This window comes from Pempheris klunzingeri, chromosome 5 (genome assembly GCF_042242105.1).
Source record: "Pempheris klunzingeri isolate RE-2024b chromosome 5, fPemKlu1.hap1, whole genome shotgun sequence".
Classification (NCBI taxonomy): domain Eukaryota; kingdom Metazoa; phylum Chordata; class Actinopteri; order Acropomatiformes; family Pempheridae; genus Pempheris; species Pempheris klunzingeri.
This window is the reverse complement of record NC_092016.1, coordinates 26117175-26259873: the sequence shown is the minus strand read 5'-3', so window position 1 is coordinate 26259873 and position 142699 is coordinate 26117175. Positions and strand designations below refer to the sequence as shown.

Genomic DNA, 142699 nt, shown 5'->3' with positions numbered 1-142699 from the left:
TCAGAGAAGACACTGATCTATCAGTGAGTCATGCTCAGGCCAGTGCTCCAGGGTTCACTTAGTTCTGTCATGCTCATAAGAGTGACTGATGAGAAACAGTGACAAAGTGAAGTTCTTAGATCTCTCACCAGCCACCTCATCGGGCATCGGGATGGACTTCAGTCATGTTTAAGAGACAAGAGGAGGTGGACTGAAGGAGGTGGGCAGAGGGTGCTGGACTACAGGGGCTTGACTGGAGGAGCTGGACTAGAGGGACTGAGTGTTAGTGTTTTTAACGCCACATTAAATGTTGTCATTAAATGCTTCATTAGTGTTTGAGTTTCTGTCTGTTAGTTTGTCAAACTATATTCGGTTTGGTTGTTTTTTAGTGTCCAGACTCTGTGTTGTACATTTGATCCTGTAGGACTCCTCGTTGTGAAAAGTTAGCGTGTTGGTGCAGTGGTTGCACTGCTGCCTCACAGCAAGAAGGTTCCAGGTTCAAATCTCCTGTTTGGCCTTTCTGTGTGGAGTTTACATGTTCTCCTCGTGCTCGCATGGGTTCTCTCCGGCTTCCTCCCACAGTCCAAGGACATGCAGGTTAGGTTAATTGGTGACTCTAAATTGTGAGCGTGAGTGGCGACCAGTCCAGGGTGGACCCCTGGATCATTCTAAAAGGGCAGCAGAGTTCTAGCAGCACTAGTTAGCAGACTAAAGAAAGCCTTTTGTACCTGAAACGGCTCACTCTCAAACATCTCAGCCAAGATCAGCTGACTGGCAATATGTTGTACTTTGTAGGTTTAAGCTTTAATATTTATTGCTACGAAAACTGTCAGATTCATTTTAAAGCAGCTGTGAATAACCAAAGGATGGAGACTGGTGTCAAAGCATCATCGCCGTCAGTTATCCATGCATGAAGGACTGGGCCCAGATGTGTGTGCTGAGAGCATCATCACCACAGTGTTGTCTTTTTTCTGTGTAGCTGATGATTCAGCTAACAGAGGTCCCGTAGAATTAAAACCAAGTCATTTACTGATGACTAAAGAAAATAAACGTAGGCAGTATACTACAGATCTCAGAGAAAAGGCCTCACCTGTCACCCGTCATCTCTGTCACCATGAACTCCTTGTCATCAGTCCATCTCCTCTGCCTCAGTGTACCATACCATCTAAACCATCTAATCATCTCCACTCTTTCTGCTCTGTGTTTTCTCATCATCCATCTTTTATTCCTTTATCTTACCATTTCCCAGTATGAGCTGGTGTCCATCCAACCTGCGTCATCCTGATCAACAGCAAATAGAAAGCAGAAGGTAACCAGTATAGATCCATCATCAAGTGCCTCCTGCACTCTGGAACTATAATGTAACACAGCCTCAGATGTGCTGCATAGCCAGCAGCATGTCCTTGGACATGGTAGAACACAGCCATTAATGTGTTGCTGCTGTCTCTGTGCATGCAGCTACAGCCTGGAGGGTCTGGAGATGGAGAGGGGAGCGGCCCAGCCTCAGCGCCCCGGCCTCAGTGAGCAGAGGGAGGGGCCCACAGGGAGGACTTTACATCTGGAGAGCCAGGAGAGGGGCTCACTGGTCTCCCTCACTGAGGAGGAGCAGGAGGGAGATGGGAGTAGCATCGATAGCCAGGTATGTGTGAGTGTGTGTGTGTGTGTGTAACAATGGCCCTCAAGAATAAAAGCTGAGTAAACAAAGGAATTTGCCAGATTAAGAGGAAATTCTGAATTAAATGATCCAGAAGTCACTGATATTTAGAAACGTCTGTAGAAGTGTATAGATACAGTTGCACCTGAAGTTATTCAACCCGCTTTGCAAATTAGGTGTTTTGGCAAATTTACAAACCTTCAGCTGTGTTCAATGAACAACTGACACAAGAACACTTGAAATAGCTCAACACAACTAATATTACAGGTGGTTTCTCCACATTTTACACAATATGCCACTTTTAATGACTACTGCAGTCTCAAACTTATTCAACCCCCTCTTGACGAGCATCTTTAGTACTTAGTAGAGCACCCTTTTCTGTTATGACCAAACGTGATGCACAACCAGACACCAGGTTCTGACAGCATTCCTGAGGAATCTGAGCCCATTCCTCATGGACAACAGCCTCCAGCTCTCTAGTGTTCTTGTGTTTGTGTGCTGCAACCGCCTTCTTCAAATCCCACCAGAGATATTCTGATTTTCTGTTGATCTTCCAATAACTGATATCTGTAGCCCCGCCGCTCATAATGGTATCATATTATTTCCCAGACATCACACCAGGTACTGTCAGTGACGAACAGCTGTCCTGCCATGTTCCATCCCCACCCCCTCACCAAATCCATCTCCATGGTTACCATCAGTCACCGCGATATGGATGGTGAGTCTCTGCTCCTCTGAACTCACTTCAGGTTTCATTACCTTCAGCTTTTGTTTCCACATCTTTATCCTCATCCTTTTCGGCGTGTTGATCTCCTGTAGTTTTTTTACTCTTGAACTGAATAATTTTTTTCACCTTCCTGTTCATCCTGCCACACCCCATCATTGCTCTTTAGTGAGTGGATTTCCTCGATCAAAGCGCCGAATCAGCTTCTCCCTCAGTATTTCTCCGCTCCTTCCCAAAAATAGACGCTTCTTTGCAATTGGCTCCTTCTCCAGCGAGGAGGAGGAGGAGGAGGAGGAGGGAGGGAGTAAGTATGGTGAATGTAGCTGTAGTCCTGTGTTCCCTCGTCAGCGTGGTGTCCTGTAACACTGCTCAACAAAACAACTAAACTGTGCTCACCTCCTCCCAGAGCTGCAGGCAGGTAGAAAAGACACTTTATGGTTCTTTTGTCCAGGAAACCGTCAAAATAAAAGCACCTGTTTGCTGTGTGCACTGTAAAGTGTCTCTTCTGTCTTGAATGCCTGGTAACTGCCTTTAAACCATTTTACAGATGACAGTATCCTTATGTCAAGTCTTGTACTAAAATGAAAGTCTACCTAAGAACCAACCCTGCCCCCCTGCACCCCCCAAAACCCACAAGCACTTAGCCCATGTGAAATTGGGCTAAGTGCTTACACTGGGGATGTGCGCCTACTCCTCCACTCTATGTGGTAAAAGAACACTTTCTGACTGGTTTGTGAAGTTTGACTTTGGATGCCCCGACAGCAGCCTGCTGACCCTGCTGCTGTCTGGCCAGAGACACTGAGGTAGCCACTGGTGTATCACCGGACTCCAGAGACTGTCACATTCCTTTACTCAGCAACCGCAACCTTATTTCTACACTTCGACTGCCATTTTCCTTGACCAGATTTCAATTTGTACCTGTGGCTTTAAACACACTTTTTACCTAGTACTGTAAAGCAGCTGTGTTCAGATGATGTCTGTCCTCTTGGCTTCTTGTAGGGTTCAGCTCATTCTCTGGGAACTCCGGCTCACTGGAATACAGGTAAGAAGGGAACCGATGATGCTCATATTTCTGATCTGAGATGATCCAGTGAGCAGACTGTGAGATGTATTAGAGCAGACCTGCCTCATGATGGCCAGCGCTTCGTGTTTGTCAGTATTTCAGAGGAGCCGGGCCCTCTGCGGAGCGACACTGAGGGAAAGGGAGGACCTAAAATCAGTCGGACCTTCAGCTACCTCCGGAGCAAGATGAGCAAGAAAGGCAAGGTGAGGACACCTGGAACCAGCTAGTGCAGTGTGCACATGCAATATAACAATGTGTGTAAAGTTGGCACGTGCATCTTTGAAACCAATAAAATGACTAAAGCAGCACAAAGATCTTTCAAAGGTCGTTATGTAGACACGTCAGCTGTGACTAATGTCTTCAGTGTCATAATGTGTGAGCTCGGCTGATAAACAAGCTGCTGTTTTAGTGGCAGTTGAAACTTTCTCTTTCTATGGTTTGCAAAGCAGAGGTGCATTTTACATTTTACTGCACTAATGCTCCAGTGTGCACAGTGAGACTGTATTGAATGTGTTGATGGTGCCATTGTGCTCAGGTATTTCTGTTTTTCTCACATCAGTGAATCTGCTGATCATCAATGTTACTGTGTTAACAAGGTTAATGTGACCGTGGTAACAAGGTCAGTGTCACCGTGGTAACTAGCTGCATGGATTGAAGTGAGCTGCTGCGTTACTTGTATGCACCCCAAATGGAAATGCTCCCACTGCTCTGTCATTATTGGCTTCAGAAGAGTCAGAACAGTAAACTGAAGCTACATAACAAGTGAAGTGAAACATCACACCATCACATTACACCAGGGGGGTCGAACTCAATCAAAGAAAGGGCCAAAATTTAAAACACGGTCTAAGTCGCAGGCCAAACGGGCTCAACATTTAGTGAAGACTCTAAAAGTGACTCTTTTATTATAGTATATAATAGTATATAATAATATATATTTTATCCAGAAATATGAATTTAAACAGACAAACTTCAACAACTTTTCCTCAATAAAATAAATAGTATTTAAGATTTATTTTTTTCTTTTTTGTACTATCCTGATGTTTTGTCTCATAGTGTCGTCTTATATTTATATTCTTTAATTATGGCCACATCAGCTCCACAAACAAGACACACAGGTTCACCTCCGACAGACAAACAGGTAAAACTCTGCCCCCCACCTGCTTTGAAAGTCTCTGTTTTCAAAGTCCACTTTATGTTTAGCCATTTATTTTGGGAGGGCTAGCTTAAGTGTTGCTCTAACAGCGCTGATGATGCATTGATCCGCTGATCGGTGTGTCATTATACCTGCGGGAGGAGGGACAGCTGCCGCACTAGTCAAGACCCGTGCAGCAGCTGTTCAGTGCATTGTGGGATTTGTAGTATTAGAGGTGGGAGTGCTGTTTACCGACGGGCCATTCTTAATAGTCACATGAAATTATCTCGCAGGCCATATATAATTGCGGGCCTTGAGTTTGACATGTATGCATTACACCATCACATCACACCATCACATTACATCATCACACCATCACATTACACCATCACATCACATCATCACACCATCACATCACATCATCACACCATCATATTACATCATCACACCATCATATTACATCATCACACCATCACATCACATCATCACACCATCATATTACATCATCACACCATCACATTACATGATCACACCATCACATTATCACATTACATCATCACACCATCACATTACGTCATCACACATCACACCATCACATTACATCATCACACCATCACATTACATCATCACACATCACATTACATCATCACACTATCACATCATCACATTACATCATCACACCATCACATTACATCATCACACCATCACATCATCACATTACATCATCACATCATCACATTACATCATCACACCATCACATCATCACATTACGTCATCACACATCACATCATCACACTATCACATCATCACATTACATCATCACACCATCACATTACATCATCACACCATCACATTATCACATTACATCATCACACCATCACATCATCACATTACGTCATCACATCATCACACTATCACATCATCACATTACATCATCACACCATCACATTACATCATCACACTGTCACATTATCACATTACATCATCACACCATCACATCATCACATTACGTCATCACATCATCACACTATCACATCATCACATTACATCATCACACCATCACATTACATCATCACACTGTCACATTATCACATTACATCATCACACTATCACATCATCACATCACCACATCACATTATCACACCATCACATCATCACATTACATCATCACATCACATCACATCATCACATTACATGATCACACCATCACATTACATGATCACACCATCACATTACATGATCACACCATCATATCATCACATTACGTCATCACACATCACATCATCACACTATCACATCATCACATTACATCATTACATCATCACACCATCACATCACACAGTCAGACCTGTGGGCAGGGTTCATTGCATTAAAATGATAAAAAGCTCCTTGCAATTAAGGGACTACAACAGATATTCACTCTGTTGATTATCCGTGTCTCTCTTTTATTGACTTTAGGAGAAGGAGAGGAGAGGAGAGAAGGAACGAGAGAGTAAAGAGAGAGAAAAGAAGAGTGCCAACGGTCATCTATTCGTCCCAATCAGTCCATCTCCTTCCATGGCCTGTCAGCACTGCGCCAAACTTCTGCACAATAAGGACATGCTCCTCTGCAACAGTAAGACTCCTGCCCACACACCTCTGTTTCTCTTCTCCCTCCTTCTGCCTTGTTTTCTTCCCCTTTCTCCCCTGCTCTATTTTCTCCTCTCCAGTCTCATCTTAACTTACTATTATTATCCTATTCTCTGTCCCTCACATCTGTCCATCCTCACGTTCTGTGTAAAGTAAGTATGTTTACTTAGTGCTGTGCTTTTCACAGAACAAAGTCACAAAATGCGTCACAGGAATAAAGACTAGTTTTAAACGATACAAATAATAAAACCATAACTAAAGTCATAAAAAGTAGTAAACAGAAACAACAATCAGCCATAAGAAAGAAGAGATGTACAACACACCAATCATAAACTCATAAACACCACCCAGCAGGAGGTGAGACACCGGCCAGTTTGAATAAATGTGTCTTCAGCTGCCTTTTAACGAACGTCCAGAGGAAGGATGTTCCACTGTGTCAGAGCCACCTCTTCAAACGCACCTTTCATTTTTAGTTGAGTGTGATCAGAGGATCTCAGGGACCTACTGGTGATGTCTGGATGAAGCAGCTCAGAGATGTACACCGGTGCCTGACCATGCAGGGCTCTATATGTAAAAACAAGACCCTTAAAATGAATCCTGAAGTTGATGGGACGCCAGTTTAAGGAGGATAGGATTGGTGTGATGTGAGTTGATCTGTTGGACCTGGTTAGCAGCCTTGCAGCTGCGTTCTGGAGCGCAGTCTAGAGATGACTTGCTTAGGCAGGTGGAAAGGGAGCTGCAATAGTCCAACCGGGATGATATAAAATCGTGAATAATCATCTGAAGCTCAGCTTGTGAGCCGGTGGGCCTAAGTTTAGCAGTGTTTCTTAAATGAAAGAAACATGTACTGGTCAGTGATCTGATGTGTTGATGCATGGTTTGATCAGTTACAACACGAAGATTTCTAAGATGCAGCTGAACAGCTGAGGAGAGGGGGCCAATGTCTACCAACATGTCAGCGCTCCTCAGCTGATGTTACCAAAGACACTCAGAGGATCATCAGTGTAGGACTCTGGGAACAGGAGGGACAAGTCCTCTTCTTCTTCTCCTTCCTCTTCTTATAATTAAGATTCTCACCATATTATCCATCACATTGGGCAGTCTGGAGCAGTTCACTGCTAGCAGTCGTAACCTTTCCCTGTTTCATTATGCTGGACCTTTCTAGCAGTCTAGCAGAGAATATGTGGTTTAATTCAAAGCGTCCAATAGATCTTATCAAATATTGAATAGTGCGTTTGTCAGGAAGGAATTTGTGAACTTGCTAACATCCTGACTCTTTTGAACACGCTGTGGATGAGAAGGGTCAAACTAATAGGAAGTTGTAGGTTTGAGAGGCAGAAACACATGCAGTGAGTGTCTGTGTGGAGCAAGGCAGCCCCACAAGGCAAGGCAATTCAAAGTGCTCTACTGGGACATAAAACACAATCAAAACATACAGCACGGAAACATTAAATTGCATGTAAAAGATAACAAACAACAACAAAATAAATAGTTAAAGCTTAAGAGAAGATGCATTAAAAGACAATAAAAGCATGTGTATAAACAGTTACAAAGTAAAAGTTCTGTAGCTCTGTTATTGTCAGCTCACTCACTCACTTCTTCTCTAGTGTTCTAACATGAAGGGCTGAAAACCACCAGTCTGTGGTGTGTGTGTGTGTTTTCTGATGTATTACCTGAGAACAGTTCAACACCGTTTACTTGTGAGATGAACACATGAAGATGTTTGTTGGTAATGAGCACCATGTGTTGCTTGCAGACTGTGGAGTCCATGTCCATAAGTGCTGCAGAGACAGTCTGTCTGTCTGTGGAAAGAGCAAAACAAAGGTAGGTGTCACACACTCCACACACTCATTATTTCATTATCCTTTTACTTCGACAGGAAAATAAATAGATACAAAAGTTACAGTAGCACACCAAACGCTCCAGCTGAAGCTGGAGGCTTTATTTCTAGCCTGAATATTTTCTGACTTTATTTATGACTCAATAAATCAGCTAATAATCCGTGTCTTCTTAAAACAGGAGTCACAAGTTTTGGATAGAAAGATAAAAATCAGTTTGTTCAGATCTTATTCTTGGGTGAAAATCAGAAAAAGTTACCATTGTGCACAACATGGCACTTTTTATGTAGAGGAGCACACTACTTTCACATGTGTACAATACGTCTGTACAGATGTACGGTACATGTGTGTACATGTGTGTACTGTAAAACGTCCTGCACCTAAGAGCAGCATGGCCCGTTCTCCACATGATGGTGTCCTGTGTTTGTTTCCAGCAGCAGGCGCTGGTGCCAGAGGCTGTTCCTGGATCAGCTGCTAGCGTGAGGAGTAAATGTAAGAACTAGCTTGTTGCTCTGGTGATGCAGCCGAATAGATCAAACACTGCCGTGAATGGGACAGGTCCCACTGTTGGACTGAAGCTCCACTCAGACGAAGAACGCATGAGTGAATGAAAGAATGAATGAATGAATGAAACAAGAAGTTATAATGATGCTCAGTAAAGGGATAGCTGTCTGTCATCTAAGCAGGGAGTGTTAGACTACACCAGCAGAACATAATAACCCAAAACAGAATGAACCAGAAACATGAAACACAAAATACTGAATTGAAGGCAAATTCAACCAAACCACTCCCAGTTGTTGTCAGTGAAGGAGCGCGTCGTTCACTAAAGCGCAGGAAGTGAGCAGGCAGAATTAAGTGTGGTGTGAGGATCACACTTGACAGTGATCAGTCTGTCCATGGCTTCATTCATTTTCACCACAACAGCAACACCTGGACACACTGACCCTCAAAGGTTGTGGACATTTCCTCCACAGTCTGTGTAAGGGTGCATTAACACATAACCTCTCACACACATACTAGCACTGCATATGATCACACAGTACTTAAACCAACAGTGTCATGTCGCACTATTTTCTTTTTAAACTTTTTATTTATTTATTTTTTTGTAATAAACAGCAGCAAAAGCAACAACAAAAAAAACACAAACAGGTAAGGCCCAGAAAAAATGAATTACAGTAAGCCAGGGCAAGAGGGTACAGGTACAAAGTTTCACATAGAGAACCAAAGATATGATTGCTAAGAGTCTATATGGTTACAGTAGTCCCATTTTTCCCAGTATTTATCCCCCTTCTCCTTCTGGAGTCGAAGTGAGAATGTCATCTTTTCCATTGAGCGGATGGAGTTGGTTATATTAATAAGAAGGGCAGTGGTGGGGGGTAACCTCTGAAGCCAGCACTTTGTTATCGCTTTCTTGCTTGCAGCCATAAAGATCTTCAGGAGGTATTTGTCACTCTTACAGAGGTCACTGGGGATTTTGCCCAGGTATGTCGAACTGTTTTCATTGAGCCCACTAAGTCTATTGACCCACTGAAGCTTCTTATAGCAGACTGTGTTTCACATTGTATGTGGACCAACAAGAAAAGGGCATGTTGCTACCAGGTCACTACCTTAGTAAGAGGAAGTCCATGACCCCATATCTCTATGAAGTGGTCTGTACAACATTGTTACTGATCAGAGTGGTGGTCATAACAAAACATACGTCCTGAGGTGAACTTCCCTGGAACCTTCCCTTGCTTTCGAGAAACCCTTCAGAAAGACCAACATAAGGGTTAGGAGTAAAATGCCGCCATCACATTTGTGGAGAAAAACAGCACATGTGAGTTGTTCACATCATCAGTAGTTGACAGTGACATAGAAACACAATGTTAGTAAGACTGAAAAGAGCCTTAATATGCTTGATATATGAACTCTTATATACACAGCCTTCATCATGACAAATACTGACAATATTGCTTCAACCAAGTGCGCTGACACAAAAGGGAAGGGTGAGAGTGCATTTGAATTGGTACATCGATGAAGCTGTATTCAGATGGGAGGGGGGCAGAGTGAAGACAGGGGCCTTGGGCCATCTCAGTCTCAGACATCTCCATGGAAGTCCTAAATGTGCATTTTGATGTTTATATCTAGCTTCATCGTCAGTATCATCTGTATCATCCACATCTTCATCATCGTCACGGGAACGCTGGTCCACAGTAACCACACCTGATGACCAGCCTCCTGTGGTGTTTCCACGGAGATCCCCCAGCATCTTCAACCCACAAAGCAACCTGGCCAAGAGCATCTCCACCAGCAACATAGCAGGGTGAGAAACCTCTCTGTCTCGGTTGACTTTAATTGCTCTTCATGTAAATGCATCAGGCCAATATTTCCTGAGATCTGCTCATGTTGTCCACTCCTTCTGCTACTTTAAACATTCATTTAAAGCTTAACTGTTTTGTTCACAGCTAGGAACAGCACAGTTCACCGCTTTCTGGTTTTTATGCATCATGCAACTTGCTTGGAGACACATAGAAACACCATCCATGATCTGGAGTGGTGGAGGTGGGTGTCCTCCTGATGAATGGAGCCCCAGTATTCAGTCTATTTTAGCTCTGCTGTTGGTCTCCTGCATCTCTGCTGTTAACAGCAGGGCAAACAGCAGCACACAGCTGCCACAGACAAGACTACAGTGGATGTTCTTTTCTTTTTCCTATATTCTTTTTATTGAGTTTTATGGTATGTGCAAACAAGAAGGAAAGAACAAAAACAACAATCCCACCCACTACAAAACTAACTTCATGCACTGTAATACAATATACAGAATTTTACAGAAATAAATGCAACCACATATACTTATCAGACAGATTAAAAAAAAAACAAAAAAAAACATTGCGTCCTTCTGTGAGATACTGAATTATTATGCTATGGAGCTACAGTCAGAGTTTTTTGTAGAAAAGTATGCAGAGGTGTCCAGAGTCTCCAAAATGTTTCTGATTTATGATTCAGATCGTGGGTCAGTTTTTCCAAAGGAAGAAGGGCCGATATCTGAGACATCCACATATTGACCGTAGGGACCTGGGGGGCCGACCATCGCAGTAATATGCATTTCTTAGCAAGGAATAACAGGATTGTCAATAGAGACCTTGTATCTGTGTCAAAAAGATTACCAGGTGCACGGTTTAACAAATAGAGAGAGGATGACATTGTAAAACGTTTACCAGTCGACTACAGTGAAGGGGGGGGCTGGCACCAATCCCTCCCCTGGTATTATTATTATTATTATTGTTATTGTTATTGTTATTATTCAGAGAACTAAGGAGTCATGTTATGACAGACAGACAGACAGACAGACAGACAGACAGACAGACAATCCCTGCTGACAGTGGGTGAGAGGCGGGGTCACCCTGGACTGATCACCAGCCAATCACAGGACCGACACACAGAGACGTTCACACTCACAGCCACATGTGCATGTCTGTGGGGGTGTGGGAGGAAGCCAGACAGAACCCACATAAACATTTCCACAGTAACTGGTGTGTTTTGAATCCATGTGTTGCATCTGCGTTGATCACAACCACTTTTTCGTTCTTCCTGTTATTTTCTTTTCTTTCTTTTTGGATGTAATTCAGTTTGATTTATTTGACATATCAAAACAAACATAGAATGTCATACACTGTGACAAACACACAATCACTTAAATCATGTCAGGGATAACACAGTTATTTATTTCCATTGTCATCCTCTTTCAACGTAGATAAAGATAGCAAGTCACAGATGATTAAGCTACTGTGTACCCTCACCTCCTTACTGCACATACTGTGCAGCTGTGGCTCAGCGGTCGTCCATCAATCAGCGGTTTGGTCCCTGGCTCCTCCAAGTCCGCATGTCAAAGTGTCCTGAACACCAACTTGCTCCTGCAGCAGCTTCAGTGTGTGAATGTGTGCGAAAGAATAGTCTCCTCCAACTTAGATTCCTCCTGAGTGAATGAGGATGTGATGTAAAAGAGCTTTGAGTTGTTGAAATGACTAGAAAAGTGCTGTACAAATACAGACCGTTTACATTCACACTAGTTTACATACCTACACACAGTCCACATAATATAATATATATATAATAATAATCCAAATATACATAGATATACACATACACCCGGCGGCCACCTCACCCCCATAGACCAGACAGAGCGACCACTGCCATCTTTGCGTGTGGCCCCTTCATTGGGGGCACCTGACACAGTGACCTCTGATCGCTCAAACCAACGTCCATCCCATACATACTGTACACTACATAGACCCATACACTATTGGGGTCTCTGCCAGACTTAATGGAGAAGTTCATCAACATCAGTTGCATTAGAACATTTAAGATCTTTAAATAACTTAAACATGTCCTGTGCAATTACAGAGAGGCTGAAAGAGTCTGCTACAGCTTCCAGTTGTGAATATTTAGACATTGATTTTCCATCACACATCCCGAGGTTGCCTAGCAGCTCGTCTTCTAGTTGTTTAGCAACAGATATAAAAAGATGTATGAAACTTTTCTGCTACCATTAATCTCTCAGAGGAAAGTTGACCATTGATACTGAGACCGATATTATCTCCCTTAGTCTTTATCCTTTTACGATACCCAATGCCCCCTTACGCTCTGTGATCATCTTTTGCACCATATTTTGCACTTTCTTGTAATAATCCAAGTCACCTTGCTTTGTTTCTCTTGTTAATAGCTTTTGGAATATCTCTCTGTTAGTGTGAAGCAGCTTGTCTGCGTGCTTTCACTCTAAAATCTGCGATTGTTCTTTGTAGAGAGTGGACAGTTTGCCAGCATCATCTTCATGCTTATGTTCCCTGTAGGTTAGATGATGTTCCACTGAAAGGCCTCAAGTTTCTCTCCCAGTCCACTGACTCTCTCCACCAGGGGACCAAAGTCAATGCCTCGACCGAGTCCCTCACCGATGAAGGTAGCATCAACACACACACACACACACACACACACAAGCATGCATTGTGAAAACATGTAGAAAACCTGGAGAGACTATTTGATTGTGTGTCTGACAAACCTGATCAACAGAAAGTTGTCCCCAATGTTGAAGTGTATGCCCTGTGTGTGTGTGTGTGTGTGTGTGTGTGTGTGTGTGTGTGTGTGTGTGTGTGTGTGTGTGTGTGTGTGTGTGTGTGTGTGTGTGTGTGTGTGTTGAAGGTACTGAAATGATGGACAGTCAGCTGATGGGAGAGTTTGAATGTGACATTAAAGATCATGAAGCTGATTCCTGGAGCAGCACGGTGGATAAGAAGTTCTTGAAAGCGCTGAAAAAAGATGAAATCAAGAGACAGGATGTCATCTATGGTAAAATCTGTTGGGACTCACTTTGGAGGGAAGATGAGCTTTAGGTGTGAACCTGTCTATGCATGAGGAGATAAGAGTCCTTTCTCTCCGCAGAGTTGTACCAGACAGAGTTCCACCATGTGAGGACACTGAAGATCATGTCTGAAGTGTACTTAAAAGGCCTCCAGAAGGAGCTGCAGCTGGACAATCACACTCTGGACAAGGTGATGAACGTGCTGAGGGGCACCTTCACCCGTGGCTGCACATACATGCCATGTTACTGTTAAGAAAAATATACACATTGAAGGCTAGTCTGTTCTCTGTAGGTTTTCCCTGTGTTGGACAGCCTGTTGGACATGCACACACATTTCCTCACCCTGCTCCTGGACAGAAAGAGAGCTTCATCATCTCGGGGACTAAACAACAGCAGCCCCATCATCTGCAGCATTGGGGACGTCCTGGTCAACCAGGTGAGCAAGAGGAAGGAGAAGGAAAGTGGCTCACCTCCTCCTCTGGGGGCACTGTTTGAGATGTAGATGCCTCTGATGAATTTAGACATCAAGCTTTTAAGGATTTAGGAAATTGGACTGGCTTTCCTATCAGAAGGTGGGTAGACAGTTAACTTGTGCAACTGCAGCCTGCGGCGCGCGCCGTTGCTATTCTGACAGCCTTAGCAGTTAAAGCCGCTAAGGTTTCTCCTGACACCTTAGCTTTTCAGAGACTCCAATATTTCGTCACCAACTTTAATGTCATTTTGCTTCGGCCCTGTTTTTAAATTCAGTTTTCAGGCTGCAGTGCTGATCGTATGAAGAAAGTTTATGGGAAGTTCTGCAGTCGGCAAAGTGAAGCTGTCAATCTCTACAAGGACCTGCATGCCAAAGACAAACGCTTCCAGGCTTACATCAAGGTCAGCACTCCTCTCACACAGCTCCCCACTGCATAATTCACATGTGACGGCTGTCTGCTGGCTTCTGACACGAGCTCTGCGTATCTTTGTGTCTTTGTAGAGAATCATGAGCAGCAGCATTGTACGCAGGCTCAGTATCCCAGAGTGCATTTTGTTGGTCACTCAGAGGATCACCAAATATCCTGTTCTGATCCAGAGGATACTCCAGCACACTAAAGGTAAGAGACTGGAACAGAGGCTCAAAAGGCTCAGAGTGCATACAAGTAAAGGTGGGATAGTGCATATGACACATCATCATTGGGGCTGTAGAAACAGATTGAATGAGACCATAGTTATTGTTGCACACTTTGATTATGAAAGGGGAACAGTCAAACTTTAATGTAAGCATGGTGAACTCTGTGATTACCCACCAGAGAGGAAGCATGTACCTGCCCACTCAGTAATTCACGCAGTCACATTGCTCTGACACACCTCGAGGAACCCAACAGCTATGTGAGGTTGCTATTCTTGGACTTCAGCTCTGTTTTAAATACAGTGATCCCACATCTGCTGGTCGGCCAGCTGAACATTCTGGGCCTTGGTCCCTCTCTGGGCACATGGATCTTAGACTTCCTCACAGAACGCCCACAGCAGGTGAGAGTTGGTGAACCAACCTCATCCACCATCGTCCTCAACACAGGCGCCCCACAGGGATGTGTTCTGAGTCCAATGCTGTTCACCCCCCTTATGCATGACTCCACCCCCACCCCCACCCATCCCACCAACGCAATAATAAAATTTGCAGATGACACAACGGTTGTTGGACTTATCACTAATAACGACGAGGCGGCCTACACTGGTGAACGGGCAGCAACCTGGTCGTCAACACCTCAAAGACCAAGGAGCTGATAATTGACTTCAGGAGAACCACAAGAACTGCCCACCTCCCTCTCCACGTACATGGAGAAGCAGTGGAGAATGTGGAAAGAATAAAGTTCCTGGGAGTCACCCTATCAAACAACCTCTCATGGACCTTCAACACCTCAGGCCTGATCAAACGAGCCCAACAGAGACAAGCTAAGACAGGCCCATCTACCAGGGAGACTGCTGCTGAACTTCTCCAGGAACACCACTGAAAGCATCCTGACAAGCTGCATAACTGTATGGTATGCCAGCCGTACAGCTGTGGAGCACAAAGATCTGCTCCGGGTGGTGAAGACTGCCCAGCACGCTGTGGGGGTGGAGCTCCCACACCTGGACGACGACTACACCCAGCGTCTGATGAAGAAGGCCAGCAGCATCTCCAAGGACATCACTCACCCAGGTCACAGTTTGTTTGACCCACTGCCATTCGGGAAACGTCACAAGACAATAAAATCCCTCGAGCGGTGGCTTCCATCACCCCCCCAAAGTTCAAACCACTCAAAATAACATCCATAACAGCTGCCTGGTAATAAACTACACTTGAATTACTGCAGCACCTTCCTCAGAGACCTTTATTTATATGTATGCACACTTTGCACAATGCTGCTATGCCGCTGCTCTGTTTGTCCTGTATGTCTGTTTTGTTGCCTGTTGGTTTTTTTATTGCTACAGAGATGCCATTCAAAGTTTCATTGTACCATGTATAATGACCAATAAGGGCTATTCTATTCTATTCAGTGTATAATAGACAGACTGTGTATCTACAGTAGACGGGATGACGGAAGCCCGTGGGCCCCAAGGGCCTGAGGCAGCAGTGTGTCTTATGTGGTTCCTCTGTGCTCTGACAGACTCAGACGAGGACCACAGCTGTGTTTGTGAGGCGCTGCGCTGTGTGAAGGAGCTGATCGCGGCTGTGGACAGTAAGGTCAACGAGCAGGAGAAGAAACAGAGACTGAAGGAAGTCTACAGGTACCCCGGCCGGACCACAATCTGCATACTGGATGTTGTGTTGGCTGAACTCAGTCACAGTGTGAATGTACAGTGTCCTCCAAACGTTTGGGAACAGCAGGGTCAAGGTTTACACACAGAGGACATTTTGATTTGAGATCAAAAGATGACACAAGAGATCCGAACGTCAGCTCTCTTTGACGGGTCTATAGGTAAACATCAATCCATAAGTGTTATAGTTTCAAACGTGGAGTATGTGTTCTGTGATCTCCAGCCGCACTGACAGTAAGTCCATCATGAGGATGAAGAGTGGTCAGATGTTTGCTAAAGAGGACCTGATCAGAGGGAGGAAGCTGCTGCATGATGGAGCGCTGCAGCTGAAGAACTCAGCTGGACGACTCAAAGGTTCCACATGTCTCCAGTCTTCATGCATTCACTGTTTTGTGGTGCAGACAGAAAAATGCTGCAGTTGTGTAAATGATGTATTATACAGGATGTTACTCTCATCTTTGCCTCTTGGTGTTGCAGATGTCCACGCCATCCTCCTGTCTGACGTGTTGGTTTTTCTTCAGGAAAAAGACCAGAAATACGTCTTTGCCTCACTGGTAAGTAGCACATTGCAAAGCAAGATTCCTGAACTATGTAATTGAAGTATAGTGTGTGTGCTTGCTCCATCCATGTATGTTTTCTTAAAAAGTGATTGTGATTTGGACCTGTTTGTGCTCAGGACCAGCGCTCTACAGTCATCTCTTTACAGAATCTGATTGTCAGAGAAGTGGCCAATGAGGAGCGAGGTCAGTCTCCTCCTTTTCTCTCCTTTGTTGCAATTGTTTCTTAAACTTGAAACAACTCAGCTGATCCTGTTTGATTCAGAGAGTATGATATAAGCAGGCATGTCTGTGATATGAGCCGGTGAAGTGGGTCCATGAGGGACGATGTGGAGCACTGAGTCCGCCTATGTCTCCCCCAGGTCTCTTCCTCATCACAGCTGGGATAGAGAAACCAGAGATGGTGGAGGTGTTGGCCAGCAGCAAGGACGAACGCAACACATGGAGGGCCATTGTACAGGACGCCATGCACTGCATGTGAGGACACACAGTCACACACACACACTCACACACAATACAGTATGTTCTCTTTGTTACTGTGACTAACTATGTCTGATTGGTGATTGGTGGGATTGCCTGGGAGCTCCGATAAGGAGAGGAACTCTCAGCTTGTTGGGTTGTGTAGCTTGATGTCACACGTTTCCAACTGTGTGCTGTCTCACACTAAGTTGTGGAGATCCTAAGGAGCAGAAGGGGTTTGCTGAAGCACATGTGCTCACTTATTAGTTCGATATATCACTGTCGTATGTTAACATGATTTCCAACATGGAGTGATAGAATGTGAGAAGTGGACAGAAAGTGTCCTGTGAACTCCTCCATTGTGTCATTTTGAGGCTTCAGATATTCAGTTCTCCTTCAAGAGTTCTTACATTCGTCTGGATGGAGAATAAAACTTGGGGGGTGAATGTTGACAGGGAGAAAGATGAGGATGAGGGCGTTCCCAGTGAGACAGAAGAGGACAGGAGGCAGCAGGAGAGCAGAGCAAAGGAGATCCGAGGTGAGCCCCCACATTGTGTATAGGATTGGATTTTGGTCCATTTGGTGTCTGGTTCCTCTTAATGTCAGTCAATCATTCTGTTTTTTATTCCAGAGCTCCTTCGAAGGAAAGACGAGCAGATCATCTCTTTATTGGAGGAGAAGGTCCACATCTTCAGAGACCTGGGTGAATGTAATCCCACCCCCGATGATACAAACCCTCCATTCAGGGAGCGAATGTTATTCAGGGCCACATCTGATGATGTCACAAAAGGCGAGCCAGTCATAAAGGATGCCCTGAGGGAAGGTGAGCAGGGCTCTGAGGTCATGTCATATTGTGTGTGTGCTTGTGTATGGTACTATCGTGTGTAACGTTTCCATGTGTCTCCAGTGGAGACCCTGCATGCTCTGCTCAGTAGTGGTGTTGGTGGAGCAGGCTGCAGTGTTCCAGGTGGCCTGACGGGGGGCAGTGTGGGCCCGGTGTGTCTGCCCAGGAGAGCTGAGACGTTCGGGGGCTTCGACAGTCATCAGATGAACAGCAGCAAGAGTAAGACACGTCTGTATATGGAGGTTAAGAACCACACGGTTAGAGGACAAGAATGTCAAGAACTGTCAGCTGAGCCGTGGCTGGTGTCGCTGCTTTCAGCTTCATGTGAGGAAACATATTGACTGACGGCCCCCTGCTGCGACCTGCCGCTAACCCACTCCTCCTGTCCTCTGTCCTCAGATGGAGAGAAGGAAGAAGGAGATGAAACGCCGGACCTCCGCAGGACTGAGTCAGACAGTGTCTTAAAGAAGGTGTGTGTGTGTGTCTGTGTGTGTCTGTGTGTGTGTGTCTGTGTGTGTCTGTGTCTGTCTGTCTGTGTGTGTGTGTGTCTGTGTGTGATCTCTTTTTGAAAAAAGTGTAAGTGAAGAACCAGTGGTTAGTCTGGTTATCTGTCCCCTTCACATCATGTTATTCAGTCTGTTGTTATTGTCATCTCATGACGATGGGGGGGGGGCCCTGCCAGTGACACAGCATACACTTTGGTTAGCAATAGCGTAATGCTAGCATGACCTAGAATACAGTGCTGAAGGGGTGATGGTGTCCCAGCCACACAGAGAGTCACAGCAGTGTTGTATCACTTCCCACTCTGCTCTTATAGAACAGTGTTTGGATGTTAGTTAATGAGCTGTACATGTTAATGTGTGTGTGTGTGTGTGTGTGTGTGTGTGTGTGTGTCTGTCTGTCTGTCTCAGGGAGTCACTGCCAGCCTACAGATGTTGCTGAAGAGAAACAATGAAGTAAGTATGTGGGCTTTTTGTGTCTTGTCTCTTCACCACGAGGAGGATGCTAACCCTCAGTCTTTTTCATTGTGCTAACGTGTCCTCTTGCTCCCCTCACTCGTGTCCTGACCCTGCCAGTGAGGATGTGAGAGAGAGATGTGGGGAGGGACAGATTAACAACTTTTCGTATAACAACTTTGGATCATAGTCCAAACATGACCCTGAGTCAGTGTTTGGACAAGTGACCCAGCAGTTTCTGACAAGATGTTGAAAGTAGGGTTTTAAGAAAAAGTCTCAAAACTTGACAGTCATAGAGCAGAAGAGCACTGGAGCAAAGACACACGTGACTTGAGAGAGTAAAATCAGGAAAAACACGTTGTCTCTTGGCCAAGCCGTTTTCAAGAGATCTGTGAAAAGGTAAACAGCACCACCCTGTGGTCAATGAGGGTCTTTTTATGTGCCTGAGTAGTGGGTGCAACCCATCTGCCATCGTTTTTTGCTGAATGAACGGTTTTAATTGAGAAGAAGAAGGAGGAGGAGAAGAATCCATCGTTGCCTGTTTTATTGTCGGTCTCGGTGTGTAGCGGAGAGCCGAACGTGAAGGCTGTGCATGGACATCACTGGCCTCTGGTTGGCCATGGTTCTTATGGTTTTTGTAGGGGCCTCATTCTCAGTGCATGTCTTGATAAAGCAGGTGACTGCAGCCACTGATATTTCCTGCGGTCCTTAACATCTTCCTGGCCCTGAAGACTGGGGCTTCCCGTCACATCCTCTGCTTGAAGGAAGGCCGGAGGACTGTGTTCAGCTTCCTGACTTTATCCTACTGTGTCCCATCTTTCTTGTTGTTGTGAGATCTGTGACATAATATCCTGGTGTGAAGATCCATTCATCCAGGTTGACAAACTTGTCCATGTTAAAAAAGTTTTTATTTCTAAAAGCTCAATGTGATTAATTGCAGTGTTTCTCCAGCAGGTCCAGCACAGCGTGACTCATCTTCACGAGCTGTTGATGTCACTGCAGGTATAGAAACACGTTGCACGGTTCCCCTACGGTCAGTCAATCACAGATAACGGTGCTTCCAGTTCACTGTCATTTGGAATCTCCTCCTGCCTCCAGGCTGTGGTGGTCCAGCAAGACTCGTTCATCGAGGACCAGCGGATCACCGGCAACTCCTCCAGACACTCATCCTCTTCCTCACTCTCGTCCTCTTCCTCCTCCCGCCCCTCCTCCCTCATCGAGCAGGAGAAACACAGGAGTCTGGAGAGACAGCGGCAGGAGGCGGCCAGCCTGCAGGTTTCCCTTCTACTGCTCCTTCCTCTTCAGTCTGGCTTCCTAACCCTCGCTCCCTGTTTTACAGACAGCACGGCATCTTGACATCTTTGTGGTTTGTTTCAGAAACAGCAGGCTGCACACCAGGAAGAAAAGAGGAGGAGAGAGAAAGTATGGGAGGTGAAGGAGAAAGGTCTGGCAGAGCGGGAGGAGATGCTGAGGGTGGAGGAGGAGGAGACCAGGAGGAGGCGTCAGGAGCTGATGGAGGAGAGAGAGTCACTGCTGAAGAAGAAAGAGGAATACCAGAGAGAGCTGGAGAGGCTCAGAGAGGCACAGAGGCGGCTGGAGAGAGACCAGGAGGCTCTAAGGAGAGATGCCGAGAGGCTGGAGGCCATGAAGAGAGACGAGGTCAGAGGCCATTTATGATGCAGCAGGCTAACGAAGCTCTAATATATTAGCCCTCGTCAGAGTAGATCAGAGGTACGACCTCAGATCCCTCCGGTGTGGTTAGAGCAGCTCTCTGGTTCACACTATGTGGGACAACATGCACACATAAGAGTTAAAGCTGTGACCCAACCACAATAACCAGTAACGGCTGAGGGGGTGCACACTGGACTCTGTGTGTACAGTATAGACAGTTAACTGCTGCTAATTACACAGCCTGCTACTTCATGTGAGACGTTACCAGGGAGATATTACACATCCCTCCCTGCCACCCCTCATTAGGCATGAGTCAGAATATGACTGGATTACTGAGAACAGTCTGTTCTTCATGTGGGACAGAAATAAGAACGTGAAGGTAATCCTGTCACTGGTGGCTCATTCTCTCCCTGTCAACCTGTTTGTAATGATGGACACACACACACACACACACACACACACACTGATGGACACACACACTGATGTACAGACACACACTTATGTACACACACACTGATGTACACACACACACTTATGTACACACACACTGATGGACACACACACACACTGATGTACACACACACTGATGTACACACACACACTTATGTACACACACACTGATGGACACACACACTTATGTACACACACACTGATGGACACACACACACACACTGATGTACACACACACACACTGATGTACACACACACACACACACAATGATGGACACACACACACACACACACACACACACACTGATGTACAGACATGGGCACCGAGTCAGAGTTAAAAGTGGGGGTTCATGATTAGTGGGGAGGTACAGCAGGAGAATTTTCTTTAAATGAAAGTCCCATTTCCTACAAAACTTCATTAGTGACCAACAAAGCTGTTCTTTCGTTTCATTTCGTTCCATGAAGTAATCGTTTTTCATCGGGTTCTGTTCTGTTTCAGCAGTGAGCGACCGATTAAATGTCGTCTCAGAATGGACATAATGCAGATGTTTCATAGTTTGTGAGGACAAATTGCAAAGCTACTTAAATCATCTGGACATATTTTGATTCAAAACATCCAAAGTTTTTGCTGGGGGGGGGGTTGTGTCTCTGTGATTCAGTGTTCTGGCTGTGTTTCATAGTACTTTCCTGCAGTGTTAAAGCACCATATGCTTTGGCTTCTATCTCTTTTCACTTGCTTTATTTCCAGTCGGAGCAGGTCCAGAGATACCAGCGGACACCTTCCACCACCTCTGAAGACTCCGTTAGGTTCCACAGCTCTGGATCTCTGGATCTGGATTCAAAAGAAGCAGCAGAACAGCCAAAAGAGGTAAAAAATAGAAGTTGTTGCAGTTCAGAAGGCTGCAGTGTGAGTCCTGCAGCAACTACAAGAACTCTCCTTTATGTGGATGTTCTGTAGGGGGAGCTCTCATCCTCTGCCCCCACCAAAGAACCTTTCCTCCGCATTGGATCCAAGAGGATGGGCAAAAACTTCAACCCTTTCTCCTCGTCCTCCTCCTCTAAGCCTCAGGGAGCAGAGAAGGAGTCCCAGCTCCCCACCAGACTGCTCCAGCTGGCCAAACCAAAAGAGAAGACAGACAAGAAGAAGAAGAAGAAGGCGAAAGGAGGGGAGCAGACACAGTCAGGTGAGATGAACAAAAGTCTGCCCTTTCTTAGTCTCTTCAAGTCAGTACAAGTCTACTTGGCAAAATGGAAAATGAAAATAAATCAACAGTGCGATGCCAGATATTCTGAGGTGATGAAAAAAACCACCATTCACTGTTAAACAGAGGGTTATGTGCTGAATTATTTCTTTTCCGGATTGTCACTTGTGTCTTAATGTCTCTTTAGAGAGCAAAGTCACATCGGATCCTCAGAACGATGGAGACATATTCTTCTGCTGAAGCCCTGGACGATGCACATGTGAACTTTTAATCATCCAGACCATCGGTCAGCGCAGCGAAAAGGACCCAGATTGGTTCTAAACTCTCTGTAAGGATAGAAAACGGGACTTTGCTGACAACGTCCCTGGCTTCCTGTCACACAGAAAATAGACTATCATGGATGAGAAGTCAGCCGGGTCCGTGAGTTTGCGGTGTGATGGAAAGCCAAGTGCAGTTTGAGGAAACCAGATGAAAACAGACTCTTGGTTTCCTCATGTGCTGGACGATGTCAGATATCCTCTCTAGGACTTTAAACCGAAGCAAACCTTAGCTTTAACGGCAAACAATAAGTGCCGTTTCTTTGAAGTACTGCTAACTTTTTGAATACTTGTGCTGGAGTTCCACAGTCTGGGTCTCAGCCTCAACCACTTTTAACCCGCTGTGTGGTTTGCTTTAACTCCAGCGTTATCAGTCACTCTCACAGACGAGACATGAGAGGGGGAAACACGGTTACCCCTAAACTAGTCCACCGCTTCTCACAGTCCACACAGTGTGCTGGGGTCAGGCCACGGTCCTCTGACGTGAGCAATGAGATGAGAGAAATGGATGAATCCATAGACAGGCTCGTCTCATGGTCCGCTGAGTGGTCGGGACGAGAGTGGGAACCATCTAAGTGCCTTAGTGTCTGATGTCATCTCTATCTGTTGGCTGTAACGTGTGCACACTGAAAGCAGGTGTTTTTAATCCTGCTTTTCACACAAAACCACCCCCAGTTTCTAGAAATGCACAGTGTTTTATAGATGATCATCTCCTTCGGTCATGAAACGTACCAATCAGTATGGACAGCAGAGTCATTCTGAGCTCAGTGTGACAATCATGGCAGTGCAGCCGTCACTGTCAGCTGATCACGGCGGGATCAGGAAGGCCACGATTTCAACATGCACTTTATATACATGACAGAGTGGTGCTTTATTTGAAGGGTCTGTTATTTCCTAACGATATAATCCCTTGCTCCTTTTCAGACATTTGGCACTTCGGGTACTTACTTTGATCAGTTTGAGTCCAAGGGAACCCATTGTTCATATATGTTGATATAAGGAAAAACTCTGCTTTTAGCCATACAAGAGGGGGCTCCACACATATGCTTGCTTTTGGATACATGTTTTCACATTTATACGCATCAATTTTAATTAAAGTTATTCATTAGAAGTGTGAAATTGATCATGTTTCCTTATAGTTAGAATCAAAGGACACCATTCTTTGTAGGAGATGAACTGGCAGAACTGTAAAATAGAGGAATTCTCATGAGAGCAGCAGTTTAGTTTAGTTCAATATAAACTATTACTGGATTTATATTGAGATTATATGATCCCATCATGAGACTGTTTTCCACACTGAAGTGGTCGAAATGAATCTGAATGAAAAAGAGACAACATGAGTTAGTGGCTGTTAACGCTAGAGCTGTCAACCACAGTGGAAGTCCTCAATCAATCAATCAATCAATCAATCAATCAATCAACCAATCAATCAATCAACCAATCGTTATTTATACAGCACCAATTCAAGTTCTTTAATTAGAGAGAGAGCCACCGATTCAGGAATTCAACATTAAGGATTCAAGAATCCCCACATGAGCAGCATCAGATATTATATTAGGAAACAGTGGAGGAAGAACTTTCGGGGGGGGCTTTCTGTTAGGGTCCGTGTTGGACACAGAGAGAGAGAGAGAGGAGGAGGGGGGGGTGCTGTACAGCAAACAGCTGTATAAATAATAACAGCACCTATAGTACTGACAAGAGGAATATAACTAATGATGATATGATCAATATGGAGTCATTGAAAATCCTGACAATAGTTCATATCTGAATAATAACAACAGGACTAATATCAGGTGTCCGCAGCAGTGATTCATGAAGCCACAGCAGGAGAACCAGGACCAGGATCCACAGGAACCTGAGAACCACAGCAGGAGAACCAGGACCAGGATCCACAGGAACCTGAGGGATGAGAAAAGCACAGAAAGGCTCCGGGGAAGATAGCAAGTTAGTAACAGACATTAAAGAGACATGAAGCATCAGGATGGAGGGGAAGAGGAGGATAGAGGAGCCCAGTGCATCATGGGAGTCCCCCGGCAGTCTAAGCCTATAGCAGCATAACTAGGGGCTGGTCCAAGACCTGATCCAGACCTGAACTATAGGTTTTATCACTAAGGAAGGTTTTTAGTCTACTCTTAAATGTAGAGAGGGTGTCTGCCCCCTGAACCCAGACTGGAAGGAGGTTCCACAGGAGAGGAGCCTGATAGCTGAAAGCTCTGGCTCCATCACTACTTTAGAGGACTTTAGGAACCACCAGTAGACCTGCAGTCTGGGAGCACAGTGCTCTAGTGGGGTAGTACGGTACTATGAGTTCTTTAAGATATGAAGGAGCCTGACCATTAAGAACCTTGTAGGTGAGGAGAAGGATTTTAAACTCTATTCTAGATTTTACTGGAAGCCAATGAAGAGAAGCCAGTACAGGAGAAACATGGTCTCTTCTCTTAGTTCTCATCAGAACAGGAGCAGCAGTGTTCTGGACCAGCTGGAGAGTCTTTAAGGACTTATTGGGGCAGCCTGATAATAAGGAACAGAAGAGAAGAAGAAGAGGAGGAGAGAGGAGCCCAGTGCATCATGGGAGTCCCCCAGCAGTTTAAGCCTATAGCAGCATAACTAGGGGCTGGTCCAAGGCCTAACTAGCAGATTGAGTTTACTTATCCACCGTAGAACTGTGGGTGTTCATGACTCTGAGCACCTCTAGGCTTAATATCCACGTTGCTTTAAATCAGTTTGGATATATTTGCCTCTTTGTGGCAAATGTTGATGTCAGAGATAATCCACTTATTGATATCAGTGTTGAGCTGCCGTATCGCCCGGCCCTACTTCGTCAAAGGTCTTCAAATGAGAGACAATTCCTGACTGTACATTCAACTTGGTCAAGAAATCATGTAAGAAAACAACTTAACTTGTTGTTTGTCAGTCATCACCAATCAGTCCACACACACACACACACACACACACACACACACACACACACACAGTAGATTTGATCATGGTATTTTAGTGGATCACCCTCTTGTTTTCAGATCTGCTTCCATTTGTCAAGTTAGGTGGCTTTTGTACAATATTTCCTCTTCCATCCTTTTTTTAGAGTCTGACTTGCCATGCTTTTATTTTGAAAGGACGATCCTGAAACAACTGAATTCAAGTAAAACTGAACTCCAGATATTTTTAGACTTGCTCCATCAGATGGCTGCTGTGTCAGAAAGACCATCAGAGGTGCTCTGGATCATTAGTGAAATGAGAGATGATGAAAACTGTAAAAATGGTTTCTCTTAAAAGAATTTGTCAGATAAGTGAAATCCCACAATGCTCTGCACTGTGCTGCAGATATTCCTATTATACTTCATGTGTAAGAGCAAATTCAACCAAAACTGTTAATACTCAAAATCCTTCCCCTCAGTTCAGATAGCGTGTCTCTGAACTGTACTTGGCCTCTGGAGGCTCATATTCACCGCTCTTATCCGGCCACAGCAATAAGTCATCGCTTTAGATTCACACCACATGAAGAATAGTATTTCAGTCCACAGTGTCATTCCCCACCGTGCTGCTGAGAGCAGCAGATTCCTACTGAAAGTGAAAGCGCAGCAGTCCATCTGTAATTCCTCCTCGTCTCTTTGTCAGTGCCGTGTGTGATCAGTCCTTCGGTCACACACTGAGACACATTCATCTCTGACAGAGAACTTTTCCCTGGTCATTCACATCAAAGCCAGTTCCTTCAAAAGCTAAATGCTTCAAAATAACTGCAGTACATTTTTATAGTGACACACAGCCTCACTAGGACTGAAACAGCTGTTAGTTGTGACAGCACACACATCTGCTGTGTTCTCTTCTGATGTCATGATAGCGCCCCCTGGCTCCCTGGGTACACAGACAGAGGACTTCATTTCAGACTAGACTGTTGTGTCATTGGCAGACACCAACAACAATCTGCTAGGGCTTTCTAGCTAACACCTCCTTTTTCTCTGCAAACATCTTTACAACTGTGGGAAAAGCAAATGAACTACTTCACTCTACTTTCAGCAGCAGCAGTCACTTTTCACGGCTTCTTTGGAAAGAAGCATTAGCCTAATGGTTCGCCGAAGATATTTAATCCTTCTTTTCAGCAACGAAACTAATGTTAATAATGAATGTAAAATAACTTTCATGTGCAAAAAAAAAAAAAAAAAGAATTGTGAGTTCAGTTGGACTGAAATACTGCGATAGTTTTCCATGTATGATCAGTAGATTAACTGCTGTGGAATCAGGAAAACAGATTTCGAAGATGTCAGACTACAAACATGCCTCGTGTTCATGTATGTTTCTAATGACTAACATTTAGATTTTTAAAGATATGTGAGGAATTGATTTTAAAATTCCTACAGATCCACAAATGGAGCAGTGCTATTTGTAAATTGAACGGCCTAAGCAGTCTTTATCTTCAGAATGATTGTCCAAATCTGGTCCCCCTTTTAAAAAGCTCTCTCTTCATCAGGAAGAGATCAGGATTACATCTTACACCTGATCTCTTCTCAGTGTCCCAGAGTCCTGCTGTGAAGAGGCTGTTTAAATACCAGTTTACACTTCTCACCCACCCCTCTCTGATCCAGACAACCCCCCCCAAAGTGGCGCCCCTCACTGTTTCAGTGTCCTAAAAGACCGACAGGTTCATTTCCCGGTGGTTCTGATGAGTGGAAATGAGTCCTGTTAAAGGATGCACCCCAGAACAGTTGAAGCTACAACAGTCAGCAGCTTTTAGATTCCTGAAACACAACACGCTACATCACAGCCACACTGTGTGATTGAAGATGTTAGTGGTTTAACACAGGAAGTAAAAGCTGAAATCTTGACTTGTGTGAGAGGCTCCTGCTGGGGGGCCTGGTTCTCTTCTCTCTCCCCCTCACATTGTTCCCACACAGTGTGCACTAGGGTCTTACTAAAACCTTAGGAATAGGAATTTTATAACCTCACTCATCAGACCTTACAGTTTTTGCACTGTGAGCTTTTTGAGATGTATTTGTACTAAAAATAAGAGGTACAAAGTTTATCATTTAGTGTACAAAGACAAAAAGGGCAAAGCAACAAATTTTGTAAATATGTTCTATGTACAAATTTGAACTTCCAAAGAACTGATGGCTGTGGAATTTGTTTAGTTGGATGGTTGTTTTTTTTTTTTTAATAAGTCATAAAGCTTTATTTATCCGTCTTCTTCCTGTTGTTAAAATGTACAGTCATTTTTTTCTCCTCAATAAATAACGATGCTGTCATGTGACTCATGTTGTCTGCTTCTTTTGGTGGAAGGAGGGAGAACACGTGACGAAGAGTAAGAGAAGACGAGTTTAGACTGTCTCCAGTCAAACTCAGGGCAGACAGCACTCACATTCATACACCTACCTCCCCACCCACACACCTACTTTGCTGCCCTCTGTGAAACTTGAATGTTGAAGATACTCATCAGTTTTTAACAGAGTTTACAAAAAACGGGGGGGAAATGTAATGATGTTTCAAACTAATATTTGCCATGAAGGATAAATATTGTGTAAATATTGTGATACATTATTTGTTCGTTGTACTCAGGCAGACGAATTAGCTCGATCCAACTCATGTAATCCATCATTTTTAGCTATTTCGAGTGTTTTCTATGTAGAAATTGACATCTGCCAGCCCCTGGAAACACACCTCACCTCCTGTGGTAAAGATAAGCTTAGTTAGATGAAAGAACATCAAAATCCTAAAGGACATTTGCAGAATATTTAGCTTGAGTAACTTGATTTAACTCAATTACAAGTAAGATAAGATAAGATAAACCTTTAGTCGTCCCACATTGGGGAAATTTGCAAATTTGCAGCAGCGAAAAACAAGAACAACATATTTAACACATTATAAAAAAGCTATGCAGTATATACAAACATAACAAAGAGATTGCACTGTAGTAGAATAGACAAAAAGACAGAGCTGGCCCTCCTCACCAGTTTGTCCAGTCTCTTTCTGTCCCTGGATGTGTGGATGCCTCCACAGAGTCATAGTGGATTTCAGTGACAGGCTGAAATTATTTTCCCACACTTGTGAACTGTGAAGAGTGAGTGCTCTCATTGTACTGTAGGGGTGAAGTGCCTTGGTGCTTCAACTGGTAGATTAATTAAGGTTTAAGGCCTAACTGCAGTGTCCTGGTTCAATTCCAGCCCATGGTCCTTTGCTGTACGTCATCCTCGCTCCCATTTCCAAAATGCTATCCACTATCCAATAAAAAAAAAAAAAAGAACTCTCCTTCTGAACTCACTGTGATCACCCTGTTTCACCCAGAGCATCATCTGCAGCCTATAGGGGACTATAGGTGAAGCAGCACCAGAGCGATGCTTGCTCACATGGGCCGTGTGGCTGCTCAGACTCGTTAACATGGACCCTGAAAAATAACTCCAACAGGTTCGGTTATGCAGGAGCGCTGCTCAGGTAACCAGTGTGTCCCCAGGATGACAAACAGAAGGCCATGACACAAACTTCTGCCCCAGAGGTGAAGAGGCAACAGCAAAGCCTAGAATTAGAGACAGGTAGCATTAATATGATCTAATTTCACATGTGTTTATGGCAACATCACTATGGCTAAAGTGTGCTTAGCTTTCAGCAACCCCTCCAATTTTAAGACACAGATGGTGGTCATCTCTTAGCTAGCACAAAGTCATAGTACGGACTCTTGTGTTATACAGCCATGCACCACCCTGACCTCGAAACCATCAGTGTGTACTGCTCTATATGAACCTCACATTTCTCACCTGTATTAGTACAGAAAGACACCAATGATCTTCTCTGCTGGGATCCTGTTCAAGTTCCTGTCGCTCATCCGACCTGCTGTTGCCAAACCAGGAAGTGATGCAGGATGTGAGTATGCTTTGGATGGTTCTTCTGTAAAAGATGGTGGCGTGAGGAAGTCCCCTGTTTCCAGTCTACGGTGGAGGCGGAGACCCTGTTGACCCTTGATGGAGGCTGTGGTGTAGCTTGTCGCTGCCACGTAGCTTGAGAGTTTTGATCACAGTCATATCACCCATGCATTTGGTTCTATATCCAGTGACAGTTTCTGTGTATTCTTGGAGCTCTACACAATCCTCTGATGTAGCTGCATCCCTGAAAATGCTCCACTGTGTACACTCACACTCCAGCGGGGTTGGAACAGACTCGGCTTGAGACCACAATCTAAATTTCCATCAGTGCCGGTGGCTTTTGGTTTCCACTGGGCCTGTATGCAGCTTTTAGCATGGTAGTCAGGTGATCAGAGCCTCCAGTATGGGGGAAAGGGGCTGCCTATGTTGTATGCATATTTGATGTTTGTGTAAACATTATCCAGTGTGTTATTTCCTCTTGGTTCACATTTCACATGGTGGTATTACTGGGGTAATACAGTGGTCCCTTGCAATGATCTGAAATGCATAGGTTTATCTTAAACAATTTATTGAAAGAAAATCTACCAACAGTGGTAGGTATACCACAACAAAAACATTTTCAGTGTCTCAATAAATTGGGACGTGGCCAAAGGACGTCCACTCCTCTCCTTTCTGTGACTCTTCCAGTCTCTGTATCACTGTTCCAACCTCCTGATGACACTCTGTGACCCTCTAAGCTCAGTGAACACCTCCGTCTGAGGACTTCCTGTTTGAAGCCTCCAGTGTTGAGGTGCTGCTGATCAACTGTTAGGTGTCGTCTTGGTCTCATGATGTCAGAATGTGAACAGCAGGATGAGGAGGACTGTTTAAATACCAATTCTAACTGAAGCAGGAAATGTATTGGTGGATTCATGGATCAAACCTGTTGTGAATGTTGCTGTTAAGCTTCTTGTTAGAGAACAGCAGCTGGTGCAGAAAGTACTGAGACACTGAACAGTTGGACATGTGCATTCAAAGGTTTAGAGAAGGTCACATTAAGTTCACCTGGAAAGGTTAGAATGTATTTTAGGTTCATCCTGAAATTTCACCTGAAAGCTGAATATCCCTGACTTTTTGTGAGTAGTGTATGTGAAATGAACGGACAACGTGGAGTCCTCTATAGAGTCCATTCATTCCTGTTTATGAGCACCTCAAAGGGCTTTATCCCACTTACACCGTGGTCATTTGCCAAAGAAAAGAAAGTGAAGACCATTCATTTATATTTTCATGCATTTTGCAAGCAAAATCTTAAGTTTTTCACAAGCCATGACTCGGTGAAGCAGCAAGTTGAATGTGAGAAGTGAGATGACTGTTTGTACTGACTTCATCCTACAGGATTGTTTCCCTGATTTTCCACACAGCAACATTTTTTTGGAATCACAGACAAAATCCAGATCACAGGCTTGTCCCTGTGAATGGTGATTCATGTGATACTTTCTGCAGGTTGAGTGTCTCCATCTTGTGGTGATCAGCAGGTGAGACACTGAAGGACCAGTGTTAAGCTAAAGCTTAGCTAAAGATGACGAATTACATGAGTTCATTCAAGTTTCTCTAGCTTATTATTCTGCGTTTAGCAAATGTTCATTTTGATGTTCTTTCACCGAGCTAAGCTCATTTTTGACAGTAGAGGTGAGATGCTGCCTCCTCTGCTGATGCAGCATTGCTTGTACATGTCCATCAGAGATGGAAGAAAGACACCAATGATCTTCTCTGCTGGGATCCTGTTCAAGTTCCTGTCGCTCATCCGACCTGCTGTTGCCAAACCAGGAAGTGATGGTTCTTCTGTAAAAGATGGTGGCGTGAGGAAGTCCCCTGTTTCCAGTCTACGGTGGAGGTGGAGGCTGTGGTGTGGCTTGTCGCTGCCACGTGGCTTGAGAGTTTTGATCACAGTCATATCGTATAACTTTGTCCAGAGAAAACACTCTAAAGAGCTGAAGATGACGAATTACAGGAGTTGAATCAAGTTTCTCTAATTCCTGAATCGTTGGGTCTCTCTCTTATTAAAGAGTTTGGTCTAGACCTGCTCTTTATAGAAAGAGTCTTGAGATAACGCTGTTGTGAATTGGCGCTCTATAAATAAAGATTGATTGATTGATTGATTGAAAAGTACATTTTGAACTAACATTGTGAATTAAGCTCATTTTTGATACTGTAGTAGAACTGACTTGCCAGAAGGTGTCACCTAAAAATGGTGCATGATTTAGTGTGGGAGTCCTGATAGTCAAAGGGCTTTGTGACCTTCTCTCGTCAAATTCAGCTCATTTTTAACCCTTGAAGTGAATTTGCTTAATGTAAGATTTCAGTGTGAGAAAGTTAAATCATAGTAGTTAATGCATTTTGGATGAAGTTTTACTGGTGAGTCTGTGTGCTGTTAGTAAAAGCTAAATTGCTAAAATCAGGCCTATCTGGTCTCAGAATGATGCAGAAAAACTAGTCCACACATTTGTCATTTCAAGGTTGGACTATTGTAACTCCTTATTATCAGTCTGCTCCAATAAGTCCTTAAAGACTCTCCAGCTGGTCCAGAACGCTGCTGCTCGTGTTCTGATGAGAACTAAGAGAAGAGACCATATTTCTCCTGTACTGGCTTCTCTTCATTGGCTTCCAGTAAAATCTAGAATAGAGTTTAAAATCCTTCTCCTCACCTACAAGGTTCTTAATGTTCAGGCTCCATCATATCTTAAAGAACTCATAGTACCGTACTACCCCACTAGAGCACTGTGCTCCCAGACTGCAGGTCTACTGGTGGTTCCTAAAGTCCTCTAAAGTAGTGATGGAGCCAGAGCTTTCAGCTATCAGGCTCCTCTCCTGTGGAACCTCCTTCCAGTTTGGGTTCGGGGGGGCAGACACCCTCTCTACATTTAAGAGTAGACTAAAAACCTTCCTTAGTGATAAAACCTATAGTTTAGGGCTGGATCAGGTCTTGGCCAGAGGCTCCTGCCACTGTTGCCTAATATAATATGTGATGCTGCTCATGTGGGGATTCTTACCCATGTTTGCCTTATTGAAGGTTTGCAGATTATAAATAATATATTTGACTTTTCAGTCCTACTCTAGTAACAGTATGCTAGCTAGTGACAGCACTGTGCTCTGACAACTGACCAACTTTTTCAGGACACAGTCGGGGAACAAATCAGTGATGAGGGATTTCATCCTGGCACAATCAGCTCCACAGCATCTCTTTGACCGAGCATTATTGATTTAAATAGTTGACGTCTAAGTGTGGATGCTGTTGTTGTATGAAGAGAACTGGACATAGTGGACGTAGAGGCTCCGTTCATTCACAGTTGCTCAGTGCCTTCTCCTATAATGAATGTCAGTAAGGTTATTTAATCGTTCAGCTCTTTTAGATTTCCCAAATGTTATCAGGCCTGATCGATCAAATTCTGATGGAGGGGGTTGCAGGTGCTGAGACTCTTAATTATCTGCTGATTTACAGACGTCTCTTTCACAACGTAAGACTATTGGAAAAAGTCTTTTTGGGCTCTAATTAACATTAGCTATGTAGCGGTGTCTGCTTTAATTACATCTGACCAACTTAGAACATGTTACAAAAATAAATCTAAAGGAAACTATTCTTTTCAGATCGATCTAGTCGTCACGTCCTGTCTGACCGTTGAATAAAACGGTGTGTCCAAAGTTTTGCATGATAGTTCTGAATAATGTCATTAACGCCTGTTTAGATAGTAATGTCCCTAAGGGCCCTCATATTGGTGTCTCCTGTCTCAGGGGGTTGTTCACTGCTGCGCACACACACACACACACACACACACACTCACACACACACACACTGTCTGAGCTTTAATCTGTGTGTTCTGCCCAACCAATATCCCACAGTTGATTAAAGCTAATACACTCCATAGACCTGAAAGTCAGGTGATAACTTCCTGTAGGTTCAGTGTTCGACCTTTCGCAATTTTCCATTCTTAATACAAAAATACTTGTTTGTGCAACTTTGAGGTTTTTATGTACGCAGGCCTGTGATCTGAGCAGCTGCTCGTCTGTAGAACTAGAACGGTTGCAACTAAGAAACATGTTTTTCTACTATTCTAGACGTCATCAACAGAGATGAAGCAATAAACCTTTGGGGGTCTTGACTGCTTTACCATGCAGCCTTAAGCATGCTATGTTTCTTGTCTTTGTGTGTGTCTTTGTATGAACACAAGTCTCGGAGAGAGTGAACTCTCATCGGAGAGCAGAGAAAAGATCCTAATCTCTTGCGTTCAAGGGGCTCCATCTAGAGAAGGAGATTTCCATAATGTGATTTTGCATTCACATTGAAGTGTGCTTAATACTGTAGATGATTTTACTCTCTCGGTTCTTCAATAGGCATTTCATGGTCTTTCATTTATCACTTGATAGGCTAATTCAATCTGATAGGAGCTTGATAAACTCTGACTGAGACATTACGGTTTGACATCGCTGTATAGTTTTGATCTCTGGGAGTCTTTTCGTGTCAGTGACCTCCTCGAGTGCATGTAGACACCGGGGGAAGGGGAAGCTCGCTCATTGTTTCCTCAGGCAAACTGAGGAGCACCAGAGGCTGAAGTGAAGACTCACTGGGCTGACATACACGCCCATGATTAGATTCAGTCTGGGAGGATGCTGTTGGTTTTGTTATTAATACTAGAGTCAAGTATTCTGTCACCACATAATTAGTCATTAAATGCATTTTAAAAATGCCACCCGATGCTTTCTGACTCATTAATTGCAGCATAGAGATAATTAGAAAGCATTCCTCCCCGCTTCCTTCTTGTTCAATTAAATGCTTTGTTATGCAGATTTTTTTTAATCCTGTCTGCTCAGGTGGCCGTCACCGGCTTACCGCTTAAGGCATGTACAAAGACCCTTATCTCACATAGCAGTTTGCTGAGAGAAAACATGTTCATGATACTTGCAATCATCCTGCCTCACTTAGCTTTTTTTTTCTGCTGCGGTGTGGAAAACATGGGCATGTGAGTGAAAGGCAGCTGTGCTTAAGCCAGACTGTTACGACACAGTGAGACAGGTTGAGAACTTTAAAATGGCAACAGATGGCTGATAAGACGAAGCACTTGAGTCCGACAGACCGGCTGACTTTATTCACCCATGTGAATATGAGACTCCTCCACCGCCAACCGGTCCCAGTGCTTCTGCTTCACATCAAAAGTTTTCATCTGGTGAAACCTGGGACTGCTTTTATTTTGAAGCAGTGACACGAAATGATGTACTATTTCTAAAGGTTCTAAAGCACTGACCACAACCGTTCATCAAAAATGCATCTACAAAACAAGTCAGTGTCAGTGTCAGAGCAGCAGACAACAGACCACACATGTAAAGTAAGATAGTAAAGTGGCGCATGCTGAAAAAACTAACAGCAACATTCTACCACGCTAAGCTTCAAACTATATTTAAAAAAGTGATGAAAATGTTTTTGTCACTTTTTACCAGATTTATTGCACTTTTTGTTTTTACTTTACTTTTCTTATAAAAAATATATCCAATACATTATTAGTGTTAAATGTTACATCTAAATGTCATGGGTTAAAATTGATATTTAACTAATTTGCAAATCTGTCGGTCAGCGAAGCACCCAACTAAAAGCTTGACCAGCGCTGTCCACTGTCTGTAGGTATTAGAATTATCTTGAGGAACACCTCAGGTAAGATAACAGGGCTATTTTCAGTTCACCATCACATGATTTGATTGCTTTTTTGGTTCGGCATGGTATAAATCAATGACCCAGCTTACTGAGGAATAGTTGTCTTAAGTTGGACTCCCTTGTTTTGCAGAATTGAAATTTGCAAAATATTTCAATCTATTACATAATTTTCATTTTTTTGCCACAAAATTTTAAAAGGATTATCATTGTACAAACGGGTGAAAGTGAATTTAGAGTTAGAGCTCTTTATATGTACACATTAACCACGAATCATCCATGCATACAAAAGTTAGACACAGAGTTGCACAAGGTTCTGTTCACTTTATATAGACTTACATTTCTGCCCAGACAACACTCAGAATAGTTAAAGATGATGAATTACATTAGTTGGATGAAGTTTCTTAAGATAATTTGTCTGTATTGTGTCCATTTTGGCTTTCTCTCACCATTCTAAGTGTTTTCTGGGCAAACATGTAAGTCTATCATGGTATCTCATGGTAACACATTTCACCTCCTGTGTCCAAAATAGGCTTAGAATGGTGAGAGAAAGCCAAAATGGACACTGTTGAATACAGACAAATTATCTTAAGAAAGTCCATCCAACTAATGTAATTCATCATCCACCATTTCAGTATTTGCTCTCTTGACAAGAAATAATTGTTTAAGCGTGCATCAAACTGCCCTGAGGTGTTTGTTTTAACATGATTAAAGGACACAATGAAGAAATTTCAACTTGGCAGCAGAGGCAGAGTAGTTTTCAAGTCAAATGTCACAAACGGCCTTAGTTAGTGAGAAAAGCAAGAAAACCACTGTAGTAAGTATACCTGCCTCTCACTGGGGCACCATAATAATGTAACAGGTTGACTGCCAATTAATTAAAAGCTCTCGTATCAATAGGGGCACCACCCGTCATTGGACGGGAAATTCAACTTATTATTTTATTAGTACAGATGGCTTCAGGTCTTTAACCTTAAGAATTAAACATTAAACATTAAACAGTCTCAGTGGCATTGATCCTCTTAGACCTTGTTATGAAGAAATATCCAGGCAGCGAAGTGGCGGTTAATACACCTTTTTATTAATAAATGCTAAATATCAACATAGAACACTAATGACTGTAAAGGTGGATGAGACAGAAATGACACTAGACAGACAACAATCAGGACAGAAGACTAACATTGCTGATAAACCTTTGGATTAGTGATTGTGCAATGAAACTGAATACGGATTGTACCGGAGAACGAGGGGAACCTGTCTGACATTGAGACCGTTGTAGTTAGAACCACAGAGGATCCACTGACTACTCTCCCTGCAGATTTAGATAGATCTCAGAGCTACACTGACACCAACTTGTGAACTAGCACCAGCTGTTATACTTCACGTGGGCCCTTGTTCCAGCAGCGATGCATCCAGCGGTGGTCCGCAGTCACACAGGCAGGGTCAGCTGTCAGCGTCCCTGGCAGGTTTCCAGGGGAGGAGGAGAGAGAGGAGCTCTCTCTGGAGGCTGAGACAGGAGGCTGGAGGGCCTTGGCGATGTCGGCTCAGTTCACTCGGCACCGTGGTTCAGGAACTTGAAGGTTCTGGTGGATCAGGATGTGCTGGTTCTTGGCGGTGGCGTCTGTCGGTCCGTTCGGACTACAGGACAGCCAGCGGCGTTCAGCTCTTACTAGGCAGGGTGCTGGACCTGGACCTGGATCTGGATCTGGATCTGATGTTGGCCTCAGCTTCAAAACTCATTTAAAGCTCACTAAAAAAAAAGTTGTCGCTGGTCACACGCAACAGTTCAGAGTTATCAAAACGAGAGTTGCTATCAGAAGTACTTGGTTCTGGCTGGTGTTTCAGGCAGTATTTAAGAGGACTTTAAGAAAACTCTGTTATACTTTCAGTCATAGTGATCAGCTATAACTTCAGAAGAACGGTCTACAAAAGTTTAACTTGAAGGTAGCAGGCACAAAGATTATAAGTAACAAAGTAAAACTTAAAAGGGAAAAATAAAATAAAATAAAAATAAAAACAGCAAAGCAGAAAAGAAGGGCTAAGCAATGACAGAAGGGAAGACAGAGGTTTTATCCTCTGCATCTTAGGGGCCTGTTCTCCTCTGACAGAGGAACGCCTGTGTCATCACTAAAAAGTTTAGATGTACTAAATTAGATTTCTGTTTCATATTCACTATGTTCCAAATCCATTTTCAGTCCTAACACTGCATGGTATACAGAATCAAGATATTTCTCTTCCAATACATATATTCATTAAGTCTTTACCAAATAACTTCCTAAATGACATGACACACAATGACCTAATCTTTAACATTCTCAAGTTTGCATTAACTTCCATTACTCTAATCACCACATGACACAGATTAAACAGACCTGGATTGAATATACTGTTGGTTAGTTTCTAATTTATTAGACACAGATTATTAATATTATGGACTTCCTGAGTCTTTTCACTCATTGGTGAATTGCAGTGTTATCACAGGATTTGAAGCAGCATCCTCAAAAGTTGTAATTGGTTAGTTGGTCATCCTTGGATATTCATGAACATGTGGGTTACACCATTAGACAAAAGAACACATTAATTAGCATTAATTGATCTGTGGGCACTTTGGACAGCTTCTTTAACCACATTTAAACTTATAGCAGAAATGGAAGAATGTTCATACAGACTTCCCTCATTCCCCTCCCTGATCAGTCTGGCCTGGACCTCAGGGGTCCACGAGTGAAGGAGACCAGGGGTCGCTTGGTTCATAGAGAGTTCAGAACGTATATAGAAGCTCGATAGAAGCTCTTTGTTAATTTTTATAGCCATCACTGTGAGGCCTTTTACACAACACCTACCCAGAGGCATGTTTTGGGTTCCATCACTTCATCATTGTCACTTATCAGTCTTTTTAGCGTTCATCACGTTATCATCCGGAACTCTCATACAATGGCATCCTGTTTTGGATAAGTCAGTTCAGGGTTAATTCACAGCCAGTACACTGGTAAAGCATGGGTTTGTGGCAAACCCCCCCCTTTCCTCTGTCACAGGAAAGTCCAGGAGGTCTTAGGGCAAGTGAGGCAGCCACACTACTGGTTCAACGGGCTACAATCCCCCCTGTGGTGCAAGAATTCATGTCCAAAGGGATTTCTTGGACCACACCTGTCGAACAGGTTACAACAGCTCTTTTCTGTGATCAAAGTTGGTGTCAGTTGTCTGAGTGTTCTAATTGAGTTACACATGCATGAGACCACTAACTTCTACTTCTGACTTCTTGGGAGTGGCCACCCTCCCATTTCACTGGATACTTAATCAGTTAGGGTAACTCAAAACGGCAAGACCTAGACCCAATAAAAGAAATGCATTCAATTTCAGAGAGTCTGGTTCTTGAGTCATTCTGTGAACATCTGTGGGTTGTACCTTTAAACAGACAAGTCTAATAAAGAGGTTATACCCAAAAATTGTGACGGAAGGAGAAGGAAGGTGAGAAAGCTTAAATTTCTAAAGTCAGGATTAACATCAGAATAGGAATCAGTTAAGTTATGCAAACAGATAAATCTAATAATGAGGTTACCCCCCCATACTTGTGAAGGAAGGGAAAGGAGAGAAAGGTTCAAATCAAACTCAATAGTTAAAATCAAAATACAAATCAAAACCAAAACTTTAAAGTTAGACAGATTCAGGATCGCAGTCAGAATCAATCAATCAATCAATCAATCAATCAAATACTTTATTAATCCCCGAGGGGAAATTCCATTTACAGTGGGGGGGGAAAGTGGGGAGGAAAACAAGAGGAGAGAGAGGGGAGGAGAAAACACATGCGACACCAGACTGTACTCATGTGGAGTGCAGTGTGGGACCGGTAAAAAACCTCAGCACAAATTTTAGCACATCACATGACAATAACAACATGGCAACAGGGGAGGGGAAAAGGGGAGTAGAGATATCCAGCACCGCAGGAGGCAGGCCGCAGTCTCCAGCCTGGTGGGCGAGCGCTTTAGACCACGCCTCTCGTGCTGGAGGGGTGGAAGCTGGCGAAGGCGTTGGATGTAGGGCAGGAAGTAAGTCCTGATGTGTTGCTCATCAGTTCCCCAAAACCCGCCTCAGTTCATTCGCCTGGTCGTCTGCGATAACATGGCGGCTGCCATGGAGACGTCCCTGGTCTGGTTGCAGACAAGCCAACAAACACCAGGTGGATGGGGAAGAGCTGCTTAGGGGAGGCCAATTCAGATTAGATTATTTGAGTTAGAGCGAGACAGCCGTATTCAATAGACTTGGCTTACTTTATTGTCCATTCTGGTCACTCAATCACTCCAATCGATCCAATCCGTTTTGCAGAGCCGAAAGCTTCTCCAAGATGTTATCCGTGCGGTTGAGAACCACGGCCTGAGCCCTGCCTAAACCCTCAATCAGCGGAGTGGGGCCTTTGACTGCTGCCACCAGCTTCCAGTATTGTCGATACATCAGTGCAATGCATAATCCAGAATCAGACTGGATTTAAACCTAAATTCAGTATAGGATTAAACAAAAGGAGAATCAAATCAAGATCAAATCATGATTAAAGTCAAAGTGAGATTGGAATCAAAACAGAATCAGAATTAACTTCAGGTTGAAATTAAACTTAAGATCAATCATCAAAATTAAAATGAAGCGAAAAGGAAAAGAGATAAAAGGGAAATGAATAATAATACAACCAAATCAGGGTTAAATCGAATTAAGAATCACGATTGAGATTGAAATTATACAGGATCAGAGTCCACTTTAAATTTAAATCAAGATTAAAATCAACATCATAATTAAAGTTGAGCATCAACTTAAAATCAAACTACATTCAATCAAGATCGAGATTGAATCAAAATATAAAGGAGAAGAAGAGAGGAAGAAGATATGATATATGTAGAATACTAGTAGTAGCAATAACCAAATTTCAAAATTGGGAAACTAGAATTAAAATAAAAGGAGACTAGGGAGTAAAAGATATGATATATGCATAATAATAGTGGTAGTCATACGCAAACTTCAAAATTGGGAAACTAGAGGGGTTAAATATCAAAATGATCTATTGGGAAAGATCAAAAATATGAAAGGGTGTTCTACAGTTAGGATCTAACTGTTAAAGAAAGGAAAAAGAAAAGAGGAAGAGAGAGACTTTTAAACATGCGTCTAGATATGTAAGCTCTCTACTCTAATTTACTTTTCTCTTACTTGTTATCATGTTATTCTTTTAGTTTTATCCAATTTCTTTTTGCTTGCTTACTTAAATTTTGTTTAGGTTTACTTGGTAATTCTTCAATCAATGTTAGAGATGATCCAGTGTCAGCCCCTAGCAAGTGGTCTCTTGCTTAAGTGATGTGTGTTACCTTCCAGTTAATCAATGAGATGTCCAAAAAGAATGTTTTATCTAGCTGTGGTGATTAGCTGGTTTAAGGCTGATCAGTGTAGCACAGCGGGGTAAAAGAACTTGGGAGAGATTTGAAACACAACATTTATACATGTACTATAAAGTAAATAACTCCAAGACAGATGACTAGCAACAATCACAAATTTAGGTTTGGATTGAAGTAACAGGAGGTATCAAACATACACAAGTCACGTGTGTGAAATTCTAAATTCAACTAGTGTTGGTACTTCAATGGTACTTGATCTTATCTAGTTCAAGACTGGTATTAATGTAAGTTAGTTCCCTATCCTTCCCTATCCTATCCTAGTTCCCCACGGACAGTTAACTTCTTTCAACAGCACGTTTTGTTCAATGCACAAAATAGGCCTTTAGCCCAGCAACCATTAGCTTGGTGGCTATTTTCTACCACGTTCACTGCACCAAATGCTTTATTCTATAAACACAGCTCGGCAGCTGTTTTCACACTCATTCAGCCCAGCGGCTGTTAGCTTTGTTGCTATTTTAACACATTCACTGCACTAAGGCACTCAGTGTTTTCCTATAACTCGGCCAAAGCTGTTGTGAGCAGTAACAATATTCCTCTTTAGTATACACTGTTTAAGCACTTTGGTTCTCTTTTACGGACGCAGCTCAGCGACTGTTAGGTCTAAATGCTCTGTTTATACCCCAGTACGACTGTGGCAAGCAACAACAATATTTCTCTTCAGTATAAACTGATTAAAGCACTTCGGCTCTCTTTCACGAGCGCAGCACATTGGCTGTACAGCGGCTATTACTTTCAGCGGCTTATTTCTCCATTTCATAGCTTCATCGACTACGGATCTCTGTCCGGTCGGAATATACAGACTGGATGTGTTTTTAGAACTTCATAAAAACCACCGTACGTCTCATTAAATTGTAAATTATACTTCCGGAACATCGTGGCAAGTACAGGCCTTTATTACAATAGTCAGATCTGAACAGTTAGATTAACTGTAACAAAACCGAAAAAGAGCCCTTGTATGCATGCACTCAAATTACCAACTTATTACGATGGCAGCTTCATTTCAAATACATTCAACGTTTTACCAACTGTGTAACTGTCATCAGGAATGCACTGAATATGAAATCCAAACTTCACAAATTCTCTCAAAATGAACAGTAGTGGTGGTAAAATCAATGAAAAGTTGCAGTAATACTAAAATGAAATATTTTTGGTAGAAAATGACAATGAGACTGTGACATCCAGGACTCAAGGGCAAAATGACAACTGAAAGACTTTGATTGTAAAAGCTAAACAAAAATCATTGCCTTCAATACAAAGTCACCAATGGTACTTTTTTTTTTTCACTACCACCACGGTGAGATATTTATTCAAAGTTTTAACCACTTTCTGCTCTACAGACAGTGTATTTTTTAGTTGTTTTAGAACCATGAAACTGAAATTAAACCATATCTGCAAATTCAAGTTTACAGTTATACATTTGCAAAATTCAACAGTTACAAAACCCTGTTACAACATAAGTGGTATTTCACTTTACATTTTGATGTATATTTTGTGCATTTAAATTGCTTAACAGAACAGAGCAAGGAGAGGGCAATTTTCAAAAGAGGCTCAGAGAGGTCCATATTTATCCACAACTGTGCTCAAAGCAATGCACAAGGCCAGATAAATTCTTCAGTTCGCGAAAAAAAATTTTTAAAATGGGGCCCAGGAGAGCAACACATTGCAGCGCGTCACTACTGTGAAGCTGATAGTCTTCCATACAAATTTTGAACTTTGGGGAACATCTTGATGCTCAAGCTGCATAATGATTTTCTGGAACACTTAAAATGTGAAACGAAGAGGCTTTGGATAGGCCAGGTTGAGTACATACAGTGGGTACGTAGTATTCACGTAAGTATTCAGACCCCTTCACTTTTTCCACATTTTGTTATGTTACAGCCTTATTCCAAAATGGATTAAATTCTTTTTTTTCCTCATCAATCTACACACAATACCCCATAATAACAAAGTCCAAAAAGTTTTTTAGAAATTTTTGCAAATGTATTAAAAATAAAAAACTGAAATATCATATGTCCCTTTATTCAGTACTGTGGAGCACTGTGGTGCGGTGCAGTTCCTGTAAGCGTCATTTCCGGCTATCCGAGTTTCTGTGTACTGCGCTATCAACAGCGTCTCACATCCCTTTTACTCCACTGGATCTATTTTCACGCTTTACTGTCCTAACCACCAGCTGTACATTTAAATTTAAAACCTGCGCACATAGGTCTCACTTCCTTGTGGTGATTATCTCGCTATTTCTGTAGCTTTATATCTAAATCACTTGCTAGCTTAAAAAGCTAAAACCTCTACAATGGCTTCTCTCTCTCTCTCTCAGTCTCCTGCTGTCTCCTGCTCAGTGTGCTCAATGTTTAGCTATTCCTCGGCCTCCTTTAGTGAAACGGGCACCTGTAATAAGTGTAGTTGATTTGCTGTACTGGAGGCGAGGCTCAGTGAGTTGGAGACACGGTTCTGCACCATGGAGCATAAGTCTGTAGCTGTAGCTAGCCAGCCGCCAGTAGCCGGTGCGGGCCGACCTAGCTTAGCTCCTACTCCCCTGTCTTACACGCTTCTCTGCTCCTCCATTAGAACAGTCACCCACCCAACATCCCATAGAGACTATGTCTGTCCCCCGACCACTCAGACCATTTAGATCTATTAAGTCCAACAGGAGAGGAGTTCAGCCTAAACACTTAATCCGAGTTAATACCACTGGCACTATGAAACAGGACAGGAGAGTGAAATGTGGACTTTTAAACATCAGATCTCTGCCATCCAAAGCTGTTTTAGTAAACGATCTGATATCTGACCATGAAATTGATTTATTGTGTCTGACTGAAACCTGGCTACATCCTGAGGAGTATGTTAGCCTTAATGAGGCCACTCCTCCCAGTCATACTAATACTCATATTCCCAGAGATTCTGGACGTGGAGGTGGAGTTGCAGCAATCTTTAACTCTAGTTTAATAGTCCAACCTAGACCCAAACTAAATTATAACTCCTTTGAAAGTCTTACTCTTAGTTTTTCACACCCAACCTGGAAAACTCTAAAACCAGTGTTGGTTGTCACAGTGTACCGCCCTCCTGGCCCATACTCTGAATTCTTAACTGAGTTTTCAGAGTTTCTATCAGATTTAGTCCTCAGTGTGGACAAAGTGATTATAGTAGGTGACTTTAATATTCATGTAGATAATGATAATGATAGTCTCAGCACTGCTTTTGTCTCACTATTGGACTCAATTGGCTTCTCCCAGAGTGTAAATGAACCAACTCACTGTTTTAACCACACTCTTGACCTTGTTTTGGCTTATCTGGCTATTGATCCTTGTGTTCCCTTAGAGCTCAGCAGTAACGACTTCATGAGCTTCTTTAATGATAAAATTCTAACTATTAGGGACAAAATTCAGCACCTTCTGCCCTTAACAGGGTCTGATTCTACTTCAAACTTAGGAATCATGGAAACAGCTGTTACACCTGATGTGTACTTGGACTGTTTTTCTCCAATTGATCTTGCTGAATTTACCTCAATAATCTCCTCATCTAGACCGTCAACATTCAATTCAATTCAATTCAATTCAATTCTATTCTACAATCTAATCTAATAATAATTAATTATTAATCCTGTTAGAACTAGGTTTGGTAGAGTTGTCGTAAAGCCCAAAAGACTGGATTTATAGAAATAAAATGTGCCAAAATAAAAAGGTAAAGTGTTCTAAAATTGTACTAAGAAATGTGGATACATATGTTAAATGTTTCCTTATGCAGTAAAGGTTCTTTTACAATCTGCATTGTTTTCAAAGAAAGGGGGATGTGGTGTAATGCATTTTATGTAATGTGTTTTATTGTGAAGGAGTCACAAGAGCTTCCTGCTGACAGAGAGCATTTTGGGTTTGTTGTCAATAAATTGAAATTGGCTACGCCAGAGAAATAAAGCCAGTTTGTTGCTCCACGATATGTCGCTTGATTCTTCACGTCCAATAACACGACAGACATGTCTGTGATTAATCGAGTGGTTGTACCAACACCGGACAGACCACAAGTACTGAGCCTAGCACGTGATGCTAGTTTAGCTGGACACCTGGGAGTTAGAAAAACATATGACCGTGTGCTGCCTAACTTCTTCTGGCCCGGGTTAAAGACTGATGTGGCCAGGTATTGCCGCACCTGTCGCACGTGTCAGGTTGCGGGGAAGCCACATCAGCCGGTCCCACCAGCCCCGGTGCATCCGACCCCGGTGCTCGGGGAGCCATTTGAACGGGTGGTGATTGATTGTGTGGGCCCGCTGCCGGAAACAAAATCTGGACACCAGTACATCACCACACCTGGCAGTTCCCCTCAGCACTACGAAACATTTTAGCATCTTTCTGCTCATTTTTTTTATTTAATGGCTGCAACTTCTGTTCTAGTTCTGTCTCAGCATTAATAACAACCATATTCTTAACAGCAGACAGCTTTTTTCAGTGAAAAATCTCTGTTAAACCAGCTGTAACCCAGCAATTAACAGGAAACAGAATTAAAACTGTGCACAAGACAAGTCTGTATTTCTGTCTGATTTAATGGCTCAGCTATGTGTAGCATGTTGACATGAGCATGAATATTTTACTTACTGTGTGAGGATCATCATTTGTCTTTGGTAGATGGAGATGGGCATTATTCCTCATCATCACACAACTATGATGAACAGATGAATCAGACAAAAGTTCACATATATACAGAGCACATATATAGAACATATATACATCTTCCTTAATAGACAAAGATGTTTTACGCATCATCACTTATTTTGTTGTTAGCAGATTAAAACATGAGAGTGTAAATTAGCTGAAGCAGAAAAAAGGAACATCAGTAAAACACGTTTTGGAGTTGCAGGTGTAATATTACATTTCATTACATTATATTTCAGATTTCAGCAAATATTGTTGCTGGTTAACGTGACATCCACATACTGTGTGTGTCTGCATGAAGTCAGCAAGTCTACAGACACATCCCATGTTAGATCAGTGGTTCTACTAGAGCTAATATTACACACTACCTCCATGCATTCATTTAGGCTTAGATCTACATTTAATTCGTTAAATTATTTTGCTATTTGCATCAAGGAGGTTTGAGTCATTGATTTGATTATTTTCCATGGTCGGCAGGTGGCGCTATATCATATTTTCTCCTGGATTTTTTTTTCCAGTTGCACTTCCGGGTTCTAATGTTTACAACTGGCAGCAGCATCGTTGAGACCTCTGAGCTGTCTTCCTGGCTCATGAAAAGCAACTTTTATGTTCAAAACACCATGTACTTCAAGTGTTAGGATTTACACACACTCACGGTAGGACATGTCACAGGACCGCAGCAGTCACTACGTTCACCAACGCATCTGGACACTCCAGCTAGCAAACGCAGCAGACTGACTCAGGCTAACAGGCTAACGTTAGCCGGGTGAAATTTACACTAGCTAGGAAGAGAAATGTATCGTAATGTAAAACTCACAGTGTGCTCGACCTTTTTGTGTGTTGGTTTTATCTGAAATTGATGAAAATGGAGGTTAGGGGTGAGTTAACGATGTAAATGTGAAGATAATACATTTATATAATTACAGATGTTAATGTGTAAATAATGTATTTAGCTGATTCACTGGGTTTTGAACACCACATAGCTCAGCAGGGCTCTTGAATACAACCCGGATTATGTTGCACTTATTACCACCTTTGTTTTTTGTCTTTGTAACGTTGTGTTATATCTATGAAGTTATGCTGGATGTTGCTAATACATGATGTGGCTTTCAGAATCTGTATGTGGGAAAATATGGTTTACAGCATATAGTGATTCAGCAAAGGAAAGGGAAGAGTCAGAACAAATGATGACCAAATGCAACTAACCATTACATCATAATTACATGTCAACTTAACCACAGTGGAGGTTTTCAATAGAAAAACATGCACAGCTTTGCCAAGTAATAAGCAAGTGAACTTACTATAAAGAATGAAATAATATCTTTGTACAATATAACTAATGAGACATGGATTGTAATTTTAAGATGGTAGTTTACAATTGTTTGTCATATGAAACAAGATAAAACTCATTGGAATGTTGCTTAAGCTGCAAATCTTTTCTTTTTATTTAGGATAAACAATGAAGAAGAAAGGCAGACGTCCAAGGTCATCTGAGACTCCGCGACAGACCAGCAGGATACAGACCGTTAGCATCAGTGAGGTTAAGAGGCCGTCTGTAAACAGAGGGAGACCTCGGAAGACTGTTCCCGTTACCGCCGATGGTTTCTACCATGACAACACTGCAAAAGACAAGGCTGCTAACTTAGACCTCAGTGTGACAACAGCCGACAACAGACAGAAACATCCCGAGAGCAAGTCCAAATCCTCAGGTGAGTGGCTCAGTGCCAGCCCTAATGTGTTGTCCCGTCTTGTGAAGGTAGAAAGTCAACTTGAAACTTGGAGACCCAGCAGAAATTCAACCATTTGCATATTTTGCATCATGACAATTTAGAAACTCGTGCTATTTCTCCTAGCAGGTAGACTGTCAACTGCTATCTGTCGGCTCTGCCATGGGAAATTCTCTCCACGTAGCCTTCGGCACGCCTTCAACCAGTGGCCTCAGGATTCCATAGATATTGTTGAGGATGAGTCGGACGCTGGGGCCCAGTCGCCCCTTTTATTCCACACAGACTTCCAGCGACTGGTCGGGGTCCAGTTGGACCGTGACCCTCGGTTATCTGAGTTTATCTGCAAGAAATGCCATGCCAAGTTTTACAAGTGCCACAGTATCTTGATCAGGTTTCTGCAGAGAGTGAACCTCCCAGTTGAGAAAGAGAATCTGAAAAGCGGGTAAGTTTAGTGTGACTTTAAAAGTGTATATTTATTGTATGATTGTCACTGGTTAAAGCAGAAAATCTATTAATATAAGCAACTGTTTGTTTCTTTTTCAGGAAGAATGCAAAGTGTCTAGAGTCCTCCGTAAACAATGGCTCAACAAGTAAAGAAAATCCTTTTTTCTTTGCTTTTGCTTTTCCTTACAGAAATTACAGAAATCAAAAGTCAAGTTAACTGATTGCATTAGTTTGTTGAGACATGCTGGTGTTGTCTTTCAGCCCCACCATCCTTTACCTCAGACCCTAAGTGCCTCCACAGCCTGGTGTCTTGGGCTCACCACCATGGAGAGGCCTGCCGCTCCTGCCCCGACCTGAAGGAAGTGCTGGAGGGCCAGTGCTGGGGCTCCGTCAAGGCCGTTTGGGGTTGCGTTGATGGTCACAGATACATCATGGACACCCAGTGCACAACCACCACCAACACAGGGTGCATGATAAACTTTAGAAGTGGAGCGTTAGGGAGTGGCAGTGGTGATGGAGTGATGTCAGAGGAAGAGGAGCAGGAACAGGAGGAGGAAGAAGATGACGAGCGACCCGGCAGAACTGAACGGACCCCAGCGGGAAGCATAAGCACTCTGGCTCAACACAGCCTACCTGCAGTCACAGCACCGAGTCAGAGCTCAGCGCTGGCTGAGTGGACCAGCAATACTGAAGGTGAGACTGAGATCCCCAGAGGGTCTGAAGCAGCAACAGGAGCTGGAATATGTCATAATTACACTCCTATTCCTACTTGTAAGATCCCCCTCAGCTCACCTGGTAAGTTGTCACTAAAGTTGGTCACTGTTACTCACATGTCAAGTCCCAGAAGATGACCATCTAATTTTTAAGCCATCAGTTGTCATATTCAACATTGCATGCATACGAGAATGCACACGCACAGAATACACCTTCCTGCAGACACTGATCAATTAGATCAATTAGTATTAGTAAGTCCAGCATTGTGTCCACAAGGGCAGTAAAGAAGAAGACTACATGCAAGCAAACATGGACACAAACAATGCAGGCTTTAAATAATCTAGATAATATTTATATAATTTAATTAGATTTAATATATTTATTACAAATGTTTTAGTAGGAAGTCAAAGCAGTAGACAGGTTTGTCACACCTCAAGGACAAACAATATTTTTTGGAGAAATACGCTTATTCTAATCATAACTTGTTTATTTGCTACAAATCTCCACACGACAAGTGGATTAGAATAAAACAGCAACAATACCGATGTAACGACACACTTGAAATCAAATGTCTTGATTTTCAGTACACTTTTAGCTATGACAGCAGTGTGGCTCTAGGAATAGCAATGTGTCAGTCCTCCACTTTGGTCTGACTGAAATATCCTATTAATCCTATATAACTATTGGATGGATGGCACAGCCCTTTATTGACCCCACATGATGATTGCTAATGACGTTGGTCCTCTGGCTTTACCTCTTGCACTACCAGCAGGTTGACATTTGTAGTTTTGAGTAAACCTTTCCACAGGATAAAACTACCTGCAGAACTACTGACATTTCCATCATCTGTGTCCCCAGCAGCATGAGTGCACATAAGGGCAGGGCAATGAGTCTGAACTCAGTACTGAGTTTGTTACTGAGGATATTTTCCTGATATTGATATACTCTCAGTCCCAAGTTTAGGAGGCAGGCGTAGCTAAAACTAACCATTTATCAGCACCTTCATGAAGGTCACACTGTTCAGTTTTAGTTGAGGTGAGATGTTGATTTAACTCTGTCACTTTACAGTTTGTGGCACTGTTGAACTGTGCTCTTTTATATTTAGTGTCTTCCCTCTCTGACATAAGGATGGACATTAGACAAAGTTTAGAACCATTCTAAGACCACTTCCTTAATGTTTTATACGTACCAGCCCGGGCTTATTCATGGGAACTCAGTTGATATAAATGGTTCATGCACACAGATGAAGCAGCCACACTAAGCTGTGCCTTGGTTATTCCATACATGTGACCACAGCCAGTGCCAGTAGCCTACTTTTCTACTGCAACTGACACAGATGTTAAGAACTCATAACTGTGCATCCTTAGAAATGTTTGTCTGGCTTGTGTCCTGTCTGTATGGATCGTTGACTCACACGTTTGTGGTTTCCCTGACATTAGATTTTACATGTCATGAGGAGGTGCTGTCTCCTACTCTGGCACAGCTGGAGGACCGGGCTGCTGACAGTGATCTGTCTGACAGGTTGGTCATCCTCCGTCTTTCCTCTTGCATCACCTGTAGCTTCGGGGTGCTTTTCGACCATGACCTTGTGAGAACTGTAACTGTACGTGCATGCATTCAGGGTCATGTCTGAGGACGACTTCGAGGAGAGCAGGAAGAGAACGCTGTCAGATGATGAGCTGTTCGAGCCATTCTCAGACAAGAGGTGGGTTCAGATGCTCTTCAAAGGTTATTGTTCCGTCTGAAACAGCAGAGATGGGCTGAAAGTCACTGTTTCTTGTACCCCCCTCTCTCGCCTTAAAAGAGCACGCAGAGTGCCGGTCCCCAGCAAGAGACGACGAAGCCCGAAGGCCCCAGAGGAGCCCAAAATCAAAAAGAAACCTGGACCCAAACCCGGCTGGAAGAACAAGTTCAAACCTAAAGGGTACATTCGCATATTTGACACAACTTGAGTCTTACATTTCCTCTGACACCCAACCTCCATTCAGCACACGTTAAATTTCATATTAAGTTAACTGGTTTAGTTGATTTTAGCATGCATGTGCATTAACAAACTACTATTGTATTTTGTTTTTATCAGAGAGGAGCTTCCCAACATCTACAAGTGTCCGTATCAGGGCTGTACGGCCGTCTATAGAGCTCCTGATGGTTTGAAGGTCTGAATTCTGACAGACAATTTCACTGTTATTTAAGTTAACTAAATGTTTGGTAAATGTATCAATCAGAATATATGACTGCTAGGAATTCTGCAGTACTTTAGTGTTTCATGTCCAGCTTATAGCAAGCCAAATCCCTTCATTTTCTATAGTAAAAGAATCATATCTCATATGGTCTATTGAAAAATAGGTAGATTATTACTAATGTTAATTCATTACTATTAATATATACATGTGTATCTTTTAATCTGCCTCTGAATATACAGTAGAAGATGGGATATAGCTTGTTAAGAGAACTACAGTCATTTTGTTTCAGTGGTTTTTAATCTACCCCCCCCCAACAAGACAGTTCTACTAATCCAGACTGTGTGTAGACAGAATTACAACATTGAAATGTGGACCCATAGAGGTCTGTGCAGCAGTGCTTTTCATGCACTTTGTGTGGTGTAACTCTTCAAAGCTCAGTAACTGCGTTGCCCGTAAAAAAGGTTCCTGATGGCTGAATTATTGTACATTTCTCCTATTTGGAATGACTCAAACGAGACTGTGAATCAGTAAAAAGGAATGAGAAGTCAATATTTTACATCTTTATGAAGCTATGAATGAATGTTTTCTTATGGGGGGGAATGGGGGGCTTTTCAGAAGCACATCAAGGAGCATCATGAGGAGGTGAGAGAGCGACCGTGCCCTCATCCTGGCTGCAACAAGGTTTTCATGATCGACCGCTACCTCCAGCGACACGTCAAGCTCATCCACACAGGTGAGACAAACACAAACAAACACATTAGCTCAGTGTTCTCAAGGTTTTACCGATCTGTGGAGAGTGAGCACATGAGGGAGGCAGAGTTCTTGATTTACCGGCCAATCGCATGCAACATCAGCAGAACCCCAGGTGGATTATTTATCATGACATGACATGAAACAGTTGGCTAACCCACTAATCTCTTTGTCATACAGGCCATAGGTGTCTGTCAGGTCATTCCTGGAAAAAGAATCCTCTACTGCACAGGATGAGGTGTATTTATGTTTGTAGGAGCAGCTACAACTACTGGCAAACCACTTTTCCATGCCTTAACAATAGGAAGAATGTCGTACTCCTGTGTCTACACACACAGCAGTGTGTATGTTGTGGGCTGAGTCATTGGCGTCATCTTCCAGGAGAACCACACCAACTTTTTATTTATTTATTCTGAATGGAAAGCCAATACCTGCTCCATTAGCTTTGCTGTAATGTTGGAGTCCTGAGGTGGGATGGATGTGCCATGTTAAACAGGCATTACTCTGTATTTTGGCTCTGTCCTTCCAGAGGAGAGGAACTACATTTGTGACCAGTGCGGCCAAACCTTCAAACAGAGGAAACACCTTTCAGTTCACCAGATGAGACATTCAGGGGCCAAGCCGCTCCAGTAAGTACTGTGTCACTTATACAGAATGAAACAACTATGACACTGCGCTGCGTTTATTTCAGAGATAATAATTTAGAATAAAAATGTTCTTTTCCAGTTTGAACAAAATGACCAGAGGCCCATTATAAATACTGTTGCCGTTGTGATATGTTTCCCTTCAGATGTGAGGTGTGTGGCTTCCAGTGTCGCCAGCGCGCGTCACTGAAATACCACATGACCAAACACAAGGCAGAGGCTGACCTGGAGTTTGCCTGCTTGATGTGCGGGAAACGTTTTGAGAAGGCCCACAACCTGAACGTCCACATGTCTATGGTCCACCCGCTGACTCAGGCCGAGGCTCAGAGGGGCAGCAGCCAGCAGCAGAAGCCGCTGTACTCCAACCTCCACACCATCACTCTGACCGGAGAGGTGGTTCCGCAAGACCAGGACAGGTGACAGCAAGGAGGCCAGGTCCAGGTCTGCTGCACAGGCACAGAAACAGTGGGACAGGGACCAGAGTTGACAACCTGTGCTGTACTTTCCTTTTTTTAACATTCAGGTTATGGACTGAGTTTGGACCTGCTGTACGGCTACAGGCCAATACAGCAGATGTTTATCCCAGTTCACAGTTTTAGCTCAGCTATCGTGTCATAACAAAGTCAAACTGTTGTCTTCAAGATAAATATCCATTTAAGTGGATATTTACCAATCATAATTTCCAAAGTTAATGTAGTTCTTTGTCAGGACATCTTCTGACCAAGTGTCTGTTCTAGCTTCATATGCAACACTGGCACGCTGTAGTGCAGCCTGGCGCTCTCAATAATCTTAGGATCCATGTCTGTGGGTCAAGAGGTGGGGTGTACACTGAAGAGGGACTTTATAAAAAGAACCGCTGGTATAATTCCTATAGTTTGAGACAGTAAAATACTTTCATTCATTCAAAGGCAGAATAGATTCTAAAAACGTCCAAAGTGCGAAAGTTGTGGTCCTTGTGTGATTTGGCGCACACACACTTTCAACAAATGCTGTTTAATACAAGCATTTGTTGAAAACAAGGTTTTGGCCACCTGCACACTGACAGCACCGAGCTGACCTGACCATTGGGAGCAATTTGGGTTCAGCACACTTTGGGGGAGGTAACGATCAGTGGACGAGATGTGGTTATGATAAAAAGTCATCCATTAATGATCAGAACCAGTCTGATTTCATGCTGTGCTTAGTCTGCACAACAGCAAAGCAGAGTTTGTCACTTTGTGGGGAGTCTTTCCTCAACTAGCAGCTCACTGTGGCTGCTCCATCTCGTTCCATCACTCCCTAATGTGTTGGTGTGTTCTAAACTGTATAGTTGGCTATAGCAGGAAAACGGTAACCATAAATAGTATCATCAACTGGTTTTAGGTCATGAAAATCTTTAGGGATTATAACTAGAAAAGACAACCACCACCTCTGGTACAGATCTGAAGTAAAGATGATTGTACACTGCCTGTGGATATGTACAGACATTTTTATTTGATAGCTCAAGGACACAGCAGCGGCCCAATATAAATGGCTGGGTAGCCTACATAAATGCACGCGCAAGTCTGATAATGCAATATCTCATGATGTAAATGACATGTTAAGCACTTGTATTTGCTCCTCTCCGTGCAAATAGTTGGGCAAAATGATTCAAACAAATTCAGTTTTATTAAGTCACTGTTTTTTATTAACTTATTACAATGCTAAGTACTCTCTATAAGAGTTTCTCTCTGTATTGTAAACAGTGAAAAGGGCTTCCGATGTACATGTGTATAATTAAGTCCTGTGTGCATTATGTACAAAAGACATGTAAATAAAATGTAGACGTTTTTTTTTTACAGAGTCGAGTGTCCAAATTTTTTTTTGTTGTAAAATCTAAACAGTGAGGTGCTGTTTGATATGTATTACAACAGGGACTGATTCTGTTTATTACATTAGAATAAATAAGGCACAGCCAGTATAGGCAGTTACCATTACTGTCAGAGAGAAACCTCTGAAGCTCGAGGGATTGCAGAAGATTTTGCAGAAAGTGGTTGTCGTGGTTCCCCTTTAGACAGTTTCTCTGCCTGAGCATCAGTCCGCAGCTGTTCAGAGGAAGTCCATCTCTGGGCTGAGGCTCTGACGGTCGAGGTGCAGAGAGAGAGCTGCTGCCACCTCTGGGTCCAGGTCAGCACACCAGGACTCCAGCTGGACCAGGGAACCACCAGCAAGACCAGACAGGAGGCAGTGTTGAAGGCAAGATAGAAGAGTGTGAGAGAGATGAGTGAATGTTGTCAAAAGTAGATCTTACAAAGAAGCATAATACTAATATGCACAGCGTGGTTGTGTTGGTCACCTGTGTGAGTTGGCCGGAGGACAGTGCAGTTGGAGACGTCTGTGGGATTGCTCTCAGAAGAAACTGCTTGGCTTTGCTTAGAATCTTGAGTGGCTCCATCTGACAGTACAGACTCGTAGATTTACCTTCAGAGCAACATCACAGGTTTGACCGACACTGTCATCGCTTTGATGTAAAGGCTCACCCACCTGATCGTCAGTAGTTGGTGTAAGCCTGTGTCCGTCCAGGAAAAGCTGCTGCAGACTGATGTAGCAGAGGACGGCAGTGTGGAGGAACCCTGGACAACACACAGCTCTCTGTAGCAGCTCAGCACTCTGCTGGAGCAGTAGGCTACACACACACAAACACACAAACACACACAAGCTGTTCAGTAACCTTATTCTGCACATTCTTTAAACCTGATGGACATCAACATCCAGACTGTGTGACATCAGCAGCCATTGAGCTTGTGTTCCTATTGTCCAGTCGACTCCAGGGTGACTCCAGGAAGTATCTACAGTGAAGGTGGGAATATGATGTTCTTAAAAACACTTGAACACTAACCTGTAGAAGGCCCACGGCATCAACTGAGTAAAGTCGTCTGATGTCACCATGGCAGTCGACTGGTAAACACCTCGATCTAAAGTTGGAGAAAAAGTAACAGCCCACTAATTAGTGTGAATGCTGATTCAGCATTACTACTACTACTACTAGTAGTAGTAGTAGTAGTAGTAGTAGTAGTAATGCTGAATCTACTATATTTTTCTTCTCAACTTTTCCAACAGCCAGTTCTGCCAATTTTACATTTCAGTTTTCATTCCTTCAGCATTTCTGCATTTTCAGCAATATTTTTTGCAATTTCTTCCAGCTCTCAGGATTCACATGCAAGTTCTTCAGAAATTCCATTTTTTCAGGTTTAATGGAATAAATATTCATTGCTAACATTAGATATAATCTGCCACATAATGATGGCCAGTCTAAACTGGTAATAAAACAGATGTCCGCTAGCAGCAGAGTGCTGAGTGTGTGTGTGTAGCCAACGGAGATGTGGTGGTGTTAGACACACACACACTGTACCGTTTGATTTAAAGATGAGCAGCCAGTCAGCAGAGTCTACCATCGTAGGCAGAAGGTCTGTGCATAACATCCCGGCTTTCTGATGACTTCTCTCCTGCAGAAACAACCACAGATGGAACTTTACACAAAGATACCGGCATGCTGTAGGAGAATTAACAGAAACATCGGTGTGTTTAACAGCTTTACTACATTAGAAACAAACTACACATGATTATGGTCTTTTTTTCATGCTTTTCTAGAGGCATCCCAGCTCTGAAAAACACTCAACTGCTGATTGTTTAAATATTCAAAGACAATTTGCAATGTGAAGCTTAGCTTGAGTGAGTGTGTATAGCTTAAACAAATGTGTAAAACCATTGCATTATTTTAAAAGTAAAAGTTCACTATTTTTGGAAATGAGTTAGATGGTTAGCCTGCCTGGGCAAAGGCAGCAAAATCCAACATCCAGCACCTCTAAAGTTTACAAATGAACACACAGGAGCTAAGCTAACCATCTCCTGTTCATAGCTTTAGATGTAAAGCCACAGATGTAAGAGCTCTCTGTCTCGGGTCGGGTATGTGGGTGTGCATGTTGCTCATGAGGGTTCATCAACCTCAAACTGGATATAAATCTCTACCACATCTAACCTAAATCTGAGCTTAACCTGTTTGGGACAGTGCAGTTACCTGAGGGTACAGGAGTGCTGACAGATAGTCGTTAACACTCAGGAAAAGCAGAAAAACCAGCACCTGGTAGAAGAAATGAGCCGGGAAATATAAGAAAGGTGGAGAACACAACAGAAGCAGTAAAACCAATTTATCCACATTTGAAATGTGCATTTTTAGAGAGCTGGAGCATTAATGTAGCTGGTTGAGTTATCATGTCATTTTTAGCTATGCTTTATAGGTAAGGATTATTTTTTGTTTGAAGTAATCTATTGTTTGGTTAGTTACATTTCTGAAATGCCAAAATAATTACCCAAATCACACAAAGTTAGCTCAAAGTGACACCTTGACAATAGTCCAAACCTTGAAATTATTTAAAATAAAACACATTTGTTATTATAGATCAGTAAATCCTCACATTTGAGAAGCTGAAACCATGAAATGTTTGTCATTTGTGCTTAGAAATTGTTACCAGTATAGTTGCCAATTGATTTTGAGTCAATCAGTTGGTAATCTAATCATTTTAGTTGTGCCTATAAAAACTTTTGGACCGTTGAATTCGCCATAAAACATATTTTATAAGCTCTTTATATGTTTTGTATGCAAAAATCTTCCATTCTTAAGTAACTGGTTACTGAAGCTGTCTGATAAGTAGATAAGGAGTAAAAATAGAAAACAACATGACAAAACAAAACTCACGTGAACTACAAGTAACTCAAGTACCGTACTTGAATAAATGTACATGTAAATGTACAAATGTACTGATTAGTATGCCGGTCATATTTATTTTCACTTATGATCAGAAATGATGTAATAAAGAACAAACCCACTATTATTTATTGAATCCAGTCACTGGCTTCCTTTACTAATATGACCTGAATTCCCCATCGTTCATCTTGGTAGCATTATACCAACAGTAACAACAGTTTTTAAATGGAATCACAAAATACAAACACGCTGGTTGATTTTATCTGACACAGGGTGGTATAAAGTTGTGTCCTCTCACCTGTTGCCACTGCACTCCCCTCTCTTGCTGCAGCATACTCAGAGCTGCACTGAAGGCCTGGCTGTTACAGCCGTGGACTTGCCAGACACGATGCAGGCTGGCAGCCAGCAGCAGAGCTGCAGCTGCAGGCGCTGGCGTCAATGAGAGCCGCTTCTCCAAACTGAACACCGGACAGAATGAAAATCACCTGAATATGAGCCAAGGGAACTAACTGACCGCCAGAGAGACAAGAAAGGACACTGAAATGAAAACTGATGCCACAAAGGATCCAGAAGGGACAGCATTTTGCCAGTTCTTTCTAGGCTTTGCTCGAACAGTGTAGAACGGAGTGAGGCGGATCAGACGTTCATAGATGCTGGTAATGAGAATGAGCTTTTACCTGCAGGCCCAGTTCTGACAGCTTGTGAGAAGCTGCAGCTGCTCTGGTAGAGGCTCTCCATCACATAGACGGCACCACAATGACAACAGCACTGGAGATAGACGCTCCCACCAGTGCTGCACACACACACACACACACACACACACACACACACACACACACACACACACACACACACACACACACACACACACACCATCATGAGAATGATACCGGAGCCCACAAAGCAAAAACATTTATGAGGTCAGCATTAGTAGTGATCAGGCTGAGGGCAGCTGACACCAACAGACTGAACAAGCTGAGGGGGTGAAGCTGGACTCTCTGAAGGTGTTGTCACAGAGATGAGGATGCTGTCCAAGTTACATGTTATCTTGGACGATGTGTCCCCCCCCCCCCCGAGATGCACCACAGAAACCCCGAAGGAAGTCATTCCTGCCTGTGGCCAGCAAACTTTACACATAGTGGTTGAAGCAAAGTGTGTAGGACTCGTGGAAAAGTTAATGAGCTGTATGGAGAACAAACAGTACCACTGCGGAGACCAGGAGCAGAGGACAGCGTAGACTGATCTGAGACCAGGCTCTGTTCACTTCCTCCCCTGAGCGTGCACACCGTACACTGGCACATAACACACCCTGTAAAGGAAACACAGAGAGCAGACTTTATGTTCTGATTCTGTCCCAGGAACTTGTAGACGTAGTGTAAGAGTAGTGTTACTAATGTGATCCTCACTCTCAAGAGGTGTGCTGTTAGATGACAGGACAGCAAGCCGGCTGGAGAGCACACCTTCCTCTGTAGCATGAACAGGGGGAGAGGAAGAGGGGTGTGAGCACTGTTCAGGAAATCTGACTAAAAAGGACATTTCTCACACTGAACTTTTCCAAACAGGTGATCTGATGTGGGAAGAAATGTATTATCCTCTAAAGACCTGGCGTACACATGCGTGGACATCACATTTTGGGTTATATTACCATAGTAGTTAATTAGCTGGGGCCGTATGGACATGTATGTGGGCAAAACTGTTGATATTTCATATTGTTTTTTGCACCGTGATTTTCAAAACTGCTATGATCAGGGTGAAAATAAAGAGTTTTGCACAAAGGTGACTTTATTGTGTTTTCTGGAAATTAAGACCGATTGTCCACATAAGTGGACATAATTTTTCTCTAAAACTACATCATGTAAAAAGATGATGCTTAGGTTTTATACTTATCAGGGTCCAATAAGCCCAAATAGCAAGGAGAAATAAAAAATGCATATCAAACAAGAGCTCGGGTCTTAAGAGGTTAAAGTGTGATTGGGAAAAGAAATGAGCAGCAGACCTGATGCTGGTTGACATGTTCTATCAGCTTGTTACACTCCAGGGTCGTCCTCCCTCCTTCGGTCTTTACTTTAATGAACAACACTGCTGGGAGAGCCAGCAGCACTCTGTGACACACACACACACACACACACACACACACACACACACACACACACACACACACACACACACACACACACACACACACACACACACACACACACACACACACACACACACACACACACACACACACACACACACACACACACACACACACACACACACACACACACACACACACACACACACGTTTTCAGTGGCTGTGAATGAAATAACAGTGATGATCTGCATGATGTGTGTGTGTGTGTGTGTGTGTGTTTGCATACCTGTTCCATGTGTTCAGTGTGTGTTGCAGGCCAAGCTCTGTGCTGATGCTCGGTGAAGCTGAGGTCGCTGTGGGGGAGCATCTCTGGGACACCACGTCAAACAGGAAGTCACACGCATCAGCCCTCCTGCCTCTGCAGCTGGCAGACAGGCCGGTCACTTCCATCTCATAGACAAGCTCCTACACACACACACACACACACACACACACACACACACTCCGATTAAACATCACCTTCCCACTATGAATGAATTGAAGACCGCAGCGTCCAGCCAATAAGCTGTTTTCACACACATACAGCACATATGCACCGGACACACACCTGTAGTCTGGACAGGATGTCTGGCAGACAGGTCCCCGTTTTAGTCTCTCTGTAATCCAGCTGTTCCAGGCCCTCGACGCTGTTGACAGAAAATACAATGAAAACTTGCATTTCTAGTTAAGGTGGAAACAGCAATTGACGTTTACTTCAATTACAGGCTCAATTACAAGTGACAAACAATAGGAAGGAAGGAACAGGCTCTTATTGTTGCCTCAGTATTAAATCCTTCCGTCTGGGTGCTACAGTAGAACTAAAAACTGAACACACAGACATTTTGGGCTTTGCCTTCTTTAGCACGATGCCGGGGGCCGAACCTCCACCCGTCATCAATGAGACGACCCACTCTACACGCCCAGTCTTACTACATACTACAGTGCGTTATCTGCACAGTAAACAGCATTAGGAATCGAGCAGTTTTTAAAACCTAGTGAGTGGGGGCTTTTCAAAAGAACAGTGCTAATTGCTTTTAACATGCAACACTTTCTTTGTTGTGCACCCACCCTAAGTGCTGGTCCATGATGGCATTGAGCAGATGGGAGCAAAGCTGTTTCATGTCCCCCCCACAGCCTCCCTGCTCCTCTGGACGAGACAGGTAGAGCTCCAAGCAGGCCCACTGCTGATACTCCTGACTACACACACACACACGATAGAAAGCTACCAGGTGAAGTGACATTGTTTCTGCCCTATGTCTAATGGACCTGTGTGTGTGTGTGTGTATTCTGTCTTACCGTTCTGGGTCTGTCAGGGCGTCTTCACTTCTCTGTACTCTGAGCTCATTAGCCAGCCACTCTGAGAACAACAACTTGACAAGCATAACAAAGATTTAGGATTTTTTAGTTGCCAATAGAATCCAGCAAACATTTCATTTAACGTACAAATGAGTGTAACGCAGCTACTGATTGTTCTCTGATGCCCACTGAACATGATGCTCCACACTTACACCGTTCAACCCCTTACTCAAACAAGGAAATAGACAGCCCAGTGGAGCTGTTTTACCTGATACCGTGGAACGTGCTCCAGCTGACAGAAAGAAGGGTTTCTCCACAGATGCCAAGCGGTCTTCCTCCATGTGCTGTTGGCGTCTGCGGCACTTCTCCACAGGCCGGGCAGGTTCTCGTCCTGGTACGGACTAGTTGGACCACCAGCAGTGATGGGAGTTTGTCTGGCTTCTGGCAACAGTCTTGGGATGACGTACAGAAGCTAAACATACACAGTTATGTGTGAAGTTTAAGTCAAACAACAATAGAGTAATAAAAATAAGGCAGAGAAAACAGGCAAACATGTGCTGATGTTATGGAGGCAGGAGGTGCTTTTTTTTAACTTTACTGAGAAGGTACTGAATTGATCCCTTCTCCCTCTCCTCCCTCACAATGCATCATTTTGATTTCAGTCATCTAGCTACATTTCTGGCTGTCTGTATATTAACTAATGCTGCAAGTTAATCTGTATGAGTTTAAGACTGATTATTTGCTTTGTGGTGTGTATCAGGGAATCATTTGGAAAGCTGAGATTAACTGTAGAGAGCTGTACGTTGTAAATAAATGATTAAAATGATTCATCTTCTGGGTCATTTTGTGAGGAAAAACGCCAACTCTCTGCTTCCAGCTTCTCAAATCAACAATCTGCTGTTTAATTACATTTTATATCACAATATCATCATCATAAATTCACTACCTTTGGGTGTTGGACAAAACTTAAGAGTTGAACACATCATCTGAGAGAAAAAGATACCTTCTTATAGAAGCTGCTGAGGATGTAGTCCTGCTGTTGTTGCTGAGACAGCGAGTCCCCCCTGCAGATCCCGTAACACACAGCTGCCACACACAACCTGGGCAGCAACGAGAAGACTGTGAGTAAAGGTGGCAGCCAGGCCAAATGTCCGTCTCGCAGGCGGATGGCTATATATAAAGGGTCGGCTTAAGTGTGCAACCTCACCTGACACAGAAGAGCATGTCTGTGTGTGTGCTGCAGACGAGCGCTGAGCTGAGAGCTTCTCCAACGGGTACTGGCTTTGGCAGAATGGGTGGGACCAGCTGAACTAGAGGACTGTGGGACATGGAGGCATGGAGGTGGACCGCAAATGCTGCCAGACCGAGTATGTGAGTGGCACTGAGTGACGACCCCTATTTGACAGAAGGGGCTTGTAAAACTGACGAGTCAAAGTACTGCTTTGAATGACATGGAGGAATAAAGAGGGGAAGTGATTTTAATCATGTTAATAAAATAAAAAAAACACACAATCCAGGCAAGATGTGAAGCAGACAGACAGACAGACAGATATAGAGACACGTGCATATGAATATGGATGAGCCTATGTACCTGGTTATGAAATAGGTCCCAGAGTCTGTGTATAAGGATGCAGAGAAGCTGTGTGTTACCAAGCAGCACCCTGACGAACCAGGAGGCCCACAGACTTTGTCTGGAGAGACAAAAACGTATCTGGTGAGTCGCACATCACAAACAAGAGGTGATCTTGTAACACAGACCTGTGCACTAAAACAACTTTGGTGCTTGTTCCAGATCATGTACAGTGTATGGAAAAATGTATGCTACTCCATAGGTAGATTTGCATAGATACGATGATTTAAATGTCTTGTGTATCATCTATAATACTATCAAAAAAGTTACACCGCTCACTTGTTAGGAGGGTTTGCTCGGGAAGCATCTAACATGCACTGGCAGAAGTTTCTCAGGATCATGTTGATGCCCTGAGGATATGAGGGAGATATTCATTAAAGAATACATAGAATCAGTGAAATCAGCCAACTGGCAGATACAGGAATTGGTGAGACAAAAATACGAAAACAATGAATTTCCTAAGTGCATACTTTGACGTGGAGCTCAGGGGACGGACGAGAGTTTATGTGAAGTCTGATAACTGTGTGTCCCATCAGCTCATCCGGACGGCCAGGAAAGATTACACTCAGAGTGTGTGAGATCCTGGACAGCTGGGCTGACATCTCTGAGGATACATGGCCAACACAACAGGTATGGAAAGAAGAGTCTTACACTCAGACTGCACACACAATTAGTAACTCTTTCTGAGGTTGGGGGGGTGTCCTAACTGACTGAACAGACTCATTCATTTTATGCTGCATCTTAAAGATCCAAAGTTCATGACCAGCTGAGATTTGTAGAATATACACTTGGTGTAGTGGACAGACGCACACACACCGATTGTTCCATCTGTTATATTGAAAATTGCACACACACACACACACACACACACACACACACACACACACACACACACACACACACACACACACACACACACACACACACACACACACACACACAGTACCATCAGCTGTATCTAAAAATCCCACAGAGACTGATAGATCACCAATAACTTGGCATAGGAAAAACTTTGACAGCGATCTTAATTCATGTTTAACAACCCACTATAATTAAGGCGCACAGACTTGACAACTAGCTGGAATTATAAAACACACAGAGGAAGCACACATCCAGCAATTAGATCTGCATACACATGATGCCATTGTTTTAATGCCACATATCCCAAACTAAGAAACAAAAATAATCTAATCTAAAAAGACTGAAAACCGCATTTCGTCGTCTATTTCCAGGCTCTGTTCAAATCTGAACCGAACAGTCCAGATAAGATTATCCTTGCAGTCACAAGGACGGTACTACCCCACTAGAGCACTGTGCTCCCAGACTGCAGGTCTACTGGTGGTTCCTAAAGTCCTCTAAAGTAGTGATGGAGCCAGAGCTTTCAGCTATCAGGCTCCTCTCCTGTGGAACCTCCTTCCAGTCTGGGTTCGGGGGGCAGACACCTTCTCTACTTTTAAGAGTAGACTAAAAACCTTCCTTAGTGATAAAGCCTATAGTTTAGGGCTGGCTCTCAGGCCTTGGACCAGCCCCTAGTTATGCTGCTATAGGCTTAGACTGCCATATTAGTCCTGTTATTATTGTTCATATATTAACTGTCATGTTTTCCAATGTTACCATGTTGCTGATTATTAGTCATATTCCTACAGTCAGCACTACAGTTGCTGTTATTATTTTGGTTTTTCTCTCTCTGCTCAGGTCAGGATTCCTGAATCCTTAATTTAGAGATAACACTGCTATGAACTGACAGACAGACAGACACCACAGAAAGTCCACAAAGTTTCTGCTTATTATCAAAGGTTTTACTTGGTGCACACCATCAAATTGTGTGTGTGTGTGATGTACTGTATCTCCTCTCGTTATCTGCATACCTCCGTCATTTCCCTCAACAACCAGCTCCGTGAACTCCTGCAGCTGAATCTTCAAAATCTCAAGAGGATCATCATTAGTGTCCAAACATAACGCAGTCCCTGAAAAAAAGGCACGGTGTTAATCATGTTATTGTCATGCAGCATTACATCCATCCTGTCATGATAAGACATGCAGACACACACACTGTATGTGTGCTGTGCCACTCTGAGGCAACTTTCAAATATTATCTGTGTGTGACATGTCCTTCTTTCCTTCCTTACGAGGCTGTTATAAAACAGACCTCTTCAGGTTTTAAAATGTACTGTTTAATATGTAGTTGTATTTCCAATCACATAACTGGAGTGAATTAGATTGATCTACCAGAAAAAGAAACCACATTCAAAGCCATGAATGATCACTATCTTTGTCAGTAAAAAAATAAATGAACATTGTAAAGAATACCCACTATGCTGCTGCCTCTCTTTCTGGCAGGACTCCACGTAAGATGAATACTGTGCAGCAGGGATTTTATCCGCTCTGAATATGGACAGACAACATAAGTATGAAAATATGCAAATGAATCTCAGATAATCGTTACCGATGGTTACTCTTATCAGGCCCAAAAACAGAAACAAATTGTGATATGCTGTGATTTTTTTAAATGTGTTAGAAGAAAAAACAATACATATATAGCATAAATAAATGACAGGATAAAATAATATAAACTCAAGTCTAGACAGTTAGTGTAGGGACGTGGTAACAGTTAACACTGAAATGGAAGAGCTACAATGCACATACTTTTTCAAAGCTTCTATGAAACTCATCCGAGCGTCAGCTTTCACAGGAAGCTAGAATTGAAAGGCAGGTAAACTTGAGTTTATGCATGTAATGGGACAAAACAGCCAAAGAGCTTCACATCTAAGAACATGTAGAGCAAGCGAAGAATAATGGTAAGGTGAAGGCGCTCACCATTCTTGCTGACAGCAGAGCAGGGAGGAATCGTGTCAGGAAATACGGCCTCCGGAAAATACTATGAGAAGACAGAGGTGTTTGGTAACCTGCCAATGTCTCCATCTAATTCAGTTTTTACATCTACATGACACACATTTAAAAAAGCACCCTCACATAGTGTGATGTGCTGCAGGTGAGCTGCTAATCTGTCTGAACCTACCTGGCCTCCATGACTGTGGCAGAGATTTTTCCTGTGCTCTCGAACAGAGACACTGCCTTCTCCACATCCTGTTTAGCCTGGCACTGGGGCAGCACACACACACATTATGTTGTTATAATTCAAATGAAAGCTTTTGCTTGCTGTGAATACATCACATTTTGCTCAATAAAAAACTATGGTGGTGTAAGTAGGGCTAGGTATGACACAGCGGTACTTTGCTGGTACTGACCAGGCTATTTTCAGTTACACTTAGAATGTCTTTAGTAATAAAGCACGTAGAGTTTTGTGGAAGAAGCACATTATTCATTTAAGTATTGTTTGTTGTAGTACAACTAAAACAAAATAGTATAATCACATCTGCAAGGGGGTTGACTGGCTGTCAACTATTATAATTCACTGCATCAATCATTACTTCAAGCTTGATGCAATGAAATGTTTTACCTTGTAACTCATAGCCCCATTAAGTTAAAGAACCTTTTCAAAATAATGGCACTCTTTCCGGACATGTGTCATCGTCTCCTATTATTCAGGATGAATTCATCAACAGGTGTCGCTACACAAACAGGCCACTGGGTGTCGCTGTTACCTGCACTGATGCGCCACTTCCACCAGAAACATCCTCATATAAACCCATGTCCTCCACTGACTCCTGCATTCACACACACACACACACACACACACACACACACAAAACATTTTGGAGCTGCTTCCAGTACAGATTCTATTGGATTATGAGAAAGTCACTCACATGGACACTAACCAAAAATAGTGCGGCTATGAGGATGGATTCCTTCATGTTGAACCTTTCACTTTTACCCCTGCTCTTACCTTGAGGTCAGCCAGTCTGGTCTTGGCCAGAGAGATGTACTCCATCAGGAGGTTGCGGTGTTTCACAGGTACATATGGAGGGTGCAAGATGTGAACCTACCAGGAGAAAACAGTAGCAAAATAAACTTGAGGTATCAAAGTAAAAGTCTATGTTTATATTTTAATGTGTCTTCTTCTGAATCCTGTCGCTATTTGCTTTTTAAGTATCCAGTCTGGCTATGAGGAGCATTAAAGGTTCACCTAACACAAAAGACACCACATATCTTTTGTCTAGTGAAATGATGTTATAAATAATGTTTCAGAGTCAGAGCTGGAAGCAGTGTGTTACCTTGAGGTACTGCGGGGGTTCAAAGGGCACCAGGTCAGACAGGAACTTCAAAAGAAACACCAGGGATTTCTTACTGCTTGCATGATAGCCACTGCCTCCACCGAAAGACATCTGAAAAGGCAGAAAAGAAAAATGCCACTAGTAACAATAATAAACTTTAAAAAGGTGCGTTAAGACACATTAAGCTCTCTAGACATTTATTTATGACAAGAACAAACTGCAACAGACAATCCCAACATTGTGTAAATTGTTACATCACTGGTTTGATCAACAAGCCTATGAATCCACACAGGCACACAAGCCCCCTTTTGTTAAAACTACACAGTGCACATTTAAAGTGGTTATTCTTAAAGGACATGTCATCCAACAGCGTGGGAGAAGTAAATGTACAGCTTGAAATTGAAAATAAGCATCAACTACATCTGGTGTATGATGGAGAGTGTTTATACTCCACAATTATTCAACATTACGCTGGCTGTCCACGGGGAGAGCTTGATATTGATGGCTTTTTTTTTTTTAAATGCAAGTTTCAGTGAAGTCCTGTGGTCTTGACGCCACTTCAGAAGCTTTCTCATTGTGACTCAAGAACTCATCTCTTGAGTAGCTGCTGGTCATGGCGCTGAGAGACAGCAGCACTAATCCAAACATATCAGTAAACCATCAGCTGGTGTTGTAAATGCTGCTGTGAAACCTTGAACCAGTCGCTGTAGGAGGGGAAGATGCCCGGTCCCTCCAGCGCACCCTGTCGAGCCAATAGGAAGACGGTTATCATGTTCTCCAAGTCATAGCCTTCAAATGCAGCACTCAGCAGTCTGGACAGCAGCTCTGATGGGGGCAGAGAGAAAGAACAGACACGACAGCAAGTTTTAACAACTGCCTCTACCAGAGGTAGAAAAAGAATCGGTTTTCTATTCATTTGTGTTTCCCTTTGTGTATATACTGGTCTAATTTATCAGTTTACTAAGGTTTTATTAAAAGTGCTAATTGCTAAATACTTACATACAAATACTTCTAAGCTAAGTTAACTAATGTGACAGTTTGAGTAAACATATTTGAAATGTTTATTATGCATGGATGGAGCGTCGTGGTGGTCGAGGACAGTGAAGGAATGAATAACAGTGAATGATGCACTTCAATATTATTTTTTCTTCCATTAAAATGGTCAAATTTATTCCCAGTGCAAAAACTATGGACACGTGGCAGTTTTAGTCCAATATGACAGGTTGCTCTCTTGTGGTTACCTTTCAGGCTGGGCTGGGCGCAGGGGTTGTAAACAAGCAGAGTGGAGAGGAAGCACAGGACGTGTTTCCAGTTAACTTCGTGGGTTTCCAAAACCTGCTGCAGGTGACACAGCAGCTGCTCCACGCTGAAGATCACAGCCAGCTTTTACAGAAACAAAGCCACAATGCAGAGGAGTTACTGTTGCTGCCCCCTGATCTGAGGACACATTTTCATCAATAAAATTGGATAAAACAACTTCTGACTTTTCGAGGGCCCATATCAAAATTTGCTTGCAATGTGAGGCCTTGAGTCATTTGAACGCTAATTCATTGATGGTCTCTCAGTCCGCCTCCAGCAGTGTAGCACGAGTTTCTGGGAGGAGAGCTAACTGTCGTCCTGCTGCCAACATTGGGTGAAACTGAGGAAAAAGATACAGCTGGGTCTGGAGTAAATGTCAGAGTAAGTGAACGAATAACTTTTCCAAAACTTTCCAGGAGTTTACAAATTCCACGACTATTCCAGGTCTGGGTTAGGGTTAGATTTTGAAATGCCATGACTATTCCAGATTTTCCATAACTGTTCCATAACACTGTTTTTAGCTCTCTAAAACCAAATTTAAAAAAAGTGCTAATCTAAAGAAACCAGGATCAGAGTGCAAGGGTTTGACTGATAGACTGACATACAAGGTTTGTTTGTTGCAGCTAAGAGCATCATAATAGATACTGGCTGTTCTAGGTGAAGGCCTCAGACCTGAAGCCTGCTGTTGCATCAGTCTCCAGTTCAAAATACAGGAATGATATGTGACTATGTGTGCAGCAGTTTGACTTAATTATGATGTTATAAAAAGTTACATAAGATAATGCAGACATCCACAGTCAGGCACTTTCAGAGACACCAGCAAACAGTCATCTGTCAGTCAGACATCCAGTCAGATGACCGAGGAGAGGAGATTTTATGATAAAGTACAACTTAATATGCATATTCCCTCTTACATGTAAAAAGTAATTGTAATCTTGGTAAACTTCATCGTATGTGAGGGTTTACAAACCAAGTGACGTGGGCTACATGAAACATTTACCTTACGTAAAAGAGAGGTCACCAACCGGCTGGCTTTTGCAAAGGTCCACTCGTTCTGCCGAGCGATAGCATCCGACACTGAGGACATATGATTTAGTTGTTACACTTCAGATTTTAGAGATGACTTCTGTTGTCATTATGAGAGCAGCCTGCACTGTACACCAGGATGCTTTTTTACGTCTTCCCAAACCCCACTAGAAGTTCTTACCAGAGGAGTGACGGTTGGGCTTAAAGTAAAAATGTAGTATGAGCATTTCCAAGGCAAAAAAAACATCAAGCTGTTAACATGAGCTTTAATTTGTTTTTACCGGTAAGTCGAGGCTTGTAAGTGAGAATTTGTGTCAGGGAGTGTTTGAAGAAATGCTGAAGGGCATCCGCTGACGCTGAAACTCCACACAATGAAGTATCAAATATCTGAATCCTGTAGAAAACACAGGGTAGAGGAGTAAGAAGACAGAGACATCTAATACATGTTCTCATTGCTTAGGCAATGCTCACAAATAACCCAGTGTTTGCTCACTTTAGATAAAAAATATGACATAAGATATAACAAGGAGATGTGAGAGGCTGCTGTCTTAGACTCCCTTCATGCTTAAATGATCGGCTTACTGCTGCCGACAGAGTCAAACGGCTGTGATTCATTGCGTGAAGAAAGCAGACTGAGAAGAGAGAGCCAGGTACAGTTACTGTTGCACTGATTTAAGCAAACACAGTCTGATCATAGTTGCCAGGTGCTCTGCTTCAGCATTTCAGGACCAGACAAGCACCAGGAATTTTCACACTCCAGTGTCAGATTTTACTGAGAACAGTGCAGAACAGAAAAATCATCCAGTCAGCTGCCCTCCTGTTCGCAGAAGTGTTCCAAAAAACGTGGCAACGCCACCAGCCGGGCAACAAGTCTGCACTGAACGTCTTGTGAGAGGCATCTTCTGTTCTTATAATTTACAAAAAGCACCAGAATCCAGTAATGACAGAAACAGGTTACAGCACTGGTTACTATCTAGTCCTGTGGATAGTTTTAAAGTTTTACATTTTAAATGAACCTAGAAAGATATTAAATTAAAAAATACATTATGTACATGGTGTAAACTGCATGACTAATAAAATAATTATTAGAATTTTATCTGTCCTATTCAGAGCCAGGGTGTCTGCATTTGTTATTTCACACGAATAAACAATGTCCTTGTAAACTGTTAAAGGTCTGGTATATCTGCTATGTTTTCTGTCATGTCGTGTAGTGATGTTAATACTCAGGTATTTCTCTTCAGGCAGAGACCACAGTCTCAACAAGACAATCTAATTTCATAAAGGTTCATAAGACTAATAAAAAACAAAGAACCATAGCTCGGCTTCTCCTCCAGCAGACTGCAGCATCAGACTCTTTTCCACAGTGTCTAGAAGCCCTGAAGAAGATAGACACGAAAACAATGAAATGTTGAAAATGCAAGATAAAACGGGAAAGTACTAAAATGATACACAGACATCTTAACAGTTAAAGAAGTAGAAAATAGCCTTTGGGGTCCAGAGGTGTGAATCAAAGTGCTTTACTAAATATTTCATCAACACAGGGCAGGGTAAGTGGGACAGGGCCATGCAGACTCACAGAGGAGGATGCTGTCCAGCGCTGAGCAGCAGAGCAGGGAGATCCTCCTGTCTGCAGCTGCTGGCTCGTGGCTCAGCTCAAAGCCAGTCCCTACCAAGACTCCAACCACAGCTAAAAAACACAAGAGCTGCCATTAGCATCGTCCTTAGCAGCAGTATGTGTTGCTTGGTGAATCCATAAGTGTATCATTTGTAGCATGGGTGGTCACAGTTAAAACATGTAAACCTGATGAAGAGCTTTAGCTAAAGTTTACACGTCATCTTTTCTTTTAAAATCTAGTGAAAATTGACTGAGTTGATTTTCCTGAATGCGTGAACATGTTTTTGTTGTGTAGAAAACGTAGAGTCTTTGTTGCCCTTTCTTAAGGTAATATGTAACCAAGGGCAACAAAGACTATATCTTATGAGAGGGTTGAATATTTTACATTATAATCACAACATTTTTGGATATGTGCTTATCTGCCATCTTGCTGAGTTAGATAAGATAATCAATAGCACTCGCATGTCTGCATGGTACATTTAAGGCCACAGCAATTCGGCTTAGCTTAGCATTGAGACTGAAATTAGGGGGGCGATAGCTAGCATGGCTCTCTCCAAAGGTTTTAAGGGTGGTTATGTACTGGACTGGACAGTAACTTCGTGGAGTCTCCCCTGGTTGCCTGGCAACCTCAAGGTGACCACAAGATTCCAGAGAGTAGCTGTTCCCTGCCCTTAAAAACAAAAAGGAATCAGCAACACCATTGAGGTAGGGGGTAACATCATGGTTGAGCAGCAGGCTTCTTCATCAGACATTTTAATGGGCAATTAATACAGAAGGTTACATTCGGACAATCCTCTCTTTAAGCACTTTATCTTACCCCTCTTCATATCTTTAAAGTTGTTATTTGCTTTTCTCACATGAACCTCTTACTGTAATCTGTATTGTGTGCACAGTTTCAGCACTTTTATTTGTCGCAATGCCTTACGTTTCTTTTTATGGTGCTTGATTTTATATTTTCTGGCTGCAAAGCGAACTGAACTAAGATAATAAGGAGAAAATGTGTAGATTCAACACCAGCCTTTTTTCTGGAATGACTTCATTTGAGAGGGAACCCTCATCACTCTGATTCTCTTTTGAGATCAAACTGGTTTTCAGGGTGACATTAAAACTAGCACACTGAAGTAGCTGGTAGTTGATAGGGTCTGGGTGATGGACAGCTTTACGTATTGTAATCGATTTGTTGATGAATGATCCAGTCCATGTCTTTCTTGAAGCTACTACTACTAGAATCTGTGTCCTTACTTGACAACACCTTCTGCTGAACTTGTTTGATCTCCTCTTCGCCCTGTGAAGGTGTCCAGCCACACAGACCCTTCAGCTGAGGCACCAACCATTCTGTCAGTCCTTCATCACTGAATGGAGAAAAAGCAAGAGGAGAGCAGAGCTGCGTGACTAAGCATTAATGAATATACCATAAACAAAAAAAATAGTCCTTCTATTTCTTACCTCTCTATAATGTACTTCAGGGTGAGGATGTTGTGAAAGTGAAGATGATACACCACCTCCAGCTTGGGTAGCCTCTGGAAAAACACCACATTACAAATTTCATTCAAGCTGAGACTTAGACTAATTGTAAAGGGACAAATAAAGGGGGTGAAAACATGACCAAACTTTGTTTGATGTTCCTCTTTTATACTTCAAAATTAACTTCTCCAATTCTGTTTTACTTCAACTCACCTGTGTAGAAGTTAGACTGAAAATTCTTAAGTGGATTTTAAAGTACCTTAATGGCATTTGAAATTATGCAAAACCTCACGAGAAGTAAATAACTTTTAAGATGTCATTTACATGAACATGCATGAATTCTAACAGGTAAACAGACACACACACACACACCCGATCTCTTCTGTACTCCAGCCAGAGCTGTTTAGGGCAGAGGGCTCCCTGTGACAGCAGTTCTTTGCTGGACTCCAGCAGGATACACAGCTGGACCTAGAGAAGACAGGAAGGGATTTCATATTTGACATGCTTTCTCTACTCTGAACAAGAATCCAGCAGTAATGAAAGACAAACTAGGGTGGTGACTTCTGTGGCTGCCCTGCAGCTGAACTATGTGAAACCACTGAAGTAACAATCTGACCACAGATGTGCAGCACAGTTGTGAGGCAGCAACCATTTTCAATATGAACTAAGTTAACGTGGAGCTGACCTTTTCAATAGAAAACCGCTGAATTCAATGAAAGAAGACCGTATGACAGCTATCAGATGCTACCAGATCTGTTGTTTTGTTTTCAGAAAACTGAATACAGGTTATTCGCTTAGGGATCAAGACCTCTTTTGTAAGCGAGACCTGAGAAGATAGAAAGAAAGAAAAAGAAAGCTAGAAATATGAAGAGAAAATTCTAAATCAGTCCACATATAAAAGTTTAATATCACCCAAATAATGGGATGACACACTAATGTTTTATAACCCCTGTATATGGTGCACAGTAATGTAAGATAGTCTTCCCTAATTCAGCATTTAGCGGTGACCTGTCAAGAGTTAGCCAGTCCTGAGATACACAGCGTGTTCCAGATCCATACTGCACACTAATTCTATACGTTATCCACCACATACTATCTGTTATAGTGCACTGTTTTAGCAGTTAGTGTATAAAATAAACAACCTACTGAATTTTATTTTTTTCATCTGTAAGCAGCTCCTCCATTTCCTCTGTGCAATGCATTGTGGGAGAATAGTGTCCATCAACAGCACATACTCAGTATGTATACTCTCTGGTTTCAGTATACTTCATTTTGTGTGAACTCACAATAAACTAAAAGCCTGCTTAGAATTAGAACCCACTGTAAAACCAATATGACTATTTTAATGTTCTGCAGTTGGTCGTTAGCTTTCAGAAAGAGGGTGAAAAGAGCAGCAAAATATTGTGGTTTTTGAACATTGCAGCAGGCATCCAGATGCTAGTAAGACCCCCAAATACAAGACCGAACTCGAAAATGACCAATATATGTCTCCTTTTAAGTCAACAATTTCTGGATTAATGATTTTTTTGGGGCGTCAAAATCCGTCAAATCCTAATATTAAATACTGACCCGCTGGGAGGAAGTGAGCAGCCCTCTCCTGTTTTCCTCTTCCTCCTTCATCTCCTCAGTTCCAGTGATCTGCATCAGTCTCTCCAGTACCGTCTTCACTGACAGCGCCACCACTGGGACACCCAGCAGCGAGGCCCGACGCCTCAGCTCACACACTGTACACAGACAATACAGCATCTTGTGGTTCATAGCATTTACTTTATGCCGGTTAGGTTGTCATCATGTGGCATTCTTGTTGTGAGGAGGGACCATTTCCAAAGGGAGTCTCTTCTGTGGTCTATAAAAGCAAGCTAACAACATCTAAATGTTGCTGGTTAGTCCTAACACACTATGAATTTCGAACATCCCTCCTCGTGACTCCAGTACCACGTTTTCCTCTCTTCATAGTTTTATAGCAGGAGTTATATCTGGGCCAGAGTGTGTCACGTTACCTGTGACCTTGAATCAAACACTTACCAAGCAGTGAACCTGTAATGGCATATGAGATGCCTTCACACTCCTCCTGTGACAGCTCTCCATTCTGAGCACAGGAAGTGTTGCACGGCTCCGGGTTCTATAAAAATGTGAAGAATACAGTAAAGATATATCAGTAGTTATTGAAGTAGTCACATCATTGTTGGTTCCCTCCATTAACTTGTTCCTAGCACAAGAAGCACAGCTCTGCTCCTGAGGAAATTTGGGAGTGAAGCTGCTTTCCTAAATCTTTAGAAGATATTCTACAGTGTATCATACATGTATGATTCCAATAAAATGTCTTTAGCAAACTTCTTGGGAGCCAATCAAGTGACATATAATCTATATATATTTATTATTATTACAATATTACCACTGTATTTTTCTTCTTTTTGTGGTAATGTCCTCTTGTTTAAAAGGGGTACATAGTGTAAATAATAATTATTGTTGTTATAGTCTTTTTGTCCTGCATAACTGTTCTACTGTTGCTTATATTTTCTATTATTGCTTACCTTTGTTGCTGCAAATCTTACAATTTCCCTTTTTAACCCATTAAGTGGAACGTTTTTGTAAATGACATGATCTTATTGTGATGGCTCTATGGCTCCATGTGTGTCACCTGACGTCCCCTCACTCACCCCCACCTCCCTGAGCAGACTGCAGAGGTTCTGCTGCTGCTCCAACAGCTGGACCGCAGCCTCCTGCAACCGCTGACCATCTTCCTGCTTCGGCCTCTTCACCTCACGACCAGCTGGGAACACAACAGCATGTACAGACATTTACTACTGATGTAGTAAAGTTATAGCATAACTAATCATAACTAATTAACTAAGCTGGTCTGTGTTGGCTTAACTTAAGATGACCTTATGTATTTACAGACATATACGTATATAAAGTCCCTTTGTTAAATATAAATGTAAATATGGATGGCCCTCTATTAGAGATCAAGCAAAACCTCACTTAAAAAATTGGTCATTTAAGATATCCACGCTAATCGTCGAGGGTGGTTAATTTGACGCCATAATCAATCTGTAACGTTACAAACGTCAGTCAGTATTTATCGAGACAACCAGACAAGCTAATAATTATGACACTACAGTCATAATTACATATGTATTGATGTTTCGCCGATGCAGCATTAATAATAAGGTGACTCACCGAGGAGACTCGACAGAGTCCTTTTCTGAGAGACAGATTCACACGATGCACTCAGTGACATTTCTCTTCGCCTGAATGTCTAAAACGCCTCCGGAGAAAGTTGGCGTTTTAGCCAATTGACCTTTTAAATTAACACGTTATCAGTGAAGATTAACTGCGTTAAATGACTGCATTTATTCCCCGCTTTGCTCTTTCAAACCGCTGCGATGTTGTTTTGGTTCACTTCCGCCTCCATTTTCCTCCTCGCGCTCTTCTCTCTCATTGGTCCTTGCCACAGCCAATCAGAGCAGACTGTGGGACAAACAGAAAGTAACACGGAGTTTCTTTGTCTGGCTGTTAAATAAAAAATATATATACAAAGCATGTCTTCACGTATACGTGGGACAAACTTAACTTCACAAAATTAGAATTAGTCAGGAAACAAAAGAACAGATCAGTCTCTGCACACAGGACAAGAGACAAACAGATCAATAAGTGATACATAACAAAGCTGATGGTGCCTTCAGGTGTTTACCATCACCAGTGATTAACTAGAGGTCTGTCCGTTAAAGGTACAGTATGACGTCACAACATTGATTCAGAAAGTCTGTAACTTCAGAAATAACCACAGCACCTTTCCCCTATGTGTTCAGTAGAGAAATTATATGGACTCCGTTTTGTTTTTTCAACTCAATTGTCAATACTTATTTTATTTCTATATCCCCATACACTTTTATATGTTCAATTGAATATTTTTGGTAGTGACTTTAATGTAGGCTATTGCTCTGTGGCTCTGGTAATTAAAGTGAAGTAAAGTTCCATGTGAACCTGATGAACAACATTTTATGTGCTCTAATAGCAGCATAAATAGCAGAGTGAACAGCTGAGACAGATCAGGTTTTGTTGTGTAACTTCGGATGCAGCTAAAGAGAATAGAAGCATTAGCTTAAAAAGGTTAAAGAGATAAAACAGTCAAATAAATATAACTACTTGAGGAAAATGTTGATCCTGACAAATGTTGTGACGTGAATAGCTTGAAGAGCACTGTGTTTCATGATGCAGGAGGTCAGAGGTCAAACACCACTATTGGAATGGTCTGCCTTATGAACTGCCTTTTTCACAACTTGGCAACCCCAAAATTGTTCTTATCAATGTTTCTTCTATCTGTAAAGTATTATAAAGTGATTTATTAACCATTAAACATTAGTTTCAACCCTCAAACTCTACAATATGAAGTGATGTTTTCCACTTACTTGTGTATCATATATATGATCGGTGTTCACTGTTTTCCAGTTGTAATTACTCAGTTCCATTGTATGTTACATTAGGGGACAACAGTGACCATGAAAACCACAAAGAAAATCAGAGTATACATTAGTTATGTGGTAATCAGGGCATGTGAGGACAGGTGTGCCTGTAATTTAAGCTTCCCCCTTTTCATACTAGAGATCTGACCTGGTTTTGAAGGAGTGAAGGTGGTATTATTGCACCGTGGGAGGCTGCAGCAGGATGTTTTCTCAAAACTTAAGCTATCAACATTTGGATAAAGTCCATCTATCCTTGAACAAATAAGATTTTGACTCAGTCCAGGTGTTGCATAGTCAGTGCCACACCTTGCCAAATCACACTAAGTGACCATGACTGTGCAGCAGCAGGCTTCATCTTGCCTTTGGTGTGTTGGAGTGAAGATCCCTCCTCACATTGTACAGCATGCTCCTCTCCCTACAACCAGCAGTGTTTTTTCTGGACTTCCCAGCTTTATTGCGGCAGGCGGCAGGAATACTGTACCGTCTCAAGGGAACCGGTGAAAGGAACTCATGAAAACTTAATGCAATGTGTCCTCATGAATTTTTAAGAGCCCTCTCTTCCTATTGTGCCGCTAATGTGCGGTATAGTAATATAAACAGGAGTGCTGATGTACAGAGCTGAGTGCAAACCTACCAGTAAACTCTCGTCAGCTCCGTGAAGAACAACACAGTGGCACTTCAGGACACACACACACACACACACGTTCAGTTACAGAGGCAGCCCTTGTCTGAATCATAAGTGAGCCACTGTCACTGGAGGGAAATGTTTTGATTAGGGACTGACTGGATCTGGACCTCAGCATGATTTCCCGTGTGTGTGTGTGTGTGTGTGTGTGTGAATGTGTATGTGTCATTAAGTTTGAGAAGGAGGCAGCGGGAACACATGATGTCATCATGATGTTACTGTGATTGCAGAAAACCAATAGCAGGTTAGCTCACATATACAGCATACCAAATATGAAAAACACCAAATTCAAACAGAGGTAAAAACAGAAGTAAAAAGGAGCATGGAACAAACACAATGCAGCGTCTGAAAGCCAGAATTTCCAGCTACTCCTGATTGAATCACTAGTTGAAATTGAAGGATGTAACAGGGACATATATTTACAATAAATAAGTTAAATAAATTTGAAGGATTTCTGCTTGGAAACTAAATTATGGTTGCAGAAATGCATCCACATCCACACTGGAAAGAAAGAATTGGGAAAATCCCAACTGGGGAACAGAGAACATTTCAGTTAAGAGGGTACAAGGTGGAGAAATTATGGTTTCACTATGAAGCACAAACAAACATATGTGCCTGAACTTGTCCAATAGAAAGAATTTGTCTGTGTTAAAAAGTGGATAAAAGAGAAAGGGGTAGTCCATTGCACAATCTAGACTTGTGTAAGTTTTGAATACAAGACTTTAAGACTAAAGTGAAAGAGGTAGTCCATTGTGCAATGGACTTTTCATTTCTCTTAGTATTATCTGCCTCATATTGTTTGCTTTTCTGTTTATTTTCTAGATTACAATGGAAATGCCAATCATTAAAAGATCATTCTTTAAACTTTAAAAAGAAAACTGAACTTGTCCCATGTTATGTGTGAAAAATGAAGCTAAATATACAAGCTAAATGTATTTAGTTACATTTACACTACGTCAGAGAGCAGCTCTGCCCCTAGGGACAAAAATCAATAGTAATCCTATCAAAAGGTGACATGTTTTAATGTGTGAGGAAGAGGGGAACCATGTTGCTCTTCTTTCAGTCATCATCGTCTTGTGGGAGACACTGAGACCTTGACTCCCCCCCCTCCTCTGTGAGGCGGCCACAGGAGCCGAAACACACCGGCTCTGACTGAGATATCCAACCACTTGAGCTGTGCCTGGAGGCTTTACAGTGGTGCTACATTCCTGAGAGCTCAGTCAAATCTGCGGGGCCAAAACAGCGGGATTGAACTCTCTTGTTTTCCACTACAAAAATGCCACAGAAAACATGTTAATGAAAGCACATAAAAAGTCTGCTGCTCTTGATGTGTACACAGTTCGCTGGAGCTGGTTTTCGTAAACAGGAAGAGGAAGTTTTAACAATGAGCACATATTCTGACTTTTGAACCTGCTGTTGAGTTCTTACCACGACCCATGAGCACACTGCTGTTCAACCGGAAGAAGCTGATAAAAACTGGACCTTATCCTCTGATACAATAGGTCACTAAGCTGACTCCCTATAATCCACTCTCTTTGATTATCTTTATTTCTTCCTACTTGTATTACCTTCACCATACTTATTCTATCTCTTCCTTTAAAACGCTGTATTTCAGGTGATGTTCAAATTGCTTTTTAGTTTCATTTGCTCATGTTTTCAATTACCTGCCGCCACCACATACAGAAGAGGTCAGTGGTGCCTGAAGCAATAAAAAAAAAAAAAAAAAAACACGTTTGGAAAAACTCCGCAGCAACACGTCAATCAAAAAACAATGTTAACAGAATAATCCACTAATCCAATAAACGCACTGTAAACACTCAACCGAGATAACTCTGTACCAAAGAAATAGTCCCTAGAAAACTGTTGACAGTGTGTTTTGTGGATTATGTAAGTAACTGGGACACCTTGTCTGGGGAGACATGTTACTATTGAGCTTTTTTCAATAGTCTTTAAGTCTTGTATTCAAAACGTACGTACACAAGTCTTACCAGCAAAATGTACTTAGTCAAAACGGATTATGTCAGAGTTGGACTGTTATTGTACTATCAGATGATCATTACTGACGTTACATTATTTAAAATCATAGTCGGCCGAGGTGGAGCTTTTTTAAAATACTTAACATAACGTTGGTGGTTCAGTTTGCTTGTGCTTTCTACACTCATTAAAGAGGTTTTAGAAATCTTAATCTGCAAAGTAACTACGGCCTTTAGATGAATGTAACCGAATGTAGTGTAGCAGAAACATTAAGTCCTAAACAATGCCTACATGGGAAACCATTGTAACGTCTGATTCCATTTAATCACGTGTGGTTGTGTTTCATCCAGGGCGTCAGCAGAGACTTAAGTTTCAGACGTGTTTAAATGCTGTTTCTGCCTGAACAAGACTACAGTTAAAGGAGAAACAATGACCTCCTGCTCATGAAATCCTAACATTTAAACTTATTAAATGGGAGAATAAAACTTGCATATGTTGCTTAAATCCAAAAAGTAAAAAGACATTTGATCAGCCTAAACGTTCCACATGGAAATTTCTAGACAAACTGTGAGGCTGTTATGCAAAATGCTCAACAACCAGTCCGCCATCTGTGTGTAAAGTGCAAACAGCCACATGTGGGTATTGTGGTAAAAATGCAGCCTGGTCACAGTTTCGCTACAACAAACAGCCTGTTTGCTCTCTTACAGCGCTGACCTGTTCCACGTCTTTCTTGGCACACACACTCGTGACAAACTGAGGCCTGCTTTAACATGGTTTTGTTTTGTTTTTTTTATTTACTTTTTCTTCATTTCTCCCCTCTGATATTCAAGTACATGGATCCGAAGACCCAGGAAACACAATCAGTAGCAAATACTTTCAAAACATCATCATGTTCCCGTTCGATTCCACTTAACCCCCAAAATTCTCCCCCCAGCTAAGACACATGGACCTCTTGTAAACATGATGCAAATCAATCTTTGCTTTTTTGATTACAAAAAAGTAATCTGGTACAAAAATATCTTTTCTTTTATAGGTAATTCTCTTTTTAGGAATATTTACATCAAGTACCTCACAGTATAATCTGATTTGAAAAAGTACATACTGTAAAATAAACACAAAATGGTCTCAGAGGGGTAAAAGGCCTTTGGTTTTCATGAAAAATACGAAAACAACGACAAAACACAAAAGTCCATTCACTGTCCCGTGTACCACAACAGTGTTGACTGGATTGGTGATTGTTGGGTGTCTGGTAGCCAAGACTGTGGGACACCACATTTCCACAGGTTTGAAAGGGTTCATTCCTCAAAAAGTCAGAGTCAAAAACAAAAAAACTGCAGCTACAATCAGGCGTCACTCCTGGGGACGGCAGACCCACACAACCTCCGCTGGGCAAAGTACGCCAGAACGATGAGCAGCATCTCTGAGGTGCTGCTGAGGGCCACGATGAAGGGCGCCTGGGACGCAAAATCGGCCTCTGCCCGGCGGAAAGACAGCTGCATGACGGCGAGCGCCAGTAGGCTGTTCTGGACGCCCACCTCGATGCTGACGGTCTTCCTCTGCGGCGCGGCCAGACCCGCCAACTTGGCCAGGACGGCCCCGACCACCAACCCCAGCAAAGGCACCGTCACCCCGACGGCCACAATCTGGGGCTTGACGTTGGCCAGGATGGACGCGCCCATTTGGTAGGCCATGAAGATGCCACCTATGATGAGCACGAAGCTGAACGGTCTTATGAGCGCCAGCAGGACTCGCGTGAGGGCCGGCAGACGCAGCTTGACCAGCATGCCCAGAGAGATGGGGATGGCGATGAACAGGAGGGTGCCGAGGATCTTCACAAATGGCACGTGCAGGGCAGCGTGCACGCCCAGCAGCCGACCATACAGAGCGGATGACAAAGGCATGGCTGCTGCCGCCACCACAGTGGAGACCAAGGTCATGGAGATAGCCAGGGTGACGTCTCCTCCGAGCAGCAGGCTGTACAGGTACCCACCCCCGCCGCCCGGGGCGGAGCAGGTGATGACCAGGCCTAGGGAGAGCGCTTTGGGCAGCACAGCCAGCCGGGACACACAGTAGGCATACAGTGGCATTACCAGGAACTGACCCAGCACTCCTAAGAGCAGCGGCACTGGGCTCCTCAGCAGACCCCGCAGCACCTCCACCTCCACCTTGCACCCGAAGGCACACTTGTTGATGAAGATGAGGGGCAGCAAGGCGAAGAGCACAGGGTTCTCAGAGAAATGGGAGAGGCCACCCGACTGGATGAGCCGGGTGGCCGGGTCATCGTTACCGGGCGCCACTCTGATGGAGTAATCCGTCCTCTCCTCGATCAGAACCGGAACCGAATCCTGAACCAGGTCCAGCAGCTGGATCTGCAGCTGAGCCCTGCCTGGGAACCCGGACCGGATGCTGATAATGTAGCTCTTGGCTGGTCCTGCGTGGCCGCTGTCCGTCACGTTAAGGATGGAGAGGACCTCCGGGTCCAGGGAGCGGACTGTCACCGTCTGCTTCCAGCTCTGGCGGCCCTTCCTGCTGGCCGCGGCGCTCCGGTACTGGCTGGAGATTACAATCACGCCGTTGGTGTTTTCGGGAAACTCGAATTCCTGCGACGAGCCGTCTCCGATAGTGATGAACCTGCTGCTGCTGTCGGCCGTCAGGTTGGTGTCGTTGTTGCTGTCGAGAGTGAGGTTTCCGGTGGCCCACGCCCGGTCCGCTCCGCCGGTAATAAGGAAGAGACAACAGAATGTAAATAGCGTCCTCATCTTATTGACGGACAGGGGCGGAGGGGCGCCGCAGAGACACGCTTCTCCCCTGCCAGCGGCCTCCCCAGACGGTTACACCGCCGCCCTGATTCACCAGGACGGTAAACTTCTCATTCTAGTCTCCGGTAGAAGATAACAGCGTCGGCAGCCGGCCCCACAGCTCGTCTGGTTCCCATTTTCTCGCTGCCTTTATACCGGAACCTAAACATCACCCCGCCCTGTCCTGTCCGAGCGCAGCTCCGCAGCGGTGGCCCCCCGCGCGCAGGAAACACTCCCACAGGTCTCTCACGGACTCCCCCTCACTGCTCGACGCTAAGATGTCCGTCTCGGCTGACCAAAGCCTCACCTCGTCGCCTGATTTCGTTATCTCTCCGGATGATGGACACTGAGAGCATCCTGGCTCGGCTGCCGCCTGCTCGCTGCTCAGAGATATTTCAGTAAAGCTGCCTTGAATTAAACGTTGACTTCCGGTCGTGAAATGCCAAAATAAAAACTTTTATTTCATTGGTTTACTGGTGGGGTTTGAGGCTGGGGTGACAGTGGGGTACAGGTTTAACATTTGCTCAGCTGCCTTTGATTTGATTAGCTGCAAAAATCACTCTGAAGTGTCACTAAAAATAGCAACTACTGAGGGTCTAATTACCATCTACCTCTATGTTTTGGCACACGTGTCACTAAAACGTGTGCCTGTGTGTCAGAATCAATTTCTAAGAGTTTGATTTATCCTTAATTGTGCTCATACATCTGTGCCAGTTCATCATCAGAACAGAAAAACACTCTCAATCACAAAATCCTTACCTGATATTTTTTTATTTGATTTGATTTTATTATTTTTCTAAAAATGATGCGCAGCAAACCTGGGGCCAGGGAGTATTCTAACAGAGAACATCTGTATATACTGTATATAATAATACTAATGCATTATCTTATTTATAAATGTTAACGGACACTTGAGTGAGTACTTGTTAAAAACCGTATGCTTTTACTTTAAAAGAGAATTCCTTCCACTTCCCGTTTCTCTCGGGGTTGCTGTGACTAGCTTGACGTAACCCTTCATTAATCCAATCGGAGGGGCCCAAAGCGTCAACTCTCCCCGTCCCTCAGCCAATGAGCAGAGGCGGTCACATGGGAGAGGGAACACCGTGATTTGTACCCACTGGGGTGCGGGGCAGCAGGGATTACCCATCACACACTGACACAAGGTGACATGCATTCAAATTCCTGGCCAAAATAAAATGGCGGAATAGCCAGAAAGGGAAGACACAATAACACAGTCACACTTGAGCAGGACTCGATAGAGACGCAGTGTTGAACACAGAGATGTTTGGTATTCATGTTGATTCTCAGACTTTCCCCGCTGCCATTGTCTTTCTTATGGCCTTTTGCAAACATGGAAATTCTACCTGTCCTCTCTATTGCCCACTTAACCCACACTTTCACTGTCAGTTTCTGCTTCCCGACGTTTGACCCCTGCAGTATCCTGTGACCTGCTGTCGAATGAAACTAAGTACATTTACTCAAGTGCTGAAGAGCTCAAGAGATATTAGTACTTTACTTGAGTGCTTGAGACTCCACCTCATCTCAGAGGCAAATATTGTTCCTTTTACTCCCACTGCTTTTAGTTCCTAGTTATTTTTTCATACCATTCCTGTCCAACAAAAAACCACGTGTTTCCAAATTTGGTGACTCTGACTTGAAACGTTTGTGATAAACTGAGGGATGATGTGTTTGAGCACATTATGTCTTGAAGCCAAATAAACTTTTAAAAAAATCCTTGGAATTGCTGCGAAACCCTTTGTCACAAAGCTTAAAACAGGCTGGTAATGTCAGTAATACACATTAATGCAGCAGTAATATTACTCCAAAAGCATTATAGACTAGATTATAACTAAATACTGACAGGGACCATTTCTAATCAAACCTGTTTACTTGTGTAAGGCTTAGAATGCAGGGTTTTTACTTGTAGTGGAGATTTTCACAGTGTGGCATTGTTCTTTTACTGAAATAAAGGATCTGGATACTTCCTCCCTCGGTGCTTGTGGCACTGATCCATTATGCTTATTGAAAATCAACAGTCACACTCAATGAGCAGTTTCCAGTTACATACCCGCTGCCAAGTAGGCCATTGTAGGTCGTTGCTTATTTGTCATACACAAACAGCAGACACAATCCAGAAACTTGACACTACCACCCATCTCGGGAATGTGGCATTTAAGGGGAACTCCCTGTCAGCATAACACTGTGAGCGTCCCTTTTTATAGCAACTGGCTCCTGCTCGGAGTCGCTCACATATTAAAAAGTCATTTCCAATTCATAACCTCCAGTTGTCTTCCCAGGAGGGTCAACGAGGTCACTGGCTCAGTATCTTCCAGTGAGAATACCACCTTCTCCTATCACCCGTCTCCAGGCTTATCCTGGATATTAACTGTCACCGCTCGCTGTGCTAAAGTTAGTCCTGGGACAGCTTGTTCGTCATCTATTGTGTTTTCATGAGTTGTGCGTCCTCCTTCTGTCAGCACGGCTAAGTCAAGGCTTCCAGAAAAAGAAGAGGCGGGGGAGTCCACAGTGGAAACACTCAGCGCGCGCCAAGACAACCTGCTGGGGTGATCACTTAGGCCTCGTCTTTGACATTTCATGGAGCGACAGCCAGTTGTTGTGGGGCTGCCAGGCACACACATTTCCTGCCTAGCATTTATGCTGCTCCCCTCCCCGAGCTGTCTGATCATTTACTCATGATATGATAATTTACCTCGTGACTTATTTCTCCAACAGAGAAGGAGAGAGACTGCAGGAAAGAGAGACAGAGGAGTGAAAAGGGAATGCAAAAAAGCCCCTCAGTTACATTCCACCACCGCCCATCTTGACACTTTTCCTAATAAGGGCCTCAGTGAGAAATTACAGGAATATTTGCTGTTGCTGCTGCAGCTCCAACTGTTTACCAAGAGAACACAGCAGCCTATATTTGCCTTTGTGTATGAGCACACTGCATCCGTGTGAATATTCATGAACCGGCTGAGAGCAGCGCTTATGATCTGCCTTGTGTTGCAAATGAGATCATAAGCAGCCATGATGACTAATCCAAAAGCATTGTCCTGAATTGCCAATTTAGCACCGGTCCACACAAGGTTATCCTGTGCAAGATGGCACAGCATTAGTACGTCATAAACAAGGCTGTGGCCAGCATTTTATAAACACTGAGGGCAAGAGCACAAAGTCCCCCATTCAAAGCCCACCTGCCCAAAGGTTTGTTCAGAATGAACTAAACACATGTCAGAGGTGGTGTGAGGAACCGATGCAAAGACACTGATAGACGCGAATATATATGAACTGTTGTTTGGGGCAGCACTAATTGAGGCAAAGTGTTTGCACAAAATGAAAATGCTTCAACCGTGGCAAAAAATTGTGCTAATCCTGAGTCATCAGAATAATGAGTGACACAGGAGGAAAATAAAAAGAAGAGTAGGAGTCCCCGGTGAGAGCAGTCACACATTAACGCTGCTGGCTAGCTGCACCTCACATCTGTAGAGGTGGTGGAGTGGCTCGTTTGGGCGAACAAACAGGGACTGTAAAAACACTCAAATTCAGATGAACGACATAAGGAGGGAAGTTTGTTTCACATTCAGACCAAAGCAGCCCTCCTTGGCTGAGCTTGTGTTTTTGTCTGTCTGTGAGCAGGATTACAGTAAAATGAACTTGGTGGAAGAGTGTAGCATGGGCCAATGAAAAACCTAAGTCGGTAGTGTGGTGCAACTACGACAAAACACTTTCTGACATAACTCATAACTCTAGAAATCCATGTTCACACTCCACTCATTCCCTCTAATGGAGAAATACTATATTGTTAATTACACTTAAATCTACACTTTAATAGTCTAAATTAAAGCTGTAATCAGTTGATTTGTGTCGTAAACACCATTACCAAATGGTTGTGGCAACCATTTCCACATCCAGCCAACATGTAGCAACACTCATTTGTAGTCACCCGACTGATGTGAGGCCAATGTTCACTCTCTTTTAACTCCTTTTTGGTCTCCATCAACTCCTAGAAAAATATCTGGCTTGGCTACGTGCTCCACTGTATCAGCAAGTCACTATTTGCATCCCTTATTTGATGGTGGACAGGTAGCGTACAATGGGTATATCGATGCTTTTTTTTGATGGAAACAAGGCTGACGAGAGCAGAGGTTAGGAATTTTAAAACCAAAGACAGGCAAAAAAAAAAAAGATAAACCTCAGTGCTGCACAGAGCTCATAAAAGGCCACTGATCTATAGTAAGTAGGGGAAAGTAGCATGGAAGTAGATAAAGTGTGTACAAAAAAAAAGAGCCTTTATCTTCATGCTGTTGCTTGAAATTTGATCAGACGCATCACACTACTGAAGAAGGAGCACGAACACATCAGCTTAAGCTTTTCTCCGTCCGCACTAGACGCACAAACCGCTGAAGTCAAACGGAAGACCGTGACAGAGGGTAATGTTTTATTTTCACAAGATTAATATACAAAACAAAAGTGCTGCAAAGTCTGCTGAACTCTGAGTAGAAACCAACCCTCCCGGTGGACAAACAACTGAAAACAGAGGGTGGAGCTTCTGTCATAGGTGGAGGAGTGGCTTCAGCTCGCCTGTCCTCTCACTGACGTCTACACTGGACACACAAAGGAGGAAGCTTCAAAACCAGTCAAAGCACGAGACAGTCAACTCAATACAGAGCTATGAAGGAAAAAAAAACAAAAACAAAGAGAGAGAGAAAGAGAAAGAGAAAGAACCCAGTCTGTCACTGTCCGTCTGATTACCCCTTCTTTAAAGATCACCTGTTCTTCAGCACATCTCCTCCATTTACCTGAACCACTAACAATTAGGCTTTGAAGCAAATAGATGGTTGACGAGGCAAAGTAGGAGTAGCAGTAGACCTTTATCAAATTAAAAAAAAAAAAAAAAAAGCTCCAGCATGTACATCCCTGCTCTTAACTGTGTCTTCTCCTGCAACTGTTTGGGGTGCGACTGAGACTGGTGCGGACAATTACTTTAATTTGGGAGAAAGAAGCTTCCAAAAGCAGTGAGGGTGAGGTTTCAGTGTCGCGTGAGGGAAGCGTCAACACCTAAAATCTAACACCCAAATCCAAAAGATGGGGCCCACTTCACAGAGAGTTCAAGAGATGATAAATGTCCACCTATGACAGCTATGGCAACCGGAGCCCCCACTCCTCACAGTCGGTGTTGAAGTGAAGCTGGATAAGACCAAGACAAAGACATCTCAGGCTTGTCTGCTGGGAAGAAGAATGGAAAATTCCTGCTCTGACCCACGTCTTGAGTTTCGGTTTGCCGCTGTCTACATTACTGTCCTCCAGGCACTGGCGGGGGTGAGCACCTATGCATGCACCTGCATCCCAAATAAGGCGTTCCAAGCAAAAAAGTTTGAATACAGGCATGAGAAACAATCAACGCACACGAAAAATCATAACAAAACCTCATTTTGACACTGAGAAACAAAAGATTTGAGGATTGTCCTTTGTTTGAATACAGTGTTATAACAAAGTCATGAAACAGGTGATACATGGATGGATCTGATGAAGGAAGGAGAACGTTAGTATTACCAACATGTTGCTGTCTGTTTTAAACTTAAAAAAAAAAAAAAGAAGTGCAAAAGCTGATATTTCGTTCCCATTAAATGTCTCCTTCCTCCCAACAGAACCATTCATTTAAACCATTCCTGACAGGCAGAGCCCAAACAACAGCACATAGATACACCTTTAACCCAGCCTGCACCTTATGGGAGCCAGGAAGGCCCAACTCCCTTAGAATCACTATAACTGCTTATTAAAACTTTTTCATTTTTATCATTGTACATTATACAGTTTGTAAAATGGGTTTCCTTTTCTGTACAAAGCACACACCCAAAAGCTTTTGATTTGAGAACTGGAGTGTAGCAACGGGGGGTGGGGGTGGGGGTGGAGAGAGGGGGATTAAAAGCAAGAAAAAAAGGAAAAGCGAAAGGTAAAATGAGATCCAGTGGGGAATTAGATGGGACGACAGAAACGGGAATAGCGGGGTCGAAACGGGAAGGTGAACCAGGGAAAGATTCATGCCTTCTCAGGCAGTATGTCTAGCCGTTGTGTGTGTGTGTGTGTGTGTGTGTGTGTGTATTTATAGAGCGGGGTAATGGTAATCAATAGGCTCATTAAGTCCTCCTGGTAGGAACAGTTCCACAGAAACACACACAGCTCCCTTGGCTGTCATTACGCTCGTCTGCTTCCACACAGCTGTAACCCCATCACCTTTCCTGGAGGAGCTCTCAGTTCCGCAGAGCAGCCAACCTGGAACACACGAGGAAAATTCAAAGGAGGAGTTTTAATTGTTAGGAGCTTTTCTAAAAACAGATGCAAGCCTTAAAAGGTGCAGTGTGCTTAGTATCAGTCTTGTGGACTGATGCTGGAGGGAGGGGGGGGCACTCCCTCTAGTTGTCACCAAAATCAAATGAAGTCAGGTTCTTAATGTTTTTCCCCAAAGATTTTAACCTTATCTCACTGTCTTCATAGTATAGTAGTGCACTCATGTGAGTATGTAACTTTGATCATGTAATATCGACTGAAAAGATCATTTAAAATTTAAAATTGCCTGGCTCAGCACATATCTTGCAACAACTATTTAGACATTTTACACATTAAAAGGATCTTGAAGAGTATTTGTTTATCTTATGAGTTAAAAAAAATCCATAATTTCGATGTAATTTATCTCACTTGACTGAGTGAGTGCTAAATGTAATAAAAATGTGCAGTGGTATTTTTTTTTTTTTTTTAACAATTGCAATCAACAGAATAGTGTGATGCTATGATCACATAACCAAACTGGGGCTTCGAAAAACGGATTATAAATCTACAGTGAGCTTTTCTTGACTTCCCCCTTCACTGCTTTAAGCTGTCAGTCTGAATGAGGAACAGACCCTTTCAACCAGGCAACACGCTTTCCTGCCAGGAGCCCGTCAATAACAAGATAACAACACTTCGGAGTTTTAACGCCTGCTTAATGAGAAACTGACAGGTTGCGTTGTGTCCCAATTATGTTTTCCAGAAATAACTTGTGATTAGACAGAGAGAGAGACCACCACAGAAGAAGCACAGCAGACGACAAAGTGCTTCACTGAAATCAACATCAGCAGCTCTTCCTGTGCTGGGAGCGCCAGTCAGAAATACAGCTTACAGTTATCCTTTTCTTTATCTGTTAATGTGTTGAATGTGTTCCTTTTGATCACTTGCTTGTAAGAAACAGAAGAAAGTAGTAGAAATGGCCATCACAGCCCACAACTGTCTCTCCCAAAAAACAGATTAAAGTTCTGTTCCAACTAATTCACTGACCAGTCAGAACTATAATTATGATCAAAGTTGTAATGGCTGTAGAAAACTATTAGTAAATATATCTCTATATATAACAACTAACACGGATTTATTCAACTAATTGTTTGGTTTCTGGAAAGGTCTTATTGTGTATCTGCAGATATTCGTACTATTCCTACTTGGCAGTTTTTATTTTGGTCAAAACCTGACAAACTGCTGTCTACTTTCTAAACCACGACTCTTCTGATCATTTATACCAAATTACGATGCAGTGTCTTCACTGAACACAGTGTTCTGTGTGTGTGTGTGTGTGTGTGTGTGTGTGTGTGTGTGTGTGTGTGTGTGTGTGTGTGTGTGTGTGTGTGTGTGTGTGTGTGTGTGTGTGTGTGTGTGTGTGTGTGTGTGTCAGGAGCTTGCTGTGCAAATCTAATTTCCTGGTCTCATGCCCTGTTCTAACTGCAAAATTGTCCATGTGCTACTTGTTAGCCTGCTTCCAGACAATGAAAAGAGTTTACTAAAGAGTGGGAAGCAGCTTCAGTAGCTTGCTTTAGGAAACATGAGCCGCACACACAGTTATTGCTTCTAACCTGTGGCCCAGTAGTTATGGGATGGCACATATCACTTATAGACACTGGTCTTTACCGTCGAGACAGCTGGTCCTCTTTGTCCTGGCTCCGTGAGCTCTCTGCACCCACTGAAGTGGCTCCCGCTGGCAGCTGGCTGAGCTGGTCCATCACCTCCAGGCCACTCTCCTCTGCTATTTGGTGGATCAGGTCATCCACCTGCTCTTGAGGCGTCGTCAGTGTCATTGCTGAGCTCATGGAGTCCTCCATCACCTGGTGTAAGAAACAGAGAGACAGATTGAGTGGGGATGGAAAAAAAACTAAATGCAGGCAAGAGGGTGCAGACCAGATCTTTTACAACTTAAATCGGACTTGACTTGTTCAGTCCTCATCAGTTCAACTGTAGAACATCCAACCATACAGGGGTTCCTACAATGAACTAAACACTGTGTGAAATATCCACAGCACAATGAAAACACATATACAAGAACTAAGCAGACAGCCTGCAGCCACTCACTGAGGTGTGGACGTCGAGGTTCTGGACTTGGGTCTCAAACTTATCCATGACTGCAGAGATCTTCTGGAGATCCATGGAGCTCAGAGCTTTGTCCAGGGCCTTGGTCACCTGGCCCATGTTTTTAGACACCTGACAGAAAAAAAAATCCATGATAATGTACTTCTGTCTCATTCTGGAAAGACAAGAAATTCAAATTTTCTACCCTTCCAAGCTTATGAGTGATGTGATATGGTAAAATGAGAATAGTTTTTGAATCTATAGTAAAACTGCATTTAATACAAGGCAGCACGTTTTAGTGAGTAACTTACTCCCTTCATGGTGACGGCAGTCTGGACTTTGGAGGCCACGGCGTCTATTCGAGATGACATGCGCAGGTAATTCAGACCTTCATTTTTTTTCCGGATAGAGTTTTCTGCATAAACTCTGGCACATTCCACATTCTTCTGTTGCAAAGCCTGGAGATGAGACAAAGACACTGTTAACACTTTTAGTAAACCTCATTTATCATAATGTTCTGAGTGCGTGTATACAAATGTAAAGGCTCACACACAAGGAACGGCACTGTGTAATCTTCAGTGTCAACGTTGTACATACACTTAGATTTCTTTTTCATGAATAAAGTCAATAAACACTGCTACTAATGACGGGTTTTGTTGTAGTGCTATGTAAAGATTAATAATACTTTTGCCTTGACTGCAACATGTCAAAAATAATAAGACGCCCACTAGATGATACCAGAACCCAAAGTGATGTCTTCAACTGATTTATTGAGACTGACCAAATGACTGAAGTATTCTAATCATAAAGATATGAAATAGGCTTTTTTCTATTCACAGTTAAACACTGTACTACGTGCTTATGGATGTATAAACTAATATAACTAAAACCCTAGAGCAATCTGCTAAAGGAGCAGTGCCAATTAAACAACTTATGGTCATGAGGGCTACACGTATTTATTTGTGCTTGCACACTTATATTTGAACTTATTTGTATTTTTTTCCACTTGTAGTCAGCATGCACTGAATGTAGGCCATGTGTCTGCAGGCGCTGATTTGTGTTCTTGTGTTCTGCTCCCCAGCGAGCGAACACTGGAACTGGACAATATGCTTGTGGGAGGATGCATCACTGGTGGTGATACTAAATACTGTGCTGGACCAAAAGGGAATGCAACTCTTTGCCTTTGTGAAGCTTTTACCAGTACGTGTTTAGTATTTTTATAGATAAATAATATAATAAGAATGAGAATAATTATTTTCACTGATCTTGTTAACTTATTCATTTTCTTATTTGTTCTAATATTCTTAGTGATCATTTTCTGGCTTTCTTTTCCAGTAGTCTCGTTGTGTGGATAGAATCTTGAAGTGTAGCTCATACAAAGTTGAAAATAATAACAATTATAATCCTTTAATCCCTTTCAACAGGAATAAAACCAAACAGCATGAGCAGCAGAAGCTCCGTCCTCATTTTAAATGCATGCGAGCTCTTAGACGGAATATGAGAAGTGGTGACCATCATGACTCAACAGGGAAATATCTCAGGCCGATGAGATAACGAGGCATCGTTGTAACCTCTTTGTTCCGTGAGAGAAGTAATCTGGACATCTCTTCTGTAATCGCCAGGCCAAACATGCATGTAAACAGGATGATAGATGCTTAAAGACCTTAGGGCTGAAATATTTACCTTGAAATTTACCTTTAAAGCAGTTAGCCATCAATGAAATAGTGACACATCATTTTCACAACACACCCAAGGCACTCCTTCTTCAATTCTGAAGTTATACTGCCCCCTGCTGATTGATATGTACCACTCCTTTCTTTGACCAGTGGAAACTGCATAAATCCTCGACTGATTACAAAACAAAATGTTCCAATCATGGATAACTGACTGGTCGGGCAGTAAAAAGTTACCAGACAAGTTGGAAATATCACATAATATATTGATCTATATTACTGTGAGTGATTTATATATAAGAGGGAGTGTATAAAGAAATACATATACACATTTTTGTAACTATTATTACAAAATATTCTATTTTATATTCATATATTCATATCTTATACTCACTCAGTTGGATAGAAAAAGAGAACATTTTCATTTTTTCTACACCTTGATTACATTGCTAAAATAAGCTCAGACTTAATTTGCTTTACTCATCTATTTATCTTTCACTGTATTTTGAAGTAGCTCTTATTTTGAACAAGTTAACGATAAAAAGGTCAGCTAGCAAACAACAAATAGACATTTATAGTTACATTTATTTGACATTATGAGAAAAGGCACATTAAAATCACACAAATCTACAAAATGTTTTAATTCATTTTCATCAATTTATGAGAGGTAAAGGCTTTTCTCTCCCTTTTACCCAGTGACTGGAGGTAAAAGGAAAAGTTGCTTTTTTAAATTTTCATTTGCTTTTATCTTTAACTTTAACTCGATTTATTATCTAATGATGTACTCAGTCTTGCTTTGGATTTGTCTGATAAACCTTTATACTGCAAGTTGGCGGTCGGGAAAAAGGAGTTAGTGGCACAAGCACAAACATTGTCACCAGGCCAACTGCCAAGATCACATGGCACATTAAAAAACAATAGAAAAAAGATGGTGTGGAGACGTTCTGTATGCAGACGATAACAGACTGTTTGCTAGTGCTAAACATAGTGCAGTTAGAGTACTGCTAACTAGACTACTTCATATACAACATTAAAAACCAAACCCTACTGCTAACAATTCACCTTTCTCATTTTGCTTTAGGGTGGAACACACTGTGATGACAGCATATGGTGTGCATCTTAGTCAACCAGTGGCTTGGCCTTCAGCTTGGGCCAGTTTGCTCACCTTCTTGACCTTAGCCTGCTCCTTCTCAGACTCCTTCTCTGCCTTCTTGGACAGTCTCTCAAGCTGTTTGGAAGTGAACTGAGAACCAAAGAGAAAGATGCAAAGGAAACTTAGAAATAAGCCGCTTTACAGGTTATATCAAGCCGATTTATTTCAAACCTTTTCACATGTGCATACCTTGAGCTGGAAGAGTGTTTCTGTAGAGAGACAATGAGATACAGAGTTAGGAGGATGGAGTTTATATAATGGATTGTAGTAAAATACCTCTGCACATGTGTTATCCAAAAGCTGTAACAAACATACAGCCTGAAACAGTAAAAAAAAGAAAAATTGTACCAGACAATCACAAAGACGGAAGATGCTGCAAATACAAGATACCAATACAAACAAATTACAAAAATACAATCAAGGAGAATACTAGATCTGGGGGGCTCTGGGGCAGTTAAAGGAAAACTTTTAAACACTAGTCTCATTTCTTTAATAATAATTCAATTACAATGTCCCAAAAACATAATGAAGGATCGACGATAAATATACAGTGGTTAAGATAATCGATTTCCCATTGGAATGATATAAGCTAGTGAATAATCCAGCGATATGTCGTCGTGTTAGCAGGAGTACAAACCTATGGAGGTGCCTGCACCACCCATCACATTTTAAATGGTGACTGTTACATTCCTCACTCGTTTGCTAAACCAAACTAACTTAACTAAAGTTAAAAAATGCCAATTAATACTAATTTGGGGACTACAGTCAGATATGACTGACGAAGGAAATGTGAGTTACAACTAGTTTGACAGATACCCTGGCTAACCACCCACCCAAGCTAACAAGCTAACGCTAGCTATCCGTCACCAGACTGATGGTACAGCTGACAACAGAGGCGACGTCTATCAAGAGGGACCGTTCAGCTGTGAGAACACAACATACCATCCATGTCAAGACGAGTACGAATCCAGGTGATCACAGGAAAAATGATGTTCGGCTCCCCAACAGGCTAGTCTTGATTTGTTTTGATCTCACCGAGGATCTGACGCTGCACTTCCTGGTCCAAGATCAGTCACGTGAACAAAATTCTTCCTCCTTTTTCCTTCTTCATTACGTTTTATTGTGAAATGGCGCATTACCGCCACCAGCTGGTGTGGAGCGAGGACCGGGAATGTGATTAATAATTGTATTTATGAAATTCATAAAAAATTCATGTATCTGAATATACCTTTATATGCTACTTGCTACAGAAAGTATGTCTTTATTGTTTGTTAAGTCAAAATAAACTCTTGATTCTTATTTTCCCTTAATGTAAAGTATAGAATAGTTCCTTTATTGATCCTTCACAGTACAGACAGACACCCCACAGACAACAAACAGCCACCACAAGACAACCAGCACTTAAGGCACAAAAACACTAGTGAAAAAAGGAAACATTATATGAAAATATAAAATATGTACAATATAAAATAGAATAATATAACATAAGACTAGTATACAATATAAAAAATAAAAAGAAATAGAAATATCTTGTGCAAATAAATCTACAGTAGATTGAGGAAATATATATGGTTATTGTTGTTAACAATAGAGTTGTATTAATAGAATATTAATAGAATGTATTTATTTCCAATTCTGTTGCTTTCTGTGCAGCTGTACACCCAACACATTTTGTTTCCCTCCTCCTCCTCCTTCCAGCAAGGCTTTAGTGTGTCGCCTGTTGGATGATCTTAACTATGAACCTTGCAAATTAACCCAGTAATTAACTGAAAGCTGTATCTTTCCTTTTTCTTCAGGCATTTCTCCAGTTTCAAACTCTAATGATGGTGTTGGACCTGTTCTAAAGGCGCCTGAGCATAATCTCAAAGCCTGACACTGAATATGATCACAGCTAATATTCAGTGTCTCTAATACCAATCTAATTAATCCAATAAATATATAAGAATATATGATTCTCTCCGTGCTCCATTCACTTCCAATCAGTCATCACATAACATTTCATCTTAAATGTGTCAATAATGGATGTGTAACAACATTAAAATTTATTTTCATCCATGCATTGCTTAAACCAAAAAATATTATTATATTTAGATTCTTTTTTTCTTTTTTTTTTTTTTAAATCTCGTTGCATATATTCATTGTATTAATAGATTTAACCACGCTGTTGCAGACCTACTCTTTGGGAAAGCACATAGTAATACAGGTGCTGCACACAAACACGTTGCCACCTGTGCTGTAGTGGAGCAGTGGCGGGAAAAGGCCTCCATTGCTCCTCTAGTCTTCTCCTGTACAGTCATGTCATAGTGACAGCGGCGGGCTGAGGAGGACACGTGGTTACTTTTGAAAGTGGTCTCCAGGATAAACAGCAGGCTGCGGGGTTCTGGGAAACTACACGGTTATTGAGCGCAAGACCAGGGCCTGAATTACTTTCTGTGTTTCACTCTGAATCCCAGACATGTCTCTGTTTAACATATTTAAGGCCAGTGGAGAGGAAAAGGTGAGAAGGAAGCCCTGCTTACAAGAGGAGCGTGACAAATTCACAGAGAGAGGGGAGTCGCTGAGCAAGAAGAAGGAATTTCTAAAGAAAAAGATTGACCAGGAGCTTCTGTTCATCAAGAAACACAGCAGAAAAAACAGAAGAGGTGAGATATTTGAGAGGAAGGTGATAAATAGAGTTGATGAACATTAAAACATAAGCAGTATACAACAATTATAAACAACTTAAACATTAAAACGTAGCGTTAGCCAAGTGAGGTAATGCCACTGCTAGCTAACGCTAAACATTTAGCTAGCTAATGTGTCATTCAGCTGGCAGGCAGATGGCTAACCAAGCTAACTGCTAAATGTAACATGCTACCCAAACTCTTTAAGGCTAACAGAAACTATTAGCACTAATGTTAGATTTCATTTGGCATGTATTGGTCACAGGCAGCTGGGAAACACTTGTAACTGCCATTCAGTGTAGGCCACAGAAAGAGGTCTTAACCTGTAGTTCAGTTCAGTTCAGTTCAGTTCAGTTCAGTTCAGTTCAGTTCAATTCAATTCAATTCAATTCAATTCAATTTGTATAGCCCAATATCACAACAGAGTTGTCTGACAGTGCTTTACAAAGTTCACTGAAAAAAACAAGAAGTGTAAGCAAACAAACAATCGAGTAGTCACATGAATACATCAGTGCAAGATGGAAGAGGAGGCAGGACAGTGACTGAGTGCTGGATGGAGGCCTACAGTTCTTGTCTGTATGCCAATAGACCCTTTCCCAGCAGGAGGACTGACACATTATTTGAGGAAAAGCACAGGTGTGGGAAATCAAAACTGTCTTAAGGCCATACTGCGATATCAGTTAACCTCACAATATAGATCATTTTCTGAAAAAATCAGTTTATGAATAAAATAACTTTTGTGTAATCCAGCAAATGAACTACCTGACAAATTGCAGTGCCAGGTTATCACTGCCCTCCCTCACACTAAATGCTACTATCTCTCTTTTATCCGACAGGGTATATGGCAGCATAAGGAGAACTTTGCTAACTAGGACTTTATCTTAGGCTGCCATATGTCTGCTTTTGCGTTTTACCGTTTTATGGAGCTTTCTGTCTAGAAAGCTGCAGGCCTCCTGCATTTTCACACATTCCAGATAGAAAACTAGTTCTATGCAAACAATGAGTAACAAATAGAGCTGCCAGTAAGACAGCATTGCTTAACATTTACCTGTGTGATCACTGCGAGGTAGCCGTTTTGCTTTAAAGTCCCCAATGAGTCTGTTTTTATCTTCAGTTTGCCGTGTTAAGGACATTCCTACTGACGTACTCTTTCTCACCATGCTCTCCTCCCAGTGGCTCTGCAGGCGTTGAGAAGAAAGAAGTGGTACGAGAAACATCTCAAGTACATTGAGTGTGCTTTTAATGCCATGAGGTCCGCTCATGAAAACATGTAAGGGGAAAGATATGATCATAGGAGGTCTTTTTAGTTAATGCCGTGTGGATACCTAAAAGACAGGATTTAGGAGACAGGTTTTAATGTTGCATTCTGATGCTGAGTGAATGCATGTGGATGATAAGTAAGAGATAATGTACAGGCTTTTTACTATAGAAATCAACAAGGTGACACAAGATACTGACTTAAAAACGATTTTATTCATCCATTGATTTTGATTTTAAAATGATTTTCTCGCTTCCACTATCAGAGTGGTGCTCATAGCAATGGTCTGTTATACAGAAATAACAGACAGTAGAATGCTGTAATTGACCAATCAGAATGGAGATATCACCAAGGCTGTGTAATGACGTGTAGTAACTTTGGATCCATCTCACAGCAAATGTGATAACATCCCCTTGTTGCTAACAGAGTTTTTAAAATTTTAACTGAGACAGGAACTTTCTGCTGGCTGTTTCAGAGATCTTATCAACAATGTGAATGACCTGATCAAGGACATTCCAGAGGAGCAGGATGGGGCTCAAGACACGTCTGACACCCTCGGCACATCTGTTAGCTTTGGAGTGGAGTTTGATGAGGTGCAACGACGGTATTTCTTATATTTATGTCTTTTTAATGTTAGTGTGACTTCTGGGATGCACATTAGTCTTTTTATATTTTCATACCAATCAGTCATTCTCTATATCATGATGTATATTGATAACAAAAAAGGGTTCTTCATATCTTTAGACTGATTTCTACCATATCACCCATGTTGCCCATGCAGCCATCCTGGGATGGATTTCTAACAACAGACTTGACTTATATAGTGTGTGGTGATCTTGTTGAGATTTTTGGTGGTGTGTGTGTTTATCTCAGGATGAGCTGCTGGCAGAGCTGGAGAGGCTGGAGAAGAATCTGGATGAGAGTCTACTTGAGAATGACAGAATGGAGGAGAGAGGCCCTTGTCCCATTGTGTCATCCACTGCATCACCTTCGCTTCCTGGTAAGAACTGAAGAAGAACTGGTTCAAAAAACGTAGTGGGTTAGCTTAGTGGTAAGGCAGGGGACTTGCCTCTCCATAGATCCTGGGTCAAGTTAAAAATGAAGCTATTTATAGCTGATGTAAAGTGTGCATTTTGTGGTGCTAATGTTGCAGCGGCCAACTTAAATTCAACTCCAAGGTAATTGGAAAGCTGATGGTAACAACAAAACCTAACATTTATTTGGCTGCTGTATTAACCAATCCATGCAAATTGCTCACAGTTTTTTCGTTTTTTCTTCCACAAAGCTAAGACGGAGGAAGATGAAGTTGAGGATGCTTTAGAGTATCTCCGGCGCTGGGCGAATGAACCTGTATAAACACCATCAGCCACAACACACTGGCCTTAGAAAGAAAAGAGGACAGTGTAGGATGGAATAAATAGCCAGAAAAGAAATGATACATTATTGTTCATGAGTGTTTTATGTTTGCATGGACGTTGGACTGTCTTCTCTTTATAGCAAAGTTGCAGTCACAGCACTTTAATGTAATGCACAGGGAAAATACAGGACTTATATTGTAGTCTTGTTTATATATGAATATATATATATATATATATATATATATATATATATATATATTAATTAAGGCTTTGTGAAACAGAGTGCTGGCCTTCATCCTGTTGGCTGTCTAGAGTTTTTGCTTCAAATTGCTTAATGTTACAAAAATAAACACTCATATAACACCTTAATAACAGCATTCAGCGAGAGACATTGATTTGTACACAGAATTTAAATAGTAAATCCACAACATGAACATTTTAAGCTAGGGCTAGGGCCAAAGTGGTTGTACTCAAAAGGAACTGGTCACGTTGGGCTCTATTTCAGTAGTAGTATTAACATATAACATATATTTGTCAGAGTGAGCCTTCATTTTTAAAGTTTGAAACTACAATCTTCCGATTTAAAATTATGCTGATATGGATTGATTAAGCATATTGAAGTGTGACTTGCTCTTTCTTGGACAAAGGCTATACCATCATATAGCATCTTAATATACTGAACAGGGAAAACAGAGACACTATAAAGTGGTGTACTAGTAGTACACTCTTGTAATGAGTCCAACCCTTAGTCAGGTCCAGCTGACTCCTCTTCATGTCCACCTGCCACCCTCATAACAGCTCGATCACAAGAAGACAAATGTGCCTCACCGTCCACCACGACCACAGCTGATGCCAATAAAGAATGGAAGCCTTCTCCCACATCTTTTTAGTGGAGAATAAACTAAGTAACTCAACCTGCCTTTAGAGACTAAACTGGGAGTGAAACTCTGGTGGAGGGAGAACCAAAACCTCTGAAAATAGAAACTGTGGTGGCAGAATTAGCAGCAGATTTTACATGTAAGAGCCCACATTATTGAAAATATCCCTTTTGAGGGTGTCATATTCTTGTGCACTTATCTTAACTGTTTCATTGAGGTGTGAGCAGCTGTTAAATGCTGTAAAATTCCACCTGCTGGAGATTATATATAAAATGATAAAACTGTGCCAATCACTAAACACAGTACATAACCAACTGCTGTTACTGTGGCGATCTGTCCCTACTTGCACTTTAAATCCACTGTCTCGTACTACTGCTGTGAGCAACTGCACAGGATTAGAGTCTGTCACTCAGACAGAGCGAGCGATGAAACAGAGGGAGTGGCAGAGACAGGGAGAGGGACAGGAGGATTAGCAGAAGCAGCAGTCCCAGACAAAAAACAGGCTCTTAAATGCAGACTGTAAATGTGTTGTAGCATAGACTGACCAAAATGTGATCATTGTGTATGTGGACATGTAAGGACTGTACAACAGCTGACTGAAGCCAATGGGGTCTGGAGCAAGCCAGAAGGAAGATTCAGGTGGGGATGAAACAGACTGATATTATCAATTTGTAAGCTTTTGATTGCTATCGATTGGATTTAAGGATCGCTGCTTTAAGAATAAATATAACTGTATCCAAATTCTGAACGTTATTCTGTGCTGAAGGGCAGGGGAGGTAAATCGGTACATAAACTGTATGTTTACTCGAACATGGCTACACAATCCTGATATCAAGTTAAGAATTCACTTGACATTTGATATCTATCACCAGTGCAGATGTTAGATATGTTATGTCCCCTGAGACAGAAGTGCAGAGGAGTACTTGTGTCATCAGGATTAGTAAAAACCATGCAGACAAAGCAGCTACACTAACATTTGTACACCAAGCCCTCTTCATGATGATGTTTGTTTGTAACTGGGCACCCTCATCTACCATCAGGGTTATGTTCAGCACTGTTAAAATGTCTAGTGCCTTATTGTCAAGCAGCTGACTATAATAAGATAGCAAATAGTTGATTATTGACGATGATAATCATTGTTAATAATAACCATTGTTCCTCGATGTACTACTAATATGATATAAACGCAGCCCTAACACTCTTAAGAAATTAGTGCAATCCAATTTAAAGGTGCTGCTGCTCCTCATTCCAAACCGAAACACTGACTTGCACACAGACACACACACACACACACACACACACACTCTCTCTCTCTCTCTCTCTCTCTCTCTCTCTCTCTCTCTCTGCTGGAAATCCTCTAGTCAGCAGGTTTACTTGCAGGTCAGTCCCAGGCCAATGACAGGCCAGTGCTTACTTGTATACCTGTGAGGAAAAAGTTTACTAGACAGGAACTAAAGTAGAGGCTGGTGTAGATGGGCTGTTGGTAAAGAACACCTTTCACAAGTTTACTGGGTTTCTGACCTTTTTAAACCTTCACTAAGTTTTACTATGTCACTGGCACTGTAGTGTATATCTGACTACTACAATGTGTATCTTCAGAGTCATTTTCTCCGTCTGTTACAGAGACCTCTCCCTCATCACAGTCCAACACTGAGTCCGATCCAGCGAACTCATCACCACGCTATCCTATCATCATCATCACAGCTCCGTCACGAGAAGACATATACGCCTCAGACTCCAAAATGACCATAGCAGATGCTGTCAAAGAGCGGAGGCCTTCTTCCACACCCATTGTGGTGGGAAGGAAACTCGCGAAAAAACAGTAACTCAACATGTGCCACCACAGAAGGTAAAGTGGGAGTCAAACTGTGGAGGAGAGAGCCGCAAAACTCTGAAATTATAAACAGAAGTGGAAGAAAGATTCCAATCATTGAAGTAGCAGTAACTACAGTATGTACTACAGTGGCCCTGTATGTACTACCACAGTAGTACATATGTACCCCTCGTACCTCTGCAGTCACCAGGGTGTACAGGGGAAAACCATACGGGCGCTCAACTGATTTGACAAAACAGAATTCATGATCCAAGGAAGAAAAATGTAAATGGTGTGATTGAGAGTGTGTGAAAACTAGTTAACACGTTTGGTGAATGGTTGAAATAGCAAAAATAATGGATGAGTGCTTGAAATGTCCAGCTTCTGCCTCTCCAAGTGGTCATTTTATGAAGCAGAAGTTTAATAAGAATACTTGACCTAACCAAGCTAAAAACAGTTTAAACTCAAATGAACACATGTGGAACACATCTGGGCGGGTGCCTGGTCTGACAGGGCTGTGGGGGAGCATCACAACAACAAGGCTGGGAACAAGTGTTGAAATCCTTCACACTGCATCATATTTAGAGGCACCTCAGGAGCAAGTTCTCTAATCTCACACATAAACATCAGTTTACTTATCTGAATGTGAAACAAATAATCAAACAGTCTTCCACCTTAAGTGTAATACTAAATTCCCGGAGTAGCCCTTTAAGTCCAACCACTACTGCTGTGCTTACTCACTCCGTGTACATTACATGGTGCGCGATGTGAGGACTAATGTGACTATACATTACTGTCTTATCATCAATTGTTTAAAAACGGCCGTATTTGTCCTTCTCTCTCTCTTTGTATCGCAGTCTTCGGCCTCAGGGCTGCAGAAGCACACGGTGTCTCCCCCTGTAAAAACTCCGGGAAAGCCCTCTGTCGGCCTGCTGGTGGCCTGACTCACTACAGCATGGCGGCGCCCAGCGGAGAGAGCTGCCGCTTGGAGAGTTAAAGCCACGACGGACGATACTCTCGTTCTGTGGGGTTGAAAACGACCTTTAATGAAATGATGGACACTGCAGGAGAGGACGAACCGGACCCTATACAGCTCAAGTCCCTCAGGAACAATAAAACTTTCACAGTGCCTCAAAATGACAGGGTAAGAGCGATGTGTTGGGATTACGCCAAACCACGTTCAGAGAACCAGTGGTTTAATGACGATACTGCTTATCAGCGGCGACACATCACTTATAGAGTACAAGTTGATAGCTATTACAAATATACGTGGCCTAGTCAGAAATTCGGCATATAGTCGACAAAGGTAGCTTTAATAGGAAAATATCACTGTGCTGGTGTATTTCGCTCAATACGACCCTCATACAACACTGAACAACGCTAATAGGAAACAATGTCGCTACATGCTCATAAGCTAAGAACGGTGGGCCGACCTGTTTTGGTGGCCGCCATTGTTCATGACTGAGCAAGGTGGTTATTAGCTAATATGCTATAAGTAATATGCTATCTGAGCTTAAATTTAGGATTAATTAGTAAGGCGCCTTTACTATGTGAGTTACTTAACTTTCAAGGTTAAAGTCCGCACTTCACAATTTCAGCATCAGCAGCCAATCTCATTACTGGCTTCCATTAACACACACTGTAAGCCTGCATGTTGAAGCACCCAACCGTGTACGTCATGGAGTGACTCCTGAGTGAGGCCTCACTAGGCCTCCTCACCCCCAGGACACCTTTTGTAGGACTTAGTTCAACAGGGTTGTGAAGAGCATGTAGTCCTCACCTCTGACACTAGCTGTCTAGGATTGCTTGTGTGTTGGAATGGAAAATTTGCCTCAGAGCCAGTTCTTCTTACCCCCCCTATCCTGTAGGTGATGTTGTAATCAAACTGATTATGTCATGTCTTCTTAACCACTACTGGACATAAACAGCATGTAAGGCATTCACTACACATGAAGAGAACCTCTGCCACCTCTTTTCTCCCTTCATTCTTTTTCAGTTTGGGAGCTGCAGAAGTGTCAGAGAGTTTGAGAAACTCAACCGTATAGGAGAAGGAACTTACGGCATTGTGTGTAAGTCACTGATGTTGGAGACTGTTGATTGGTTTGACTTGGAAATCAGAATTTTAAACACTCAGCACATAAACCTTTCTGCTGTTCACAATACAGACAGAGCCCGAGACACCAAGGCAGATGAGATTGTAGCATTGAAGAAGGTCCGGATGGACAAAGAGAAAGATGGTACGAGCACTGATCTAATGCTGAGTCATCTGTGTGTGTGTGTGTGTGTGTGTGTTTAGAGCATTTTGAATGTCGTCTTTTGGTGTGTACCTAGTGTGTGTTCAGTTTGCTGGGGGAATCTTAGGAGAGTCATTGGTTTTAGTAATCCTTCTGTCCCACCTTTAGTATTGCAAAAACATTGGCAATGAAAAAAGAAGTTATTTACAGGAATTGTCCTGTGACGTAAAGAAAATCCCTGAACAATTAGTTTCATTCATGGTCTTCTTAGTGTTTCTGTAGTTTGGTTTTTAAAACGACTTGTAAAGGCTGCTGAACCTGCTGACGTCCTGCTCTTTGTCTGTCAGGAATCCCCATCAGCAGCCTCAGAGAGATCACTCTGCTGCTGAGGCTGAGACATCCCAACATAGTGGAGCTGAAAGAAGTGGTTGTAGGAAGCCAGCTGGAGAGGTATTGCACACACACAGACACACCACCGTAGTGGCGTTTGGGTAGATGCATATCGTGGATTCATTAGCCACAGAGAGAGAATACTCTGAATCTGCACTATTAGAGCTCAGGCCTTCTATCCCCATCAGATATGACCTGGAATAGGAGTTATTCTTGTTTCTTGTTTTTGTAATTCTGTGTTTCCTGTTCAGTCTGTTTCTAGTGATGAGTTACTGTGAGCAAGACTTGGCCAGTCTGCTGGAGAACATGCAGACTCCGTTCTCTGAGGCTCAGGTAGGACGGAGTGGAGCTCCTAAATCTAATGATCAACTCATGCTCATTCATGAATCTAGCATTTACACATCTGCACATGGTCTGAGTTTCTAACAAAACTTAACGTACATCCTCTGTCCTCATTTGTTTGTATTAGTACTAAGGGGTTATTTTTTGTGTGTGTGTTTTCTTTTTCAGGCTATAAGTCCGCTCCATAGACCCCATAACTATATAAAAGGGATTTAATGGTTGAACAGTGGCATGTGATATTGCACTGTGGAGTAGTAAAAAGGCTTTTTGAAAATTGGGCCCCTCTTGTGCCTGATCACCAGGTTGATTTTAAACTTGGGTTAGGGACCCCCCCTTAAGCGGTCCCATTATAAATCTGAGGGGTCACAAGATTAATAAAGGTTAAATATTAAAAAAAAAAAAAGTCTGTAGACCCACAGTTGTAACTGTACTCTTTAGACATCTGTGATTTGCTCTGCATGCCTCCCTAATTGCTGGTTCAGTTCTGTCTGCATTATAATATATATTCTTTCTTTTATCCCTTTTCAGGTGAAGTGTATTGTCCTTCAGTTGCTTAGGGGCTTGGAGTATCTCCACCACAACTTTATTATACACAGGTCAGTCCCCCATACACACATTTTAACTTCTGGAAAATGAATCTTGAGATGTGTACAGGAAAATATATCTTAATTTATCTCTGGGCCTGCTCCTGTTTCTTTGGTGTATTTTTCTTATTCCTCTGGCTCACTGGGCACTCATAAACAACAGGACATGATGCCAATGTATGTCAGGTGTGGATGTCAGGCCCTCACAGTCAAAGAGCAGGGGCTTTGTTCCAGAGCTGCCCTTTTCACTGAGGCCCAGTAGTCCCACAGGGAGAGATCTGGTAGATCAGAGATGTTGGGTTTAGGGAAAATAGGTAAAACAAATCAAGCACTTCATCACTTTATGTCATGGTATTTATTGAACATGATCAACTGATGAGCAGCCGTATCTCCAGCTTTGTATATCTTGTTCATATTTCAGATGCATTCATTCAGCTCTTAAGTAATTTTTTCTTCTTCATCATCTTCTTCTGCATTAAGCTAGGCATTTGGATTAATTGAGTGGACTGATCTGGTTTTCAAAGCTGCAGTTGAATCTAAAGCTGAAATGCAAAGGCAACTCTGTTACAGTCTGTCACTGCCACAGGAGAGACAACAGCCATCTTTGACTACAGCTAGACATTGTGGGAGAGCTTCAAATGTCCTGTCCAACATCCGATAAATCAGCCGAGACAAAAGATGCACTGATGCAGATGTGTTCAGAGAGAGTCAGAGCTGTAACTGAAAGTTGAAAGTATTGTTCCTCTGGCAGCTGGCACGTTATCCCCCCTCTTGTTCAATCTCATTATCAGGGACCTGAAGGTGTCTAATCTGCTGATGACAGACAAAGGCTGCGTTAAGATCGGTGAGTCATCACTGTTACCATAACCGCCTCTCCAGCTCTCGCTGTAATCACATTATTCCGACCTGATATTCATCCCAAACTACGTCCATCCAGTCTGATGTGGATCGCTGACTGTTTACTTCTGTCTGCTGTTCTTGTTATGGAAAACAAGTTAATTTGATGTAAATTGAAGTTGATTTCTACATCCCCTCATCAAAAATAACCACAGCTTACAACATACAACAACCTCTTTCCTTAGACTGTTGATCCCGATCATAGATTCCATAAGAGAAGTGGACGTGGCTTCCAGGTCTTAAAAGTGAAGCCAGTGCACAAGCACCTTAAACCTGTGTTCTTTCTAATGGCCAGCAGGGGATGACTTTAGGGCAGCACTCTTTGTGAGAGATGTGGGGGTCTTCGCAGAATGAACGTCACCTCTGGTTCCAAAACCAAGATGGTGATGCCCAAAAAGCCAGACTTGATGTTTAAGAACAGCAGTCCACAGAACAGTGGGTGACTTCACAGGGAACATGTCCACTTCTTGTCTGTAGTCAGTGGTTCCAATAAGGAAAAACAAAAAAAAAAAAAACTTTTTTTACAAGAAAAAAGAGATAAAAAAAAGTAACAATGCTTAGACGGAAATGGTGCTTTTGTCAGGCACTATTTTCAGCCGTGGATTAAAGCCGTGGATCAGTGCAGTATTTACAGCAGGACAACGGTGTAAGCTGGACTGAGTCTAAATAAACTCCAGTCTGTGTTCATAATGAGGGAACACACAGTGCAAGTTAAAGATTCTGTTGTCAAACTACTTTGTTGATTAATTGATTACTAATGATAATTATTGATTGACTGAATCAAAGAATCAAATTAATTTTCAGAGTAGATTGACCTTTAACACGCAAAATACCAAATATTTTGTGGTTCCAGACCTTCAAATGTGAGGACTTGCTGCTTTTCTGTGGTTTCAAAAAAAAGTTCTCTAGACGATTGTGGAACATCTTTCAGTTTGAGTCAAAACAAGCTATTTTAATATGTTACTTGGAATTTGATTGTAATTTTTCATGATTTTCTGACATTTTATTGACTATGATCAATTTCTGAATTGAAAAAGCATCAGATTCTGAAAGTAATTGTTGGTTGCCTGTTCATAGTTGAAGTGGTGGTCATATTTTTATGGATTTTTGCTTCTGCTGTATACAGCTGATTTTGGGTTGGCCAGGATGTACGGAATCCCCCAGCAGCCCATGACGCCGAGAGTGGTTACACTGTGGTGAGTGTCTACTGGGCCACGTTTACCGTAAATGCCCCTTTAGCCTAATTCTGTTGGTGTATGCATTGAGTACTACAGATAACCCTCGTACTGCCTGTGTTGTGCTTGTGCAGCCTCAGTGGAAAGTCTTCTTTCTAATCTCAGTAATCCTCCTTTATTAGCTCGATTACACCAGGGTGGCCAGGTCTCTATCACTTCATGTTCTCCTCCCCCCCCTTTGTCTGTCTGCAGGTACAGAGCTCCAGAGCTCCTCCTAGGGACCAAGACCCAGACTACAGCTCTGGACATGTGGTGAGGCTCCACGTCTGCTTAATGCACTTATCACACCATTCGTAGGCAGAGAGAGCCCTTTATGGGGAGAACTATAATCCGGTTATTAAAGTCACAGATTTTGCAGACTTCCTCTCACACCACATATGAAGCGTCGATGACACTGAACATGCCGTGGCGGTTTGGCTTGCAGGGCTGTAGGCTGCATCCTGGCGGAGCTGCTGGCTCACAAACCTCTGTTGCCTGGAACGTCTGAGATCCAGCAGGTCGACCTTATAGTTCAGCTGCTGGGGACACCCAATGAAAACATCTGGCCGGTGAGACTTCGGCTCTTCACACAGTAGAATCTTCCACAACCTCTCCTTGGTAGCAGAGTTTGGCTGTTCCTCCCTCCAGCTGTTTTCAACCTACATAAACTGATGATCAGTAGCACCTGTTTGGTGTTACTGACTATGATCCTACAAAAGGCCTGACTTTATGCACATGGGACTGATGGGGGGACTGTTCGCTCACTTTGCATTTTGTAAAGAATGATAAACAATAAAATTGTACATTTTTGAAAGCATTCTTACTTGACAGTATTTCTCCACTCCTGCCTCAGACATGCACAGGACTGCATGTCGTCCGCTTACACTAAGTGATATTTGATCACCTTAAAGGAATATACCAAATGTCCTGTGTGTGTGCTTTCCAGGGTTTCTCTCAGTTGCCCCTCATTGGTCAGTACAGTCTGAGGAAGCAGCCGTACAACAACCTGAAGAATAAATTCACCTGGCTGTCTGAGGCTGGACACAGACTGCTCAACCTGCTCTTCATGTACAATCCACAGCGCAGGTACAGCCACACACACACACACACACACACACACACACACACACACACACACCATGGGGGGAGACTCAGCCCATACCATATGTGATCAAACACATGTACATGTGTGTATGTGATAGAAATTATTCAGATGATATTTTAATATATCACATAAAGAGAAGCACAGCCTTCCTGCTCACTGGGACGTCTCAGTAGAACGGAGCCAATGTTAACGTCGTTAGTAACACCTCAGCTTGTCTGCTGGGAAATATCAGCAAACTGATTAAAGTAACACTTTTATTCTTACAATATTATTGGATTATTGCCAACAATGCCTCAAAATATAAACGAAATTTTTTGTTGAAGTTAACAGCCTCAGAAGATTTTGGACACTTTAATCATCAAAATTCTCAATTTTCTGAAGATATTTCTGTCCTAAAAACAGAAGAATGCTGAAACCTTTTTTAATCTAACTCAACTTCTTTGAAAATTGTTATGAAAAGAACTCGATAGGAGACCTTGGACCCGTACACGTTGTTACTATGAAATGAGCCAGCTGTTTCCTAAAAGTATGAAGGATCTGCGATTCCTTTACTCATGTAACCTTGTCCAGTGGTGTTGCCATGGTTACTAAAAGGTTGTAATGAAGATTGCGTCAGCCTCGCCCCAATGACCCAATATTCTCATCAGATGATGTGTCCTGTGTTTCTGCTTTGAGAGATCAGTTCTGTTTCACCTCTGCGCACACACACACACACACACACACACACACACACGTGGCCTCTAACAAAAAGTGGTGGTCGTCACTTCAGTGATAACCCTAACCCACATTCTACCGCCAGTCACGTTTAATAGGACACACTCTGGACACAAGACTTGTTACACCAGCATGTCTCACCCTGTTCTCTTGTTACAACAGTACTGCTGTATTCATCAGGAATTCACAACACAGGGCACTAACAGTTCTGTCAGATGTGTTAAATTCTTAAGACCTATCAGTGACTGATCCTTGCCTGTGTTCCTGATCCAGAGCTACTGCCAAAGATTGTTTGGAGAGTTCCTACTTCAAAGAGAAACCTCTACGTGAGTGAAAAGATTGTGGCCATGCACTCGCTGTAATCCCTGCTCTCTGATGCACTACATGCCATTAATCTCACCTCTCTGCTCCTGTATTCAGCCTGCGAACCGGAGCTGATGCCGACCTTCCCCCACCACCGCAACAAGCGGGCAGCTCCTCCAGCAGAGGGCCACTCGAAACGCAGCAAAGTGTGACGAATGTGTGATGTAATGGTGACGAGAGACTGGACTCAGAGAGGACCCTGTGGTGGTGACACTCCCAGGAGTGTGCACGGACTTTTGGTCTCCGTCCACACTGTGTGCACGGAACGTGGATCTGCTCGTGAATTGGGTTTGCTGTGCAGTTTTGAGCGAATGCAAACCAGTTCAATTGCAATCAAGTTTCAACTGCACTGAAGACAACAACCTGTGGCGCTGACGTTGCTGGGCTGGTTACACAGAGGTCTGGTGTTCAGTGGAACGTCGCAGAGACCTCGTGATAGTTGAAAAAGGCTGCAGCTGCACATGTAGCAGCAGTGTAGGTCCAGTTGTTCGCATCACTGTGTTCTGCATATAGGCTCAGTAGAAACCTCTTCTGTTAGTATTTCTTAATATTCTTATTGCTGCCAAGGTCTGCACACTAAAAAGGTGAAGGTAATGAGGAGAAAGTTGCCTTGACAAATATGCTGAGGCATTGTGTCCTTTGTGTCAAGCGTTTTAAGTTTTGCTACTACAAGTCTGTCTGCTGTCCTGTGATCAGTTTTAATCCCAACATCAGGACGATCAAACTGAAAAGGTACGACAAGTAGAAACTGAACCAACTTGCTTTAGCTTTGCCCACAACTACACTGAGACTGTGTGAGGGAGTCTTTTCAGAGTGTTTTGGTGAAAATAGAATGAAGTAGAAGAAGCTTGTGGCAAAATAAACGGAACGGAAGCCTTGTCAACATCTCATGTTTGATCCTCACAACCATCAGCATGTGTTGACGCGTCCTATCAAAGTGTCCTTGAGGTAAAACACTGAACCCCAATCTGCTTGCTTATTGTTAGCTGTTGAAGCAATAGTGTGGCATCTTGGGAAATGTGTTTATGTGCATTCTTGGAGGGTTAGCTGAAAAGATTGACCTCACTCACGTCTGCATGCTAAACGTGTAAGTCGGTGTCTTCTCTTTATGCTAAGCTGCTGACTGGTGTCAGACTAAAATGTCCTGACGGGAGTGGAGTCAGTCTTTTCATCCAGCTTTGGCCAAAAAAAGTGAAGAAGCAAACACACCGTGAAGGAACAGTGGCCTCATCGGGAAAAATCACTGACAAGTGGTGTTAACTAGTAGACTTGGGTTTTGTGTGAGACACCTGGCTGTCGATAAATAACTTGGGAGCATCGCTGTTCTTCACCTAACTGGGATAGATGCTGAAAATGTTACTGTAGAGCATCAATGTGTGTTTAAGCCACCAACTGTTGCACGGAATAAAAACATCGACCCAGCAAAGGCGCCTCCTTTCATTTCAAATGTCAGTTTTTATTAATGCAGGATAAATTAGTAGTAATGGTTACGTGGTCAGCGGCAGGTTAAGTCCCCTCCCAGAGACGTTAATAGCTGACCTCCCACTGAACCAGTCGTACCTCCACAAACACACAGCACTGAGCGGTACTAGCACTGAGCCATCACTGAGCGACCGAGACAAGCCTGTTGTCCTGATGCCGTAGTGAGAGGTCAGAGAGTCGGTACAGAACAAACATCCAACAGCTGTTTGATTTAAAACAGGCCGACTGTGGGACTCTGCTCCTTGATAGCCAGCAGGCTAGCGCTCCTTGTTGTCTGTTAGCTGACAACAGGCCAAATACTATTTAAGCTTGAGAAGGAAAGCCAGCCCTGGACAGACATAATGAAACAGTATGGTAGTGTCAGAGTAATACTTGGTGTGTAGATTTGCCTCCCAAAAGAAAAACACAGGACTTTCACTGGAGCTCCGTCATAGAACCTCAACAAAAGAAATACTTCAAGTGTAAACGTACTGTTTCTCTATTATAGTCAGTCAAGTTACACCGTTACAAATGTATAAATCGGGTTCTGTAACACTGCTGAACAACGTACGCCAGGGCAAACAAAGCAAGACCAAAACATGTTCAGATTCAAAGAGATGTGCTTGATTGATTCTCTTCACTGGGAAGAAAAACGGAGTATTTAGGTTTATACTGACACAATCAATGCGGAACAGGCTGCAACACAAAGATACTCAAGGAACAGAGGATCCCATAATGAAGACATCACAGCAGGGCTCACACTCGGACAAGTGCAAGTTGATTCCTCTCACCCGTGGGTCTGTTTAGAAGCTGTTCTGGACACTTGGGGCATTATTGTATGATCTGGATTAGCAGATTCAGTGTAGTGAGGAGTTTGGCCAGAATAGTCAATTTTAACCATTTCACGGTCTTCTCATCCATGCTGGCTTAAAAACTGTCAATGAGCTTCAACTGATATGAGTGAAAGCTCCAGCATGGCCACTAAATGCACCGCTGCTGTTTTCAAGGTCAAGAGTGAACTTCAAGTCGAAGCTTTTGAGCCAAAATGGACGAGAAACCCTCACAGATTAAAAAATGAAACAATGCTACGGGTGGGCAAACTCCTTCTGCTGAGGAAGATCATGCAATAGAACCAAAAGCTCCACAACAGCTACCAAATGGACCTTGGGTTGAGAGTGTTTTCCTCAAGAGCAACTAGAAGGTTACCAGAAAATAAAAAAGAAACGTGGTGTTTGGCTGTCAATCAAGCACGCCTCTTGTACTGTAAATATAGAACACAAACTCAGACTGCTGCTGGCACTGGGGGGGGGGGCAGGCCTGATGCAGACACACGGACAGCTGTGGAGGGACACCGAGGCAGCCGTGACCAATTCATTTAACTCTTCATCAAATAACAAAATAGCAGGGCTCTCAACATGTAGACACACATTAAGTGACACAAGTTTAATAAAAACACTTCGATGCATTCACACGCTCGCATGCGTGGCAGGAGAACGCTCCTCTTTTGGTTCACTGTCCTTCATCGCGATCCAAAGCAAAGTGCACGACGGCAATGAAATGTACAGTCCTTCAGTCAGACAGAATCGGCTCAGAGGGGGGCGAACGTTATGCGTCTTCAAATTTAAACGCAGCTTTCCTCACGTCAACGCAGGTTAGATGAGAAGTTCTCGTAGTGAACGCGCTGTAGCGAGCACTTTGTAACAGAACGTTGTCTGAAATGGAGGAAAGATATGGGCTCTATTGTCCAACTAGCAAATCACACCGAGTTTTTCTATTGTAGCGTTTGGTCAACTTCCCTCCAAGGATTCAAAAGAGCTGGCCTGGAGGATCAGGAGGCAGAAGGAAAAGATTCCTGTCTTTGCTCCAACAGGCCAGTCACGTGTTTTGAATCCCACGAGAGGCAGCGAACCAAGAGCTCAGCTGAGAGAAAGCATACAGGATGGTACAGCAGTGGGTGGTGGTGGGGGGGGGGGGGGCAGGGTGGAGGAGTGTTGTTGGGGCAGTTTGACCCATCTGGAGAACAGGGGGAGGCGGGGTGGGGCTCTGTCTCTCAGCCCTCCATCCCAAAGTCCTCTGTGAACTTCTTGACCTTCAGCAGATCTTCAGTGTTGACTGTGGGACGGGTGGTGGACAGAGAGCGCAGCATGTCCGACTGCAAAGAGTCCAGAGTTATTATCACCTTACTTTTAGTCTTTAATTCATCCGTCACAGGATCTGCAGACTGGGTCTAATATAGTATAATAATATTAAGAAATATCAACTAAAATCAAACACACAACCTTTCTGTCAGACAGATCTTACCAACCATTTGTTTTCATAAAACAATGTAATTCATACATCTGGAATTTGCTCTTTGGCTTCAGCAGCAGAAACACAACACAAACATAATCCATTTGTTTCCTCATACCTATGCTCAGCACACAGTTGTAATCCCACACTTACCTTCAGTATCTGGTTACTGTGCTGCCCCTTACTCTCCCCTAGTTGTGGGTACACAAAGTTTTATGAGCCCATATTTTCAAATAAATATTTGTGATTTTAATTAGAGTGGCTGCGTTTTGTGTGAATGAACTGTAGAGTTCTGATCTTTTGGACATTTGTCTCTCTTGATTCAGATTTCCAGAATGAATAAAGCTTAACTAACTTACCAAACAATTCTTTACCAACGCAACAATCACCTACATTCCCCACACAGATCTACTGTTTAGTTTTATCTCATACATTTCTATCTGCAGGTGGTCTGCTCTGACCAGGTGAGACTCTTTTTACAAATCCAGTGCCATTTAAATCAGCCATTGGGGCATATTTCTCTATTACACAGATTCCCTGTTAGAGTCACTGCATCGGCTTCATGGAGGCGATGTTCCATTATGAAATGTTGAGGCTCCAGATGATCATTTCTGTATTGTTGATTAAACTGTGTGTATCTCACCATACAGACTATGGGCTCCAGGAGCTTATCACTAGGCACATCCATCCAGGTCATCTCTATGGCTGCAGGGTCGCCAGGGGAGCAAGGAGTCAAGAGGTCGTCCACCGTCACCTGGTTGTTGCTTCGTGATGGACCGCGAACCTGCAGGTGTAAAAAAAAAACAACACATCAGTAATGTGAAAATGATAAACCATAACAGGGATTCGACTGACCGAGGGTTTCTTTTGTCTTGCGTTTATAATGGCGTCACCTTTTTGAAATGTGTGGCAGACTGGACCTTCCTAACAGGCTGCATGAGAGCGTCACGGACGATGATGCTGATGTCAGCGCCGGAGTAGCCGTCTGTTTTGCGGGCGAGCTGTCGCAGGTCGGCCTCACTCAGGCTGTGTGGCGTGTTGCCCAGATGAAGACGAAACATCTGAGCCCGAGCGGGCTCCTCTGGCAGAGGGATGTAGATACGCTTCTCAAACCTGACACACAACAGAGGACAAGTTCCATTCAGTCACCAGCTGCTCAAAATACAGACGACATGAATGTGCCCCCAGGTTTCACGTTTCTAAGACTTTTTAGACCAAAATAATTCTATGGAGGGCAAATTCTATCTGAGCAGAATCAGTACGAACCTTATTGGCCAAGTAAGTCTACACATACAAGGAATTTACTGTGTTGCTCTCAATATACTTATAGAGAAGAACAACAAAGCTGAACAAAGCTGAACAAACATTGTTGTACACTATGTACAGATGGAAATATATCTCAAAAAGTATACACATAAAAAACAACAGTAATGTAGTTGTATTGTATTAACTCATACTGCCAGTTGTTTCCAGACCTGAGGCTGTTTCTGGCACTGTTTCAATACAGTAGGTCCAGTTCCCCACTGTTCAAGTGAAACTACAGACTGAATCACCTTCGACTCATTTGATGCACCTCACATTTCATCTGCCTCAACAAACTGATACCACCATCTGCTTAACCTTTACAGTTAAGTTACACTACTGAAAGAATTGTAATCATTTTAAGGTGCAAAGCTTAGATGGTTTAAGGTGTTTTGATGTGTTGGAGACCGTGCTCCAACTGCAGTGAAATGTCCCCTCTGACTGACCAACGACCCCCAAATATCCAATAAAAACAATCTCAGGACAAGACAAACAACTTTAACGGTGGAGTACTGAAGTGACCTCTGACCTTCTGCGGATGGCAGCATCTAGCACCCAGGGGATGTTGGTGGCTCCTAGCACCAAGATGCCATCATTGTTGTTTCCCACACCTACAAAACCAGAGAGCTTCAGTCAACTCTGTATGACCACTTCCTGCTTTCCCTCGGTGTCCGCAGGGATACGTATATTTAAGGTGACTTCTACAAAACGTATATCATATCTGATTTGATCAGTGTGCGTCGGCCCCATCGTCTCACCCTGCATCTGGACCAAGAACTCTGTCTTGATGCGGCGTGCAGCCTCGCTCTCGTTCTCGTTCCTGGAGCCGCACAGTGAGTCCACCTCATCGATGAAGATAATTGAGGGTTTGTGCTGGCGAGCCAGATCAAATAAGTTCTTAACAAGCCTGGGAGACACAGGGAGAGGCGGGGAACACAGGACAGCAGTATTAAAAGAGGCACACTCCAACTGAGTGCACGAGAGAAGTGCAGAGTGTCCCTGACAAAGGCAGAGTGCTGCCACTCTGGAATGGAAATGGATTTATTGGGAGCTGTAGGCATCTTATAGTCCATCATTCCATTGTGTTTGAGCCATTTCAAAATAGAATACGCCTTCCTGCCTCTGATATGAGTCGTATCATGATTTACTGTTATTTTTGATTAAAATATTAAAAAACATGCAGAAAAATGAATAATCTTTACATCAAATAGTAAAATTGTTATTACTACAAAAAACATGGTTCCCTAACTCTTCATAACTAAGCCATAGTGTTTTTATAATCTTAACATTTGGCTTTTTTCACAGATCGGTGAGACTTAAAGGTTTCCACAAAAATAAACATCTAAAAGAAGTCATAAAATCCACTCTGCTACATTTCTACAATGCACTTATCTTTCTATGTCTAGAGAACAGCTTAAGACAACAGCCACGCCCAAGGAAGAGACTTACTTCTCACTCTCTCCCAGCCACTTGGACATGAGGTCTGAGGAGGAGACAGAGAAGAATGTGGAGTTATTGGCCTCGGTGGCCACGGCCTTAGCCAGGTACGACTTCCCCGTCCCTGGAGGACCAAACAGCAGGATGCCTCTCCACGGAGTCCGCTTTCCTGAGGACACAGAGGCCAGAGGGGATGTTAGTCAAATGATGTCATACTAAGGGACTAATTGCTAGAGTAGTGTGCAACAGCCTGTTCTAGCAGTCCAATAATAACTCAAAGAAGGCAACAGGCATGGAAAGCATTTACTGCAAGAGTGACAGCCATGACAGAGCTTGATGTATGTAACAGATATTCCAAGAGATCAAGCTGACACCTTCAGATTGCTTTGCCAGACCTATAGTCAAAAGTCTTAGTGATAGGGTTAGGGTTATACTGAAGAGCATCAAAGAAAAAAAAGCAATTGTTATGGCTTAATAAATGATCAATTGAATACCAAAATTGTTGCCAATTAATATTCTGTTGATCAATCAATTGTTTCAGCTCTATATTTACCCTTTGTTATCACATTATTATACTGTCATCCATTGATAATAATAATAATTATAATAATAATCTGTCATACTTCCTATCAGTGTATGGCAGTTAGTGGACATTAAACAGAGTCAGAGGGGGAAGCTCCAGTACAGGTACAGTACCTGTGAAGAGGTGGGGGAATTTGATTGGCAGAATGACAGCTTCTTTCAGAGCTTCCTTAGCTCCCTCCAGTCCAGCCACATCGTTCCACCTGACATTGGGTTTCTCCATTACAATAGCGCCTGGACACGCAGACAGAGCATGATTAAGATTGACACCCGTGAAATGCACTCTGATTTTACACAAAATAATCAGTGGAACTGAATCATAGCCGTGCTGGACTGACACCACACAAACATCATGCCAGCTGGCTTAACTCCCCTGTGAGGAGTTGTCGCACTGATGCACATGTACTCACCCATAAGTTGCTCCTGCAGTTTCTTCTTTTCTGGATTTTCACCCTCGCTGTCACTATCACTCCTAGACCAGAGACAAACACACAGAGAGGTTCACAAAAATACAGTACAGCCTGCAGACTAGAACGTGTTCTCTGAAGAAGATAGGCAGTGTACTTGTCATTGCTCTGTGCCTCCTTGACAGGCTTTTTGCCCTGTTTGTCTTTATTTTTCAGATAGGCTTTAAGTTTCTCCGCTCTGTCCAGGTACTGCATACACTTGGCTCGTATACTCTCCTTTGCCTTGTCGCTGTGGGCCTCATCTGAGGGGAAAGATGAAATTCCAAACAACAATATGAATGAAATCCACCAATATCTGTCCTAACAGAAGGGTGTAGGAGTAGTTTAACTACCTGTCAGGCTGCAGTACTCACATTTGATTGCATGTAGGAAATATTCCACAGCATGCTGGTACAGGCGCAAGGCCTCCTCATAATTCTTTGCCTTGTCTTCCTCTGTGGCTTTGGTCACAAGATCAATCGCTTTCTGCAACAAATGCAGAGAAACACAGTGAGAGGACAGATGTAGATGTGAGATGGACTGGGGGGTGGGGGGTGGGTGGAAACACATGAATAGGAGGCTGGGAGTGTACTCAAGGTGATCATCCTTACATCAGTCTACATGTCAACAACGGAGCAACCATAACAAAGCACACGCTTTACCTACAGCTACTGTGTTGTACGATCTGATCCTATTTCTCTGGACTCTACAGCCAAATCTACTCTGCTGTTTTAAGACAATTGCCATACTTAACTGCTCCTCACTGTAAATATTTGTTTTTTCATGTTAATTGTCTGCGAGCATGGGCCACAACCCAGCTAACGGTGAGATAGCGGCTGCTCCCACTATAAACAGTATGCAGGAGAGGTTTAACGTTAGTTAGCTAACCATGAATTGACCCACACTATAATCAGTCAATATATTTTTTGGAATATTATGTAGTTAAATAGTACAATAACGTAAGATTTATATGTTAGGGCAGCTTTTTTCAAGACAATTTCATTGAAGCTCTGTTCGCAGGCTCATTTAACATAGCTGGCTAACAACGTTAGCAGGCTTTAGCATCACCTGTTCTGCTAGCAAGTTAGCTTGCACTGAAGCTGCTGTACGGGCTAAACCAAGTTATGCCCAGCTGTGGCTAGCTAACGTTAGCTAGCTGATAGCAGCCTACCTGTAATGTTGACGTTGTCATTTCATCTCACTCTTCTGCTCTCCACCCAGGTCTCTATCCTCTAACCCTCCCCAAAGGTGGATATGTGGAAAAAAAATGGAACTCGTTAACAGCCCTGCGTTTTGAGGGGAGAGAGCGCTGTTGACATGACAAAACACTGGCTGTAACGTTAGCTAACAGCTAGCGAATTTGACAGCTCTGTCCCGACCTCACAAAACCACAGCAACAACACTGCGTCTACCGACAAGCTCGCGGACGCAAGGGCATCTTCCGGTTAGGACTTTCAAAATACAAAGGCGACTTAAAAAATACAGAATACATCTATATCCTGACCCACTCAAAACAATGTTACGAGCATGATTGAAATTTTATATTCCTTTTATTTTTCTTGATATTATCCGGTCAGCAGCAGCGGCAGCGGCAGATAAAGGGACTGCTGATTGCTGCCACCTAGCGGTCTAACTGCGGTGCAGCAGCACAGACTTACTGTACAGCAGTGGTCCACTGAAAGCTCACAGACACTGTAGGACAGGAAGTCCACTCTGAAAACAATGAAAAGTCAATATGTAAATATTGTGCATATCACACGACGTAAAGCCTAAATCTAAATCTTGACAACAAACCACACATCAGCTTATGTCGTTTGTAACAGATTTATTGGTACGTATTTACATTTGAGATTATTACATTGCTATCATACATTGTACACTGTATCTTGGAAGGAAGTCTAAAATACTTTGCATATGACGTGTTGTTGCAGCAGCACTTTATCCTCTTGTGTTCAGACTTTTCAGTTCAATGATTGTGTTGGACGCAAGCTGCCACAGATATTACCTTTGGTTCAAAAACCCCTTCTTTGAAGCATTGCCTTGCATAGACGTGATAGCCACAATTTCAGAATATAAGGAGACAGGAGATTAAAAATAATCCCGTGGGGGAAGAGAAGGGGTGTACATTCACAGATCTGAAGGGGTTTGATGGGTTAGTGCATAAAGCGCAAAGGGGGACGGCCTGTAGCTTGTGGAAGGTTGACCAACTTCAGACAATCTGATCCGTGCAGCGGGCTACAGGAACATGATTAACATGAAATGAACGATGTGGTGACAATGTGGGATGGTGGAAGCGCAAAACTTCAATATTGCTTCAAATGTTGCAGGAGCAAGACTTTATGTCAGGCCAAATATAAGTCAAACCTCCCACTTACACGTGATGCTGTAAGGGAAGCAAAGCCTGCTTCTCCTTTAACACAGCCACTCCTTAACTACAACTTTAAAAAGAGCTATAAAACTATAGGAGCTATATGATTACACATTTTTGCTTTCTTCAAACCATCACAAGGACACTAGAGTCCAAAACAGAACAGGCCGTTCAGAGTGCTGATTGTGTTCCTTATCCGAGGACAGAAGGGTTATCTTGTTTTCCTGTGTTGCACAGTCAGTGGGCACAATGCTGCATTGTTTGAGGCCTAAAAGAACACAGAGGCTCCACTGTAGGCTCCCTGTAGCAATGTTTACCATGAACCAGGTGAAGGTTATGAAAATGTGTTGATTAAGGTCACGTTGAACTCATTAACAAGTCAAGTCTCAACACAGGCACTGGACTGAACTGATCAACTGATGGGAAGATTGTATTTAGTTTAGCTAAAAGGAGCCTGATGTACCTACAGCTGAGTGACAGAGAGATGACCGAGTGGCTGTTCTGATGGAATTTATTACTGACAGAAATGATCACATCTGAGATGCGTTTTAGTTCCAATCAAGCTTCTTAGAAGTGTAAAAGTTTGTTCTTGAGCTTGGGAATAGTAGTTTGACATATCATCCTAACTCTAGGTCCATTTACTAGCTTTTTCTGGAGCTTTCAACTGCATATCACAGTCTTCATCAACGGATGGAGTTCTCTGATTGGCTAAGTCTAAGTCTTAAGTAAAAGATAAAAGTAAACAACCTAATGATTTCACACAAATGAAATGAAAAATTATACAATTAAAATTGAATATGGCAGATTTAGGAAGAATCCTCGTCTCTGATTGGCTCTGATTCCTGCATAGATGTGATAGATCATGTGATCACTGGAGAGCGGGTCCCGAGGTCTCCACCCCTACAGTTTAACTTGGAGTAAATCTCTTGTTGCTCACACTCTGCCAAGAGCTTCTACTTCTAATTCTTAGAGGTTTGATAAATGTGGGCCAAGAACAAAACCAGTCACAGGACCAACCAGGAAGAGGTCAAAGGTCACTGACCAGGAGTCAGCAGACGGCCAGAGATAGATCGAGGAGGAGATTCACATCTCATAACCATCATCAAACAGAGACGGGGGTGGCCATCTCCTCCAACATACAAATAATGGAAGTCACATGATGAAAGCTTCAAAAGAAAGCTAGGACGTGGACCTTGAGTAAAAACCTTGTCAAACTTCCACAGGCTTTCTGAACTTACTGTGATGAGTGTACAGTAACTTCTCGACTACAGGGTTTCTTCAGAGGCACAACGTCTTTGACCGTTACAGTTTGATTATTAAAAAAACATTGGTGCCTCTGTCATGTGACGGCCCACCATGGAACGAGCCTGTTAAACAGTCCTTAGCCAGAGAAATGCTGCTGTAGGAATGGTAACTAGAGAGGAGAAATCTCAAGCAGAGCGGAATGCGATGATAGCGACATTGAGACAGACGAAGTGGTAGTGTAGGTCAACATGGGGAGGTAACACACGGTCAGGTCATATATCATCATCTGATACAGAGTTCAATGTCAGAAAGTCATGCTATCATGAGATATACACTTATAAAAACAAATGACATGAAAACAAAGTAACGTGGATTACACTATAAGAGTAATACTATTGCTTGCACATGTCGAAAGCTTCAAATTCTCTTACTGTGTGAAATAAAAAAAGGAAACATTACAAAGAGTGTCTTCGGCTACATGTAAAAAGGCACAGTTGGCAATCCTGATTACAACAGTAGTTTGGGATAATGTGCTAAAAGGTGAGTCTGTCAGACAGCAGGCACACTATCAAGCCAACAGAAGCGTGTAGTATAGACCCATGCATGCACACACACACACACACACACACACACACACACACACACCTTCCTGCATTCACACAATCTCTGCTCTGCTCTCTCGATTAACTGCATTCTGACTCTAAAACAGCTTCTTTCGCTCACGCATCGACACAAAGACAAACATTAAAAAGAGCCCAAAGTACATTGGAAGGCTGCCGTGGAATGATAGGCATAGAGTAAAAACAGGGAGCATTTACCAAACTGTACTTGGCTGTGTATTAATTGTCTAAAAAAATCCTTCCTTTCCTTAATGAACTCTGTAACACTTTGCTTGAAGGGCCCTGGGAATGGAGCCTCAATAAGCACATCACAGCATCTGAACTCAGATAATCATAGTGACATTATTACATGAAATGTTAATAGCTATCTTTTGGGGAGGGGGGGGGATTGTAAATGTCTCCTAACACTTCATGACTTCAAGCAAAGTGCCACTTCCTGTTACCTGACCTCGCAATACAAATGTTTGCGACAGGTCGGGAAGAAGTTGGAAGAGAAGGCACATTTTTGAGACAATCAACAATATGACTCGTGGATTAAAACTTCCCTGCAAGCGCCGCCTCAGGGCTAACTTCAGCTGTCAATGAAAACAATGAAATAAAAATGAAAAAAAATTAAAAATAAATCAACCCCCAGTATCAGCATGTTGGGAGCGTTTTCCCCCTCCTCGCCTGGGCCCATCGTTTCATCCACGCTGCTCCTGTTAGTCGTTTCACGTCAGCAGGCCCATCCGAGTGAGCTTGGCTGACAGGAAGGAATGGAGGACAAACACCACCGGCTTTGGACACGAGTGGAGGTCAAATACCTGGAGAATGGAGGGAGAGAGGAAGTGAGGGCGGAAAGGAGAAAAGAAAAACACAGCAGGGCAGGTGAAACGTTGAGAGACAAATGGATGCAAAAATAGTCAAATTCAGTTGTAATAATCTATTCTGACATATCTGACACCCTTAATTTACAGCATAGATTACATTTAATATCTGTTCACCTCTAATTTCTCTGTTGTTCAGAATGTAGTAAGTCAACAGTAAATCTGCTTTTTTTTTTTTAAACTAGTAAGCTACATGTGCAGTCACCTAAGGTGGAAGTCAGTTGTTCTGATTCCAGTCTGTAGAATTCATTATTTTCCAGAGAACATTGAGTAATTTTGTCCTCTCGACAAAAAACAAAAAATCTGTGACGTTTCCTCGAACTCCTCACCCTCGACTGTCAACTGATGCCGACTCAAGTGACATCACCAAAAGGCTTTATACAGCGTTTGTCACATTTGCAGTAGTTCTCCCCAACACAGCCAAACAGACTTTGATGTGTAACATCAGTGAGTTTCTGTTTCACATTTGAATGATGTGCCTTGGTGGTATGATCTAAAGGCACAGCAACGCAGACATCCCATGCTACAATGAGCGAGCCTGAGGCAACACACAGACTGAACTACTCTTCACCTTTTGTTTTGACATCATTTTGATGCTTTAATTAGATTAAAATTCTACACAACTGGGACTCAAATGTAGGGTCACAACTAATTATTATTTTCGTTAGCGATTGATCTTCTGATTATTTTCTCAATTATGGGCTCACAACGGTTTTGTCTTTAAATTGCCTTCAAATTTTGTGCGTCCAACCCAAAGATGTTCAATTCATAATTCAAATAAAGTAAAGAAATCCTTGAATTAAAACGTTGGAACCAGAGACTGACAGGATGAATTGCTTCTAAAAGTATGCTTCTGATGAATTTTCTGCTGATTGACTTATTGATTAATGGACTAATCTCTTCTTCTTTTACTTCTTCGTCTTCAGGTTCGAGGGAACGTCGGCACTCTGCTGATTTTAACGAAAGGCTTCCGAGTTCAATTTGTGGTTCTTCACTGCTTGTGCTTCCTTAGAAGTAGAAGCTGCAATGAAGCCTTTGAGATACGAAGGACAGTGATTCACATAAGGTGTTGCAGAGTCACTCTTCTCAATGACACGTATTACAGAACTATTTGTCAATTAATGCACAAACACAAAGTACAAATTGTGAGTTAATAATAATGATAATAAAAAGAATATAAGGCTAAAATACCTTGGCTCCAGCTCTTCCACTAAAGAGCTTGATTGAAAACAATTTTTCAAAAAAATTAAAATCCATGATGTCACATACAGAACTAATCCCATTGCTCTTTGGCAGGAGTATAATATGGTGAAAAGACACGTGACAGAATATAAAATATTCCAGTATGTCTTTTCTTTCTCCACTGTCTTAACTTACCATTTCTCCCTCTGGACCCCCAAAATCAAGGTAGAGGTTACGTATCCCGTCGTCAGCGGACATTTTGAGCTTCTCATAGGGGTATCTGAACAGCACGGTGCCCCCGGCCGGATCTGCCGGCTCCCTTGTCATAGTGAAGCCCTTCTCATAGTGCAGCGTCAGGCGAACATCCTGTCTGTTCAACGTGCAGCCTGGAAGACGGTGAGAGAGAAAAGAGCAGGTGTGTGGGTGAGCGGTGGTGACAAGTGTGTGGAGGGGGAGTGATGTGTGCACTCATCAACACATTGGCACAAGATGAACTAGAATAACCCTGAAGTCATGTCATGTGATGACAGCAGACTAAACGTACTCCTTTTAATGTAATCTTTATTAACACAAGTGCCTCCTAAATAATATCTTACTCCTAATATTACTCTAAAGCATCTGAATTATATAAACTGGATGGAGAGGTCCTCTCTGCTGCGGCCCAAAGACAAGTGTATCATTTATATAAAATCCTGCCCGGAGCAGCTTTAACAGTGAGGTCATTTGATCCGAAAGCATTTCGGTGTGTGTTACTGTAACTCGGCTGCCATGAATGTTCCTGCACAACTGCGGGTTTGTGTGGCAGCAGGACAGGGAAGAAGAAAAAAAAAAAAAAAAAGGCTGAGGCTTTCCAGCGCTGTTCTGGCAGCCAACTATTGTTCTGTCCAGAGTGAAAATGTTCCCTTCTGCTGGCTCTCACTTCTGCATTTCCAACACAATGCTGCTCTTTCTGAGCTGCTGCACACAGCACGGTCAGTTGCTGTCAGGAGCTTCCTGTCGCAGTCAAAGTATTTCTATGTTAAATCTAATGTTATGTGAAATTAAATGATGTATCTGTGCTTACAAGGGGGAAAAAAAACTCATGTACAAGTGTTACATGGGGTTTAGTCTGGGACCAAATATTGTCTCTAGAAAACTTGACACTCACTGACAGCGTCATGATTTCAGGCACAAAGGTGAACCCACATCCTCTGTTTGAAAGTCTGCTTGCTCACTGTTGCTAACTGTTTGGTATGAACAGGAAAAGACACTTGGTTTGTGGTTGATTAGTACAGGGTCCATTTCTTTGTCATTCTGCACAGCAAAATGTCTGGTTGAACTTCTGGTTACACATAATTAGTGGTGGAGGAAGAATCTAAATTCTTTACTTACTTACTATAGCTAATTTTAAAGCCACTTGGGGGCAGCAGAAACAAGCACCCACTTATTTTATACAGCAGATATAAAGTATCACTCATTCATTTGGTGTCACGTTTGTGTCCAATATTTTCTCTCCTTTTAGCTCCTGTTCTGTTCTCCAGGAAAACATTTGGCAGTACTGATGCTGGCCACAAAACCAAAACAACGAGCTGACACTCAGTAGAGCTTTCTTAAGTGGAAGTAGAAAAAGTATCCAGAAATATCTAAAGGAAGAAAGTCCTTACTATGCAGCAGGCCTGTCCTGCCAATGTCATATCATTAGGTTATTATTATTGATGCATTACTGTGTAAGGAGCCTTTAAATGTTGACGCTGGTTGAGGTGGAACCAATTCAACTATTTTATACACTGTATGGTTGTTAAACCAAGCTGAGCCAACAGAAATTAGCTTTGTTTTTATTCAATTATTAATTGATCTTGTAGGCAGAGAATAAAATCTGATGGCCACACCAGGAGCCACGATCGGTCAGTACAGACCCGTTGATAAGGTCACACCATTCAAACAGCTGATTTATACAGCTCTCTGTGGAGATTACACTTCAAGTGGTACCAATCTCACTTAAGGCCAGTCCATAGCCAAGTGTCTATAGTGTCTTTGAAGGGTTTTTGACTTCTGTCGCTCACCCATCTTACGAAACAGATTCCATTTTATCAAATGCAGCGACCCACACTGACTCACTGACCATCCAGTCTATTTCATTATTGGTACTATGTTTGCCAGATAAGTAGAGTGGAGTAATAAGTACAATATTTCCCTCTAAAATGTAGTGTAGTATAAGTATAGACCAGTATAAATAAATGTACTTCATGCTCCTCCATATTATACTTATTATACTTACTATAATAATATTTTTAGCTATTGCAGCTTTTGTTGGGAGGCAGGTTCGAATGTCAATTACACAACTATCAAAGCCATGAAAATGTTCCTGAATGATCCCATTACAGGTTTGCCAAGGAGCACGTTAAGAATACTTGTGAGGATCAGTCCCCACAGGCGTTTTGGTGCTGACTTCAGACTACAGACCCATCTCCTATTGCACACACAGCCACACTCACCAATGGACACTTCTTTGATGAGCTCAGCCGCAGCGTGAGCCCCCTGCACGAGGGCTCGTGTCCACGAGGACAGATCCCAGTGAGTCTCCACTCGAAAGATGTGGGACTCAATGCCCCGCCCTGTGCCTGTCCGAGTGGCAAACACCAGGTCTGAGCCCTGGGCGGGAGAACCGCGGGCGTTGCCAGAATGAACCAGTCTGCAGGGAGAGACCAGAAAATACAGACACATTTAAAACTGTGCGAGACAAAGTTGCTCTGAGACAAAAGGTAAAGTCTGTCAAGGAGTAATATTTGTAATTCTTATTTGCCCCACAGCACAATGTGAACTGACTGTCAGGTAAGATTTGAATATTCTGGCGGAATGAGGCTTTAGCCGAGTCACCCTGCTGTCTGCTGTGTTTACCTTGTGGCGAGCAGTGGGTGCGTGAGCAGAGGCATGGACCAGGACTCTCTGCTCCACGGCACTGACTCAAACAGCAGGATGTCCTTCTCCGTCAGTGCCATGACCACTGGCTTGTACTGCTGCCGTCCACCTTCCAGCTGGACCTAAAGAGGACGGTCAGGAGGATATGTCAGTACTAATATTTCTGACTGATACATAGCAGCAATGCTAAATGATGATGTTTCACATAATATTTTGTGTGGGTCAAATGTGTGTGTGTGTGTGTGTGTGTATTGCTGAGTACAGCTATAGTGATGTAGTTTGACAGGGTACAGCTACAGATGAGTTTAGCAGCTTACTGTGATAATTTAGCTTGAACTTTGATAGCATTCCGGGAAAAATAGGGAGGAGTGTGTATGATCCATGGCTGAGAGCCTGGAGAGTTGGTGGTGTTATAGTGAAAAGCAACGACACTAACCCAGACAGTGTGTTTGTGAGTGCAACTGTGGTAAAAAAAAATGAAACAACGAAAAGGAAATGAAACAACGAAAACTTCATTGGTGTTTCCTGTTTGAGTCAGACATCCACACATTCAACTTGATCAAGAGTCTTGAATGAGAATTAAGGCCATTCTTGATGAACTTTTTAAATGAAATGTTTGAATTTAAAGCAAGCAGATGTTAAACTAAACAAAGCTGAAAATACCTGTTCAGCCAACCAGCCAATGTGTTTGAGATGGGGGTGTGTGGAGGAAGAGGATGAGGCCCCCAGGTAAGCATTGATGTGAGCCAGGGTCTGTGGTAGCAGGGCGGCAATGTTGGTGTGGATGGCTGTGAACCAGGAGTTGGCGGAGGGGCCGTCTTTACAGCGCAGCACCACCGTGTGCTGGCCGTCTGGGGAATGGAGCTCCAACAGTCTGTAAAGGGACAAAAGAAAGGTATGTTATACACACAGGCACCAGCAAAAACACGAGCTACACGCTTTATAGAAAAGAACTAATCACGATCATAAACCTTTCTATGCTTTGGTGTAATCTGAAAGGTTCTGGGATATTATAGCAATTTTATTTTGGATAGATCTTAGTTCAAAATAACTTTTATACTTTGAAACATACTTGAAACATGCCATTAACGGGAAACCCACATTTAACACACCCAGTGATAGAACACACACACACACACACACACACACACACCTAAACTCCCACATGCTCAGCTCTCAATAACATTCCCACAAACATGGACGAGTGTCATATGGTACCTGTTTTCCAGATCTGGCATGGTAAGGTTCCTGCTGATGAAGCACATCTTTAGACTTATGACCTTTCTGTCTTTGGAGGAGGAGGAGCTGCTGTGTTTGGGCGACCCAGAGTCCTCGCTGCCGCTGTAGCTGGGCGACTGTGGGCGAACGCTATCCCACGGCAAGTCGGCCACTAGGGATGGCTTCTTAAAGAGCGGCGAAACCTCGCGGATGTACTTCACTAGTGGAAGAACACAGAAAAGGATACATCAACTGTACATCCAATACTAGGCTACTAAGGTAGCATGACTGAGTCACACTCACGTTGTAGTTGTAGTTATATTATTACTGTGTCCATTCTATTCCAGTTCTATTTTTCAGGCTTTATAACTTAATAGAATTTCGAGTATTTAATGCCTAACATGTTTTGAATTTGCTCATTTCTTTTGGGCACATATATACTACATTGGATGTTGGTAGCTTCAATTTGAAAAAGTTGAAAAACAACATTAACATACTGTCCCATTAAAAATGTATACAGCTAATGAGTTAGCAATTTCCTTATTCACATGTGCTTTTAGCTCTGTTTTGGTCTTTACCAATTTCTGAGACAAATATTTGGCTCTTCAGCTTTCATATTTTCCCCCACATTTACCAGCTTTGTCTGCTGGTTGGCGCTGGACAGGTGGCGTATAGTGGCTTTATCTTTACACTGCTCAAGCCGAAGAGGTGTCTGTTTATCTGTTCATCTGTTTATCCCTTTCAGCTTTTTTGCTGAGAAGAGTTGAGTTGCTGTAAATGGAAATAATGGGCTGAGAGACACTAATAATTCATGACACTGCAAGTGTCTCCATTCATCATTTGAGTTATTTCATCTATTGTTAATGCAAAAAAAATTATTACTGCAGCTTGTGAATATTAATATAATATTTCTAGCAGAATTAGTGGAATTAGTGGAAATAGTGTTAAAATGATTAGTTGATTAATCAATGGAAAGAGGAGAATGATTGAACAACAGTTTTGCTGATCTATTAAATGCAATGGAAAATGAAAAACAAGATGCTTTTCTTTGTTTTATATCATTGCGGAGTAAAGTATCTGGGTTTGAACTGTTGCTTGAACAAAGCAATCAATTTGAAATTGTCACCGGAAGTATCAGCTAAATGTTCAAAACCGATTTTAATGGGCAAAGGAATGACTTCATAAAATGTAGATCAAATACTTCTATTAGTCTATTCTCCTCTTAACTAAGCCAAATTAAGTAAAATCTTTTTTAAACAAGTAAGATTGAAAGACTCTTCTTCTTATCATGAGAATGAAGACGTCAGTTTGCTGTAGTGTGTCAGGGTCAAGCAAAGCGTAGCCCGAGCCGAAGCGAGACAGCTGTTGAATGTCTACAGATCTTGAGCAAATATTGTGTTGATAGTTTGACCATCTGTGGGATTCCACCAAATAACATCCCGTCACTCAGGATATATGGTGTAGCCCGCCATAAACCAGACTGTAAAGAAACACTCTGCTTTCAAATACGCTTTTGGGCCCAGTTATGGTTAGACTTTTAAAACATGGTTGGAGAAAGCTGTGGTTTGATTCTCTTAACAATCAGCTTGTAGATTCGTGTGGGATGGAAAATAGATGTTGTACTGTGTTTGTCCAACCTGTGTTCGTCCATCATACCTAATTATTCATGAAGGTCTTCAAATGCACTGATCGTATTCTGGCCAAGAACCGGAATATAAACAGTTCCTGCTATCTTCCAAGCATGGCTTAAAAGGACAAAGTGGTCCTCTGCATGAAATTATCTTAGAAAAACAAGGCCTGACTTGGCTGTACAGCTGTGAGCTTGGCAGGACGGCTGTTTGTCAAAGAAATGCTTTTGCTCCGATGTGATGGATTCATTTTCCAAATTTGGTCCCCCGGCCCCAAACACCTCCTGCCACCACCAGCACACAGTCTCGTGCCTTCATTTGCTCTTACACTCCTTTATTCTCCCTTGTCCATGCCCATTTTATGTCCTCAGTCTTTCCTCCAATGCATTCTCTCTTAATCTATTTGTGGGCACAAGCGTGAGCGTGAATAAGAGAAATGAGGGACCGTGTCTGGGACCTAACAGAATGTGTTAGGTCGGTCTGCTTAAGAGGTGAGATCACTCTGGAATGTAGACCGAAATATTTGGTTTGTGAAGATGTGTGTGTGCACATGCGTACGTGTGAGTTAAGAGAAATATAAGATCAAGTCTACAGCAACGTGCTTGTGCGCGACTCTAAACTGAGCTCAGCAAGAGATTCACAGAGTTTATGACTAAGCCATAGATGCAGAGAGAGCTGCACAGTGCATGAGTCCCTGTGTGCTTGTGTGTACATTACGCTATGTATGACTCAGAGTGAAGGGCGGGGCTTGGTAGTAATGCTGAGGCAATGAGCCAAGAAATAGAGCCTCGTTTTACCAGCTCTCCTGACTACACTGTCCATACCAATAAGGTCTGGGATCATTTATGCAAACGTAAGTGATTTTGGAGTAAGTGAGTGTGAGAGCATTCCTGAATGACCATGTTTATGTCTTGGGGTCATATGGAAGAGGATTTCTATACTGCAAAGCTCTACTTTCAGCCTAACAATCAGACTTGGTGCAGAGATGTTCGGCTGAGATATTTTCCATCCCCTGACCCAGGACTCTTTGTGGCTATGCATGTTTCTATCTTCTAGACTAGATGAACAGCTCACTGAGTATCGCTATGCTGTGGTTATCAGCATTCAAATAATCTGTTAGCAGTCCTACAGTAATCCACACTAGTAGTTATAATACTGCTAATAATAATGCTATCAACTATAGTATCACTACTTTCATTACTATGACCAGACTATATATAATAAGTTATAGAAACTGGGATGTAGTTTATAGGGAACTATGAAATAATCATTGACAGCAAATGTTACTCCGGCCCAAAACCTAAAGTTAGCACATAAAATAAGGTGGCAAATAATTTCACCATATAAACACAGCTACACAATAACATTTGTGGAAAATGTTGGCCTTGCAGAACAGAATGGCCCTTTTAGTATTTACTATTTTAGAGTGAAATTTTCCAGAGAAACAAAGATTGACTCTTGTAGAGCTGGCATAAATCCAACTGGATATGCCTGAAACACACTTAAGCACGTCTGAACCTGAGTGTAAGATGTTAAGTTCAATGCCATCAGCATAGCAGGGAAAAAAAGTCATAGAATGTGATGATACAGCAAAAATCTAGTGTACTGAGAAAGGAGCCCTGAGGGACGCCACAGCAGTAAAATTAACTCTTCACATAGCCTGAGAAGTGCAAATATGACAAATGTGGTTAGGATTATATATTATATTAGACGTGGGCTTGTGGCTCTACAAGTCCATGTATAAATGTTTTACCTCTTGCCTTCACATTTCTAACATTTGTAATTGGTAAATCAACCCAATCATGTTACTCAATTCAATCAGTGCAAGACGCAAGAGACACAGTGTCAGTGTGTATACAGTATAAATATCAAAAACTCTCACACTGTGCTTTGAAAATTATTTGAGTTTATACCCACAAGACAGAACACATACATGCTGAATCATCTACACTCTTTGTAACTTTCTATTTCAATTTCTATTATATATTTTTCTATATATTTCTATGTCAATCTTAATTGATCTTTGGCTGCTTTAACTTCAGCCACACTGATCTGAGAAACAGGACAGTAGGACTTAATGCTGTATGTGCATATGTGTGTGCCTTTAAATCAGCAATGACAGGAAAAGAGGATATGGGAACAGTTCATTTCCCAGCACTTGCAGGGAGTTTCACAATGATGGTTGTTCTATATAAAGGGGAAAGTCCAAGTGCAGATTTATCAGCAGGTCATCGTGATTATTATAAACACTGATAAACTACAATTTAGTTAACAGAATAAAATAAAATAAATTAAAACAGAATTAAAGATTCATCTTGCCACTAGATTTGACGATTCTGTTGGTTGGCTACCTACAACCTCCAGCTGATGACGCCCCTTCAATACAAACAATGATTACAGAAGCTGGTAGTAACAATGTGACACCATGGTTCAGGTGATGCTAGTCATTGGCCATACTTTGGCCAAACCAAAATTTTCCAAGAATGAGAAAGAAGTAGTACAGATTATGTAATGTCAATGTTATTATTTTAAAAACCTACAATGTGTACAGCCCTGTAAAATCATCCATCCAACGTCTATATTGCATCACTGGATCATCTGACAGTGGTACTGTTTTGGACTGAGACCTGAGACTGATTGTTGATGACAATCAAAGAAGCCTGCTCTCTGGTAGAAGCTGGCCGGATTTCTTTCTGATACATTGTTTCAGAGGAATTATTTTACATAAAAAAGAGAATGCCGTCATACTGGTAGCACTGCATTTTACAAGTTTGTACAAAGTGCAAATGAGTTGAAAAATTCAAAGCTAAAATATCTACAGTACATACATCTGGTACTAAAATTGGGTTTTTCTCATAATTAGGTTTTTCTCATGTCTTCAGATTTTGTTCAATTGAAAGTTTCTTGAATCCTGAATGTGTGCAGCAGAGCAGCTTATGAAAGCTCTGTTGTGTAATTGGTGGGCAGTGAGGAACACTGTACATCTGCTTCTATTCATTTTTTTTGTTCCGTCTAAATGAAAGGGTTGGGAGCAGTTGCAGTCTTTGATGTAGCCGCGGAAATCAATTCCATCGTCATGGGATGTAGCCTCTTTTAACAGATGAGATGCAAACACTAAACCCAGTTTTATCCATTGTGCAGTTTCTACCTGCTGCATTGTTACTCCATTCTTACTATTGTTAACAATACAGCTGCAATATGGTGACTCATGTAACATCCTGTCATCCTGTTGATATTTACATATGAACCGCTATGTATATATCTGAAGATTATACATAACAAGAGATTTGGATATTGTTTTAAGCTTACGATACTGGTGCTGTTTCAATTCCAATTTTGGTACTGTACCAAAATATGTGGCCGAACGATTAGAAGAAAATGTGTAATTGCAAATTTTCAATGTTAATGCAATTTTTACAATGAATACAAAATGTTGTCATTACTGTGAGTCTACAGCCATGCTAGCAGCCCGGCGACGCCGTGCTCTTTAACGGCTTTTAGCTGAATGCTAATGTCAGCATGCTAACATGCTCACAATTACAGTGCCAATATGCTGATGTTTAGAATATTTGCCATGTTCACCATATTATTTTACCGTGTTTGCAAGCTAATATTTGCTGATTAGCACTGATCACTGATTGGCTGATGGAAATGTCACCAAAGATACAGTGCATCCCCTGGGCACCATGAGCATGTGTACAAAATTTCAAGATAGGAGCACCTTGGTTCTTGTGTAAAATGTCTAAATTGAGAAAACTGAGTCATTACAACAAGCACAAAAAGGTTACCTTCAGCCAAGAAGTCAGTGCTGCTACAGCTGTCTTGAGTTACGACAGTCCTGTGACATGCACACCAGCCCCAGTTTAAGGGACTGTCGTGACTCGAGGGGCCAGATGCATGAAGCTCTGTGTAAATTCATGACTAAACCTGTGCACAAAGTCAGAAATGTGCATCTGCTTTCTTTTCGGCAGATGTCTAAAGCCATACTAGTTTACAATTTGAGAATATTTTTTTTCTGCTCTCTCTGTGCTGAAACTGATTATTAAACTGGATGTCTGTACTCTACTTATTTGTTACTGACAGTCCATAGCTGTGTGGGAGTTTTTTGCGTACGCATAGTAATGACAGTCTTACAATTGTACAGGGCATATTATTCTTGCTCTTATTTTTGGGCCACATCACCCAGCCATAGACGACATGTAAAAGTACCAGCAGAACTTCATAGAATGCTTACAGCAGTATTAGGGCTTCTCCTTTTTTTTTTTTTCTCCATGTTACACATTTCCCCAGTTTATTCTGCCAGAATTAATAACTCTTCCTCTACAGTCTGTGTGACTCACATCAAATGTTTTTCTTCCCTACCCATCATTACAGACAGATTTAGTGCTTTCTGCTTGCATCGCATGTCTGTCTATCTATCTCGCCTTTGGTGCTGTTAAATGAACTCATTAGTTCTGTAAGGCCTGTCGCTCAGCTCCACTTTTGCTAATTAGGCCTGTACACAGAGGACTACCAGATCATCTCATATGTGTGTGCTCACACATTTTTGCCTCTGTGTATGCAACTGCAGTCATGTGTGTGAGGGAGATGCCCCAGAGATTCCAACCAACATCCCATGAGAGGCCAGATCATCTGGCTCCCTTCATACCTCGCTGCCTGCAGTAACAGAGGGGAAGAGGAGAACAGGGAAGAGGATGGACAGAAAAAAGGATAACATGTAGAGGACAAGGCGTGCAGAAGAGGGCAGAAGAGTCTGACTCGACACATATTTGATTGTGGCGTTAGTTGTGGCACAAAGCTCGTCGTAAAACTACCCGCCTTCAAACCGCCTGCATCTCTTCTTTCCACCCCCCCCACCCCCACCCCCACCCCACACACACACAGTAATCATCTCATGGAATGGCCGAAATAACGAAATAATAGCTTACAGAGCAGCAAGTCAGGCAGTCAGACCCCAGCCTCTGTATTTTTCCCCAAAAACTGCCCAGAAATTCCCCTGTGGTTTGGCCTGCTACTCTCTCCTCACTCGCCTCTTTCTCATTCCTCTCTTACTCTGCTCCCTCCTTTTTTGTCTCTCCATCCTCCTTCTCACCCTTCTCTTCTGCCCCCCCCCCGTCTACAGTCCTGTCTCTCATCTCTCTCTTACTGTCCCCCACTTCTTCATCTTCCTCTCTCCCCTTTTCCCACACCTCTTATAAAGCCTACCTCAGTCTTTTCCTTCCTAATCTTGTCCACTCCCTCTTTCCCTCTCCTCCTCCCCCCTTCCCTAAAGTCTCTTTCTGCCAGAAACCTAATGAGAACAATGTGTCAGAATGCAGCCCCAGTAGTGTGTGCATGCGTGCGTGCATGTGAATGTGTGTGTGTGTGTGTGTGTGTGTGTAATGGGGAAAATGTTCTCATGGGGTCCCTCCTCTAGTGCACATGTGCACATACATTCACAACAGCATTTTTGAACATTTTAAAGACAAAGAAAGATTTAGTGGTAATTGGGAGTCATCAATCACATTAACCCTCCACACACACACACACACACACACACACACACACACACACACACACACACACACACACACACACACACACACACACACACCTTTCCAACATCTGTGTCCAACCATTTCTGTATTTCTGCTCCAAAACCCACATCACACAGTGATTGGCCAGTTGTGCAGAGGTGAGGAAGGAGCCAGGGTTTGAACTTCTCTCTGTATTTCTGTCAGTCTTTTGATGTGAACAACCCAGTGGGACACAATAAATGTCTTCCCGGAAAGACTCTGTGCAGTGTTATCTGTGTATTTAACTGACACTGCTCCTCCCCTCTCACTATAACAGCTGGAGCCATCTTTCCAATGTGGTTGGACAGTAAGAACTAGTTCTGATCGAGTATGCCAAGCAGAAGCAGCTAAATGGAATTCAGCCAACATTCATTTACTCTTGAGCTTTTCCTTCTGTGACATGTCAAAATATCTTTAGTGAAAAAGACTTATTGTGCCCAGTGTGAGACAGCTGTCCTTATGTGTCCAGCATTTTCTGATCCCAAAACAGCAGTGTTGCTACCTTAGATATAAAGATGTTTTAAAGGCCCTGCACACCCACACAGGTGTCAGCTTTAAGGTAGGTGGACCTATGTTGGGAATTACATGGCGTCATTGGCTCAGTGGACATATAAGAATGATGCATGTGTAATTTGTTTTGTCCTTTCATGTATTTAATTTTGGCAAACTAGTCAGTGCATCAGTGGTGAATAAAAACCTTTTCCTCAGTAAAGTACAAATGAAATTTAGAAACGTTTCCAAATATAACTCAGGAAGTATGTGCTGAAATGAAAAGTAAACGAGCTGAAGAATCTGACCAAGCCTTTGATGCCAGCTTATAATGTTATAATGCAATAATACAGATAAAAATACATTAGATACAATAGATATTGGATTTACAGCATTTCTACATTAATGTGATCAAGTCACTTCATTTTTGGGGTATCTAATGCATTGGATTAGTCAAAAACAGAAATGCCATTAAGTTATTTTACCTATAAATGGTTTTAGATCTATTTTCCATAAAAACTTAATATCATAAAAAAAAATCTGGATGACCTAAAGGTTAATATGCATAATTTACCATATCATTTAAACACCCGGTTAAGACAAATCATTTGGCTCTCATTCCCCATATTCATCATCTGTATCTGGAAAATTCATTATGTGCAGTCGACCTTCTTTAATGCAGAACTATTTGGACAAACCACAGCGACATTTCGTTATACAAATTTGAATGCGGGCCTACTTTAGATTGGAATTCTGTGTTTACAAATTATTGACAAATATGAGTCACTGGTAACTACTTAAGACATAAATGACTAAATGACCTGCCATGCCCTATTCAAATATACATGCCTACATAAACAGAGGTACATGTAATCATGGGCGACAAGCGATCTCACACACACACACACACACAAATATCAGTATTCCCTTGATCATTCAAACGCAGAGTCACACCTGCCCCCTCCTCTGTGCTGTCCTCTAACCTGGATTAGAAAAACAACCTTTGGGAAATCACACTGTTGAAGTGTTAATACATGCGTGTGTTTATTTGCAACACCACTCTGTAACATTTATGAAATGATGTAAGTCAGTTTTCTAAATGCCAGAATATTCAGTGTATGGCCTGAAAGTGTATCTGAATATGTGTGCCAACTTTCTACAAAGGATAAAGCAGATTATGGACAAAAATAATCACATTCATCATTTTCTGCTGTAGTGACTGTTAAAGATTACAAATGTCTACCCATCATGTTGGCAGCAATGGCACAGATTGATGTTGGTTTATCCACAGTAGGTCCTGGCAGGGAGGAAAAGCTGGATGCTTTCTGCTGTGAGCTGTTATGTAAATTAGGGCTGCAACTAACAGTTATTTTAATCATCGATTAATCGTTTTGTCTATGAAATGTAAAAAAAGATCTAATTACTAGTGTTAAAACCCATTTATCATATTATTACTACGCTGTAAAAAAGTTAAATTATACATGATATGGAAGGTGTCAGTAATATTATATATTATTATAATGACCCATGCCCACAACTAACTAACTGAGCCAGTTAGTTACACACAAGTCACATAAAAGAACTAAATAATGTTCTCTTGCTAAGCTTGCGCATTTGTTCGATTTTAGCTGTGTTTATAAGCTCTTCTAGGAGCACTTGGGTCCCACATATAATTCATTGTTTCAAATGGTTGGAGTGTTTAGGTTCACTGATGCAAAAAGGAAACACCCCGAGTCAAATCTGCTCTGACAGACACTCCATCACCTTTAGTGTGGCTTTGACAATGAGAGCTGGTCAAAGCAGCTGACAGAGAATGACAATAGACTATACCGCTGTGAATAAACAAAGAAACACTATGCAAACTATTTTCTCTTTAGCTTACAGCAAAATGTGTCTACTTTGGAGTATAACTTCCCAACAAGTATCATCACCTTTCTAAGTTAACAATACGCGAGCAGATACGGAGCAACATCAGCAATAATTTGGACCCAACAAATGTGTTGTAAGCCCAATATTCACTCTCCTTTTGGCTCAGGTTTGGGCTCCACCTAAGGAAACATATTCTGGTTCCTCGGTTGGTGGATGTTCTACTTCTCTGGTCCTTGTAAAATAGTGTGCAGTGAGTTTGTCAGGGATTTTTCATTGAAACAACTTCCAGCTGCATCTGGAAATCAGTTTGGTGAGAGTGAACCAGAAACAGGCCAAAAACCACAACAGAGGGTTAGTTAATCCACATTATGAACGAACATATTATCCAAAGTAGTATCCGGCCATGCAGATATGTTTGGTATCGTGTGCCAAAAATCTTTACACATCCGCTTCTCCCACCAACACCAATACAACTGAGATGAATGGAAAACGCCTGCCTGAAAAGTCAGTAGCATCTTTTCTTTTTGGTTTTCACTGAAACACTATACAATGTGTGTCAGAGACACTCTGAATACCACAAGAGCTCGGGAGAAAAATACTGTCTTCATGTAAATTGGGTGAACTATCCCTTTATGTATGCCCTGTGTTTCAAGCACATAGCTGTTTGAAGTCATTTAAACTGATTTAAACAAATTTCATGGCATCATTTCCATCTTCACAAAGCGAAGAACATTAGCTGATTTCAACGAGCAATAACAACTCGCCTGACATGAATCGCACTTTTAGTCTGCACAGTCGGCAGCTGTGCCTCAGAGGGTCGTCCCTCAATCGGGAGGTCGGCGGTTCGATCCCTGGCTCCTCTAAGTGCATGCATGTCGAGGTGTCCTTGAGCAAGACACTGAACCCCAACTTGCTCCTCCAGTGTGTGAATGTGTGTGAAAGAATAGCCTCCTCTAACTTAAATTCCTCCTGTGTGAGTGAGGATGTGATGTAAAAGTGCTTTGAGTAATTGAAATGACTAGAAAGGTGCTTTACAAATAGAGACCATTTACCATTTTAGTCATACGCATGTATTTAAAGCTAAACTGTTAGGTCTCGTCAAGTTTAAGTTTAGCTCATGTGTTTTCTATTTCCTGTCTTATTGTGACGTTCAACTTTTCCCTCTCGTTTCAGGTCCCTTGACTTCCTGCTCTTGTGTGTTTCCCGCTCCTGTGACTGTCTGCCCCGCCCTGATTGTTTCCACCTGTGCCCCCCTCCCTGGTGTATATACTGTCTGCCTCTTCTCTTGTCCTGTGCCTTGAGTTGAGTGTTCCAGCATCCCAGTCAGTATCTTGTTAGAGTTTAGTCAGATTTGTATTTGTCAGTAAGTTATTTTTTTTTAATTGTCTGTTTTTGCTGCCATACCTTTGTTGATCTTGTTCAACAACAAACTGCACCTTTTTTTCCATCTGTTTGCCTCGCATCGTGCATTAACATGAATATTACATGAATATACTGATTAAAATGGTTTTGGCATCTAATGCAAACATCAAATTTCAGTTTGTCACATTCCGGGAGGTCATTAAAAATTCTCTTGACAGCTGGACACCAGAGACACATCTGCAGATGGATATCAAAGGCAGCGGAGTTCATACTGAGACAGAGCTGACAAACTGGCCTGGCCTATTTCAGGCTGTGCAGACTCCGTGGCAGATCTCGCCTCATGAGGACAGTGGACGACACAGTGAACGGACGGTTGGCTAGTTTTGGCCTCGGAACAAAAGAAAAGTGCTGTTCCACGTCAGGGCTGTCCCCGTTTCATCAATGGCCTCTGTGTCTGGTATGTGCTGTTTTTATCCAACCAATTACTCACACAAAGGGCTCATCCTGCATCTCTTTCCACCAACCAGAGGGCTAACCCAATAGGACACAAGGGCCAGGGCTGCTTCAACTAATCAGTGGGACATATGGGATATTCTGTCAGCTGGTGAGGGGAGGGGGATTAACTAGCAGCATGTCATGCCTGGGGCAGCAGCATGTCAAGTGTTAATGGGACAAAAACTGTTTAAGAAGCTCTCATTCATTCATTCCTACGGCCTTGGGAGTGTGAAAACACCTAACGAACCTGACTCTGACAGGGGGCATAAAGATGAAAGCTCACAGTGCAATGAAAGTTAAAATATGGGGGAGAAAATAATACATGATTTCCTTTTGATTAACAATAAAGTTCAACCATTTAATTTACGCTCAGTGTGTCCAATACTTGTTTTCCTGTGGCTGGTGCATTAATAACTTTTCGACCACTTTATAATCACTTGAGGGTAATTGAACAAGCATTAGCACACGATTGCTTTTTTGATGTCATGCTGCACAAGAAGAACAACATCAGCACTCAACTGTGTTTCTGTTCAACTGATGCATGTTAGTCCAATACTTAATCTGCTTTTAGCTTAGTTGTAAGAAATATCTTTTAAAAAAAGACAAAAACTAGGCACAGTGTTTGCTAATAATGTTACAAACCGTTATGTATTGCTGCTACTCCACCCTGATTAGAGCCGAGCATGAACTCAAAGATGTTCTGATTCTCTGTGGGTTTGTTAACGTTCACATGTTTGAGTCATTTGTAGCCATTTGATCCATTGTTAATGCAAAAATATTGATGATGCGGCTTTGGTCTGATTCTTGGTTTCCCTTTTACAGATGTTTTAGATATTAGTCAGACAACTACGCCACCCTCTTTTCAAACTCGTTGGTATGGACTGAATATCTGGTGCAAACGGTGCTTGAAAATGGGCATCTATCTCGGATACAAACAAATCACACTGTATCATCCTAAATAAGATAATGACTTTCTAGAACTGACTATGGTGCCACGTAGCTTTATAGTAAATGAGAAAACAAGACATGATTGAGACCAGCAAGTTGATTTGCAGTGTAAAGAAGACTCTAATCTCTGGCCGAAAGTAACAAAGTGTTCATGTTGGATATTTATAGGCCTGTACCGAATATTTGGGACAAAATTAGTTTGATAACCTACTCAGGAAACATGCTGCTAAAAATGAAATGGTTTAGTGCTTAGCTATGTAACCCTCTAAGCATCCATCACCTTCTCAGATGTGTTTCTCTGCTCTCTCCTCCTTTGTGCAGCATCAGAAAAAAAAAACCACTTAAAGTGTTTTGCGAGTCAGGAGCAGCACGGATCATCCAAGCCGGTGCCGCCAGTGCTGACCTTTGACCTAAATACGCACATGCAAGCAAAGGTCAGGAATGTGGGGCACCTAAGCTAATTGTGAGAATATCTGGGGGTTTATGCATTGTTTATACGGCACAGCGGTCTGGAAACTCAAACCTCGTTCTGACTGACTGCCGTTTTTTTCTCAACGTGGTGGGAGCCCGGCAGAGAAAGAGGGGGGACTGGGAGGAAGAGCTGGTCCACAAACAACACAGCTCACTGCCTGTCAAACTGACAAACAGTGACAGGCAGCTGACACATTCTTCCAAACAGACCCATGTCTGGACTGTGGCTGCGGCAGGAGGCAGCACATCCTCCTCTCTACGCCTGAGGGTTGCTGGAAATGTTTTTTTTAATCTGATGTCCATTGCAATAGGCCAAATTCCACCAGCGGTTTTGAAATGATACTTATTTCCCTGAAAGCACTTTTACTGTGTAACATTCTGTGCCACATTTGTCTTCTGTCTATCTAGAAATCCCCATCAACCAGCTGAAAACTGTAACAACACAATATTTCGATCATTTCTGGTCAGAGAGAGACTGACAACGATACCATTTTTATACAGAGCTTAGGTTTTGATTAATCAGCACAGTGGCTGATTAGAGTTTCTGAAAAAGGTACAAAACAGGCCTCATTTCGACTTAAGTGGAAATGTGTCACAAATTGATTAGTTCCTACAATTCATGCTCGTCAGTATTCATCCAGCGTTCATTCCAAACCATTAAACACTGCATTTAGCTGTTCCTGGCCTTAAGTTTCCGAACCCCGGGGGCTCTGTGGCCCCTTTCACTCTTTTTCCACTGAAAGATTGAACAGTTCTACATCAGCACAGTTTAGGATCTGAACACATCTCCATGGAGCTCCGCTCAGTCCCATAATGAGCCAGTACCAATCACCTATGAAACTACCTCTATCTACAGTATGTACGCTTTACTATGTATCTATTGTGGTGCTTCTATCTGAAGCTTGGTGAGGTGTTTGATATGTGGATACTTTTATGGAATGCATGTCTTCACGCCAAACTTTCTGCAGACCTGTTTCTGTGGAGCTGCAAATATGAATATTATGCACGTGTGACGCACTTATAAGCATTCTTGTAGACAAACCCTGCCTATCATATCAAATGACACCAGTCAGTGTTTTTTAAATGTGTAATGCAGTTTATTGAGCTGCATTAACCAATTTTGGGCACACACAGCCACCAAGCACTCGCACATTAGCAACTATTAGCTTAATTTTCACATGCTTTCATGTGACGTGGTGTTTCTGGTGGCATGATGAATGTAAATCAGCTTGCTTTTCTTCTCCACTACTTCCTGAGACTGAAGGAGACGTGTTAGCAAGTCCCTAACATTGTGTGACAATTTAGCATTCCTGGATATACATATTATATCCTACAGACTACTGTTATTATTATTACATTTCTTTTTTTTGACGGAGACAGCTGCCTGGGAGAGTTGCTGAGAGCTCAGAGACTGAACCATGCAGTAAAAAAAACAGACTAATGCTAAAAAAGCTCCCTAAAGCTAATAATTCTCAAATTATCAGCACTGCATAAAGAATTGAATTCTTGCACCATGAATTATCTCTTTCGCATTACGCAGGCGTTTTATTCAATGCTATAATTATAATTAATTATAATTATATATTAATTCAGTTGTAATCAGAATGGATCGAATTACGATCATTCAATAATTTACTAAAAAACTAAGACAAACAAAAATTGACGTCAGCAGTAATGACTGGACTGGACAGGCCTTACCTACAGATAGGACCTCAGCGTCACCCTCTAGATGCAGTAGGACCATATGGACCTACCTTTGGTCACATACAGCAGTAGACAGATAACATGTATTATATGGGGTTTTCCTCGGTCCCTTTCCTTCGCTCAGTTTGTCCCACTGCTGTTGTTTTGGACACATTTATTCAGTTGTGCTTGAACAAAGTTCTGCTTTCTCTCATGACAAATAATTAGTTGTCTATTTTGTGTGTGTGTGTGTGTATGTGTGTGTGTGTGCGACTTGCCGACTTCCCCACTGATCATCAGCGTGTTTTCCACTCTCGGTTTCTGTCCCTCCTGGACAGTATCAGTGTTGTCACACAGACAAAAATCTCATCTGCTCATGTTTACAGTGACCTCTTATCTTCAGCAAGCCACAGCCATTCAAATACACAGAGTACAATGTATCCAAGTCTGACTGTGACCACAACTGTGGTTTCCTTCCTGTTTACACTAATCAAAGGCTTTCTGTTCTGTTGATATGCTTTAAGCCTGCTCCTCCTCCTCCTGGTCATAGATCAACCTGGACTGAGAGTCTGTTTGTTTATGTCAATCTGTCTGCTGTTCTCCATCATAATGTGCCACAGCAATGATCATTTCTGTGGTGAAAGTTAAAAATCCACAGAACATGTGTGGACTACCTAGAAAGTTTAGCTTTGGTGGTGATGGTGTGCTGCATCCTGCTTTTGTCTGAAAGGGGCCACAGATGAATGAATGATCTTGTCAGAAGTATCAATTCACTTATAATTCACTTAAAGATATTCTTGCATGTGATCTACTTTTCCACTTGCAGGCGTGCTGCTTTTTGAGAATGCTTGAAGCTATTGATCTGTGTGATAGTAGGCTGTAACTTCAGTGACTGGAGGTATGAAAAAGGAGTAGTGCTCAGAGGTGTGTCGCCAGAACACAGGAGTCTAATCTCGGCCTTAACAAGTCCCCGCTCTCGCGTGGCCAACTTACCCTCCAGCGTCACTTCTTTCCCTGCCTTCTTAAGCGCCTGGACCGCCAGGTCGTGTGTTGCCTCTCGGAGGTCGTTCCCGTTCACCGACAGAATGGCGTCACCCACCCGGAGAGCCCGGCTCTGGTCGGCGGCGAGCCCCGGGAAGATCTTAGAGATGAGGATGGGCATCCGGTTCTCGCGCCCCCCCTTGATACTGATCCCCAGCCCGCCAGACTCCTGTTTGACAACTCGGACTTTCCGCACTGCTTCCGAGGAGCCGTCCAGACTGACGGGAAAGTCGCCCTGTCTCGACCCGAAGCTGGACCCGGGACTGCCGTAGCTGGAGCCGGGGCTTCCAAAGTCAGAGTTTGTGCCGTTATTTGGGTACTTTCCGGGGCTGTTCAGACCGTAGTTGCCGTCGTACTGACCCCGACAGGCTGCCCCGCGCCCCTGGCTGCCACTGCGCCCCCGTCCCCCGTGGTTCTGGAGTTGGTCTTGACCCGCGGACGAACCGCGGGCAGGGTTCCCCGGACTCGTCCCCGGGTCGTTTCCGTTCGACAAGCCATTTCGCAGGCCCGCCGAAGAGTTGCTGTAGTCCCAGTGATTGGCCCCCTGTCCCGGCGCCTCCGCCTCGGCCGTTAAAGTCAGCGTTTCTCGGGTGAGTTCGGCGGCCACTCGGATCCAGCGGTCGCGGAGCAGAAGGTCCAGCTGACCGTTTTTGTCCGCTCGGGTCCAAACTGCCATTCCTGGACGGGTAGCCTGCTCCGAGGCGGGCCGCTTCACACTAAACTCATCATCAACTTTTTCCTCTATTTCAGAGTGCGCACAAGCAGAGAGCAGGCTACACTGGCCCGCATCGACACACCCACTCTCAGGGTGACTGACTGCAGCCAGAGCGAGAGAGAAAACAGAGAGACTCCCAGAAAAAAGAGGGAGAGGAAAAAGAAAAGAACAACTGGCTGTGATGGGCCAGCCTAAGAGGGCTTCTTGTTGTTCAGTTCAGGCTCTAAAGCTGTCCGACTTCCACTGCAAAGTTATCAAGAACAAAATAAGACGACATCCGTTCGAATCTTTCAAAATAAAATAAACTATTGTGAAATCTGATTTGGGTCGAATGTTGGAGCACCGAAAACGACCAAAATAACAACTGCACACATTGTGTCCCCCAGAGGTGATGTAGACATTAATGGTACTATGTAAATGCTTTTAATGTCAGCTCAGTCACTATATGTAAAACAAAGTCTGCCCTCTTTTTTTTTTTTTTGTCAAGAAAACAAACTGCTTTGTTACAGCTGCACTGAAAGAGGAATGGAAGCTATTTGAAAATAATAAAATAGATTAAAAGAGAACTACATTTTAAAGCTCTATACCTATATTATAACATCTATACACTAC

General features: G+C 42.5%; 9 protein-coding genes across 10 annotated transcripts in view; 4 read left to right on the top strand and 5 right to left on the bottom strand.

The window, feature by feature from the left end:
* The window catches only part of LOC139201314 (A-kinase anchor protein 13-like), a 68036-nt gene extending 44340 nt beyond the window's left edge, over positions 1–23696 (top strand). The window contains exons 17-47 of the mRNA XM_070830594.1: positions 1229–1288; positions 1438–1618; positions 2243–2351; positions 3357–3399; positions 3515–3623; positions 6011–6167; positions 7938–8005; positions 8454–8511; positions 10147–10321; positions 12849–12955; positions 13195–13341; positions 13435–13544; positions 13647–13790; positions 14102–14227; positions 14328–14445; positions 15979–16099; positions 16353–16483; positions 16607–16683; positions 16806–16872; positions 17049–17163; positions 17601–17683; positions 17777–17968; positions 18053–18208; positions 18389–18459; positions 18901–18945; positions 19900–19947; positions 20044–20220; positions 20323–20604; positions 21815–21934; positions 22025–22250; positions 22456–23696. Of these exons, the coding sequence (XP_070686695.1) occupies positions 1229–1288; positions 1438–1618; positions 2243–2351; positions 3357–3399; positions 3515–3623; positions 6011–6167; positions 7938–8005; positions 8454–8511; positions 10147–10321; positions 12849–12955; positions 13195–13341; positions 13435–13544; positions 13647–13790; positions 14102–14227; positions 14328–14445; positions 15979–16099; positions 16353–16483; positions 16607–16683; positions 16806–16872; positions 17049–17163; positions 17601–17683; positions 17777–17968; positions 18053–18208; positions 18389–18459; positions 18901–18945; positions 19900–19947; positions 20044–20220; positions 20323–20604; positions 21815–21934; positions 22025–22250; positions 22456–22508 (3676 nt within the window). The 3' untranslated portion in view covers positions 22509–23696. The remainder of the gene's footprint in view (positions 1–1228; positions 1289–1437; positions 1619–2242; positions 2352–3356; positions 3400–3514; positions 3624–6010; positions 6168–7937; positions 8006–8453; positions 8512–10146; positions 10322–12848; positions 12956–13194; positions 13342–13434; positions 13545–13646; positions 13791–14101; positions 14228–14327; positions 14446–15978; positions 16100–16352; positions 16484–16606; positions 16684–16805; positions 16873–17048; positions 17164–17600; positions 17684–17776; positions 17969–18052; positions 18209–18388; positions 18460–18900; positions 18946–19899; positions 19948–20043; positions 20221–20322; positions 20605–21814; positions 21935–22024; positions 22251–22455) is intronic.
* Positions 23697–45723: 22027 nt separating this feature from the next.
* On the top strand, positions 45724–53242 carry znf276 (zinc finger protein 276). 2 transcript variants are annotated; one of them, XM_070830987.1, is made up of 12 exons: positions 45724–45835; positions 46631–46888; positions 47036–47348; positions 47450–47496; positions 47612–48043; positions 49504–49585; positions 49686–49769; positions 49869–49988; positions 50145–50220; positions 50863–50980; positions 51527–51626; positions 51788–53242. In XM_070830987.1, exons 2-12 carry the CDS (start codon positions 46639–46641, stop codon positions 52059–52061), a joined length of 1896 nt encoding a protein of 631 aa, XP_070687088.1. In that variant the 5' UTR covers positions 45724–45835; positions 46631–46638; the 3' UTR covers positions 52062–53242. The 2 variants fall into 2 exon arrangements, with proteins under 2 accessions (XP_070687088.1, XP_070687087.1); XM_070830986.1 differs by having other exon boundaries at positions 47033–47348.
* Positions 53243–53433: 191 nt separating this feature from the next.
* On the bottom strand, positions 53434–77577 carry LOC139201313 (Fanconi anemia group A protein homolog). The gene is made up of 42 exons (XM_070830593.1): positions 77568–77577; positions 73649–73761; positions 73014–73110; positions 72558–72712; positions 71361–71456; positions 70971–71044; positions 70767–70876; positions 69486–69596; positions 69222–69285; positions 68191–68303; positions 67884–67960; positions 66826–66967; positions 66276–66409; positions 65585–65695; positions 65257–65352; positions 65015–65077; positions 64429–64511; positions 64227–64287; positions 64056–64105; positions 63724–63794; positions 63278–63376; positions 61880–62013; positions 61689–61759; positions 61371–61470; positions 60987–61174; positions 60783–60879; positions 60048–60251; positions 59780–59853; positions 59552–59680; positions 59052–59130; positions 58731–58909; positions 58361–58466; positions 57771–57830; positions 57569–57673; positions 57042–57157; positions 56663–56822; positions 55678–55740; positions 55012–55105; positions 54499–54574; positions 54144–54285; positions 53956–54054; positions 53434–53807 (listed from the first exon to the last, which is right to left on the bottom strand). Exons 1-42 carry the CDS (start codon positions 77575–77577, stop codon positions 53709–53711), a joined length of 4305 nt encoding a protein of 1434 aa, XP_070686694.1. The 3' UTR covers positions 53434–53708.
* Positions 77578–78884: 1307 nt separating this feature from the next.
* Positions 78885–81319, bottom strand: slc10a3 (solute carrier family 10 member 3). The gene has a single exon (XM_070830275.1). It carries the CDS (start codon positions 80870–80872, stop codon positions 79457–79459), a length of 1416 nt encoding a protein of 471 aa, XP_070686376.1. The 5' UTR covers positions 80873–81319; the 3' UTR covers positions 78885–79456.
* A 4008-nt stretch (positions 81320–85327) lies between these two features.
* Positions 85328–93165, bottom strand: chmp1a (charged multivesicular body protein 1A). Its single transcript, XM_070830276.1, has 7 exons — positions 93047–93165; positions 92294–92313; positions 92117–92194; positions 89590–89736; positions 89282–89410; positions 88844–89037; positions 85328–87184 (listed from the first exon to the last, which is right to left on the bottom strand). The coding sequence occupies exons 1-7, from the start codon at positions 93051–93053 to the stop codon at positions 87163–87165; spliced, it is 597 nt and encodes a 198-aa protein (XP_070686377.1). The 5' UTR covers positions 93054–93165; the 3' UTR covers positions 85328–87162.
* A 1394-nt stretch (positions 93166–94559) lies between these two features.
* Positions 94560–101018, top strand: LOC139201312 (charged multivesicular body protein 4b-like). Its single transcript, XM_070830592.1, has 6 exons — positions 94560–94746; positions 95941–96037; positions 96501–96618; positions 96899–97025; positions 99885–100057; positions 100932–101018. The coding sequence occupies exons 1-6, from the start codon at positions 94560–94562 to the stop codon at positions 101016–101018; spliced, it is 789 nt and encodes a 262-aa protein (XP_070686693.1).
* A 21-nt stretch (positions 101019–101039) lies between these two features.
* Positions 101040–109343, top strand: cdk10 (cyclin dependent kinase 10). The gene is made up of 13 exons (XM_070830205.1): positions 101040–101218; positions 102071–102143; positions 102240–102311; positions 102656–102758; positions 102950–103031; positions 103569–103636; positions 104416–104468; positions 105648–105717; positions 105949–106008; positions 106181–106304; positions 106682–106821; positions 107828–107880; positions 107975–109343. Exons 1-13 carry the CDS (start codon positions 101126–101128, stop codon positions 108067–108069), a joined length of 1086 nt encoding a protein of 361 aa, XP_070686306.1. The 5' UTR covers positions 101040–101125; the 3' UTR covers positions 108070–109343.
* Positions 109344–109352: 9 nt separating this feature from the next.
* On the bottom strand, positions 109353–116812 carry vps4a (vacuolar protein sorting 4 homolog A). Its single transcript, XM_070830203.1, has 11 exons — positions 116606–116812; positions 115809–115920; positions 115553–115697; positions 115399–115460; positions 115103–115222; positions 114419–114575; positions 113728–113876; positions 113499–113580; positions 112561–112780; positions 112311–112451; positions 109353–111530 (listed from the first exon to the last, which is right to left on the bottom strand). The coding sequence occupies exons 1-11, from the start codon at positions 116624–116626 to the stop codon at positions 111429–111431; spliced, it is 1311 nt and encodes a 436-aa protein (XP_070686304.1). The 5' UTR covers positions 116627–116812; the 3' UTR covers positions 109353–111428.
* Positions 116813–120134: 3322 nt separating this feature from the next.
* Positions 120135–142301, bottom strand: sntb2 (syntrophin, beta 2). The gene is made up of 7 exons (XM_070830759.1): positions 141325–142301; positions 125832–126051; positions 125277–125487; positions 124593–124735; positions 124190–124386; positions 121911–122101; positions 120135–120470 (listed from the first exon to the last, which is right to left on the bottom strand). The coding sequence occupies exons 1-7, from the start codon at positions 142046–142048 to the stop codon at positions 120378–120380; spliced, it is 1779 nt and encodes a 592-aa protein (XP_070686860.1). The 5' UTR covers positions 142049–142301; the 3' UTR covers positions 120135–120377.
* Between the last annotated feature and the right edge of the window lie 398 nt (positions 142302–142699).

Coding starts and splice junctions, on each gene's coding strand:
- znf276 (XM_070830986.1), top strand. CDS start 46,639: ATGAAGAAGAAAGGCAGACGTCCAAGGTCATCTGAGACTCCGCGACAG. Junction 46,889..47,032: donor GAGCAAGTCCAAATCCTCAG/GTGAGTGGCTCA, acceptor TATTTCTCCTAG/CAGGTAGACTGTCAACTGCT. Junction 49,770..49,868: donor GAGCCATTCTCAGACAAGAG/GTGGGTTCAGAT, acceptor TCGCCTTAAAAG/AGCACGCAGAGTGCCGGTCC.
- LOC139201313 (XM_070830593.1), bottom strand. Junction 66,968..67,883: donor TGACCTCTCTTTTACGTAAG/GTAAATGTTTCA, acceptor TTTCTGTAAAAG/CTGGCTGTGATCTTCAGCGT. Junction 59,131..59,551: donor ATCATGGACCAGCACTTAGG/GTGGGTGCACAA, acceptor TTCTGTCAACAG/CGTCGAGGGCCTGGAACAGC.
- slc10a3 (XM_070830275.1), bottom strand. CDS start 80,872: ATGAGGACGCTATTTACATTCTGTTGTCTCTTCCTTATTACCGGCGGA.
- chmp1a (XM_070830276.1), bottom strand. Junction 89,737..92,116: donor AGCAGGCTAAGGTCAAGAAG/GTGAGCAAACTG, acceptor TCTCATCTCCAG/GCTTTGCAACAGAAGAATGT. Junction 89,411..89,589: donor CTGCCGTCACCATGAAGGGA/GTAAGTTACTCA, acceptor TTTTTCTGTCAG/GTGTCTAAAAACATGGGCCA.
- LOC139201312 (XM_070830592.1), top strand. CDS start 94,560: ATGTCTCTGTTTAACATATTTAAGGCCAGTGGAGAGGAAAAGGTGAGA. Junction 94,747..95,940: donor CAGCAGAAAAAACAGAAGAG/GTGAGATATTTG, acceptor CTCTCCTCCCAG/TGGCTCTGCAGGCGTTGAGA. Junction 97,026..99,884: donor TGCATCACCTTCGCTTCCTG/GTAAGAACTGAA, acceptor CGTCTGTTACAG/AGACCTCTCCCTCATCACAG.
- cdk10 (XM_070830205.1), top strand. CDS start 101,126: ATGATGGACACTGCAGGAGAGGACGAACCGGACCCTATACAGCTCAAG. Junction 102,144..102,239: donor AGGAACTTACGGCATTGTGT/GTAAGTCACTGA, acceptor TTCACAATACAG/ACAGAGCCCGAGACACCAAG. Junction 103,637..104,415: donor CACAACTTTATTATACACAG/GTCAGTCCCCCA, acceptor TCTCATTATCAG/GGACCTGAAGGTGTCTAATC.
- vps4a (XM_070830203.1), bottom strand. CDS start 116,626: ATGACAACGTCAACATTACAG. Junction 115,921..116,605: donor TGACAACGTCAACATTACAG/GTAGGCTGCTAT, acceptor CATTTGTTGCAG/AAAGCGATTGATCTTGTGAC. Junction 113,581..113,727: donor GTTCTTGGTCCAGATGCAGG/GTGAGACGATGG, acceptor CTGGTTTTGTAG/GTGTGGGAAACAACAATGAT.
- sntb2 (XM_070830759.1), bottom strand. CDS start 142,048: ATGGCAGTTTGGACCCGAGCGGACAAAAACGGTCAGCTGGACCTTCTG. Junction 125,488..125,831: donor ATGCCAGATCTGGAAAACAG/GTACCATATGAC, acceptor GTCCCTTTACAG/ACTGTTGGAGCTCCATTCCC. Junction 124,387..124,592: donor CACCCACTGCTCGCCACAAG/GTAAACACAGCA, acceptor CTCTCCCTGCAG/ACTGGTTCATTCTGGCAACG.